At 43.3% G+C, this 143,555-nt stretch overlaps 7 protein-coding genes and 1 long non-coding RNA gene across 17 annotated transcripts in view; 3 read left to right on the top strand and 5 right to left on the bottom strand.

The window, feature by feature from the left end:
- Positions 1-19,273, bottom strand: part of LOC143319626 (mitogen-activated protein kinase kinase kinase kinase 3-like) — a 158,724-nt gene extending 139,451 nt beyond the window's left edge. For 4 of the 8 annotated variants that reach the window (XR_013077096.1, XR_013077097.1, XM_076728729.1 and 1 more), the window contains exons 1-3: positions 19,049-19,273; positions 2,149-2,206; positions 16-106 (exon numbers count right to left, since the gene is read on the bottom strand). Coding sequence is in view for 5 of the 8 variants with exons in the window: in XM_076728729.1 (XP_076584844.1) it covers positions 16-106; positions 2,149-2,206; positions 19,049-19,144 (245 nt within the window). In the remaining 3 variants the exon portion in view is untranslated. Of the gene's footprint in view, positions 1-15; positions 107-2,148; positions 2,207-10,422; positions 17,264-17,308; positions 19,003-19,048 lie in introns of those variants that run through there. The other 4 variants (XM_076728731.1, XM_076728734.1, XM_076728733.1 and 1 more) reach the window with 4 other exon arrangements.
- A 3,083-nt stretch (positions 19,274-22,356) lies between these two features.
- Positions 22,357-33,029, top strand: tmem178a (transmembrane protein 178a). The gene is made up of 4 exons (XM_076728395.1): positions 22,357-22,974; positions 25,750-25,863; positions 26,148-26,285; positions 26,485-33,029. The coding sequence occupies exons 1-4, from the start codon at positions 22,449-22,451 to the stop codon at positions 26,724-26,726; spliced, it is 1,020 nt and encodes a 339-aa protein (XP_076584510.1). The 5' UTR covers positions 22,357-22,448; the 3' UTR covers positions 26,727-33,029.
- Positions 33,030-38,834: 5,805 nt separating this feature from the next.
- Positions 38,835-80,808, top strand: sos1 (son of sevenless homolog 1 (Drosophila)). Of its 2 annotated transcripts, XM_076728726.1 has the most exons (23): positions 38,835-39,586; positions 46,483-46,608; positions 49,343-49,474; positions 49,575-49,739; positions 50,877-51,086; positions 51,188-51,331; positions 51,443-51,553; positions 51,842-51,940; positions 55,726-55,853; positions 61,512-62,173; positions 63,924-64,005; positions 65,133-65,249; positions 67,578-67,681; positions 68,096-68,318; positions 69,030-69,149; positions 69,912-70,074; positions 72,925-73,042; positions 73,149-73,321; positions 73,408-73,524; positions 74,532-74,805; positions 77,112-77,156; positions 77,757-77,878; positions 79,683-80,808. In XM_076728726.1, the coding sequence occupies exons 1-23, from the start codon at positions 39,500-39,502 to the stop codon at positions 80,157-80,159; spliced, it is 3,999 nt and encodes a 1,332-aa protein (XP_076584841.1). In that variant the 5' UTR covers positions 38,835-39,499; the 3' UTR covers positions 80,160-80,808. The 2 variants fall into 2 exon arrangements, with proteins under 2 accessions (XP_076584841.1, XP_076584842.1); XM_076728727.1 differs by lacking the exon at positions 77,112-77,156.
- Positions 80,809-81,135: 327 nt separating this feature from the next.
- Positions 81,136-83,034, bottom strand: gemin6 (gem (nuclear organelle) associated protein 6). Its single transcript, XM_076728740.1, has 2 exons — positions 82,812-83,034; positions 81,136-81,807 (listed from the first exon to the last, which is right to left on the bottom strand). Exons 1-2 carry the CDS (start codon positions 82,937-82,939, stop codon positions 81,396-81,398), a joined length of 540 nt encoding a protein of 179 aa, XP_076584855.1. The 5' UTR covers positions 82,940-83,034; the 3' UTR covers positions 81,136-81,395.
- Positions 83,035-83,503: 469 nt separating this feature from the next.
- Positions 83,504-95,553, top strand: LOC143319767 (reticulon-3-B-like). 2 transcript variants are annotated; one of them, XM_076728971.1, is made up of 9 exons: positions 83,504-84,804; positions 86,094-86,647; positions 87,863-88,013; positions 88,493-88,549; positions 89,042-89,180; positions 93,468-93,537; positions 93,624-93,670; positions 94,935-94,993; positions 95,396-95,553. In XM_076728971.1, exons 2-9 carry the CDS (start codon positions 86,551-86,553, stop codon positions 95,442-95,444), a joined length of 669 nt encoding a protein of 222 aa, XP_076585086.1. In that variant the 5' UTR covers positions 83,504-84,804; positions 86,094-86,550; the 3' UTR covers positions 95,445-95,553. The 2 variants fall into 2 exon arrangements, with proteins under 2 accessions (XP_076585086.1, XP_076585087.1); XM_076728972.1 differs by having other exon boundaries at positions 83,504-86,647.
- A 5,025-nt stretch (positions 95,554-100,578) lies between these two features.
- On the bottom strand, positions 100,579-105,332 carry LOC143320161 (acylphosphatase-2-like). Its single transcript, XM_076729634.1, has 4 exons — positions 105,197-105,332; positions 104,793-104,809; positions 104,258-104,367; positions 100,579-100,768 (listed from the first exon to the last, which is right to left on the bottom strand). Exons 1-4 carry the CDS (start codon positions 105,330-105,332, stop codon positions 100,654-100,656), a joined length of 378 nt encoding a protein of 125 aa, XP_076585749.1. The 3' UTR covers positions 100,579-100,653.
- Positions 105,019-124,685, bottom strand: LOC143320162 (equilibrative nucleoside transporter 1-like). The gene is made up of 13 exons (XM_076729636.1): positions 124,357-124,685; positions 122,567-122,634; positions 119,943-120,024; positions 114,584-114,756; positions 113,732-113,871; positions 113,473-113,607; positions 113,144-113,241; positions 112,222-112,300; positions 111,813-111,880; positions 111,269-111,377; positions 108,689-108,774; positions 108,296-108,495; positions 105,019-107,430 (listed from the first exon to the last, which is right to left on the bottom strand). The coding sequence occupies exons 2-13, from the start codon at positions 122,590-122,592 to the stop codon at positions 107,319-107,321; spliced, it is 1,308 nt and encodes a 435-aa protein (XP_076585751.1). The 5' UTR covers positions 122,593-122,634; positions 124,357-124,685; the 3' UTR covers positions 105,019-107,318.
- Positions 124,686-129,729: 5,044 nt separating this feature from the next.
- Positions 129,730-130,569, bottom strand: LOC143320133 (uncharacterized). Its single transcript, XR_013077122.1, has 3 exons — positions 130,389-130,569; positions 130,069-130,287; positions 129,730-129,966 (listed from the first exon to the last, which is right to left on the bottom strand). It is a non-coding gene; the product is annotated as an uncharacterized LOC143320133 (long non-coding RNA).
- Positions 130,570-143,555: the final 12,986 nt, after the last annotated feature.

Raw genomic sequence — 143,555 nt, 5'->3', positions numbered from 1 at the left:
CATGGTAACAGTTACCAGAGGTAGCTGCCGTAGTACGCCACGATGTTGGAATGTTTACAGTCCTTCATCATCAGGATCTCCTGCTGCAGCACTGCGAAGTCCTCACCTAACACACACACACACACACACACACACACACACACAGGTGACTGGAGCAAAGGTCATCTCCTGGCTGAAATATAAAGATTCCGTCATATCACATAAACGTAAATGTGAGTGTTGGACAGACAGACGTCATCTCTATGGTAACATCAACTTAAGCTGGACATGTTTCAAAGTTAAAGACATGAAAGCTGTGCAGGTGATCACATGATGGGCTGATGAGTGAATGTGAACATGCAGCACCTGTTCAGCAGGTAAACTCCCAGCATGCTCAGTATGCAGACAGTCAAGCTGTTTCTGTTATTTTGTCCACGTTGTTCATCGTGTCAGAGCCGAGAATAAACGCTCGGCGAGAGACGAGAGAGAACAAAGAGTTTCTGTTGCTGCCGGAGGCTTCAGGCCTCATTAGAGCCTCCGCTGTCCTCCAGCTGATCAGAATAATAAAACACGGAGGTTTATGTAACATCTCATTAAAATAAAGCTCTGCTGTGAGCTCATGATGGAGGAGAGGTCTCACTCTGCCGCTGAAACAAACACCACTAACATTTCTGGAGAAACACACAATTTCTCCGACAGGTCACCATGAAAATCACAGTGACTGAGACTGTTTTCAAATCCATCCATCAAAAGACAAGAAACCTTCACCGAGCTCGTCCAAACTGTCCACTGAGAAGACGCTGCAAGACAGGAAGTCGACCCGTGACTGTCAGCTCGTCAATCGTTCCAAATACGGTCAATTTTGGCAGCAACATTAAGAAGCCAACTTCCTGTCTGACTGTCTGCGAGTTCAGTGTTTGAGTGGAGCTGGATGCCGTCCATCTGTCGTCATTGACACGTCTTCATCATTCACATTTTCTTCTGCACAAACCTGAGATTCTGAACTCTGCAGTGATTTCAGTTTGATCACAGTGACTCATTTATTCCTGCACTGATCGACGAGGACTGATTCTATTTTTATCATCCCGCAGGACCGAGTACTCAGTACTGATCAATACTGTCAGCTTCTCCTCCAGTCCACCTTAAAGCAAATTAACTCCTGTCAGTGACCAGCATCACCTCCAGTCCACCTTAAGACGAACAAGTTGACAGTGACCAGTCTCACCTCCAGTCCACCTTAAAATAAACAACTCCTGTCAGTGACCAGCATCACCTCCAGTCCACCTTAAGACGAACAACTCCCATCAGTGACCAGCCTCACCTCCAGTCCACCTTACAATAAACAACTGTCAGTGACTAGCCTCATCTCCAGTCCACCTTAAAATAAACAACTTCCATCAGTGACCCGCCTCACCTCCAGTCCACCTTAAAATAAACAACTGTCAGTGACTAGCCTCATCTCCAGTCCACCTTAAAATAAACAACTCCCATCAGTGACCAGCCTCACCTCCAGTCCACCTTACAATAAACAACTGTCAGTGACTAGCCTCACCTCCAGTCCACCTTAAAATAAACAACTGTCAGTGACTAGCCTCATCTCCAGTCCACCTTAAAATAAACAACTCCCATCAGTGACCAGCCTCACCTCCAGGATATAGTTTGTGTTTGTATGTGTGTGGGGGAGGCAGTCCTCATAAAGACAGTAATCCAGCAGGATGTTCTAACCTGCAGAAGCCTCATCAGTATTCACTTTACACACATGTGGATGTATCCCCCCCCCCCACACACACACACAAACACACAGGTGCAGCTGGGCCACCTGCTGACTGCTGTAGTCTGCACTGATTAATGAGAGGATGAAGATGATGAAGATCACTAAGCTTTCTACCATCAAAGTGATCTCCACTGACTATCAGGTGAAAACCTCCAATCATCTGCTAACAATGATCTCCAATCAGGACCTCCTGAACCAGGAAGTGGATGCAACAGACCCTAGGACACAGTCACACTGCACTGCATCCAGTTTGACTGCAGTAAACCTGCCATGACATCAGCTGAGCTGCAGTGAATCATCCTGCTGGATGCTGCCAGTGACATGATGATGATGATGATGATGATGATGATGATGATGATGACGAAGATGTGGTTGGTTTGATTCCTACCACCTACCAGGCTCCAATTGGACAACCTTGATGGCAGTCAGTTCTCCACTGCTGACGCTCCTCGCCTAACAGACACACAGACAGACAGAGAGACACGCAGGCAAACAGGCAGACAGGCAAACAGGCAGACAGACAGACAGACAGACAGACAGAGAGACACACAGGCAAACAGGCAGACAGACAGACAGACAGACAGACAGACAGGCAAACAGGCAGACAGACAGACAGACAGACAGACAGACAGGTTAATAACCTTTTGTGTTTATCAGCTGCTTTGGGTTCATGCACACAATTTATTTAAACTTGATCTCTCTCCCTCTCTCTCTCCCTCTCTCTCTCTCTCACACACACACACAAAGGTATTGATCGGTTAATGCTTCCTCTGGGCACACACACCATCAGAGCAGTGTGTGTCTTGGTTCAACACAGTTCTTGTCAATCACTGATCAATGGGGTGATTATCAGTATGGACTCAGATCAGTTTCTGACATTCAAACAGCTGATCAGACGTTTGTGTTTATGATCATAAAACTGGTTTCACAGTCGATTCACATTCAGTTCAACTGGATTCAATGATTGATATGTTAAACACAAACACACACGCACACATACACACTCACATAAAATGTCTCATGTTGTTCTTGATTTTAATTTATGTGTTTAAGCACATTGAAAACTTGATTGAAGAGCTTCACAAACATCAGCAGAAGAAGAATCAAGCCTTCCAGAAAAGAGGCTGTGATGACTCAACAGAGGGGGCAGAGCTGATGTGGGGGGGCACAGAGTCTTCTTCATCTCATCCCCTACCACTGGCTCATCATCATCATCACCTGTCCAGTGTCGTGTCGATAAAGCCAAGTGACCTGAAACTGCCTTTTACTGCGAAATAACAGGAAGCGCTGTGACGAGCAGCGAGGTGACTGTCTCACATTTATCTTGACATCTGATCGCTTCGTTCCTTACTTCAGTGATCAAACGATGTGTTCATGATACATGAAAACGCGGGACGTCTTCAAACCGGTTTTCAGACGTCAAACAGACGTCACAAAGTGTCTCCTCTTCAATCCATTCTACTCTGATGTCTTCGGTCTCTGCGGTGGGACAGGAGGTGACTGTGAACTTGTCCGCAGTGATCTGAGGACGTGATGGAGGACAGGCTGCCACTGATCGATCCTCCTCCTCCTCTTCCTCCTCCTTTCGTCCTGACCTCCATCATCCTGCCACTTCAGCACTTCAACACAGCAATTATATTCACACCTCAGAGGGAAAACACTGCTGTACTCTGACTGAGCATTAATTAAAACACAGCTCATGATAATCACCCCCCCCACCCCCGCCCCACCTGCTCTGGCCCCTCTGACCCCTCCCCCCCAACCCTGTAAAGGGTGAAGGAGCAACGTTCGTCCTGTCGGTCGATACGAGCTGATGGAGCTTCAGGACGACGATCAATAGCTTCTTATGGGGGTTCGTTCAGTCTGATGCTAACAATGCTAATGACACACACAGAGCGGGGTAAGGCAGAGGATCGTGGGAAACGGTCCACACAGGTATTGATCAGTGAAGGTGAGTGTGTGCGGAGAATCACTGATAGCAATTCTCTGTCAGACAGCAGCTGCCTACAAGCCTCTGAGCAGGGCAGCAAGCTGATGTAAACAATTGATGACACAAATGACACGTCGATGACACTCTGACGAAACACTGACAATCTGATGATACACTGATGACACTCTGAGACACTGAACGCACGCTGATGACACTACTACATCCTTCAACACTTCACCTCTGCAGGAACAGATACGAGGATCCTGTTTGTGGACTTCAGCTAAGTGTTCAACACTGTCATCCCAGAATCCTCCACCCCACTACAACCTTCCATTTGAGGATGTATGCAGTGACAGTCTCTGGAAATATTTGGACAGTGAAACAATTTTCATAATTTTAGACCTTAGCCCTAACCCTAACCCTAGTGCTTCAGCTGAAAAACAGGACCATGGGGATGGATTGCACTAGGTGCCTCTGGCCAAACTGTCTGCTATCCAAGTTGAAGGACATTACACCCACTGCACTGCAGCTGATTAAAATCACAACTCTGCCTCTTTGATTGTTGTCCATGTTGGCATAAATGATCAAAAAACAGTCAAAGATCCTCAGAGTGGACTTTCTGTACCTCATGGACACCGGAAAGCAAGTAACTGTTTCTGGTCCAGTCCCTGCCCCTCGTTTTGATGATGTGAAGTTCAGTCATCTATGCCAACTCCACATCTGGCTAAAGGGGTAGTGCAGGAACAGAGATGTCCCCTTTGTTGACAACTTAGCTGCCTTTTGAACCAGGACTCTGCTTTTTAAACCCTAAACATCCCTTCCATAAAGGTTCACGCCTTTTATCAACCAACATTGAACTGACTTTGCACTCCTGTAATGTTTTCACCTCCTGACCTGCGGTGAGTCCAGCCGACTGTATCTCTCCGGCCTCATACAGAATTCCTGTTAGGATTATGCCTAGATCTAACAACCACTCCCTTCTACATTCTGCGTTCTCAGCTGCTCGGTCAGGTAATCTGACCACAGTCTGATGTAGTAAATCCAGTCCAGCTAAGACCTATTATTATTCCAGTTGTCTGTGCTTTTAAACTCTCAATCTGTGTCCAACAGATCTTTCATCCTCAATGATCTAAGTACATCACATCACCTGGACTTCCTCTTCCTCACTGAGACCTGGTTTAAACCTGGGGAGAGCTCACTCTCAGACTTAGTTTTTACTCTGGACATGTCTCTGAATTCCCTGAACAAGACTGACTTTGTCTCTGACCATCAATGTTTTAGCTTTGAGGCACCTTTACTACCAACTACAATAACCCAGAGACATATAATCCACTCTTTCCAGCTACTTTTCTCATTTGGCCAATTGTCCTCCTCACTTCAGCGATGTTGAGTACCAAATTAGTTGGTTCAATGATTTGTGTACATCAGCCCTCAACTGTGAGCAGTTCTTATCGTTTGTTGTAGGCAGATAGATGGTCTGAGGTCCAGGTTTCCACTGTCTGCCATACCATCTGCACCATTCAACCGTCCTACTTCACCCTTTGAGTGTTTGCTTCTGTCTCCCTGCAGATCCTCAGAAACACTTCAGCTCATGTGTGTCCCTCCTCTAGTCCATGTGATAGAATTCCTACAAAATTCCATCTTTGCTGTCTGAGGTCCCAGCCTGCTGTCTCACATCTGGGTGTGCCCCTGACTGTTTTAAATCACCAGTGTTCAGACACTTCTTGTGAACCCTCTCTAGACTCAGACCAGATGGAGAACTACAGACCAATCTCCAAGCTACCCTCCTTATCCAGAATCCTGACCAAGTCCTGAAGTTGACTGATGGTCACAAAATCTCTGACTTTCGTCAGAAGCACTGAGACTGCTTCACTAAGAGTAACCAATGACATTCTTGTACTTGCAGACGAAGGTGTAGGTGAATCCTCATCCTCATCCTACCAGATCTGACTGCTGTCTTTGACACCATCCATCCTGATAGGTCGATGATTTGATAGGCTGCATAACTGTGTTCATCTCTGGTTCAGCTTTAAAATGGTTTCAGTGTGTCCTCCTCAGCTCCTGCTGTGCGGTGTCCCTCAGGGGTCGGTCCTCGGACCAGTCCTGTTTTCATTGGACTTGCTTCCTCTGGGTCATTTCTTCAGCTGCTTTCAGGACCAATCATATCACTGTTTCACTGATGATGCACAGATCTATTTCTCTGCTAAACACAATGACCTGAATCAAACGTCCTCCTCCATGTGGTGTGTGTGGGGGTGTGTATGTGTTTGTGCATTCAGGTTGTGTATGTGTGTGCTTGCAGGCTGTGTGTGTGTGTGTGTGTGTGTGTGTGTGCAGGTTGTGTGTGTATGTTCGCATGCTGTGTGTGTGTGCTGGCGTCAGCAGGTCGTCTCTCAGCCTGAGGAGATGAATCTCAGCAGGTCTGCAGTTTCCTGTCTGTGCTCTGATTAACATGGACGACCTGCTGCTGCTCAACAACAAATTGTGATTCCATCGTCTTGTTCCTCTCCACATTTCAATTTGTTCTTAAAAACCTGAGCGGAACAAGCAAACATAAAATGACTGAGTAAATAAATGATGATGCCCATGAAACATGTGACCCACTCGTCACTTCCAATGAAGAGCTGAAAGCATCAGATCTGTTTGGAACGACGAAGAGGCCATGACCTTCCTTACATCAATACATGAAACCTGCAGAAATGTCTGCTTTCAGTCCTGTTTTCCACATTGTTTCCAATCCTTTGACCTTTGACTGGAGCTCTCTTAAAGACACCCTCCAATGAAAATCAAGTTTTCAAACATGTCCAAAAGGTGTTTTCATATTCTCCAAGGCCTATCAAGAAAGTAAGTCAGCTTTTGAGTAAGCTGCCAGCATCATGGCTGTGCATGTCCACCTCTAAACTGCAGTGGACCAATGACAGCAGGGCTTCGTAGTTCACTTCAGGAACCAATCACATCAGCTTGTGGGGGGAGGGGTATCAGAGGAGAAGACAGGTGTAGCTACATATTGCTATTTTGATGACAGAGACGTGTTCTCTTTGTATTTGCAAAGGTATAAAAGGAGAAATGTTGAGCTTCATGTTTTACCAAATGATCCAAGAATCACAGAGCCAAACTGGAGCCTGCAGTCGCCTTTTTCCAGAGTTCTATTTCACCACAGAACCTCAGCTGAAGCTTGATGCTGTTCCTTCCACTTATCCTGCAGACAAAGTGATTACAAGCCACCATGCTGCTCAGTTTCTTTTTCTTCTGTCTTACCTGTCTTCTGTCTTACCTGTCTTATCTGACTGTGTCCAAACAAACCTCCACCATGTCAGATAATGTTAGCCTGCCAACTTGCATGTAACAGGACACTTACAGAATTTGAGGGTGATGATGAAAAAAGTTTCAGCAAATGTTTGTACCATTAACCAAAGCTGCAGGCAAAGGGGTGCACAGTTAATGCACATCTTCTACTTTAGAGTCTTTGCACATCTGCCACTGCAGAGTCACTGCACATCTGCCACTACAGAGTCAATGCACATTTTCCACTGCTGTCGCCGCACATATCCCATCAAATAATCACAGCACATCCCCTGCTTCAGAGCCATGACATATCTTCCACTGCAGTTAATGTGCATCTTCTCCTGCAGAGCCACTGGATATGATCTCTTGCACTGCATATACTATCATCTACAGTAGAGTCACTGCACATCTTAATTGTGCCTATTTTGTATCCTATTTTGAAGCAGCTTCAGGAGGATCCTCTGGACCATCATGAAATGATATCGAGCTCTTGCTCATATGTAGTCTTAATGTGCTTATGTAAGCAGCTTTGGACAAAAGCATCTGCCAAATTAATGCGATAAGATAAGAAAGATAAGATAAGATAGGACTTTATTGATCCCACACTGCGGAAATGTAGTCATTACAGCAAGCAGGTTACAAGAAGCAAGCACAGTGGCATAAAAAGGTCAAAATAAAAATATAGAAGTATACCAGATACAGAATAGAAAAAACAGCTATGTATATGTATATTTTTACAGTTTATTAAAAAATAGAAAATGCCAAAGAATCCTACTACCATTAAAAAAGTACTGTTGCTTGTAGTCTTATGAAAAAACTAACTACTGACATGACATGTGTTGTATTGTACTTGAGAAAAAACTATTTCACTTGGGAAATATTCGGTCCTTGTATATGCAGAATATATATAGTTTATAAAAATACTGTTGCCAATGTGGATAATAAATAGCATTTTTACACAGTTGAGAGAAGTATACAACTTAGAAATTTAAAACTGCACCAGGGGGAATGGATAAACATGAGCAGACATGAGCATTAGAGCATATCCATTGGATAAGAACACTGTACACCTCACATAGGGCCACAGTGATCACAAATGGGTCACCTCACCAGGCTTCACACTTCATCAGGGAACCAGACAAGGATGCCCACTCTCACCATCCCTATTTACCATTTTGATCTAACTTCTCGCAGCAGCAGTAAGACAAAACAGTAAAAATCAAGCAATACAGGATGCCAATTTGTAACATAAAATCTTTATGAGATTATTTATTATTATACTTAAAGTATCCTGTTGTGTCACAACAGAAAACAGGCAGTTGCTTGGAGCCCCGGCCACATATTCACAACAACGATTATTGATAGGCCTGGGCTTTCAGGGACCTCTGTTGGTCCCTGGACCTAACTTTAAGAACCACTAATCTATTTTTTCAGTATTCATCTCAAATGTCCTGGAAATTGTGCATTTATGTGTGCAAAAACCAAATTTTTGTGGCGTACACGGGTGGGGTAGGGGCCCCAGGGATTTCTTGCTTGGAGCTCCAAGAGACCCGAGCAACACCACTGCCACCAGAAGTCCCACAAACCAGAGGACCAGTAGTGTGGAGAAGGAATCCATGCCGTCTCTCTAACTGATCTCAAGTCAGTTTCAGGGGTCACACTCTGCATCAGATCGATGATTTTAAATTGATAAGTTTAATAGTTCAGAATCAGGAACTTCACTATTTTTATTAAGTAGCTCCCTGAAAAATCAGGTGTCAGATTTTGTATCTATAGCAGTTTTTTTGATACGTCAGACACAGGATCAGGCTCAGTATCAGCAGATTATCAATACTGGATCACAACATCATGAACAGAGACCACAGAGACCACAGTGACCTCAGTGGTTTTAAAGCTCTTTCTCCACCAGGTGGAGGAGGTGCTCCATTGGAGATATTTCAGGAAAAGTGATGAAGACAAAGTAGAACAGACTGCAAACTCTGCTAACTGTCATGAGGAGGACTGAAAAGCAGCCCCTTTAACAACAATCTGCTAAAACATCTAAAGAACCAAAAACAATGCAGAGTTCAAGCGGTTTGCTGATGCTAGCAGCAGGAAGCAGCAACAAGAGAAGACGTCCAGAGACCCACAGGCGGTAAAAACAACGCAAACTCTGACCAGCACAGTGTTCTTGATGACCAGTCATGGTCTGCTGATAACATGACGTCTTCTCGGCGTACTGACGCCGAACTCTGAGGTTCCACCATCACCAAAGTCTGAGGGAGCAGAAGTTGCTGTGGGTCTGGATACGAGCTTCCTGCCGACAGTCTGAGCGCTCACCAGTGAGAGTGTTGAAGTGAGAATGAACGTCAGTAGAAACTGCTGAAATGTGAAATGACTTCAAACTAATTCTTCGTTTCTGCTTCCAGCTCTGTAAAAGTCAGAAAGCAGCAGAAGTTTCTCTGCGGTGGAGGATCTGCTTCACCTCTGACTCCCTCCTCTTCCTCTCTGTTTGCTTCCTGCTTCACTGGTTCAGTCTCTTATTTCCACTTCCTGCAGTGCTGCATAGTTACAACATGATAAAAGAGGCCAATTTATCGTACCGACGTCAGCAGCTTGTTGAACATTCAGCAGCAGAGGATCATCGTCATGTGATCATCGAGTCACATCTTCTTCATCAGAACAAAAAGCTGTTCAGTCCTGTCTCATACAATAACTCATTACAACTTTACTTGTGTGACATAAAATCTATCACTAAATAGTACACTTCCTCAACAGTTCACAGATAAAGTAACGACACAGAACATCTGTTTTAAAGAATCAACACTTCATGGCTCAATGACGGCACACGAGCGTCCACACGCTTTTCATCTGAGCACGAACGAAAAGAGAAGGAGACGGAGGCGAACGCTCGGTGTCATAAATATGTCAACTTTCAGTCGAGAATCTTCATAGTTTTCTGCGTCAGAATTGTATCTGTTGTCATGATGATCGCTAGGCAAACAGCAGAAACACGCCCTTCATCATCTACCTGTGTGACCTCGCATGCCTGTGATTGGCTGACTAACTTCTTGCTGGTGATGTCATGCAGTATTGTGTTTAATGACTGGATTTTTGTTACTTTCACTGGTTACAGATTTTGGACAAAAGAAGACATTTAAAGACTGTTTGTGATTATTGATCAGTTCATTGAGAAACTGATCAGCAGAATGATTGATGATGACATAATCAATAGCTGCAGCTCTCGTGTGAGTGAAGCAGTGTCCTGACAGCCAATCAGAGATGTCAAAGTCAAGGTGGGAGACTCCAGGGTGACCAGGGAGGTTCCAGAGGGTGGGTGGGGGGTCGAGTTACAGGAAGCAGCAGAGTCCAGCGGGGACGCTGCTGAATTATTGATCAGCTTAATGGACAAACTTTCATTTTTTTCTGCCGTCACGTTGAGCTTTCACTCTGTTAGGACGAGAGACGCAGTCACCTGAGATTTCCCATGAGGCTGCAGTCACCAGGACGCCAAGGATACATGACATACCTCATCCTGACCGCCAGAGAGAGAGAGACAGACAGAGAGAGACAGGGACACAGAGACAGACACAGAGACACACAGACATTACATTACATTTTTGTTTTCTAACTCCTGTCGGAAAAGAGCGAAACCACAGTCGACCTGAACATCCAATCAGGATTCATTGAAGCAAACTGCCCGCTATCAAAAAATGGAGGGAAAGTAGAAACTGACCGAAACGCTTTCCGGCAACAAGTCAAACCGCTGAGACAACCTTTAGCAAAAAGCTTTGAATGCGGCAGTGAAGGTGTGAATGCCGCAGGACGCTCCTCCTGTCGGCCTCTTCATCAGAACCAAAGGCCAAAGTTTGACACAGAGACAACCGGAACATCCGTCCCCCTGTGATGAAACACTGACGGTATACATGCACAGACGTCCCAAACGGACCAACACGTTTAACCCAGAATCCACAAAAACAAACCACAAAGACCTTCACATTACACAAGATCCCCCAATGAAACTAAAGACCTGCAGGACAGAATAAAGACACTCGGAGACAAGAACGCCTGAGGTGCTGAAATGATCACATTCACAGAATCGAGGATGGAGGACAGAGGACAGAAGACGCCGCTCCACCAAAGATCAATTCATCCTCAGTCACTGAGTGGAATCTGTCAACAGCGGCTTCAGGAGGACCTTCTGGACCATCATGAAACACAGACTCCTTCAAGTCCTGACTGAGAGGATCCCAGATCAGCTTTTCACCATCAGCATCCAAACTGACCCCAAAGACAGAGAGACAGACCAAACGATTCTCCTGATTTGTCCATTTCTAAAAGCTGTGGTGTCCATGAGACTAGAGGGTCTGAGGAACAAACTACTGCAAATATTAACCAGCAGCACGCAGACATCTGTCCAAAAAGACAAGTCCAGCCGTCCTCACCATCAGTGAAGTGGACATTACAGCATCACACCAGTCAAACAGCTGCTGTCTCCAACCACAGAGGAGCTTCAACAGCACCTCCACCTTCTGACAAACTGTCAGACCCGAGCCTCCACCCTCAATCTGAACCAGACGTACATTAACATGTTCAAAAAGACCTGGACACACCTGAGCTCCACAGGTAACTTCAACAGAGCAGAACGACCTGAGAGACGAGGCGAGAGGAGCTTCTTAGGCAAGGCAAGGCAAATTTATTTGTATAGCACAATTCATACACCAGGCAATTCAAAGTGCTTTACAGAAGCATAAAAATACATTAAAATCATACATTTCAAAGACAGAGAGAAAGAAAGAAAGAAAGCAAGAAAGAAAGAAAGAGATTAGAAAAGAATATAAAAATAAAAATAAAATACAATTAAAGGAAAATTAAAAACAGAAGTCAGTAAAGGACAATAATTTAGCATTTAGAATGATTAAAGTCATTGAGCAAATATATTTACTTTAAGTAAAAGCTGTAGCAAATAATAATGTTTTCAACCCTGATTTAAAAGAGCTGACAGTTGGTGCAGACCTCAGGTGTGCAGGGAGAGTGTTCCACAGGTGAGGAGCATAATAACTGAAAGCTGCTTCACTTTGTTTGGTTCTCAATGCTATCATTGAACAAAATGGCGACTCCACCTCCTCTCTTATGCATTCTTACTTCACTGGTGAAAATGAAATTCGGAATGGCAGACTCATTGGGAACTGCTGCGCTGTTATCTTGTCCTAACCAAGTTTCAGTTAAAAACATAAAATCAAGCTTGTGCTTGATGATAAAGTCACTGATTAAGAATGATTTGCCTGCCAAAGACCTAACATTTAAAAGAGCTAACTTAAATGTGCTAAAAAGTGCAACATCCCCATGTTTTAGAACAGGCATGTCAAACTCATTCCACAAAGGGCCGTGTGGCTGCAGGTTTTTCCTCCCACCAATCAACTGTCTGAGATCAGCTAATGAAATAAGTCAGGTCTGGTGTGCTGCTGCTTGGTTGGAGAGAAAACCTTCAGCCACTCGGCCCTTTGTGGAATGAGTTGCTTGTCGCTTAGATTACTGTAATGCCCTGCTCTCTGGTCTTCCTAAAAAGAGTATCTCCAACCTTCAGTTGCTACAGAATTCAGCCGCACGAGTGCTGACGAGGACCAGAGGGCGGGAGCACATTACGCCAGTTTTAAAATCGCTGCATTGGCTCCCCGTGCATTTCAGGATAGATTTTAAGGTTCTTTTATTAGTTTTTAAATGTCTTAATGGTCTTGCGCCTTCTTATTTATCTGACCTACTGTTACCCTACCAACCCTCGCGGACCCTGAGGTCCTCCGGTACTGGCCTCTTAACCATACCAAAAGTAAGAACTAAAACACACGGGGAGGCGGCCTTTAGTTATTATGGACCCCGATTGTGGAACAGCCTGCCGGAGAGCCTCAGTGCCGCAGAGACTGTTGATGTTTTTAAAAAGAGGCTCAAGACCCACCTTTTTAATCAGGCTTTCAATTGATTTGTTTGATTTATCTTATTCCTTTAATCACGCTTCTTAGCATGTCTATCTTTGTCATATTAGTTGCATGTTTTAACGACATGTTTAATTGCTATTTATTTCATTTACTCATTTTATTTAATTTTATGTTTATGTCTTAGTCCCTTGGTTTTTAGCTCCAGTGTTTCCTCATGGGGGTCCTTGGTTTTTAGGTCAAGCGTTTCCTCATGGGGGGCCCCCCTCACTGGGAACTGCTTCTGGCCTACTGATGGGGGCGCTGCTGAGGGGACGGCTCTGGCCTGGATGGCTGGAGGCCTCCGCACCTTGGTGTGGGGCCTTCTGTCTGCCTGGGTCGGGGTGGTCTCGGGCGGCGCCCCCCGGTCATGAGCCGGGGGCCCTCTCAGTGTGGATGGCCCCCAAAGGTGGCTTACTACTTATCTTGTCCGTACGGGTGCGTGTGCGTGTGCGTGTGTGTCTGTGTGTGTGTTTCGGCATGTAGTTATGGGGGCGGGAGGGCTGGGTTTTCTTCTCTGTTGTTTTTAGCCTCTGTGAGGCACTTTGTGTTGCTTTTTAAGTATGAAAAGTGCCATATAAATAAATAAAGTTTGAAGTTTGAAGTTTGAGTTTGACATGCCTGTTTTAGAACATACTGTGGCTGACGTGGAATACATGTTAAATTCGAAGATGTGATGTTTCTGGAGAGATGGGCCGATCTCCCCTCCTACCTATTGAGACATGAATCACTGAAGCTTCCGGCACAATGGGCCCTGGCTTTTCCTTGGAAAAGTCAGGCATAACATTTGCCTTAAAAGCTGGACCCGGAACACATCAGTTACCAACACAAATAGGTGGCTGTGCTGGGCTCTTACTAGGGGACTGGAGTAGGTTCAGGAGTAGGAGATGGTGACCTAGGTAGAGTTTTAGTGGTTGGAGATGGTGACCTAGGTGGAGTTTTAGTGGTTGGAGTTGGTGAATCCTCACGAGCAGTGGCCCCTGGTGGAGGACATGAGGCATCCCCCTTTTTGCTTTGGCATCCTTCATGGTTAGAGCATACAGGCGGGGGGAGAGTTGGTTCTCCTTCATGTTTTGGTGTTTGCTGCTTTTGTTTGGATTTCTCTTGTCTCTTGTCCTTGGGAGTGGGAACAGTGTTACGCAGGAAGAAAGAGGTTGGAGGCAAAAAGTTTTACTCCTGACTTGTTTAGGGAAAGTCCGTCTCCTTTGAAAAAATGTCTGCGGTCCTAGAAAAAGTTGAAATTGTCAATAAAATGCACTGAGTGGACATCACATGCAGTTGAAAGCCATCTGTTTACTGCCAATAATCTGCTGAATCTCTCTCCTCCTCCTCTGACTGGTGGTAAAGGCCCACTGAAGAAGACCTCAGCATTCAGAGAGTTCACTGCATTTAGCTGTTTACCTAAATCTCGTTTGAGCACTTCAGATTGTCGTTTCGCAATATCATTTGCCCCTGTGTGCAGTACAAGGTATTTCAAAGTTGGAATTTCTGCAACAATACTGAGGATTCTGTCAGTCATGTTGGAGACTGTATCATCAGGAAGCACAATACTTTCGTGTTTCTGCTGTACATGCTTCCCACGTCTTTAATAGCAGAATCACCAACAACCAGAGTCTCAGGACCAGTCAGTAGCTTTCCGTGTAGCTTTCTAGCTTCTGACTTCCTGTCAGGCCTTACCCTTCTCTGTGAGTCAGAGGAGTTATCCAGGTTTTCAGTTGGAGATCCAGGGTCCTGCAGTAGTGGAGCAAACCGATTTTGTAACTGAACACTAGCTGGTTTGGGAGCTTTGTTGCTCATCTTCCCTTTAGCTTTTATCCACAGCTGTGTCTTACTCTGCACAGGTGTTGAGGAGGATGATAACGCAGGCCAGCCTGTCGCATCACAGATCTCTGGGCGCTGGGTTCTACCTGTTGGACCTCTCCCCATATCAGCTGATTTACTCTTGGGCTTTACCCCGAGAGCATTCCAGGGAGGACTATTACTGGCAGATTTATTACCCGGTACACAGCCCTTTAGTTTCGTGGGAGCTGTATCAGAGCTAATTAGCAGGATGTTAGCATTCTCCAGTCCGCTGTTTTGAGTCAGTGGCAAAGTGCTGTCATTTCCACAAGGTCCGTTCAGTTCTGCGTTTATTTCCAGACGCTGAACTTTAGTTTCCAACACTGCAACCTGCTGCAGAAGTTTGTAGAGGTCATCTGTGGAGAAATGAGGCATCTTGGTGCTAGTTAGTTAGCTTTAGCTGCCAGCAGGCTTTTAGCTGTCAGTAGGCCAGAGCAGAGTGTATCCGTGAAATATCAGAGTTCGCAAGGGTCATCCACAACTTTTAAATATTTGTCCATAAAATATGTCTTTAGATGTCCAATTCAGCCAAAAATTAAAACTTTCAAGTTTAAGGAAAATTAAAATAAATACAGAAAACAAGATGGGAAATCACGAGCCCAGACAGAAACCAGCTACCAGAGGAGGAGGAGGAGGAGTTGTGTCTGTCTGATGTCCTGTTACTCCATCAACAGGACATCAGACAGACATCCCAACCAAAGGCCGGCTTCAAACACTGGACTCCATCACAGAACCTGCTTCCTTTAATGGCTACCAGAGCTGGAGTCCTCAACAATCCCTGACCACTGCCTTGGATCCAGAACTAAAGAAATCCTGGACTCTGGACAGACGGAGCACAGCCTGACCATCGAGAGCCACCGCAGACAAACAGAAGACAAAATGAGGAAGAAACTGACTCAGAACCAATGAGAACACACTTCCTCATCTGCTGACTGAAACACACCAATGAGCAAACACAGCAGCACCTTCGGTGAGCTGCTTGACCAATGAGAAGCATCTGTGAAGCATCTGTGCTCCTTCACTGACTGTCTGCACCGAGCTGCCTTGTGCACATGCACGCACACACACACACACACACACACACACACACACACACACACACAGACACACATATACACACACAGACACACAGACAGACACACAGACACACACATACACTCTCAGACACACACAGACACACACAGACACATACACACTCAGACACTCACAGACACACACAGACACACACAGACACGCACATACACACACAGACACACACGGACACACAGACACGCACATACACACAGACACTCACTGACACACAGACACACACAGACACACATACACACACAGACACTCACATGCACACAGACAGACACAGACAGACACTCACAGACACTCACAGACACACACAGACACTCACAGACACACATACACACACAGACACTCACAGACACACACACACACACAGACACTCACAGACACACACACACACACACACACAGACACACATATACACACACAGACACACACAGACAGACACACAGACACACACATACACTCTCAGACACACACAGACACACACAGACACACACGGACACACAGACACGCACATACACACAGACACACATACACACACAGACACTCACATGCACACACACACATACACACACAGACACTCACAGACACTCACATGCACACAGACACACACAGACACTCACAGACACTCACAGACACACACAGACACTCACAGACACACATACACACACAGACACTCACACACACACACACACACACACACACACACACACACAACGACCTGGCCTACAGAGAGGAGGTGGAGCAACAACCTGATCCTGAACGCGGATAAAACCAAAGAGATCATTGTCGACTTCAGGAAGAACCCGCCCAGCCACGCTCCACTTCTCCTCAACAACATGGCTGTGGAGGTGGTCAGCAGCACCAAGTTCCTGGGGTGCACATCACAGACGACCTCACCTGGACTGGAGCCGACTGGAAGAACGTGAGGACAGCGGACAAAATCACTGGGAATTCTCTCCGTCCATTCAGGACATCGCACCTAAACACTGCATGTCTAACCCAACCCTGCATTTTAATGTTTGCTTTTTAAAAAAGAAAAAAAAACAACATAATTATATAACCAAGAGATGAGTGGACATTGTTTTAGTTTAAGGAGCAAAAACTGTTTGATTTACCTAATTTCAAGGAAGCTTTACCAAAGTAACACCAAAAAGACAGTGTGTTGTGCCACTGCAACATGAAACCAGTCACTCTGCCACAGTCAGATGAAATACTGCGGGGCACATCCTGTGTGCAAACTCACGAATCCAAGGATAGAATGTAAAATCATTCAGACAAAGAGAAAATCAGAGACCAAACAGACTGGCAAAATAAAATGTCATTTACAATGCAGTGCAACAGCAGAGTGGTCAAACAGGCCGAGGGCAGGATAGCAAAGAGAACAACATATTCAACACCACAGCTGGTCACAGTTTCCTCATTCAACCCAAATATTAACATACCCTTTGAGGCAAAAGCATATGTGTAGCCTACATTTTCAGCACCGGCTGAATTTAGAAGAGATGTGTCATGAACTAGTTGCACCACGGAGTCATTCCAGCTTCAGCTTTCGATGTCTGATGGCGTTTCCGTGGTTCAAAGCTTTGTTCACTGTTCCTCAGTCTGTCGTTACTCATCGTTCTGATGTCACATCCTATTTCCAAAAAGTTGGAATCTGTGTAAAATATAAATAGAAACAGAAAGTGATGATTTGTAAAACACTGAAACATTTAACATTTAACTGACATGGTCTGTGACCTCCATGCAAAGAGGAAACCAGATCCAGAACTGCCGCTGCCGCTGCCGCCGCCGCCGCCTCTGCTCCGAGCTCACTGAAGATGGACCGAGGTGGAAAACCGTCCTCTGACGAGTCGAAGTTTGAAATTCTTTTTGGAAACCACGGACGCTGCGTCCTCCGGGCCGAAGAGGACAGGGACCATCCAGCTCATTATGAGCGCACAGTTCACAGCCAGCGTCCGTGACGGCGTGGGGAGGGCACTGTGGGGGGGCGTTAGTGCACATGGACCTCCTGAACATTTTGGAGCTTTATGAAAAGTAAAATAGGACAAAAGAAGTGGCAAGCAGCTGAACTTGTTCATGAAGCCGGACGGAGGAAATGTTCCTCTTTCAGAGTGAAGAAGAAGACGAGCGAAACACGAACCTGAACATCAAACGAATCATCTTCAAAGACTCTGAAACTTCTGTTTCAACATCTGATCGACGTCTTTGTGCTGTTTTCAGTCAAATGTGGAGTTTCGGGATTTTACAGACCATCACGTTCTGTTTCTGTCCACATTTCACTCAGCTTGACTGGACACTTGACATTTATTTGATGGAGACAGAGACGTCTCCAAACCCTGACAAACACATCCAGAGTCTGACGCTGCTGTTCCAAACCTTCCAGTCTGTCTTCCTGGACCTCCACCATCAGGACTGGGTCTCTCCCTACATCAAAGTGGTTTCTTCCGGCTGGAGACGTGTTCACATGCTGAAATGAACATGTCAACACATTGTTCCTACATGCTGAACTCGTAGGTCCATTCTGCGAATCGCGTCCATGAGACGGACAACCGACACAACGAGACACGTTCTGCTCGAACATTGTTTCTTTCACCAAAAGAACAAACCGAGTTGCGTCCGCGGGGTCGACTCGTTTTCAGGTTTCATGCCTTTCAGAGTCAAAATGTCCCCTCATCCTGGAGACAGTGTCCTGAACAAATGGGAGGACTTCGAGTCACATGTTACCGATCGTGGAGTCTTCTGATTTTTCCAGTATTGATCGAGAGCACAGCAGCTGCTTTCTCCACATTCAATCATTCATTTGGACAGTTGAATGTCTTCATTTCTTTTTACAATTCAAATATGAATTCATGATGACAGCTATAGTGTGTGTTGGACACGAAGTGACACAGTCAGTCCTGACCACCTGCTCTGTTCCCATTGGCTCTCTGACCTGAAGTCTCCAGGTAGCTTCTGGAGTCCTGAACACCTGACTCACCTGTCTGCAGGTTCAGTTTGATACAAATCACCAAAAACAGAAGTTTGTCTAAAACTGGAACAAAGTTTGATCCTTAAAACTCAGTCCGTGTTTCACCTGAGATGACGTCACGTCAAACGACTCACTGACCGATCTCTCTCTCTCACTCAAACACACACACACACACACACGCGGAGCTAACCTGCTGCTAAGCTAACACACACTCGGCACACAGTCGGTGACGTCGCTGTCTCTACCTTGTAGACGTCACCGTACGTGCCCCTGCCGACCCGCTGGATCAGCTGGAAGTCCTCCTGCGGATTCCTGCGAGAGATGTCCGGACAACAGCTCATCTTCCCGGCTGTTCAGAGCGGACCGAGCCGGAGACACTGACCCAGACTGACCGGGACGAACCCGGACTAACAGACACAATGTTCACAGACGCTGTCAATACAACTTTAACGAGGCTTCTTCCGGGTACAAGGCGCATGCGCACTGGTCAACACAGTGCAGTGGCTGGGAAAATGGAGATGCCTTCCAGACAGTGGGAATTTAAACAACCATCCACATGCAAATAAAACTGGAAAATCAGAGTAAATCAGCCTTTTTTTCTGATAGCTTCAGGTGCCATCTGGAAATCAAAAACTGATGTACTGAACAAAGTTTTATCGCTGTTTTGTCCATGTTGAAGGATTCCAAAATCAGAATCACTTCAATATAAAATATACAAGCATACACTGTTTAAGTTTAAGGTAAAAACCTGACGAAAGTGAAAACAAGAATTACATATAGGATAGAATAATAAAATGTGCCACTTTATGTCACTTATATTGTTTGGTATTTGTCTGCAGAACAGAAATAACACAGTAAATATAATTGACATTTAGCATTAAGCTGCATTTTCACATACTGCACAGTACCACAGTCCACCGTATGAGGCTGCACTGTGTGTGTGTGTGTCTGTGTGTGTGTGCATGGTGGATGGTTGGAGGATGACGGATCCAGGATGGGTTGTTGAGGACAGTGATGCTCTCAGGGTAAACCTGTTCCAGTGTCAGCTGGTCCTGGTGTGATGGTGGTTGTGATTACATTTCTGTCTGTCTGTCTCTGTCTGTCTCACTCTCTCTCTCTCTCTTGCTCTTCCTCTCTCACCAAACCGGTCGAGGCAGATGGCCGCCCACCCTGATCCTGGTTCTGCCTGAGGTTTCTGCCTGTTAAAAGGAAGTTTTTCCTCGCCACTGTCGCCACGTGTTTGCTCATGAGGGAATTGTTGGGTCTCTGTAGATGAAAGAACTCGGCCTGTACCAGCTCTATATGGAAAGTGTCCTGAGACAACTTTTGTTGTGATTTGGTGCTATACAAATAAAATAGAATTAGATTGAATTGAATGGTCTATCAGTGTCCTCCTGGTCCTGTCTGGATCCGACTTCATGCAGAACACGTCAGCCTATCCTGTGAGCTCTGCTGTTCCAATGATGTAGTCCAGTGTTTGGTGTGGGTGGAGGATGTGGGGTACCACACAATGATGGAGGAGGTGAGGACTCTCTGTGGTGAACTGGGTGCAGATGTTGATCTGGATCAGTTTGAGCAAGAGCATCCTGTGCACGCTGCATGACGACATGAGATGAGTGTCTCTTCCGTTTCAGGTCGCTGGTGATGCTGTTACATAGAAACTTAACGGACTCCACCAGGTTTACAGCTGTCAGTTGTGGCATAGTGCTCCTATAGGTCGACTCATCATTGAGTTTTCTGTGATGTGAAACAAAGAAAATGACTGATCATCATCATCAGCAGCAGCAGCAGCAGCAGCAGCAGCAGCAGCAGCAGCAGCAGCGACATTTTGTTTTCTTCCCCTTTAACTTTTAACCCCGGGACTACATTTTGAATCAAAGACATCCTGAACATGTAAACATTAGAGAAAACTCAAACTGTGACAGTTTGTAATTTTTAATTATATTTATCTGTTATTTGTTAGTTTTTTTACTTTTTCCTCTTAGTTTTCCATTCTCATCTTTATTCTCTGTAGTTTATATTTTGTGTTTGTCTGTATGTATAAGTATGTATAACTGCTACTGCAATGGAATAATTTCCCAAATTGGGAACAATAAAGAAACAGTCTTGTCTCTAGTTTAGTTATTATCATCCTTATGATCATTATTATATGTTTGGATTATGATCATGGTTTAATTTTATATTTTTCATGTCATTATAATGTTTGTATATCCTTATATAATTAGGATTATTATTGGTAATCAGTATTGGTGTACAGTGACTGAGGAGAGAGAGAGACAAGGACAGACAGCAGGAGAGAGAGAGAGTCCACACCCAGCTCAGTGAGGAAGATCCGCACCGTCAAGTCAGCCGTCTTGACGTCATATCAGCATTTCCGGTCTGTGGTGTCACAATAAGACCCAGCAAGGAGCGTGTTTGACATCGATGTGATCGATTTTTACTGTTACGATTTTTCCACCTCTGCTTCATAACATTTTCATCCCAATGATTTTGTCATTAATATGGCAGGAATTTCACTGGAAAAATAATAAATACAGGTATGCGCTTGTTGCCTGGTACTGTTGTTTCCATGATAACAGTGACAGTGTTCAGTAACGTGTAAATCATGTGTAGCAGAGACTTTAGTTTACTGTTAAGGAACTGCTGTGCTTTTACTCTTTACTGTTGATTTCCAAGAATAGTTCAGTTACACTTCAGAGACCATTGAGTTGTTTTCAGGTTTAACTTAACACTTTCAAGGTTTGGGAAAGTGAGCTACTGCTCTGAGAAGGAACTGAAGGAAGAGTTAAAACATTCAACATAATGAATGAATGGACAGTGTGTTTCTTCATGATGAACAACCAGCTAACCGAAAGCTTCCGAGACACCACAATATCACTTCTCAGCCACTTACCCCAATGACTCACACGATGGCCAGATGGGTCCACAGCTCACATGTGACCTCAACGACTCCCAAGGTGTGAATGATCCTGCAAGAGGATCAATGCCTGGGACTCCGCCCCAGTCAGTTAGAGCTGAGGAAGCCTCTTGGAGCTGAAATGTCCAGTTGCCTTTGTAGAGCACTTAGACATACATGACCTGCATGAATGAGAATCTTCACAAAGACGTAGATGCATATTAAACAAAAATATGTCCCTGAATCACACGTTATGTCTCCTTCATCCAGAAACAAAAGATTTTTAGTTACAAAAACTTTTGTTTAATTGTACGTTTACTAAAGGTAGGTGGACACCCATCACATAGGGTTTAAAATTCTGATTATGTGAGTTTCATGATCATATTCTTCATGTTTGGGACTCAGATCTGGTGCTTTACTCTGGATCTGGCTTACTTTAAGTTGGGGTGTCTTCACAGACAGTACTATATGAAATAATGCATTTCATCATAATTACTCAGTATACATGACATACATGATAAAGCGTCTTGTTTCATCTGTTCCTGAAGTCAGAGGCCACTGAAGATCTCAGTTATCGTTTTCATGAAAGTGAACGCGCTTTATTCTGAAGGCCTGCGTCGCAAATTTCCGGTGCCGCGTGTTACCTTCCGTCACCTTAACGCAGCTCTGACGGTCCGTCAGTCGGCATGACAACGCGCTCTCGAGAGCGGACGGGGAACGGCTGACGGGCGCGAGGATGGCAGCAGAAGATGCCCAGTAACGGAAACAGCTGCGGGAACCGAGCGGACACCAGCACCGGGACCTGCTCCGGGACCGGGAGCAGTTCGCTCCATGTCCCGACCATGGAGAGAGCCCGGCCGGTGACGGTGACAGTGTCTGCGGTGAGCCTCGCGCTCAGCGTGCTGTCCCTGCTGCTGCTGGTCACCGCCATCTCCACCGACCACTGGTACGAGACCGACACCCGCAGACACAAGGACAACTGCGACCGCCACGGGTCCGACTCCAACGACCAGAAGAACCGGGAGATGCCCATCTATCACCTGCCGCTGGTGGACACCGGCAGCGGCGGTGCCCGGCAGCGGGACGTGGCGCTGATGAAGCCCGTCCATGTGGGCAGCAGAGAGGAGGAGCTGCTGGAGAACTGGCGGGCCATCCTGGGGATGGGCATCCTGGAGACCGAGTGCGGCAGGCCGCTGTTCTCCACACACTCCGGCCTGTGGAGGAAGTGCTACTTCAAGAGCCTGGACCCGGACATCGACAAGCTCATCGACCGGGGTCAGATCCTCAAATACACGTACTTTATATCCGTCTGTGTACTGCATCTGTCTGCACACACACACACACACACACACACACACACACACACACACAGTATACACATAGGTACAGTAGATGTACTGTGTGTGTGTGTAACGTTGTTATTGATGTATTAATGGACCCATATATGCATCTGTGTATATCTGTGTGTATTTGTATATCAGTGCATGCATGGATACACTCACAGATACACACAAAGGCACACAGATACACACAAAGATACACAGATGCACATACAGATACACAGATACAGTGTGTAGTACTATACTGTCCATTAGATATAAAACAGTATTGTGGAGGAGCCATGATACTGTTGTCAAATTATTTTTGTAATTCACTGGTGGATTATGGGATATGCTGTCCACTACAGATACAGTACATCATGTATCAGTATGCTGTCTATAACTGTCTCACAGTATTTGTAGTATTTTGAGGTATTTTGAGGTGTTTATGTTCTTTAATGTGTATAGTTTGTAATTCCATCATCCTGTTAGTGAGTCAGAGCTCTGACATCACTGAGGGAGTACTACAGTGTATTCAGCAGTACTGCAGTACTGTTGAATACAGTATAATGAATGTGAGCATCAATGGTTGTTTGTCTGTGTGTCAGCCTGTGATGAACAGGTGACCTGTACAGGTGAACCCTGGAATGGGCTCCTCCCATCCTGGATGGATGGAAGGGTGGATGAAGGGATAGGTGGAAGGATGGGTGGATGGGTGGATGGAAGGATGGGTGGGTTGATGGATGGATGGATGGATGGATGGATGGATGGATGGGTGGGTGAATGGGTGGATGGATGGATGGATGGATGGATGGGTGAATGGATGGAAGGGTGGGTTGATGGGTCGGTAAGTGGATAGGTGGATGGATGAATGATGGGTGGGTGGATGGATGAATGGGTGGGTGGGTGGGTGGGTGGATGGATGGATGGAAGGATGGGTGGATGGATGGAAGGATGGGTGGATGGGTTGGTAGGTGGATAGGTGGATGGATGAATGATGGGTGGGTGGATGGATGAATGGGTGGGTGGATGGATGGATGGATGGATGGATGGATGGGTGAATGGATGGAAGGATGGGTGGATGGGTTGGTAGGTGGATAGGTGGATGGATGAATGATGGGTGGGTGGATGGATGAATGGGTGGGTGGATGGATGGATGGAAGGATGGGTGGATGGATGGGTGGATGGAAGGATGGATGGGTGGGTGGGTGGGTGGGTGGATGGATGGATGGATGGAAGGATGGGTGGATGGATGGATGGGTGGGTGGATGGATGGATGGATGAATGGATGGAAGGATGGGTGGATGGATTCTCAGTACAGCTGTTACATCACCAGCAGATCTCTGTGCGTCTGTGGTTTGGGATTAATTTGAAACTGGTCTCAGACTGGTTTTCAGCAGTACTTCAGACTGGTTTAAGGCTGGCATCAAGCTTGTGTTTGGACTGGTGTCAGAATGGTCTCTGCAGGCTGGTTTCAGGCTGGTGTTACAATGTGAAAGCCTGACCTGGGACCAGCTGACTAAGCCCTGTAGTAAGCAGCAGAGACTGTGCTGCATTCAAAGCCGGTCGGTCACCATGACGTCTGCAGTTTGTGTCTCTGCAGTCTCTGGCAGCAAGCCGACCTGAAACCTGGAGGTCAGAGTGATGGTGGGCCGAGAGGATCTGGACCCCGACACACTCGACCACACGTCAGATTACACTCTGCAAATTACATTACTTTATGTTACACATCGTTACGGTGCATTAGACTGGACCCTGAGCTCAGATCAGATTAGATCAATCGATCCCTGCGGGGAGGATCAGCCAGCAACAGTAAATACTGAGAAGAGAGGACACAGATGTGACAATAGTCTGTAAAACACGGGGGGGGGGTCTCTCCAGGTCTTGGACCCCGTAACTAACACCTTGCACCCCCCAAAGATGTTAAATTTTGATGATTAACGATCTTCTAAGGTAATTATCTTGTCGTGAAATGTGATGTTTGAAAGCTGAGGAGGGACAGTGACCTGCAGACGTGGACTCTGTCGGTGTTAAATATCAATGCAGGCGTCCAGCCTTAGCCTTCTTAAACTGGAAAAGTGCAGCTTTCTGGACAGATGATGAAAATGATCTTATTTTATAAATGTATTAAAACATTTTAATAACATGTCTTTAGTTCTTTTCTGCATGGAGGATGAATAATAACACAGTGTGTGTGTGTGTGTGTGCGCGCTGATTTAATCTTCTCTCCTGGTTTTAAGCTTCATGTATTTCGTTTTCAGGCCGTCTGTGATTGTTTACTGAGCAGAGTCGTTGTCGTGTTGTTTCATTACTGCAGCAGTCCTTCAGTGTCTCGGTCTGTCTCTTCCAGACAATATTTAGTATTAAATCTGAGCAGCACATGTAGAGACATCCAAAAACACTGGGCCTACAGATCCCATAATGCATCTGGGTAGTACCTTTCATTACAGCCTCCCTGCCTGGTAAACAGCCAGTTTCAAACAGTTTCAAACCCCTCCACTCCAGTTTTTAAAAGAGCAGATCGCCTGGTCCTGGTTCAGTTTCCTGGTCCTGGTTTGTGAGGATGACAGGAACTTGCCTGAGTGTTGTTCTGGTTTGGTCGCAGGTTGATGCACAGCAGATGCAGTTATGATGTCATGCGTCTTCGCAGGTGTGGTTATGAGCTGAAGTACACTCTGTACATGTGGGCATCTCACCTGTCTCACCTGGCTCACCTGTCTCTTCTCTGCAGGTATTGCAGATCGCTGCACAGCTGTGAAGTATCACTTCTCTCAGCCAATCAGATTGAGGAACATCCCTCTGAACCTGACTAGGACCATACAACAGGACGAGTGGCACCTGCTGCGTGAGTCTACACACAAACCCACACACACACACACACACACTAGGTTTTCATCATGTCTGGGGAGATAACATAGACTTACATTAATTTCCTGGAAACTTACCCTAAACTAACCCCTGACCCCTGACGCTAGCCCTTACCCAAACGTGAATTTAACCCAACCTGCCCCTACTACTGTCATTTTCCTCCTCCATTACTGGCAGCCCTCTTTACCTGTGTGTGTGTGTGTGTGTGTGTGTGTGTGTGTGTGTGTGTGTGTGTGTGTGTGTGTGTGTGTCCTCCCTCAGATCTGCGGCGCATCACAGCAGGATTTTTGGGCATGGCGGCAGCCGTCCTCCTGTGTGGGAGCATTGTGGCATCAGTCGGCTTCTTCTGGGAGGAGAGTCTAACGCAGCACGTTTCTGGACTGCTGTTCCTCATGGCAGGTAAGTCACCTGAGTGTGTGCGTGTGTGTGTGTGTGTGTGTGTGTGTGTGTGTGTGTGTGTGTGTGCTGTAATGCCAGACCTGCGTCTCCCTCTGCTGGTAACAGTTGGGACTCATAACAATAGAGTGTGTGATGACAAGTAAACTGGAACAACTGTATGCTCTGATCTGGTCTCTGGTCTCTAATCTGGTCTCTTCAGGGATCTTCTGCACCATCTCTTTGTGTACATATGCAGCCAGCGTGACCTACGACCTCTCCAGAAACCCTCCCTTCATCTACGGTCTGCCGGCTGATGTGGATCACGGTTACGGCTGGTCCATCTGCTGTGCCTGGGCTAGCCTGGGTCTGACCGTGGCTGCCGGCTGCCTCGGCACCACTTTCCCCTTCCTGAGCCGGGCCGGAGCCCTGCGTTCTAAAACCGCCCGCGAATCCTCCGTGTGAGCCGCCAGCTGTCAATCAAACAGAGGAGGAGCAGGAGTTAATGACAGAAACCTCGGACTATGTTTGTTGAAACGGTTCATTGAAGCCGGCTGCACCAGGTTTATGTGGCCCAGGTTATTGACAGATTGGAGGCAGGTCAAGGTGAACCTGCAGGAGGTCAACACCTGAAATGTGTTCAATGAATCACACTGTTAATCTGAGGCAAAGTGTTTGTCAGACAGACGTGTGTCTCTGAAGCACAGCGCCCCCTGCTGAGAGACTGCCATGGTGTTTATGATGTGGACATTAATGTAACACACACACACACACACACACACACGCACACACAGACACACACACACTGTAATTTCACGAGTGAGCAGTCGAATCTGAGTCAGACAGACCAGCAGAACTTCTCTTGAACTTGTTTTGTACTTTCATTTTCTTCAGATCTTAGAGTCACGTAGCGGTTTGTCTCTTTCAGAGGTCAAACCTCTTATCTTGCTGCAGTGATGCACAGGTGTACCAGGACACTATGACATCACTGCAGGATGTGGTTGCAGGTGTCTGACCACAGTCAATCACACAGTGTGGGTCAGCATAAACTACTGAAGCTATGATGCTAACAGGCTAACAGAAGGCCACAGAGTCCTAGATTACACGTTACTGTCACCAACGTCTTTCACTGTCCATCACTCACTACAGCCAATCAGCATCCTTCTTCTGCTATAAACAAATAGCGTTTACTGAAGTGCAGTCCCACCCCCTCTCTCTGATTGGCTGGACATTGGGGAGCATTTTGATTTCACAGGTCAAAGTTCAAACAGACTAAAGGAGGCAGAGTCACTCTGAACAGCAGAACCAGGATCAGAATCAGTGCTGATGTGGATTCTGACACAGTGAAAAGACAGTAAATTCAGATTCTACTGATTGCCTGCTGAACATCAGCAAACTTTACCTCACCAGTCACCATTCACAGACTGGTCAGGTGCTCCTTTCGCGTCTTCATTTATCTGTTTACCTGCAGCCATGAGGTCCACCTGTGCTGATCTGACATCACAAAAATAAAACCTCAGGCCAGGTCCAGAATCCAGAAATTATAAAACCACCATTAATCACGGAATCAGACTGTCAGGACAAAATGAGAGAATAAAAACGATGATTCAGGCGATTACGCAACCCACTAAGCTCCACTCTCCAGGTCCTCAGCAGCTGGTCCAGGTCTTCCACAGCTCTGATTTGTCTTTGAGATACAACAGTCCACCCAGCCTGAAGGTTTCTTGCTCAGTGTGCACTTAGTTCATAATGTCTGTCATTTTCAATCCACAGCAGCAATGTCACGTCCAGATCAGATCTTTAGATCCTCAGATCAGATCTTCAGATCTTCACTGACATCATCACTGCTGTCTGCTTTACTTCCTGAACTCCTGTGTGGAGGGGCAGGATGTGGAGGTCTGGACCAAAACAATACAGTTAAATGGAGAATGAAAATGTTGAACACAGTCAGGACTTACAGCAGCATAGAAGAACTGGTCTTCAGGCTGAGATCAGACTCGACTGTTCCAGCACACACCTGAACCTGATGACCCAAACCTGCAGGTCTGCATCAGTCCAGTGGAACAAAGTAACAGCCAAAGTCTGATGATGATTTTCTCCTCATCTGAACACTCAGTACATTCACTGTCCTGTCTAAGGTTTTCAGCAAAACAGAACTCTTGATTGACGATAGGTTCAGATAAGCTCAAAACTCATTTTTACAAGTTCCATCTGTTCCAGTGCAGAAAACTGGTTTCTTAAACTGAACTTCAGTCCTGTGGGAAGGACAGATGAATCACATAAATCAGACTTAGTGCTCAGTTCAATCATCCAGTGAGTTCTGACAGAGCAGATCAGTCAGTCTGAACTTTAAAATATTGTTTAAAATAAAAGCAAATCTTAGATTCAGAAAAATCTCTAAAAAATGAATTGTCCTCAACAGCTGCTTTGAGTACTTAAAGCTCTTAAGATACAACTTTATTAATCCTGAGAGACATTATCGTGCAGCAGCTGCAGTACAAAGTAGACATATAAAATATACAAATATATAACATGAATAAGGTACAAATCCAAACTATACACAAAGTCAAAAATAGAAACAGGTTCATGGTTCATTCTTAGTGATGGTGCATATAGATATGTAGGAGAAGTGTCATAAAGCTTTGCATGTATAATAACAAATCTGAAGTACAAGTGAGTGTCTACCTTAACAGGTACGTGTACAGATGACATTAGCAGTGACTGTGTTGGAAAGTACACAGTGTGAAGTATGAGCAGGGCTGAGTATCATCTCAAACTCTTTAATAACAGTACTGATTTTAGAGCTTTTAGTTCTGCTGTGAAAAGCTGTTAAACAATGCAGCAGAACTTTGAACACATTTCAGTCTCAAACTGGAGACATGATGATTTCAGTGAGTGTCTGTGTGGTCAAAGAGGTCAAAAACATGATGAGACCAGTCATGGTGATCTTTATCTCCATTAGTTCTCACTCGATGAGCAGATCTGCTTCAGACAACAGAAATGTTTTGTGGTGTGAAAGTTTCTCAGAGTCCACCACAGATGACACGTTAGGCCCTGTATGGGGAGACATTTTACTGTCTGTTGAAGGTTTGGACCACAGAGTTCATCAACACACACTCAGCTCTCACAGACAGATGTGTATATAAAAGTATAGTGTTTCTACCCGATAAGAGAACATATGGATTAATTGAAGTGTTGTTATGAGTTGTTTGTTTAAATGCATTCAGCCATTGGCCTGCGAGCTGAGCCACAGACTGACTCTGATCAGGAGTTCAACCATCAAGCTGGATGAGAAGTATCACGTATGTCTGGAGAATACGTGGAGCATTTACAACAGAACATCTGGACTAGATGAAACCAGAGTCCCTTTACTCAGCAAACAAAGTACCAGTCAACAAACATGGAACTTGATTCAGCAGTTGACTGGTCTGAGATCAGATTAACTGTCCTCCTCTCACGCACAGAGAGTCCTGCTGTGAACAGGTGATCCAGGTGTATAAACTAATGTGTCATGTATCGCACTGAATGATGCTGCTTGGTGCTTAATTATTTAGTGAATTGAGTCACAGTTCAGAAAAAACTTCTTGGTCTTCAGCTCAGTTTCAGATAATGCAGCAGGCTGGATGCCACGTCTTTACTCTCTGATACTCTCACCTATTTCTGATGTCCTCTTATGTGACAGTACAGGTTGATGGGGGAGCGAAGTTCATCAGGTATTTCTGATCAGATTTCAGCATCTATCTGATACCCCCTTAGACCTGTCATTGCCTCTGAACACTCTGCTACCCCATCATACCCTTCTTATACTCTCCAGTCTCCCTGATATGCTCTTAAACCCTATCAAATCCTCTGATGCCTCCTAAAATCATCTGATACCCTTCTGTATCCTCTGATACCCCATCGTATCCCTCCTATACCATCCAATACCCTGTTAAACCTGTGATACTGTCATGACTGGTGCGAGTGGGCCAACAGGAATAGGGTCCATATGCAGATAATGGAGGTAGAGTTTTTGCAGATCAACAAAGGCTTAAAGGACCACGAGGCAGACAAGGATCAAAACCAGAGATGTGGTCTAAATCAGGCAAACAGAGTCTAGGAGTAAGAATCCAAGTCCAAATAATCAGGCACAACTTCAAACAGGCAGAAAAAGGTTCGGTTGTGGGTTCAGGTTTGGGTTCTAGCTTGAAAGAAAAGGCATGAGGCACAGGAGAACTTTGACAAAGAGGTAACTGACTGGGTAAAAGGGCTGGATGGAGTATGCTGCACTTATGGGAAAGGCATGAGCAGGTGTGTAAGTGGGAGGGGATGTCAGGTGACCAGGAGTGACAAGAGAGTGTGATGGCATCTGGGTAGCTTGAGGAAGGCGGGCCTGGGAAGTTAGAGGAGGGTCAGTGGCCTCTGGGAAGTGAGACAGGGTGGAGACAGGGACAGAGAACCAGGCACTCACTAGGGGGCAGCGATTGTAACAGGATGTATGTATATATATGTATGTGTGTGTCTATGTGTGTATATACAGTATACACACTACCCTCTTTTGGTTTATCTTCTGAATCCCCCATTTTCTCAAATACCCTCTAATATCTCCTCTGTAATCCTCTGATACATTCTGATACCCCTCCTGTACCCTGTAGCCTCTGATTCCTGATAATCTCATTATACATAGTGATCTCACCCAATACCTTCTTATACCCGTTTATAATAATAATGATGATAATAGTAATAATAATACATAGTTCTTATACAGGGCTTTACAGGGTACTCAAAGACGCAACACATAAAATAAAAACAATGACATAAGGAGAAAAAATGAATAAATAAAACATGAGTAGATGATTGTCAAATATGAAAAGCAATCTTGAGCAGGTGAGACCCTATGGTACCCACTAATGCCTTTCAAAATCTCCTAATACCTTCTGAAAGGCCTCCTGTACCCCATAATACCTCCTGATTCCCCTCATTATCTCAGTTACCCCTATGAAGTTTATCTTCTAATACCCTATCATACCCCTTCACACTGTCTGAGCCCCCTGACATCCTCTGAAAACCTATCAAATCCTCCAATCCATTCTAAAGTCTCCAAATACACTCTGATACCAAACCCATAGCCTCTTATACCTCATTATACCCCTCATGTACTCTCTGATACCACTGAATGCCCTCTTACACCCAGTATTACCCATCTGATACTACATGATACCCCTCTTTCAATAAGTTATCTGATATCCTCTCATACCCCTCCCAACTCCTTTAGTACCATCAGATGTCTTCTTATGCCCTGTAAACACTGCCTTATACCCCTTCAGTAACCTCTGATAATCCCTGATACCCTCTTAAACCGTTAATACCCTTTGATATTCTCTGATATCATCTGAAACCCTCCTGTACCTTTCAATACCCTGTCATAATCATCCTATAACCTTCTTATACACCCAGATTGAACACTCTCTGTATTCACAGAGACTTCCTGATCATTCTCACCCCTCATTCTCACAGACTCTTATATTTTATCACGACTATACTCTCTGACTACCCCTAATACCCACTTACACTCCTTAATACCCTCCAATGCTCTTTGAAGCCTTCCAATCCCCTCCTCTGTCTTTTGATACCCTCTGATACCCCTCCTGTACCCTCTGATAACAATTACAATTACGATTAGTCATTCTAGCAGACGCTTTTATCCAAAGAGACGTACATATGAAGTCACACACCAATAGCACAGCATCAGGGGCAGCTTTGGGGTTCAGTATCTTGCCCAAGAATACTTTGGCATGTGGACTGCCGAGGCCAGGGATCGAACCACTGACCTCCTGATTGGCAGACAAACGCTCTACCTGAGCCACAGCCGCCCCATGATAACCCATGTAACCCATGTAATAGAAGAGTAACGCACACAAGGCTTGTAGTGAGGTGGTGATCAGTGGAAGCACACTAGAGAGTAGGAAAGAAGTGTTGCCCACTCTAGCTCCATATGCATTTCTCTTTCATTCAGATGATGTTTTTTCCTCAGGCCTTCCTTAAGGTCAGCAGTCACAGTCGGACCCATTCATAGTAACACATCTGATGATGATGATTACATAATGATATTCTAGCATTAGGGTGAGATATGTCATCAAGACGCCTTCACCAAATCCAGACTTCAGGCACACAGTGAGAGAAGCTACAGCCAATCACATTCCTTCAAAGTGACAAAAAATGTTGTCTCGGACCACATGTGGAGATTTAAGTTTTGGGCAAATATTTCCCAAAATGTTAAAAATGCATGAACTTTAAACAGATTCCTAATAGATGGAACACATTAACTGATTTTTTGTATGTGATTGTTTGTAAAGATATGTGTGCTACACTTCTTTCCTACTCTCAACCCCCTGATAACCCACGATTCTCCTTCTATTCCCTCTGAATTATTATTATCATAACTGTTAAATCCTTTTATACCTCCTGAAACCCCTTTCTACCCCCCCTTTACGCTTCAAAACCTCTGACACCCTCTTTTATCCTCTCATACTCCTGATACTCTATTAAACCCTGTAATACACTATGAAAGCCTTGTGATACCCTCTAAAAGCCCAAACCCCATCATACCCCTCCTGAACCCTCTGAAACCCTGTGCTGCCCTCTGCTGGAGTGTCTCTTCTAATGTTCAGCTGTAAATAAAAACGTAAGCATCATTAGACTGATTCTCCTCTCTTCTGCAGTGTTTTACAGATTCATTCATATTTGTATTAAATACAGAATGAAATAAAATGTGTTGTCATTGCTCTGTAGTCCATTTGGAGCTGCCACTGTGTTTGTCATAAAACAGCAACAAGGCAGATTCATTGTAGAAAGTTTTCATTTTAACGTCAAGTTTATTAAACACATCAAATTATTAGTGTGGTATTGGTAGACAGTTCAGCACGTCTGAGGTTTTATTAGCTGTGAGTTCATCTGATGTTAAACTCAGCAGCTCAACAGTTTTATTTTCACAGTTTGTCACGAGACAGCAGCTGTGACTTGATATCGACGCCTCCGTCAGCCTGCAGATGTGTGAATTACAGTCAGCGTGATATCATGGAAATGACAGTTATAGACGCTTCAGCTGTGAAGATAACTGAACATGGTGATGAGCTGACAGGAAACGCCTCAGCAGAGTGTTTAAAGCAGCTTACAGCATTGTCTGCTGTTTTCTTTAAGATATTCAGTATATGTAGATGTACAGTTGGATAGATATAGTAGACCCCTGAATGCAGCATCTTTGAAGAGCTCCTCCACCTGTCATCTGTGATTTAGATCAACTATCAAACTGTATATACTATAAGATGACTATAGTCAACTTATTCCAACTGAGCTTAGTAAACAAGCAGTCAATAATGTGCTGTTTGTTGCATATTTATGGACGTATTGCATATTTAAGGCTATATCAATAATGTCATGAAACATGTCAATTAGCTGCAATTTAAAGGCCATAAAAAATGAGATTGGACGAGATTAGATTCAACTATTGTCATCATCAGAGTGCAGCACAGAGACAACGAAATGAAGTTTAGCATCTAACCATGAGTGCAAAATAGTCAAAATATCCAAAATACAAATACATGTGAAATAGTGCAATTGGCCTGAGGTATAAACAGTATGAGGTATATAAACACTATGAGGTATAAACAGTATGAGGTATGAGGTTCACTGAAACATATTTAGTGAACCAGTTTCCCCCTGGTTTGAAGTGGGTGGGGCTTAGCTGTAAAAATGTGATGTCATGTCCTGTCATGCTACCAATCAGGATGTAGCCATACATATTCAATAGAGAAATATTTAAGATTTGAACTGTTTTCAAGGTCGGTAAAGGTGGGGTAAGTCACTCTGGAGATATTCACTAGTCCATTTCGCTGTTCACAGCCTGCTCTGTTGATGGGAATTGAGGAAAGTGGCTCTTGTCCTCTTGTCCTCTGACTTCTTGCACTCTGTCTTGTTGCTGCTGTAACATGTGAATTTCCCCCCATTGTGAGATAAATAAAGTCTATCTTATCTTATCTTATCTTATCTTATCTTATCTTATCAGACCGTCGTCCAGCCTGTCAGTAGCAGGAGGCACAGCAGAAGATGGGGAAGCCAGAGTAAATGAGGCATGCTAACATTTTGTAATTGCATCATGAAGTAGGAGAGATAGCAATATCAACGATCTATCTCCAGAAGCACTCACCGCACCTGGTTAAACCAGGTTAAAACTGATGTTGTCTGGACTTAAATCATGTGGTCTTACAAAGTGAGACTATATACGTTTTCGCCGTGTTACATGACAGCAACATTTTCCCTCTTAGCAGTGATAAGGGAAATGTTAAGCACTAAAACACAGCCTTGCTGTTTCAGGGCCCTCACGGGTTTGGTCCAGTATGACCAGTAGCTTCTGGTGGCTAATGTTGGCCAATATTAGCTATTGCTATGTTAGTGTCATTATTGAATCTCTTTGCTGATGTTAAAACCTTTGTACACATGTGTTACTGCGCCACAGATAAACATTAGACAGTCAAGCAAATAGTAAACACACTTACTGAAGTTAAGTTTAGTGAAGAGTTCATCTGAGGCGCGTTAACAGCTGCAGATCAATGCTCATGTCTGCCCCCCTTTTTTCCATTTCACCTGGTACAATTTCTAAATTTCCAAGTGGTATGTTTCTCTCAACTGTGCAAGAACACTATTTATTACCCATATTGGCAACTGTATTTTTCTAAACTGTGTATATTGTGCATACCTAGTATTTCTATACCTAGTATTTCTCAAGTACAATACAACACGTCATGTCAGTTAGTTTTTTCACAAGACTACAAGCAACAGTACTTTTTTTATGGCAATAGGATTCTTTTGCATTTACTATTTTTTTGTAATCTGTACAAATGTACGGCTACATAGTTGTTTTTTTCTATTCTGTATCTAATATACTGCTATATTTTTATTTTGACCTCTTTATGCCACTGTGCCTGCTCTCTGTAACCTGCTGGCTGTAACGACTAAATTTACCTGGTGTGGGATCAGTAAACTCTTATCTTATCTTATCTTATCTTATCACTGGATGCCAAAACAACCAGACACAGAAACAGTTTGTTTCCAGCAGCTGTCAGCCTGATGAACAGTTAGCAGTCAGACATCTTCTGAATTTACATTTATGATCCAGTAATCAACAGTTTCTAACAGGTACATCATCACTCACTGTCACTGTCAACACACTGTAATTTTCATTGTATGTATTGTTTATGTGATTAAAAGATGGCGGCCGGCAGCGGCCACTCCAGCTCTCGATAGCGATGTGCGTTTTACGTTTTTATATACCATCTGTATCGTCGCAGTTTTGTGCAAGAATAGCCTATGAGAGAACTACACTACTTGGACTAAGAAACTCCTACTTTTCCGTGAACCTTTCTGGAGTTACACTGGCTTTGGAACCCGAGGCACTCTGCAAGCTAGGCATCCTACACCGGCAAGACCCAGGGGCCTGCAAGGCAGCGGACTCCCCTACCGGCACTGGAGGCGGCGCAGGTGGTGTGAGCGACCTAGCATGCGTTGTAAGTGTTGTGCTACAGCTAGCAAGCGAGGCAGCCGAGCGGGTATCAGCGCCAGGCTAAAAGCTAACCCCTACAGACCTGCACTTGCTTCTATTCTGCTATCCAACGTTTGTTCGCTTTAAAAAAAACAAAAAAACAGACAACGCCATTCAGCTGGATGGACTAACAACATTCCAGGCGGACAGGAGTCATGCTCTCCGCGGAAAATCCTGGGGAGGCGGGGTATGCATTTTCATCAATAACAAACAAACATGTGAACTTTGCAACCAGGGGAAATAACATACTCAACCAAGACTACACCAACATCAGACAGGCATACAGAGCTGCTCCCCACCCCCAACTGGGGAACTCAGACCACCTCTCTGTTATGCTAATTCCATCCTACAGACCTCTATTGACAAGGAACAAGCCGTCTGTGAGGCAGATCAGAGCATTGCCAGAGGGAGCTACCTTGGCTCTCAAAGACTGTTTCGACTGCACAGACTAGACTGTTTTTAGGGAGGCTGCCACTACCAACCAGCATGTCAACTTGATGGATTATGCTGAATCTGTGACTGGATACATACCCAAATGCATGGAAGATGTGACCGCCAAAAACATCACCACAAGGGCCAACGACAAACCCTGGTTCACCAAGGCAGTACGTGAGCTCCTAAGAGCACATAATGCAGTTTTCAAGTCTGGGGACAAGGACGCCCTTAGAACTGCTAAGGCCAACTTGAACCAGGGTGTGAGAACAGCCAAGCGTGTCTATGGACAGAAAATTCAAGCACACTTCACTGACACTATGGACCCGAAGTGCCTGTGGCAAGGCATCCAGTCCGTCACCGACTACAGGCCAACACCCCCACCGTGCGAGGACAACACAGACTTCCTCAACACCCTTAACACATTCCTCAGCCTCTCTGCCCGGACCACGAAACACTTCACCTGGACACAGCTGATGTGCAGAGGACCCTACTCAAGGTGAACCCCAGAAAAGCGGCAGATCCTGACAACATACTGGGGCGTGTGCTCAGAGACTGTGCTGACCAACTCGCTGATGTTCTCACAGACATCTACAACACCCCTCTGAGCCAAGCCATCATACCAGCATGCTTCAAAGCCACTACCATCACACCGCTACCCAAGAAATCCCCAGCCTCAACACCGAATGACTACCGGCCCATAGCATTCACGCCCATCATGATGAAGTGCTTTGAAAGGTTGGTAAAGGCCCACATAACTTCCAGTCTCCCCTCCACACTTGACTCATTCCAGTTTGCATACCGTCCCAAACATTCCACCGATGAAGCCATAGCAACAGCACTCCACCCAAGCCTGGCTCCCCTGGAAAACAATAACAGTTACGTGCGGATGCTGTTCATCGACTTCAGCTCCGCCTTCAACACAGTTATCCTCCAACACCTGGTGAATAAACTCGGCGAAATAGGCATCAGCACCCCACTATGCACTGGACTTTCTCACTGACAGATCACAGACAGTTAGAGTTGGCAACTCCTCAGAGACCACCATCATGAACACTGGGGTCCCCCAAGGATGTGTGCTGAGCCCTCTGTTGTTCACGTTGATGACTCATGACTGTTGTGCCAAAAACAATTTGAACCACATCATCAAATTTGCAGATGACACAACAGTGATGGGCCTCATCAGCCACAATGACGACTCAGCATACAGAGAGGAGGTACAACAACTCATCAACTGGTGTGACATCAATAACCTTCAACTTAATGTCAACAAAACAAAAGAAATAACTTTGGACTTTAGGAAGAAACAGACACCACACATCCCACTCACCATCAATGGCAGTGCAGTGGAGTCTGTGAAAAGCACTAAGTTCCTGGGAGTGCCCATCACAGATGACCTGATATGGACCACCAACATCACATCCATAGTCAAGAAGGCACAGCAACGCCTCCACTTCCTTCGCTGGATGAGGAGAGCTGACCTTCCCCCCTCACCACTTTTTACAGGGGTGCCATTGAGAGCATTCTAACCAGGAGTCTCTCAGTCTGGTATGGCAGCTGCTCTGCTGCAGACAAGAAGGCCCTACAGAGAGTTGTGAGGACAGTGGAGAAGATCATCAGACCACCCCAGCCGGCAATCCAGGACTTATACCCATCCTGCTGTTACAAGAGAGCAACCCATATCATCAAAGACCTCACCCACCCAGCACACAAACTGTTCACCCTCCTCTCATCTGGAAAGCGCTACCGCATAATGCGGAGCAAAACTACCAGACTCAAAAACAGCTTTTTCCCTCAGGCCATCAGACTACTCAACTCACTCAAGAAAATCCCATGATCATTACACAAACAAAAACCAACTGACTGTCAAAATAACTAAAAATAACTCAATGTTTGCACTATGCTCTTTATATGCACAATATCGTACATGTTTGCAATTGCATCCCCATGCTGCTTCTGCACTTGCACTTTCTATATTGCATCCTTTATTATTGCACCTCAATAACATACCTCAAAATCTGACACTATACTCTGGCACACTGAATATTTTATATAAATCATATGTCCATTGTCTGTCTGTATATGTCGTGTCCAGTGCTGTTGTCTGTTTGCACTATTATGTTATATGTTCTGTGTTATATATTACTTGCACATTGGAGTATGGAGAAACGCAATTTCAATCCTCTGTGTGACCACCTGTTGCACTGTTTGGTTGACTATAAAGTTCACTTTGACTTTGACTTTATTGGCACATCTTTCTTTGAATATATTGATTATTACTTATTTAATGTTTTTTACACTTTGTTTGTTTTTGTCTTTTGTTCTCATTCAGCTGTATACCCTTTATTTGCTATGTAAGTACACTGATTTTAAACCGTCAGATTCCTTGTATGTGCACACATGGCCAGGCCAATTCTTCTTGTTCTTCTATTTTACTTGCGATACCACTGACGGCCGTCGAGGGGCAGCAGACGTCACTCTGCCACGCGCCGTCTCCATGAAGCGCTCACTCCCACTCAGCAGCCCCGCCCATCTGCCGTCAGAACCCACTGCGCATGCTCACCAGCTGCACAGCCTACGGTACCGCACGCCGGAGTCACAACAACCGACAGCCGTTGACTGTAAGCGTCCGTTATATCGGTGACTGTCCGCCTGTCCGGAGGCCGGGTCTAGAGCTGCTGTCTGAGAAACTCCGGGGCACAGAGCTGGACAAACAGACAAATAGTTGAGGAGTGAGCGTTAAACTAACGGAGCCGCCCCGCCGGTGTGTCGGTGTAAATGTTAGCAGCGGTGGATCATCTGTAGGCTGCTAACCGCTGCTAACATTAGTCAGACAGGCTACATGCTAACAGGCTACACGTTAAGCAGCCAGCTCAGCAACGTTAGCTAACCGTCACGGGGTGTCCCTTTACTGTTGTTATGGAAAGGTGCCCGGGCGCCATGCTATCATCCCGGTGAGCCGTACAACAGCCAACAGTTAGCTGCTAGCCGTGGAGCTAAGAGTTAGCTGTGTAACATCTGGCCGCAGCCAGCTCTCAGTGTGGCGGCCGAGGATGGTCGCAGTGACAGCAGCTGTTCTGGAGGAACGGCCTGCCCCCGCTGGATGTTCTGAGGCTCACAGCTTCACCCTCCCTGCTGGACTCAGGCTCAGACTCTCAGCGTCCATGTAAACGGTGAACCGTGCGTGTCGGTCCCGCTGCGGCGCTCAGACCCCGCGGCAGCAGCAGCCATGCAGGCGGCTCAGCTGCAGTACGACTTCTTCAACGAGGAGAACGCACCGAAATGGAGAGGCCTACTGGTGCCTTCACTGGAAAAGGTACACACACACACGTTTTTATCAGTGTCCCCGAAGGGGCACTCCCCTAACGCTTACCTTGACCCAACTCCAACCCTAAACCCAGGTTTTAACCCCCAGAAAGCAGTCTGTACTCCGCGGTGACAGGAGGTCCCCGTTGATTCTTGTGGTCAGGTTAGAGTATATAACATATAATATAAAACACACACACTCAGGCTCGAACATCAAACTGAAGCGGTCCGAGTAGGTTTGGACTCACTGGCAGACTGCAGGTGGAAACAGGAAGTGGTCTGCTGCAGTCTGCTGCTGTCGTCCACCCTCTGGATCCAGAGGCCTGCTGTAAAACTGTCTGAGGGCTGAACGACGAGGTTAGTCTGACACTATCTGTGTCCATGACATAAGCCTCATCTGAACGACTCTGCTCTCAAATCCAAACCAACCAAAATATTGTCGCAGCAAATGACGTTTTCACTTCCTGTGTCCAATCAGTGGAAAGCACTTAATGCAGTGTTGTTGCTTTGCGGTCCGCGTCCCCAGGCGTCTTTGAACACGTTACTGCTAATAGCGAAGAGGCTAACTGCTAAAAATAGCTAACATTAATCAGCAAACAACAATTAAAAGATAAAGTAGGACAAGGAATCATGATAGGTGATAAATATACAACCTTAATGTACAGATATGAAATATAAAATGACAGCAGAAACATGAGTGATGAAACCATCAGCTACCACAGGAGTTAACCGACTCTATTATTATTTGACAGGTAAAATTCTAATGTTATAACAAACACCTGATGATGCCGACACTGGGGAAATGTAAAAATATAAATATAAAAATGTTATAAATGTCTCCTTGAGCATTAGAAAGTTCTCTAACTGTGTGTTTGCTTGTGCTCCTCATCACCTGAGTTATCTCACCTTTCGAAGCAATGGTCCATGGCAGCAGCTTCACAGGGGACTTCACACCTACTAAAGGCTGGTGGAGGATTCACGTCTACATTAGAACTGTTTCAGTTAAAACTACTGTCACTTAAAATGGAGCAGTGTCAAACTTTGTCCTCAGTTAGAAATTCTGTTCAGTGCATAGCTCAACCCACTGCTGGTCTCCATGATGTCCATGTTCACATGATGCTGATGTGGTTCAGAACTCTTTTCTGTTGCCTGAAGGTCCATCCCAGTTTCTTTCCTTGTGGTCTCTGAAGGCTCATACAGGTACTGATCCAGGACCTGCAGCATATGGATGAGAGCCTGATCCAGGGCAGTGATACACAGTATGTAGATGAACTCTGACAGATCTGCTCATAACATAAGTTACAGGAGGACTGTTGAACATTCAGAGTCAACCTTATGAGAGGCGAGGCAGCTGCAACGATCAGCTGATTAATCGATGAGTCATTTATGTCACGTTTAGTCATCTTTTCAAGAACAAACAACCTTTGCTTCCAGCTTCTCAGTTTTGAAGATTTGCTGCTGTTTTTGTCTCATTTGATGGTACATTAATCATTTTTGGGCTTTGGACCTTTCAAGATGTCACCTCAGGCCACATTTTATAAACCAACGATTGATCTAGAAATGTCTCTTCTGTTAAAGTCAGTATGAACCTGGTCTCATCACCGTGTGGAAACGAGATGTTTCACAATGAGCGGAGTTTGTCTCTCAGAGGTGGACAGTCACCACCTCTTCATCACTGAAGAGAAACAGTTTTGAGCTCGTGTTTGTTGCTCAGTGCTGCCCCCTGAGGTCAATGAAGAAAAACAGTCACACGCTATAATCTCAGTGTGTTTTCTGACCTCTGACCTCAGGGAGAAGCACGGAGCCCCTTGTGGGCCATCACGGTGACGTGAAAGAAGATGCTGCGGTGTTTCACAGTGAAGCCATCCATCCTGACAAACAGGGCGCCAACGTCACAGAAATTTTCTGATATGTTGGAGAGATCATGCCTGATGAGGTGTCCAGATCAGGATCAATGGAGGACGGACAGGCCTGGTTGCCTCCGTGGAGTTTTTCAAGAACCATAACTCCCCGGTAACACCCAAAGGTTTGACTAATACCTGTGGCACTTGTTACCATTCCATTAGCTACTTACGCAACAGAAACACTGTTCAGTACTGCAGCAAATAGGACAAGCCTTTGATATGACTTGACAACAGGAGATATTTGTAGTGTGCTCAGCTCATAGATCCCTGTGGCTCAGCTGTGAGCCAGAAAGCTAATCGTATGCTATCAAGATTCAAGATCAATAAGACTGTGTGCAGTCGACAAATGGGAAATGTAATTTGACAGTATGATTAACAATAGGGCTAGCGAGCTGTCAGCCATGTCATTGTCCCCAAATCAATATGGAGATGTTCATGAACAGCTGAGCTTTAGCTGCTCACTGACCAGTTTCTGACTTTCTGACACTTATTTTCATTATTGATTAGTCTGCCGATTATTGTCCCAGCTGATAGATTAATTGTTTTGTCCATAAAATGTCAGTTCAAGTCTTCAGATGTCTTGTTTTGTTTGACCAACAGTCCCAAATCCAAAGGGATTCAGTTGCTGAGACATTTCCCACCGCATGGGGACAAACTGCCATCCTGAGTGTTTTCATTTGGTGCGCTTTAAGACTGCGTTTCACACTCGAATCTGTGGTCCACATGAAATGTCGCTCCATAGTAAACATGACTGCTGATGGACTGAAGAGCTGCCGTCAGGTCAAGAGGAAGTGCAGGTGTGCAGTACATCACAGGTGACTGTCAGTGATGCTGGACCATCTGGAGTCAAAGAAATGGAGCATCCTTTCATTTGAACTGTAGACCTCTGACACATGAAACCTCAGTAACTGCCTTTGACTACAGCTTCACGTCCTCCTCGCTGCTTCTGCTTGAAGTCACATTTTACCTATTTCCAGAGAGATATGGTCGTCATTTCTTTACAAGATTCTGTTCTTCTGGGCAGCGACAGCAGAGAAAGAGACATGTCTGAGCTGACAGGCTAACGGCTAACTGTCCCACCGTGTTTGATTTGCATAAATGTGACGAGAGCACACACACACACACACACAGTGTGTGTGTGTGTGTGTGTGTGTGTGTGTGTGTGTGTGTGTGTGTGTTGTCCCTGCTGACTGTCAGAGTAGAGAACAATGTGCAGCTTCAGCTGGTTGAAGTCCGTTTGTTGTTGGTCAAACAGAAACATGCAGGTGAGTGTGTTCAAACACAGCTCACCTGCATGTTTGTCACAGACAGGTACAGACAGGTAGGAGTGTGTGACTGCAGCTTTAAACAGTCTGTGTTTTTACTGCCTGCTGCTGCGTCACAGAGCAGAAGCTCAAGTTTAGTTCAACCTGAATCTCATGTGTTTCCTTCATGTTTGTCAGGTAAAGTTATCATGTGTCGTGTGCTTTTGTCATTGCTGTTCAGTGTTGGTCAATAATCAATCAATGAATTGCAGATATACTGATGAGCTCCAGCGTTCCTGTTGCTGCTCGACACGAAGAGCTTTGCTTGTGAATTAGCAGCAGGAAGTGCAGTTTTCTGACCTCTCAGTGTCCGTGATGCTGCTGTTGATCTGTGCAGCGTTCAGGATTTCCTCCTGACTGCGTCAGTTTCATTTTGCGCTGCTGGACGATATTTAGTGCGTCTTCTTCTCTGTTGAGGGAGTAGCCTCCACTCCTTTTTCAAACAGTGTCCTCCCTGTCCGAAGTGTGCACATAGTTGTCCCCTGATGAGTCTCCCTTATGTTCCAGGTGGAGATAAACTGCTGGGCCTCCTGTGTCGAGCCTTGGGGTGGGCAATATGACCCAAGATTTATATCATAAAATAAAAAGGCTGCTCCACTAAAAACACAATTCTACCTCTTTTTGTTCCACTAACAATGTAAGGGAACACATGTTAAGAAAGAAAAAAAGGATTCAAAAACCAGATGTGTTATTGGCTCCAGTGAAAATGAGGTACAGGCTTACAGGTGTTCTGGAAGGAGTAACCTGCCCTATAATGTAGATTAATTATTAAATATAGTGTAATTGATTCTCAGAGTTAGACAAGCCGCAGGATTCAGCATCTCAACAGCATTTATTAGGCAGAAAACCCAATGTATATTCTTTAAGTCCAACGGTCAGTGTCCTACAGGACACGTCCATCCATGTGTTTCCATACAGCAGCACAGACACACACACAGGTGCAGCAGAGGAGGCTTTCCCGTAACCACAGAACAGCTGAGCTCATGCTGCAGTATGAAGTGTGAAGCTAATGTTAGCTCAGGCTACGAGAGACGACACAAGAACCTACGTGAAAAAACAGTTTCCATATCAACATGCTGCTCTGGTTCTTTACATGAGGCTGAATGTTCACACGCTGAGGAAAGTAGTAGTGGGTGTAACTCCAGTTCTATGAGTACCTGCATATCATATATTATCTGATTATGTTTTTGTGTCTAAATGACTAATGGAGACATTTTTTAAAATTTGGCTGTGTCTGTAGGACCAAACCTTTCATTCCCATTGGCTGCTCATCACATGAGCTTTGACTGTCATGTCGCTGTGAGCAGCATCTGTGGTCATTGAGATGCTCTCTGCTTCTTCTTCTGAGTCTCTTTAGCCTTTGTCTCTTGGTCCAGAGCTGCTGTCCCTGAGCCACTGAAGTGTGGCCTCGGTGGACTTGAACACTTTGGCTCTAGCGTGTCCCCTAACCTCCAAAATCCATCATGGACCACAGGAGACAGCCCAGCTTTTCTGGGTGGCGATGTGTCAAGTGGCATCTGGTGTTTGATGTGTTTCCTGTAGCGTCGTAAATGTCGTACAACAGTATTTGCAGATTGTTTTATGTTTGTCAGTTTCCCTTTCTTCATTGATTCAAATGTTGCCACTCCTCAGCTCTAAAAGTCAATGGATCATCTTCAATCTATTGTCTATAAGGAAGATGGCATGAATGTCCCTGTGCATAATTTATATTTCAAATTGCAGCCTTTGCGATTTGATAATTGCATTGTTTCAAATTGTGATTTTGATTTAATTTCAACTAAACATTCAGCCCTACTCAGGCACCAGCGTATCACTGAGTCCACACCAGCTTGGGTTCAAGGTGGAAAATGGCAGAACGAGTCCTGGGACAGGACAAAGCCTCAGCCAATGAAGGCACTGACTTCTGTCTGGGGAAGCACATGTCGGTGTCTCAGCATTCAAACCGGTGCTCTGTCTCCTGCAGCCAGAGGAGGAGGACATGGAGCTCACAAAAACCATTAACAAATTTAATGGGCTACCTTATTATTCTGTCTCAGATGATCTCTTGGCCGTGGCCTCACTTATGGACCTGGACACCTTACACTGACCGTGACAAGGTGGAACAAATTAAAAATAATGTCTCTGCCCACTGACCAAGTCACAGCATATCCTGGTCCATCTGTGCAGGTGCACCAACAAGAGGCTCAGCCTGAGCCCAAAAAGAAAAAAGAAAACTTAAGCCAGCTTCTTCATATCACGGTAGCCAGAAAAAAAAGCTTTGAAAGTGCAAGCACCTCATGTATGATGTTGTTATTAAGCATACAAATAACATATGTTTAATCTTGAGTCAGCTGGCAAAACAACCAGCTGCTCATCGGACGTCGTTCTGCTCAAGAAAACAAATGAAAGCAGACAAAAGTCTGGAGGCAGATAACTTTCTTGTTAGTGGTTGGGTCCATGACCTTGGTACCAAAGTGCTCCGTGATGACATTTGTTTTTTTCAGCGCAGCGGTGCTGAACGTTGATGTTTTCGTTACGGTTGTTTGCTCGGTTAACCCTTGGTAAGGTCCAGTAAAAAACCACTGAAGACGAGGACCGTCTCGAAACAAGACAGAGTACGATATTTATGTTCAGCGTTAATGCGAAACTGTTAAGGCTGATTTAAAAGTGTTTGTCGTGGTGCTTGTAGCTATTACTTTTGAAACAATAGCTAATGTTACACCATTTCCACCATCATCCGACTCGGTGCCTCCTGACCGCAGACGGTCAACAAGACATTTTTTCCGCCGTTTTTCGGTTGATTTCTTGCATTTTCCACCAAGGCATGTTGAGTGTGTGTCATGATGCTTCCTATGCAGAAAATCACTTCTAGCCCTCCTTGTGCAGTTCAGACAAAAGAGTGACGTGACGTCATGTGCAACCTCTTGGGTGTGGTGTGAAAGAAATACAAAATTTCCAGAATGAAATCTCAACTCTTACATTTGAATTCATACGTATCAGAACAAATGTGTGGTTATATTGGTTGGGTCAAATCTTCATATATTATGTGTGGTAGACCTGCCCTGCACAGTGCTCGTGTGTTATTCTATGAAGAGTCCGAAACAACAAACAGGGTTCTACCAGAACACCCTTTGCCCTTAAACCCAGTCACATGTTGAGTCAGGCTGTATGTTCACTGTGGTGTGGTTTATAGTGCTCACCCTGCCTGACACCATCAAGTCACCGTGGTTTAGAAGTGACATGGAGCTCGTAGTCCTGTGATATGTAGCAGATGCTTTTTTTTTTAATCTAAAGTGACGTACAAAAAGCAGATCCCCAAATAACTGTAGCTTGGTAAATTTGTCATGACATTTTCTAAAATGCTTGTCACGCCATTTACAGTACAGCAGGCCTGGAATTAATCGATACGCTACTCATATGCTACATCTAAAATTTACTTCAGCAGCTCATCGCCATCCGACCAGCAGGCTAACCCAGAGCTTATTGGCTCAGCTGTCATGTTTTGTCCTCCTTGAAGAGGTCTTGAGGTGCTCGGAGAGTGTCTCCTGCCTTTCTCGACACTGTTTTAGAGTACCTATTTTATACAGGCTTCGTTACATCAGCATCCGCTCTGCAGGAAAAGTAACTGAACAAGCAGCAGCAGCTGAAATGTCGTTGTGTGTGTGTGTGTGTGTGTGTGCGTGCGTGCGTGCGTGTGCGTGTGTGCGTGCACACTGCAGGTCCTGAACCAGGTGCATCCTAACCTGGTGTCCCAGCAGGAGGCGCTGCAGTACATCGAAGAGCTGATCCTGCTGCTGCTCAGCATGCTGTGTCAGGCTCAACCACGCACTGTGCAGGATGTGGAGGTAACACACACACACACACACACAGTGTGTCATCTAAAAAGTTCAGTTTGAGGTGAAGATGTGGTGAATTGAAGCTATTAAGTAAGTAATCAATAATCTGTCAGCAACAGTTGAAACACATCATATCTAAGATAAAATGAAAAGACAAAGTAAAATGGTGGATTTAAAGCTGTTCAGAGCTGAACAGTGAAGTGTTCAGCTGCTGATGATCTTTCAAAGAGGACATTTTAATGTTAAAATAGGAAATTTACCCCCAGTAGAATAAGTGGCTCTTTTATTTTGAGAACAAACTACTCGAGCTCAGCAGGAGTCAGAGCTTCTTCTTCAGATCCACAGAGCTGCTGAGAGCAGAAGTTCAGAGAAGGATGAGCACTGAGTGGCATTGTTATGTCCACAGGTGTTTGACAGGTGACATGCAAAGACATTCATGAGCCTGATACAAGGTGTGTGAGGAGCAAACGACATTAAATTCAGGTGCATAGAGAATTAGCTGGATAGATTTCATAAGGTTTCATACATGGCCGTTATTTCACTGGATAATCCAAAAGGGCCACGAAGGCCCCCTCAGCTGTAGCTGCTGCTGATTGAATGCATCTTTATGAGCGGTCAGATAAACGGCGATCTGCAGACATGACGGTGAGCCTCAGATCCTCGCCGCTGCAGACAGTTTCACTCTTACTCTTTTCATTTGTTGGTGAGCCGAGTGAATCCTTATGAAAAGGACGCTGTCAAAACATGCATTGAAAGTTTATTATTTATGATTTTTTTTCTTTTTTTTTACAAACACTGACACGTTACCTGCAGCTACTATTACCACTACTACGACTACTGTTATTGCTAGTAGTACCACAACTGCTATTACTACTAAAACACTTTTTTAAAGTACTCTAAAAGCAGAAACTTGGGAGTTTGGACTGGCAGCAGTTAGGAGCTACTTTCAGCCTCAGAATGTTTTGTGATTGCGGCTCTTGAAATTGAAACACCTGTGATCTGCCTGATGATGTCACTGTGAGGCTGAAATATGATTGGTCTGGTTTCTTCTTTCTAGCTGATGGAGCTGCAGTGAGATAATGAGGTGCTCTCTGGTAAAATACTACAGACTGCTGGTGTTTTATCACACTGACCCTGTGAACTTTGACCCTCTAATCTCTGTGACCTTTGACACCCCCCCTTTTCTGTGACCTTTGATCCCTCCTCTCTCTGCCCTGTGACCTTTGACCCCTCCCCTATTCTGTGACCTTTGATCCCCCCTCTCTCTGCCCTGTGACCTCTGACCCCCCTCTGCTCATCAGGCGTGTGTGTGTGTGTGTGTGTGTGTGTGTGTGTGTCTGTGTGTCTGTGTGTGTGTGTGTGTGTGTGTGTGTGTGTGTGTCTGTGTGTGTGTGTGTGTGTGTGTCTGTGTGTCTGTGTCTTCGTCTTCCTGTTTGGTGATATGTTCAGTCAGTTGATCACACTGAGACAAACACCTGCAGTTAGAACCAGCCAGAGCTGGTCACCTGACCTGCAGGTGTTCCCTGATGCCCCCCTTTGCCCACCTGTCTGGTGTTACACCCCCTGTTGATGGGAGTACAATGGTCTCCAGTTAAAGTTCAGCATGAACCCAAACAAGAACCAAACTAAATGTGAGAACTGAGGAGAGAAAGCGTCACCTTCGTAGCTGCAGTGCTTTTAATGAAATATGGATGATTCTCCTCACACCTGTCACTTTGGCTGCAGGTAGTGTGACAGCAGACCAGCAGTCCTCAGCCACTCAGAGAGACACCTGTAGATCCACTCTGTGTTTTTGTCTCTCTACTGCCAATCCAGAGGAAATTTTACACAAAAGATGACTTCACATCACATCGCCCACCAACACAATAAAACTGAGAGAGATGCTAACACTCAGATATCTGACAGCAGCACCAGCGATGACTTGGGTCTGTCTCCACCTTCATCAGCAGAGCGGTCACACAGATCATTTCAGCGCTTACACAGCTGAATACTGAGCAACAGTTCATCTTGTGCCCACTGGGTGTCTCCACCTGCAGGTCACCAAAGGACGTTCATAGACACCATGGCTTCCTGCTGCTGCTGTGATTTATGCAGAGTTCTGTCAGTTAACAGCTGCTTCTATAAGCTGGACAACAATCACACAAACTGATGGAAGCTGAGACTTTTTTTTTGTTAAGGACCATCAAATAGATCACATGCTAAAGTTAGCAGCACGCTAACAAACGTAAACTAAAGAATAGAACAGCTGTCAGCATGTGAACAGGGTAGTGTGCAGGTAGACATGTGATCTCAAACATTCTGAAGGCTTCTTTAAAGTACAGCTCACAGTTTATTGAACTGAGACATTTATGACGTCAAACAGAACGACAGCATGTTTGAACAGAGACTGAACTCTACGATCGGGCCGATTGATTTCACTGTCCACCATCAATAAGAACGACTTTTTATCCATGAATCATACCTGTTAAAATTATGAGTCACACCTAACATCGAGGTCCACCACGCCTCCTCACTGTGGTCAAAGCTCAGTCTCCGTTGCTCTGAGTTGCTCTCAGCTATGACTCCTTGCCGGAAGTGTTGAGGCTGAGTGAGGAGTTCTCAGATGTTTAGACCAGGTCAGTCCAGATGTTTAGACCAGAGTGTAGACCAGATGTTTAGACCAGGTCACTCCAGATGTTTGGACAAGGTCAGTCCAGGTGACTGTGGTTCCTGTCCTAACTGATGCTTCCCTTCTTCCTCTAAGGAGCGAGTTCAGAAGAGTTTTCCTCACCCGATCGATAAGTGGGCAATCGCTGACGCTCAGGCTGCCATCGAGAAGAGGAAGAGGAGGAACCCGTTGGCTCTGCCTGTCGACAAGATCCACCCACTGCTCAAGGTATACTTGTCTTCATCATCATCATCATCAGCGAACACACACACACTCACTGACTCACTCACTCATTCACTGTGTTTCCCATGATGCCTTGTGTTGTCAGGAGGTGCTGGGTTACAAGATTGACCACCAGGTATCGGTCTACATGGTGGCTGTGTTGGAGTACATCTCTGCGGACATCCTGAAACTGGCAGGAAACTATGTGAGGAACATCCGACACTATGAGATCTCCCAGCAGGATATCACTGTGGCCATGTGTGCTGACAAGGTACACACACACTAACACACACAAGCCTCCATTCAGACCGAATGAACAGCACAGGAGGAGCTGAAGTGGAGTCACTGAGCTCCTCACTAATTCAACTTCCAAGACAACAGGGTGAAGTTACAGGATCTGCTCAGACATGAACATTCAGCAGGACAGAGAGTAAAACCTCCGGGGGGGGGGAGCAGGGAGTCAAAGAGGAGGCAAAGATACTGCAGGAGGTGAATTAGAGTCACAAACCTCCCTCCTCCTCCTCCTCCTCAGAATCTGTCAGATGTGAACTCACAGACATGAAACACATGTTGATCTGGTTCAGAGTGACGTCACTTCCTGTGGAGATCATTATCTCTGAGGATCCAGAACAAACCTCCAGAAATCCACTGAGAAACCACAGAAGAGGCCTGCAGGACTGAAGATCTTCATATTTTTAAGTTTTCTCCAGGATCACAGTGAAGCAGCCTGTACATCCATGAGTTCCCTGCTGACAGCTAACTGCTGACAGCAGCAGCAGCTAACTGCTAACAGTATCAGCTAACAGCAAAAGCTAACTGCTAACAGCAGCAGCTAACTGCTAACAGCAGCAGCTAACGGCTGACTCAGCAGACTGTTCGTGGAGACGCTTGGACTCGGTTGAAACAGATGTAAACGGTCTGTGAAGAGACTCTCAGAAGCTTCCTGTATCTGACATCACAGCAACATGTGATTTGATTGTTTCTGTAATCATACTGGTTCCCAAACAGGCTCTGTGTTGATGTTAGCATGTTAGCATCTATCAGATCATCAGAACATTTTTCATCTCCTCCATTTTAACACAGAAGTCTCAAAATGTCACAGTGAGCTGATAAAATGCAGCAGAAGGAAAAAAAACTCAGAGATTCACTTTAAAATCCAAAGAAGGGCTTTAAATGAGAGGAGGAGCAGCCAGGTCGCAGACTGACAGGAGCTCAGTGTGTCTGCAGTCACTGAGGGAAAAATGACCCTGCGTCAGACACACACAGGATGATGCAGATGAACACACTTAGTGTTGCTTCTTTGTAGTCAAATATCAAATATCAGACAAGATATTCTGTCTGTCTCACCTGTCTCTCTCCCCCACACCTGGCTCTCCCATGGGTCTCTCTCACTCATCTGTGTGTGCAGGTGCTGATGGATATGTTCCACCAGGACGAAGAGGACATCAGCGGCTTCCCTCTGATGGATGAGGAGCCATCAGCCAATGAGGAGCAGAGTTACTATGAACTGGTGAGGAGCTTCATGTCGGACAGTCGACAGTATCTGAGACAGCTCAACCTCCTCATCAAAGTGTTCAGAGAGCCCTTCAACTCCAGCCCCATGCTCTTCTCTCAACACGTATGTATGGTTACCTGATCACCTGTCTGATCACCTGACCACCCGTCTGATCGTCTGACCTCCGGTTTGATCACCTGTCTGTCTGTCCGCCTGTGTGTCAGGATGTGGACAGCATCTTCAGTCGGATCGTTGATATCCACGAGGTGACTGTGAAGCTGTTGGGTCTGATCGAGGACACAGTGGAGATGACTGATGAAGGCAGTCCTCATCCTCTGGTGGGAAGCTGCTTTGAAGACCTGGCTGAGGTCTGTACCTGTGTGTGTGTGTGTGTGTGTGTGTGTGTGTGTGTGTGTGTGAGAGAGAGAGACATTGATTGATTAGCTCTGGTTCTATCTGTTGTGTGATTTGATTGGCAGGAGTTGGCCTTTGACCCTTATGAGACGTACGCTCAGGACATCCTGCGCTCTGGTTTCCATGAACACTTCCTGGGTCAGGTGTCTAAACCAGGAGCTGCATTCCACCTCCAGGTAAGCCCTGCCCCCAGGCCTCTGACATCAGAGACTGAAGGGCTCCACCTGCAGCAGGCTAGTTCAGCATGTGTTGATAAGATGCAGCAGCTGCTCAGGTCCTCAGCTGTCAGTCAGTCAGGTGAGGCTGGCAAACAAAGCAATTGGTTTGTGTCACTGTCAGTCAGCGTATCAATAGGCCTGCTCCTTAGAATCACAGTGAAGTGATTGATCTCTCTGCGTGTTATTACCATGAAATCAATGAATCAGTTATAAATACTTGAAGCTGCTGTCTGTCTTTGTCTCCAGTCCATCTGTGAAGGTTTTAAAGAGGCTGTTCAATATGTCCTGCCGAGACTGCTGCTCACTCCTGTTTACCACTGTCTACACCTATTCGAGATCCTCAAGGTGAGATTACTACACCTGTGCCACACCAGTACAACACCAGCATAACACCTGTGCCACACCTGTAGCACACCTCGTTGAACAACTGTACCACACTTGTACAACAACAAAGTTTCATCCTTCTCCACGGAAGGGTAAAAGTATCCTGTTACTCCACCGTTTGCCCACAGAATTGGCACACCTGAACGTGCCCTGCTGCCTCCTCAGGTGGAGCCCCACTATTGGCCCGCCCCATGTCGTCACTAATAGTTGGTGACTGGATGGTGAGACGTGTAGAAGAAAACAGTGAGAACTTTCTCTTTCCTTGGAGCTGAAGTCTCAGATGTTACAGATTGCAGATATCATGAATAACCGCTCCTCTGCACAAAACCAAATTGTTTATGTCTGTGTAAATGATATCTGCGACCAAGTTGCTGAAACAGGATTTAAATTCCCTTTTTAACATTCTGCAGGAACGCAGTAAAAAGTCTCAGTCTGTGAGCTGACTTTTTTTTTTGGAACCGCCCCCCCCTTCTATGGTTGAGATGGTTTACATACCAGTGGTCTGGTACTGTCTACTGTCCCAGATGTACCAGAGCCAACAAAGAACCTGCTGCCCCACCTCACCTCCCTGCCTGACACAGCATTATAATCCCAACGCCTATATATAGCCCTTACATCAGGTAGGCCAGGGCCTGGCAGGCCAAGAAGCAGCGGTGGTAATTTGAGTCACTCTCAGGTAACACCTTCATATTAAAGGACTACATTAAGTCCAGTTGCTTAGATTCCTTGTTCTTAACTGACACATAGCTTCGGCCCATTGAATTTAGTCAGCTGATTGAGGTGTGTCCCACAAACTTTTAATCACTTACCTGTCCCGCGGATCAGTGGTTATGGAGGCATTCTGGCTGCAGTCCTAAGTGCAGTACTATTGCCATGGATGATCTGTCCAGCTGTAAGGCTCTAATATTTTCAATAAATTGTGCCTTCTTACCTGTTGTCAACCAAGAGCGAATCCCCCATTTTTAAAATAGTTTGCAGAATTTTATCTTCCATTATTCTTGAATCTTTGCTGGTGACTTGAATTTTCATATTGCTGAAAATTCAAATCACACCACTAAAGCTATTTAAAATAGCACAGAATCCTACAACCTGGTTCAAGAGACTAAGCGTGCAACTCACAACCACGCATTACACTCATTGACCTTTCGCTGTTAGATCATAGTGCATTGTGTTTGACACTGTGGTTCAGACTGTTGAGACAATTTACACAAAAAAGGTGTGTTTTCGTGTGTTTTTAATGAGCACCCAGCAGGAATATTCCTTCCCCGTTTTTAACAGTGCCACAGACAATCTGACCAATCCAGACACAAACAACCTCTGAAATGTTTGTCCACTACGACTGTCCACCCTGCACAAGGTCACGTCTTGAAAATGCAACTGAAATTGACAGTAAGAGTAACACCCTGGATAAACAAAGACCTTTGGACTCCTAAACAAATATGCAGGAGAGCAGAAACAAAGTAAAAATCAAGCACATTGCAAATGCACTACCAATCAATAAAAGAGTTCAATTAGTGTTACAGTATCTAAGTGGAGGAGGCTTGAGGCCTAATACTTTTCACAGCTAATCTGCACTAATCGCACTTAATTCAATACAATCAGTAACCTCGTCAATCCACAACAAACAACTTCAATACCTCATCACCAGCAGAGTGTGGAAAGTTCCTTCGAGATGTAAACATCAGAGCACAGATACTCCTCGCTCATCACCTGCCCCTCAACTGGAATCACTCAATTGTTTTACGACTTTCATTGCAGGATCTCAGCACTGTGTCACATGTCACTGTGCCCACTTGACCCTCTCCTCACTAAACCTTTGAAAGAGATAATGGACTGCATGGCACATGAGTTTCCTTTCCTCTGAATGTGTGCCTGACCTCTTTTAGATGGCATACGTTCAGCCACTTCTCAAAGGGCCCACATGGTTCTCGCTGACATGCAAAACTGCAAGTTTCAAAGTGGTCATTTATTTCTAGAATATTAGAGTAATTCTGATGCAACTTTTGGTGAAAAATTCCAGGGTGGTGTCAGACAGCCACAGATTAGACACAGCTGTCCTTCGTCTGAGGAATGACTTGCATGACTTACTACAGGCTGCAGTCTCTGCTGTGTTCTAGTGCTGCTGGACTTAAGAGTGGCCTTCAGCACCACTGAGCACAAAATTCTCATTGAGACGTTGAGGAAATGGGCAGGAATTACTGGAGTTCTACTGCAGTGGTTCTTCTTACCTGGAAGACGTTTTTGTTTCCTTCCAGGATTTTAATCATCAACTAGCCAACTTCCTACAACTTCATAGCAACATAACAGAGGTTTTGTTCTTTGGTCGACAACATCACAAACTACAGATACAGTCCTCCCTGAGTTCAGTCTGTGGTAACTATCTTTGGGGTAAATTTAAGTAGCCTCATGAACTTAATTACATTCTGAATTTTTGTTATCCTGTGAAACATGAGAAGTGCTATATACATATTATTAGTATTATTGTAGTTATTATTACAGCTGTATTACAGTGTTTCAAGCAACATATGTTCAAATATTATCAACAAACAGAAGTAAGCATACAGTGTCGGCAGTGTCTTATAGGACAAACAGACATGGAAATGTGCATGCTTCCATCTTGGATTTTGTTCACACCAGTACAACAGCTGTGCCACGCCTGTACCACACTTGGTCACAACAACACCACATTACACAACATCCAACTGTATACCATGTCCTGTGCTGTAGACCAGAACCAGCTTTGTAGACCAGAACCAGCACTGTAGGCCAGGACCAGCACTGGCTTAAGTTTGATAAATAGCTCATGGCTGAGTCAATGCGAAAAATACAGTCCATCTACCTCCAACTAGTCAGTGATGAAAATGTCCAGGAGTAGCCTGGTCCACCACCAGCACTCAGCCCAGCTGACTGGATGATGCTGTCACTCTCAGATTCATTGATAGGTCCTTTAATACAGACACAAAAGGCAGACAGACTTTAAGCTTTTGAACCACTCCCTGTAGAGCAGTCTGGTTCTGGTTCCCAATCAGACCACTGTCCTGTAGATCTTGGCCTAGTCTTTCACTTTCAGCTGTGCAGCTGGCTGTGCAGCTCCTTTGGCACAGTTGAGGTTAAATCTCTGAAATACCTCCAGTCATGTTCTGCAGATTATTTCAGTGCTTGAGGGGTTGGGGTGTTGGTGGCAGGAGGTTTATCCTGATCTGAATCTGATCCTGGACTCTGAAGGAATAGGACAGACAAGCGCTGACCAGATATTACTATATTCTACTGAGTCTGTTCACGTGCTGCTACTGGACTTGACTTAGATCTGGGTCAGACCTGGTCCTGTTCCTTTAGCGTCTGTAGACCAGATCTTCCCAGCTTAGTCACCCCTTTTCTGACCTGTTGTGGGTCTCTGCTGATTCTGACATGGTTATTATGTTTCTTGTATGGACCAGCTCAGTCAGACTTAGCAGCAGCTAAACAAGGTCCAGTTTGGTCCACTTCTGGTATGGATCTGACCTGGTTTATCTGGTCAGGGTCTAGGTTTGGTCTTTCATATCATCTGATTTTGTTGTTCGGTTCTGCTCAGTCAGAAGATAGAGTAAGTGATGTCACTGAAGTCATTTTTTCCAGTCCTAAAACCTTCCTTGTGCAGTGTTTGGTACTTCATCTTCAGCTGTGTCACATGTTTTCGTCATTTATGTATTGAGCAACAGTCTGTTAAAGAGAGAATACCTGCCTCCTTGACCCCCCTGTTTCCATAGCAACTGGAGGAGAAGAGTGAGGATGAGGAGGATAAAGAGTGTCTGAAACAGGCCATCACAGCTCTACTCAACCTGCAGAGCAGCATGGAGAGGATCTGCTCCAGGAGCCTTGCCAAGAGGAGGCTCAGGTACGTCACCTGCACACACCTGTATACACACCTGTACACATACAGTACATGTTCCTCTCTACACATCTATACAGATATGCACACATCACAGGTCTACACAGGCCAAGAGGAGCCCCAGTTAGGTTGGAGCTCCACCCTCCTGATCTTTGCACCTCCACCTGTATACCAAAACAGAAATGCAGAAAAAATAACAAACATTTAGTGTAAAATGTTGTGAACATTAAAAGCAGCTGCTGGCAGTGGAGACCGTCGACAAGCCCAGACTGAGGCTAGGCCAACACCTCCCATCTTCCCCCAGTCTTGATGCTAAGCTAGGTTAATGGTTTCGCCCTCTAGCCTTCCAAGTTTCCTCAAGGAAGCTTCTTAAGTCCTTGAGGAGGTTCCAGCAGTCCTTAAGGAGTTTCCCAGGCTCTGGGTGAGGTTTTGTGGGTCCTTTTATGAGCTTCACGTTGAGTGACAGTCTACAGACAAAAAACAAGTAGATATATAGAATTGCTTTTATACAGCATTTATTTTCTAAGAAAATAAAAAACATTGGCTATTGAGAACCTGACAAATGGTACACACACACGCACACACACACACACACACACACACACACACACACACACACACACACAGAGTCATGTACTGGAGTTTAGACTGAAACACTCAGAGCTGAACACACATTAGTCCAGTCTGTTGGACTCCTCCCATCCTCTTTGTTTCCCTCTGGACATAAATAGACCAGGAGTTGGGTGGTGGCGGTGGTGGGGGGGGGTCGTAGGTCATACAGGAGGGGGGTGGAGGGGGGGGGGTTAAGAGGGAAGTGTCGTCAGTTTCTGTGCAGTGCTGCTCTACTGCTTATTGTTCTCTGTTTGGTAGAAAGAAAAGAGCACAGAGAGGAAAACTACTGCCACTGTTTGTTTAACAAAGTTTTAACTTTTGAACACTCTGATCACCCGAAGAAGAAGAAGAAAACTGGAGGGCACAGATGTTTGGATGAGTTGGATATGAGGACGTAGGTGACTTCAGTTTTTTTCTTTTTTGTTTTAGGAGCAGCTTGTTGTTTGAGCTGCAGTCTGGAAGTTGTTTGAGGTGGAGGCTGTTGAAAATAGTTGGTGGCTAATTGGAAGCTGATGAAGGTAGTTGGGGGGCTGTTGGAGGCTGATGGAGAGTCTTGGAGGCTGCTGCAGATTGACAAAGGTAGTTGGAGGCTGATGGAGGCTGTTGCAGGTTAATGGAGGTAGTTGAGGGCTGTTTGAGGCTGTTGGAGGATGATGAAGGTCGATGGAGGTAATTGGAGGTTTATGCTGGTAGTTGGGGACTGTTGGATGCTGTTGCAAGTTGACAGAAATAGTTGAAGGTTGATGGAGGTCGTTGGAGGCTGTTGGCGGTTGATCGAGGTAGTTTGTGGCTGATGAAAGTAATTGGGGGCTGATGGAGGCTGTTCCATGATAACAGTAAGGTAGATGTGGGCTGGTGGAGGCTGTTGCAGACTGATGGAGGTAGTTGTGGGCTGGTGGAGGCTGTTACAGGATGATGAAAGTAGTTGTGGGGTAATGGAGGTAGTTGGGGACTGATGAATACTCTTGTAGGTTGATGGAGGTAGTTGGAGGCTGTTGCAGGTTGATGGAGGTAGTTGGAGGCTGTTGCAGATTGATGGAGGTAGTTGGAGGCTAATGGAGGCTGTTACAGACTGATGAAGCTAGTTGGAGGCAGTTGGAAGCTGTTATAGGTTGATGGAAGTAGTTGGAGGCTAATGGAGGCTAGTGGAGGCTGTTACAGGTTCATTGGGGTAGTTGGAGGCTGATAGAGGTAGTTAGGGACCGATAGAGGTAGTTGAGGGCTGGTGGAGGTTGTTGCAGGTTGATTGAGGTAGTTGTGGGTGAATGGAGGCCGTTGTGAATTTATGGAGGTGGCTGCAGGCTGATGGAGGTAGCTGGGGAATGATGAATACTCTTGCAGGTTGATGGAGGTAGTTTGGAGCTGTTGCAGGTTGACAGAAGTAGATGGGGGCAGATGGAGAGTGTTGCACTCTGCTGCAGGCTGATGGAGGCTGACAGAGGCTGTTGATGTGGTGTTGTGAAACAGTGTGTTAACATACCTCAGGGTCTTATGCTGTAAACTGATTAGTGAGCTGCTGCTGCTGGAGGAGAGCGGCTGCTGGTAAAGGAACAGAAAGTTCACTTTTTAGGTTTCAGGCAGAGTTTCTGTGAGTTTGTAGACTTCCTGCATTCAGTAGACTTTACTTCTGACTCTAACTGATATGGTACTGCAGTACTATCTCAGGTGAAGTGATGCAGGGATGCGTTTAGAAACGGTGAAGTAGAACATGTATGTAAAAGTTGTACTTTCTGTTTATTGCTTTTAGCCAATGTTAAATGGTGAAACTAAATTGCTGAACGTGGTAAACAGTATACCTGCTAAACATTTGTATGTTAGCATCCCGATTTTAGAATTAGCTATGCTAGCATGGCTGCAGCCTGTCAGTGTGGTGAAGAAACAGGAACAGGGTACAGCAGATGTGATCCTCATGCACTGAAACCTGGAGAAACACCACAGTCTCTAAATGTCTGTGAGGGACACATGTTTACTTCTACTTTATGGAATTGAAATAAAGCTGTTCACCTGTGAAATGGTAATTTAATTGCAGTTTGCAGCTGTTAGAGCTGCAGGAGGTCACACTGAGAGACTCGTCAGCTCGTTGAAAAATTCGTGTTTTGAGCGACTCATGTGAAGAGAGCATGAGCTCTCTCCTTGTACATCTACAGAAAATAATCAGAGATCATGAGCATCATGGCTTTATTTGATTTATTGAAAGTTAGAGCTTCTCAACACACACTGACATCACAGAAATAACGTCTCACCTGTCATGACACTGAACAGGTGTATCTACAGGTGAGTTAAAGTTGAGGAGAAGATACACTTCCTGTTTTGAACGTGTTGACACTGAGCTGTCTGTGTAGTACTGCACTTTGAGTCAAGCTGCTGTGCTGTTCACTGTTACAGGTGTTATGAAATAATGGGAGTGAAGACTGATTCGAACATGCAACACTGTCAGCTTTGTATTTCAAATGATATGATTGTTTATTCTGTACAGTAACTCTTGACCGGAGGTGTTTCACACATTAGATTCATTTCTGTTTTAATCAGTGATGGAGGAAGATTTCATGTCCTTCACTGAAGTAAAAGTATCAGACACATCAAGGGCAGATCTTTCAAAGTTACAGTGCGTAAATTCACATTTGTGTTACAGTTCATCCACCACATTTCAACACACAAATACTTAATTAAACAATCCAAAGCAAATTAACTTTGGAAGATCTCCAGAGCTTCTTATTAACTTTAGATAAACTTTAAAATACGGTGTATTTTCCCTCAGGAGGGCTGTAGATTTTGGTCTTCACTTGAATTACAATCATGAAGAGATCTGTTAGTGTCCAGTATGAAAAGAGCCAGCACAAAAACTTGTTTCAGCGTACACGAGTATCTGACTTTGTTTTAAGACGGACTTGAAAAACTGTGAACTCGTCCTTTAAGGTTACCTCTAAGTTTAAATACCACAAACCATAAAGGACACTGAGAAATGTCTGCATGTAGTTTGAATTAACATCAGTATGAAGATGAGCTTAAAGCTGATGGCTGGTCCTGATTATAACTTAAAAAACGTTCTGCAGGTGACTGTACCTGATGATGTCACAGTGATGATGATGTCAATGTGTCTTTGTGTAACAGTCCGGCTGTTTGTCCGAGCTGAGCTTGGAGGTCTTCCTGCTGTGACCTCACTTCCAGTTGGAGAGTGCCGGCCATAACCGCGGCCTCGCTGGTTTGTACAGACCCCGCCCATGTCATCCAATCAGAACACTCTGTTGTCATGCTAAACATGTAGAGACCCAACCCAATGATGAGACAAAGAAACAGTTCACCCTAAATATAAACACGCTAACACCACAGCTCTCTGCTAAAATGGAAAGGTTTGCTTTCACAGGGACTCCGTGATCACAAAACTCTTCGCTCGACAAAACGGTTCCAACTCAAGGTCCACCTCCAAGCCATTTCCATTGCTTTCAACAACCGTAAGACATGGTCTTAATCAGCAGGGCAGGGTGAAGTGTTGTCAGTTGTCATAGAGATTGATCCGTTGACAGTTGAGCTCAGTATCAGAGATTATGGGAACTTTGAGTTGGATAGTTTTTGTTAACAATTAAATGCTGAAACTGAATTTTCTATTTTTCTAGACATTTATATAAATCCAGTGAACGTTATGGTGAACTTGTTTGTTCTTCCCATAATAATATGAGAAAAACTATGTAAATGACTGCATTTTTAATGCGCTAACTGCCTAAAATCACATGTAGTTTCACTGACAGAGACCTGATGATTTGGGGCTGTGCGATATGACGATAAATATTGTGTGACAATAGAAAAAAGTCTATCATTTCATATTGTGCTCTATCATTTGTTTCTTTGTGTCACACATCACGCTCTTGCAATATCTTCCATCATTTGGATGACACTTGTCGTTGTTCAGCGTAGCATAGATGCACAACGGCAAACAAACAAACGTGGAGGAGCATGAACGTGACAAAACCAGGAGCTTGCGCCTGGAAGAGTTCTGCTTGTGTTGGATGGACATGGTTTAGATAAGTCTCACCTGGACCAGAAAGCCGCAACTATGCTGCAGAACCTTCCCCACAACAGCTAGAAAATCCACAAGCCTCTTTGATAAATACGTATGTTGTTTACTTTTTTGTATTATATACATTAATACTTGAATATTTTGAAATATGAGTCAGAACCTTTTACTTGTCGAGTATATAACTCACACTGTAACAGCAAGTAGACCTTCCCATGTGGTCGTTTTATCCATTGAATTTACAGAAAGTGTGCTATAACGTGACACGTGTCTTTATCTGGATGGGAAATGACCCATATCAGAACATTGCGAGAGATTTTGGTTATATGGCACAGCCCTGTAGATACTTCATGATTAATCATGTTCTGATGGTATAGTCACTGTGTAATCTTTGATTGATGTCTTTTTGGGTGAAAATGTATTTTTTCATTTAATCTTTGATCAAGCAGTCCTGTTGAGATCTTTTATCTCTGCCGAGATGAGTCTGGCTGAAGCAAGAAGAGACACAAACAGAAGTGAAAATTACAAGATAAATGAAAATATGGTTCATGACTTTAAGTGAAAAAGATGCAGAGGTTGTCTCTGGAGTATTATCCGCCCGTAAATCCCACTTATTGGAGCCAGTTTCTTTTCTGACAGGCCACACCCAGGGCAGAAAAAGTCCAATGGGACTCTGTCACTTTCCTGTACAATCATCATCAGAAACACTTTGATGGTTAGTTGGTTAGTTAGCTAGTTAGTTAGCGAGCCCACCAGCTGTGAGTTCATCAGTTTCTTTAGTCTCACCTGATGGTCTGAGGGCTTTGTTTGCAGAGATCACAGTCAGGATGTCAGCCTGCAGAGCTGTGGTGGGCAACTTGTGAACTATTCCTTTAATTTGAAGTGAAAGAGTTCCTGGTGAGACCAGGTTCAGGTCATGGCACTAACACCTCTCAGCCCAGAACTCAGATGGGTTTCTTCCCTGACTTCAGACTGAGGAGTCCTGATTAACTTTTTCTTCTTCTCCTTCTTCTGTGCTCTCTCTCCTCTGTGGTCTGCAGTGAGTCTGCGTGTCGTTTCTACAGCCATCAGATGAAGGGGAAGCACCTGGCCATCAAGAAAATGAATGAGATCCAGAAGAACATCGATGGCTGGGAGGGGAAGGACATTGGCCAGTGCTGTAACGAGTTCATCATGGAGGGCACGCTGACCCGTGTGGGTGCAAAACACGAGCGCCACATCTTCCTGTTTGACGGCCTGATGATCTGCTGTAAGTCCAACCATGGCCCACCGCGGCTGCCTGGTGCCAGCTCCACCGCGGAGTACCGGCTGAAAGAAAAGTTCTTCATGCGCAAAGTCCAGATCAACGACAAGGACGACAAGGAGGGAGAGTACCGGCACGCCTTCGAGATCATCTTGAAGGACGGGAACAGCGTGGTGTTCGCTGCCAAGTCTGCCGAGGAGAAAAATGGCTGGATGGCGGCGCTGATCTCGCTGCAGTACCGCAGCACGCTGGAACGCATGCTGGATTCGGCCATGCTGCAGGAGGAGAAGGAGGAGCAGATGAGACTCCCAGGAGCAGAGGTGTACCGATTCGCTGAACCAGACTCCGAGGAGAACGTTGTGTTTGAGGAGAATGTCCAGTCCAAGTCAGGGATCCCCATCATCAAAGCAGGAACTGTCCTAAAACTGATCGAGAGGCTCACCTTCCACATGTACGCAGGTGAGGTGCGACGTCAAACAGGTGTTTTAACATGATGAGGGCTATGCAGAACTGAGGTGGGCAGTTTTCTTCACATCTCGACCCCACAGTGATTAATTCAGTTATTTAAAATATTCAGCAGATTAATTGATAAAGAAAACAATCATTAACTGCAGTGAAGTCCGACTGACAGTCCAGACTCCAGAGATGTTCACACCAGAGAATGAGCTCTTTACAGCTGAAACAATTAATCGATAATCAAATTAGTTGTGGATTAACAGTCTATACCTCACCTTACACATATAAATGTGCGCAAGGAAAAAGGTGTTTCTTGTATAGACTTTAAAAACTAACACACACAAACACACACACACACACGCACACACATGCACACACAGTGTGTTTATCGTCCTCTGTTGTGAGGACATATTGTCATGTTGTCCAGTTTCCAGTTCACTCCCATGATGCATCTGTACCTGGATGAAGATATGTCTGAGGGGTTTGTGTTGTCGGAACCTGTCAGAAGAGGAGGAGCTTCTGTTTCAGGGCTGTGTCTCCTGTTTGTTACTCCTCTTCTTCCTCTAAATGTTTTCTTCACAGGCACAGACTGTCCAAACGTCCAATCATATCACGGCATTTATCACTGTGGTTTTCAAACAGTCGCTCTGTGAGTGTTGTTAGCACTCTGACATTAGCACTCAGATGTTAGCACTCTGATGTGAGTACTCTGATGTGACTACTCTATTGTTAGCACTCTGACATTAGCACTCTGATGTTAGCACTCTGACGTGAGTACTATGACGTGAGCACTCTATTGTCAGTGCTCTGATGTGAGTACTCTGATGTGACTACTCTATTGTTAGCACTCTGATGTTAGCACTCTGACGTGTGTACACCGATGCAAGCACTCTGGCGTTAGCACTCTGACGTTAGTACACAGACGTCAGCACTCCAACGTTAGTGCTCTGATGTTAGCACTCTGACGTTAGCACTCAATTGTTAGTGCTCTGATCTTAGTGCTCTGATGTTAGCACTCTGATGTTAGTACACTGATGTTAGTACACTGATGTTAGCACTCTGACATGAGCACTCTATTGTTAGCACTCTGATGTTAGTACACTGATGTTAGCACTCTGATATTAGCACTCTGACATGAGTACTCTATTGTTAGTACTCTGATGTTAGCACACTGACGTGAGCACTCTGACATGAGTTCTCTGATGTTAGTACACTGACGTTAGCACTCTGATGTTAGCACTCTGACGTGAGTACTATGATATGAGTGCTCTGATGTTAGCACTGACGTGAGTACTCTGACGTTAGTACACTGACGTTAGCACTCTGACGTGAGTACACTGATGCGAGCACTCTGACGTTAGTACACTGACGTCAGCGATCTGACGTTAGTGCTCTGATGTTAGCGCTCTGATGTTAGCACTCAATTGTTAGTGCTCTGATGTTAGTACACTGATGTGAGCACTCTGACATGAGCGCTCTGATGTTAGCGCTCTGATGTTAGCACTCAATTGTTAGTGCTCTGATGTTAGCGCTCTGATGTTAGTACACTGATGTGAGCACTCTGACATGAGCACTCTGATGTTAGCACTCTGACGTTAGCACTCTGACGTTAGCACTCTGATGCGAGCACTCTGACGTGAGTACTCTATTGTTAGTACTCTGATGTGCCGGATACCTCATAGGCTGCAATTAGGGACTATTTTCCTGAAAATGTCCTGATAATTTTGGATTAATTGTCTGTTTCCTCCTTCAGATCCAAATTTTGTCCGAACATTTCTGACCACCTACAGATCTTTCTGTAAACCTCAGGAGCTGTTGGATCTGCTCATGGAGAGGTGAGCTCACCTGGAAGACATCACATTACTTTCCCAATATGAAGGCCATGAACATGTTTCAAAAGCTTTTTGGAGATGTATTAAATGAACTTCATAATTTTATTGATGTAAAAGTATCAAATGTCGATAAAAATTCTACAGTCATCTTACAAAAAATAAAAATACAACCAACGAATTTCAAAATTAGACAAACCAACACCAAGAACAATCACTGGAGAAAATCATTTCTTCATTCTGATTGTTTTACATCGTGTATGTTTTACACAGCATGCATTTCTTGCTCTGGCTGTTTTCCTTGACACGATCACTTCCTGAAGGACTAAAACAACACAGAGAAACAGATATTATGAACAAAACATGAAGCTTGGTTTGCGTTGGTTCTCTTGATCACTTGTAAAATCCTCATGAAAGTATGAAACGTAATGATCTGATGGCCACAAGGAAGCGGCAGTGTACAGCAGATTCTCCGAATCTGACTGCTGTCAGTCAAAGAACGATTGACTGTGTTCACACACATTTCTGAGAATTATTCTTAAAATCATGTTCAGGTCTTTTCGTCCTTCTCTCAGCTGACAGTTTATCATTTATTCATGAGTTTCATTTGCTGTATTGACAACATTTTAACACAGCTATGAAATCCAAAGTGTGACAGAAGAATAAAGTCTAGATTTATCTCCATTTGTTTTCAACAACATAGACACTGAATGTCCAACAGTAGAATATGCACAAACCAAAGAACAATGAAGCTGCATCTGCAGCCCTCAGGACGTGTCATGAAGGAAAAAGAACAAGTCGAATGAATGACTGTCTCTGACTGTGTGTCTGTGCGACAGTTTGATGTTGGACTGAGAAATGTGGACATTCTAAATATGGCTTTGAGATGAATTCAACATGTTTGACAGGATAACTGACTGATATTGTCTGTATCCATGGCACCTGCTTCATTCTGTAGGAATGAACAAATGATTAAAAGCTCTTCAGAGAGCAGACAGTAGAAAAAGTTAACAAATATAAAGATGTTAAATATGGAGTGAGAAGATGTGAATGTTCATTCTCTGACTCTGTTGTAATTAACATCACTTTGTTTCGAATGTGAGTGCTGACCTGAGGTCTGTGATGTTGTTCAGGTTTGAGATCCCGGAGCCGAGGCCGAACGAGACGGACCAGATGGAGGGAGGAGAGCAGCCGCTCAGCGCTGAACTCAAACGTTTCCGCAAAGAGTTTGTTCAGCCGGTCCAGCTCAGGTAGAAACTTCTGCCCCCTGCTGGAGGCTCGCAGGCATGGTTTACTGCTGACTGAACCAGGATCTGTAGCCACTCAGAGTCACATGACCTGCAGCAGCTGACTGACTGTTAGCAGCACAAACACTCACTAAACATGATTATTAGAAGGAACTCGGCCTGCTAGGAGAAATTTTAGCCTGAAGTTGTTTTGTGAAAGTGAAACCTGAAGTTTAGGTTTCATCATGTAGGAGGTGTTTAGCTGGTTTTTAATGACATTTGATTTTAGTTTATTTCAACATTCAGAGACAGTGTTTTCGGTAACACATTCCTACTTTATAATAATAGACTTTAATAGTAAACATTGTTTGTAAAGTTTTTCACGTCAGAAACAGAATGACAAGATAAAATATTGATGTTAAAGAAGATGGAGAATAAAAGCCACTTGGAAACAAAAAATGGAAAATAAAGCTAAATGGTATTAATAAATAAAGTTAAAGATAGATTACATAGAAAGCATAAAATCAAGTAAAATACATTTTACAGGAAGTGAAGCAGTGCATCAGTGTGAGGCAAAGCACGAAGTTTCAGGTCTATCAGGAAGTCAGAGCTCGTCAAAGTCTGAAGCTCAGACATCAGTTTTTAGCTTTCTGTTGAAAATATTCAGCAACCCTAACCCTAACCCAAACCCCTTCCTGATGTCTGAAGGTCGTTTATTCCAGAGCTTTGAGTCTTTGACAAAAGCTGCAGCGCTGAAAGAAAATCAGCAAACCAGCAGATAATCACAGAGTTCTTCAAGGTAAACAATAAAGGAGGAAGTTAGCGATGTAGCTTGATGCTAGTCCATTAAGAGCTTTGCATACGAGGAGGAGGACCTTAAAGTCAGTCCTGAATGTTACAGGAAGTCAGTGCAGAGCAGCTGAAACTGGACTCATGTGGTCTCTGATCTGGGTTCTGGTTCATAGTCGAGCTGCAGAGTTTGGAATGAGCTGAAATCTCTCAGTGTTTTTCTTCTGGATGTCAGTAAATCGCGCGTCACAGTCATCGAGTCGGCTTGAATTAAAGGCATGAATCAGTTTTTCAGAATCTGTTAGTTTAGAAATGGTCGTTCTTCAGCTGTTTCTGAGGTGAAAATGAAGTTTTGGTCACCTTGTTGATGTGAGACTTGGAGACTGAAAGCTCAGATTTAATCCAGAGAGTTAATCTCAGATTATCAAACAGCATTTCTCTCTTTGTTTCAGGCAGACTAGAAGGATTTCAGTTTGTCTCATTTCACTTGAAGAAATTCTTCCCCATCCATTGATTTATTGATGAACAGACGGTCAGTGATGGAGTCTGTAGCTTCAGCATCATCTGCTTCAGCACAGACGTTCAGTCGTGTGTTGTCTGCATAGAAACATACTCTGTGCTCTGTAATGATGCCACCCAGTGGCAGCATGTAGAGTGACAACAGTGATGGACCAATCAGCTCCCTGCAACCTCAAACAGACGTCATGTTTGTCAGACACATGATCTCCAAGACTGATGTCCAACTCTGTGCCTTTGATGTTTGTTTGAAACCAGTTTAACACTCAGTCAAAGACCAACAGCTGTTCAAGACCATTGATTCAGATATCGTGATCGATCGTATCAAACTGCTCTGAGGTCCAACAGGACAGACTGAGAGCTTCTTTCATCAGAGTTTAGTCTGATGGTGTCAGTTAGATCAGTTTCAGCTGTTTGTTCTAAAGTCTGACTGAAAGTCATCCTCATGTTATTTTCTTAAAGAGAAGACTTAATTTGACTGAGACCATCTTTACAGAATCTCTGTGATGGATGAAGATTGGATATCAGCCTGAAGTCAGTGACTTCATCACTGTCTGCTTGGTTTCTTAGTGAAGGTTTTATAACAGCTGGTTTAAACTCATCTGTGAAGATTCCTGTTTGTCAAGGTGAATTTATGAACTTCGTTCAGGGTGGACACATGAGGTGGATGAGTTGGACTCTGACAGTCTTGCAGAGCTCAGTTAGTGTGATACAGGTGAATTTTCCCATGATTCCATCTGTTTGACAGGGTTTGTTGAGCTCATCTGTGTTCACATCAGCAGTAATGCTGCTGTTGTTCGTAAGGTTTTATTTTTTACAGTGTGTTCTTTCTTCATCATTTCGTCCATGTTTCCTGGAGAGAACTCTGTAATGATTCTAATATCAAGAAAATATATTTGGAGAACTTTATTTCAGTGAATTGTGTTGAGTTTACAAACAGAAGAGTTGATCAGACTGACAATGTAAAGACGTCAGTGTAATGTAACAGTGATTTAAATCTTCACATGTGATTGATCATGTGACCTGTGATTACTGCTCTCTCTGCAGAGTGCTGAATGTGTGTCGCCACTGGGTGGAGCATCACTTCTACGACTTTGAGAGAGACGCTCACCTGCTGAGACGACTGGAGGAGTTCATCGCCTCTGTCAGAGGTCTGGACCTGTCAGAACACTTGTTAGAACACCTGTCAATCACTGTCAGTTGTGTGGTCCTGCATGTCAAGCTCACTGGTTCACTGGCTGATTCACTTCCTGCCACCTGTAGTTTGAATGCAAATGTAAAGGTACTACAGACATATAAAGAAGTCAGACACACTGTTGGACCATGTGATCTGTTGTACAACACGTTAAATTCTGCCGAGGATGTTTTTCTGCATGAGGAATCCTGCAGATGTTCCATGTGTTTGACCTGATCAAGTCATCCAGGATCAGATTATCCTGCTTCCAGAAATCAGCTGGTTTGACTGTGAATCCATCTCTCTGTGGAGCAGCTGTGTTGTCTCACCTCTGTCAGCCTTTGAGGGCTTGTGATGTCATGTGTTACAGAAAAGATGTCACGTTTTACAGGCAAGGCGATGAGGAAGTGGGTGGAGTCGATCACTAAGATCATCCAGAGAAAGAAGCAGGTTCAGGTGAGCTTGCCCAGTCACAGCATCACCTTCCAGAACTCTCCTCCTCCGGTCGAGTGGCACATCTGTAAACCAGGAAACACGGAACAGTTTGACCTGATGACACTGCACCCCATCGAGATCGGCCGACAGCTCACGCTGCTTGAGTCGGACTTCTACAGGTAACTACTGATACAGGAGGTCACACCGGTCTCACACCTGTCACACACCTGTCACACACACACACACACACACACACACACACACACACACACACACACACACACACACACCTGTTACACAGCTGTTACACCTGCTTGAACTGTCTTCCACCTGTCTCAAGCATGTCACAAACCTGTTTCCACTTCTCTAACCTGTCACATTCCTGTTACACCTGTCTCCCAAGTGTCACACACCTGTCGTACCAATCTCACATCTGTCACACGCCTGTCTGATCTGTCACTTAAACTTTTTTGACCTGTCACACACGTCACACACCTGTTTCACCTCTCACACCTGTGACATACACCTTTCTGACCTGTCACACACATCTCACACCTGTCTGACCTGTCAGACGCATGTCTCAGGCTTATTCCATGCCTGTCTCACAACTGTCGCTCATCTATGTCACACTTTACTGAACTGTCACACACGTGTCTCACACACCTTTCTGACCTGTCACACACCTGTTTCACCAACCTTGCTGACCTGTTACACGCCTGTCTCAAGTGGTTCACTTGTCTCACGTGTCTTTCATGCCTGACTCACACGTCACACACACTTTTCTCACACCTGCCGCATCTGTCACACACCTTTCTCACACACCTTTTCTGTCCTTTTATACACCCATCTGTCCTTTTAAACACCTGTCTCACCTGTGTGACCCCCTGCAGGGCTGTGCAGCCGTCTGAGCTGGTTGGCAGCGTCTGGACCAAAGAGGACAAAGAGATTCACTCCCCCAACCTGCTGAGGATGATCCGACACACCACCAACCTCACACTGTGGTTCGAAAAGTAAGGCCTCACTGACACCACTCGGGGCAGTTGGAGGTCAGGTTAAATGACCCTGACCCTTTTTTAAATCAAACCCAACAAACCTCCTATAAGCATAACTCAAAAGACTAAATTTACTACATCCACAAAGTGTCTTCAGAAACCATCACAGACTACCAAAAGTTTCCCATGTGAGTGAAATGTACAGGTAACCCAACTCACCTAAAGTCTTGATCCAGGTCCTCTTCAATCCACCAAATATATCTGGAAACAGATCAGTGTCTGGAGCAGAAATGAAAGAGGTTCTAGGTGGAGGCCAATCAGATGATGAGATGGAATGAAAGAGGGGAAAAAATGAAATAAATAACTGATGTGTTCAGTCTGAGCTGTCACACATTGACCTCTGCTTCAGGAAATAACACGTCCACCTTCAGGACAACCTCATGTCTTACCTCTGTCTTACCAACAGCTTCACATCCAAACTTAAAGTCCATCTACACCACCGACCTTCTCCTTTACCTCCAACCACTCTGCACCATCTATGTGTCATTTCCCTTTATTACAACCACACATCCACCTTAAACCGTGTCACACCTCTCACTCCACCTGTAACTACACTTCAGCATCATCCACGTGTCTGATCTGTCAGCTGTCCTGCAGCAGCCCTGAAGTAAGTGTGTGTGTGTGTGTGTGTGTGTGTGTGTGTGTGTGTGTGTGTGTGTGTGTGTGTGTGTGTGTGTGTGTGCGCGTGTGCGTGTGTGTGCGCACGCATGTTATCTGCAGATGTATCGTAGAAACAGAGAACCTGGAGGAACGTGTTGCTGTTGTGTCGCGGATCATCGAGATCCTGCAGGTTTTTCAGGAACTCAACAACTTTAATGGCGTCCTGGAGGTGGTCAGTGCCATGAACTCGTCTCCGGTCTACAGGCTGGACCACACCTTCGAGGTAACAACAGCACTTAACAATTTGTGGTTCTGTTTCTGTTCTGTTTCTGGAGAGCAGTTGATGTTCAGGTCCTGAACTGGTCCTGTAGTTCACAGGATTGGGTTTGTTCAGACAGAGACCAGCTGCTCTGTGGTCAGAGCTTGTCACTGCAGTGAGTCCTCCTTTCAATAGGAAGATTTCAAAATGATAAATTAATAGCTCCCATCACAAAAAAAGAACTGGACATGGCTATTAAATAAATGTCCTGGAAGTGATGGCTTTCTGAATGAATGGTACAAGATCTTTAAAGAAGGCCGCGCACCTATTATGTTAGAATCATTTAATTGGACTCTATTAAAAGCTTTGGCACCACCATCATGGAAAGAGGCAGTGATATCAGTCATTCCAAAAGAAGGGAAGAATAAAGAGAACTGTGAATCATATCGTCCAGTCTCTATGTTGAACGTAGATTACAAGTTGTTTACTTCTATTATCTCTAAAAGAATTGAGCATCTCTTGCCTGACTTAATTAATGAGGATCAGACTGAGTTCATAAAAGGACGGCAAACTCAAGACAACATCTGGCGAACTTTACATTTTATAAAACACATTAATAAAAAACATCTAAGTGCGTTTCTGGCCAGTTTAGACGCGGAAAAGGCCTTTGACAGGATCTGTTGGCTCTTTCTGTACCGAGTGCTAGAGAGGCTGGGCTTCAGTTGTCAGTCTGTCAGGTGCATACAGGCTCTGCTGTCTTAGCTCTGCACTTTTTGCCATTTTCATAGAGCCCCTAGCACATAGTATAAGACAAAATTAAGAGTTGAGAGGAATCAGCATAGCAAATGAGGACCATCTAATAGGACTTTTTGCGGACAACATTATTATCTATCATCTATCTCCAAAACCCTAATTTAACACTCCCTAAACTCATGGCGACTTTAGTCGAGTATGGCCAAATGTCAGGTTACAAATTGAACATAGCTAAGGGTTACTTTTAATTACACACCAAGTAAAGATATTTGGCTGAAATATGAAGTAAAATGGGAAGCAAAAACAATAAAATACTTGGGAGTGCTAATTAGTCAGAAACTTGATAAAATAAACGAAATAAACTATAAAATAATAAATGATAAAATACAGGAAGATGTTAAAAATGGTGCACACTGGAGTTAGACTTTAGTTCAAGGATCGAGGCAGTGAAAGTGAACGTGCTGCCAAGGTTGTTGTACCTTTTTTTATCTTTACCTGTCAGAATCCCAGATTCAGTTTTCAATGTGGGACAAACCGTTATCAAGGTTTATCTGGGCTGGAGCAAGACCAAGGGTAAGATTCAAAACACTTCAAATTGACAAAGAACATGGAGGCCTTGCAGTACCAAATCTAATGGAATACTATTATGCTGCCCAAATGAGATATTTTGTTTACTGGTGTTCTTCGGAGTATCAAGCTAGGTGGAAGCACATTGAGTTAAATATGGCTCTTCTCGACCTCAAACCAGGTTAGGCGGGAAAGGACACACAGACTATGTGGGAGAAAATGTAATCTTGGAGGATGCTTTTAAAAATTGGTATGAATTAGTTAAAAAATATAAACTAGAAGGAGACAGTAAACTTCTAATTTGGCCTTCCCAAACATCCCCGTTCAGTCCCGGAGAAACTGACATCACATTTGCAAGGTGGAGAGAAAGGGGGATTACAGCGATGTGTACACTCTTGGAGGGGAATACTTTTAAAACTTTTGAAAAACTCAAAAGACAATTTGATTTGGATAATGGGGACCAGTTTAGATACTTACAGCTAAGACGTTTCTATGAGACAGAAGTCAAAAGAGGAATTTCTGCAGAAGAAAACAAAGTGATTGAAGTATTTTCTAATGCATATAAATGTACACCTGTAAAGATTGTCTCTAAGCTGTAAAGAGGTCTACAAAAACAAAATGAGAGGAATTCATTATATGTGAAATCAAAATGGGAGTCAGAACTGAACATCAAACTGACAGTGTGATTGGTATTCTATGTGTAGAACTCAACAAACCTCCACCAGCTCTAAAAGATGGAGAGAGTTTGGATGGAAGAATTTAATTTGCTTCTACATCACACCACACATCAAAAATAAACAAATAGGTGAACAGCAGCAATGCTGGAGACAATGTGGGCAGATGAGTGCCAATCTCGCATATTTTTTGGTCATGTGTAAAATTGCAGGGGTTCTGGGACAGAGTGACTCAGATTCTGGGAGAGGTTTTTTCCTACAGGATACCCAGGGACCCTCGGATAATGTACCTGGGTTTGACTCCAGAAGGTACTATTCAAAAGAAGCACCTGTATCTTTTCAAAATATTGATCTTGGCATGTTAAAAGGCCATAATGAGAAACTGGCTGAGAAGTGACCCCCCAAGTCCGGGACAGTGGTTGGATATTGTTGAGATCTACTTGATGGAAAGAATGACTGATTATCTTAGAATGAGAGCAGGGACCCTGGACCAAAAGTGGCACAAATGGACTGTGTATATGAAAAAAGATGGGTCGAATCCTCAGCAGTCCTAATGGACAGTGATAAATGTTGCAACAACTTTCACTTTATTTGTAGTGTTTATTTTATTTTTCTATTTTACTTGTTTTTTGCTTTCCCAGTTACCATTTTGTGGTTTGCTTGTTGTGCATTTGAGATTGTTTATATAAAGAAAATAAAATAAATAAAAAGTTTCAAAAAAAACAAAACAAAACAAAAACATGCTTTCAGTAATTTGGCAAATTGGGAAAAAATATACTTTCCAACGGACAGCAAAATTTTGTCTGTAACTCTGCTTCCCTGTAACCATCTGTCATCATCTAATCCTAAAATAATCAAGGCTGTTGCTTTTTGTTTCCAGCAAATTCCGAGTCGGCAGAGAAAAATCCTGGAGGAAGCTCACGAGCTGAGTGAAGATCACTACAAGAAGTATTTAGCTAAACTACGCTCCATCAACCCCCCCTGTGTCCCGTTCTTTGGTATGCTCTCATACGCACTTTCTAAAGGTTTAAACATGACGGGTCAAAGGTTAAATTGGGAGTCTCTTTCTTTGTGTGTGTGTGTGTGTGTGTGTGTGTGTGTCAGGAATTTACCTGACCAACATCCTGAAGACGGAGGAGGGAAACCCTGACTTCCTGCGCCGACATGGCAAAGATCTGATCAACTTCAGCAAGCGGAGGAAAGTGGCTGAAATCACTGGAGAGATCCAACAGTACCAGAACCAACCGTACTGTCTGAAAGTGGAGAGTGACATCAGGGTCAGTCTGATGATGAGCTCACTCTCTGTTTATACTGACGGTGCCGTGCCAGAAGTGTGACTGTATTCTCTGTGTTTCTGGAGCAGAAGTTCTTTGAGAACCTGAACCCGATGGAGGACATGTCCGAGAAAGACTTCGCTGATCATCTGTTCAACAAATCTCTGGAGATCGAACCTCGAAACGCCCGATCCTTACCTCGATTTGTAAGTGTCAGCGTGGTACCACTGACAGCTGACCTGAGTCTGGTCTCAGTCTGTCCTTCACTCTGACAAGGTGAAAATTACACCCCTCAACCAGTTAGAGGCTTTTTGACTTGGTTGAAACTGGGAAACATTTCTTCTCTCGTCTGAGATGTTTCTTCAGTCCACTGAAGGAATGAACGAAGGGTTTGACTGAAGAAGTTCTTGGATGAGAGGCCAAATGTTGTCTTGTTTCTAGTCCAGTTGCCATTGATTCAACCCTTTTTGGATAAGTGTGACCTGGATGACTGAGAACCTTCACAGAGCAGTTCAGGATATGGTCAGTAGTTCATAGTCATTAAATGACTGATGATAAATTATCAGAATAATTTAACATTAGTAAAATGAGGTGATGTTACAACAATATATGTCATCTTTATAAAAAACACAATTTATCAATGAATGCCTCTCAGAAATCACCTCTCAGACTTTGTTTTTCCGGGTTTTCAGATTATTCATCAAAATGATTTTATATACAACAATCCATTCATCCATCCATTAATTAGTCCTTTAAAATCCCCTGGAAACAACATGAAATGACATCGTTGTCAATGGGGAAATGAATGGCAATTACGTTTGACAGTGCAGGAGACCAGTACCAGAGCTAACAGAGAGATTGTGGTTCATTGGCTGAAACAAACACGTCTACAAGTGAATGATGAATTGTTCCATAACAGCTTGATGTGGAAATAAATGACTCTGTGATTGCATGTGAGAAACAAAAGCTACTTCAAAAGAGCAGCAGTTTAAGTTGAAGTCTAAAGCTCTGCTCCTCAATGCAGTGGAATAGTAACTGTCAACATGTATTTATGTGTCAACATGTCAAAAGCTACCACAAGGTTAGTGTCAGCATTATTTTGGTCTTGTCCACCATCTGTGGAGGACTCTGCTAATGTGCCTTTTCTGTAGGTTCTGCTTCTTTACAAGCAGGTCCAAACCTCTGTTATCCCTCTTCTCCCTCCTTTTTCCAGGTGAAGAAGTACACCTGTCCTCTGAAGTCTCCGGGGATCCGTCCGACCTCGGCGAGGCCCGGCACCATGCGACACCCAACGCCGCTGCAGAACGAGCCCAGGAAGATCAGTTACAGCCGCATCCCTGACAGCGAAGCAGAGGGGGGCGCCGTCTCCGCCCCTAACTCCCCTCGCACCCCTCTGACTCCGCCTCCCGCCTCTGCTGCTTCCAGCTCCACAGACGTAGGCAGCGTGTTTGACTCTCCTCAGGGTCCCAGCAGCCCCTTCCACTCCAGTAAGACCCACCCACCGACACACACTGTCCTACCAATCACAGCTCTCATGTTAACCCCACCCACTAACAGACTGACCTTCCAATCACAGCTCTCACGTTAACCCTGCCCACTGACACACTGTCTACCAAACAGAAGACAAAGTTCAGGCTTACATGTAATAAATTATTCGCAGAAATGTATTAAAGGTCAATTGCAGGATATTGCCATGCATTGTAAGCCGAGGACAGGCGGCATCTGAAGCCCCCTCCTCTTCATGGATGACCTTCTACCCCTCTGTCAGTCCACTGTCTTCTCTGTCCAGGATATGAACCTCACGATGAACTGTTGCTTCTGTTGTAAATGTGTGCTGACTCCTGTCCAAAGGAGTTTACGCGTGTCGACTGAGCAGCTGTTTAATTTCCATATGTAAGGCCTTACACTCCTCACTGCAGTTGGGATGATGATGTGGTGTCTCCGGTCACTGCAGCCCCTTTTCCTCCACTGTCTAGATGTCTTTGTGTGGTTTGATGAACGCCCGCTCTGGATAACCACATCGTTTCAGTACCTGTTGAAGGTGATTTTGGTCCGTCACTGTCACCTCAGAATGTGTGGGTACACTCTCAGCATGATGTTGTGAAGTTGGAATGCCTCCAGTCTCTGCTCCAGCGATGATGACAGTCAAACGTGAGATGTTGGTCAGGATGAGAGGCTTCCAGTGTATCTCCACTTGAAGGTTTCCTTCTTCCCCTTCCTTTATTGCACAGTCCACAAATGGTAGTTGGTTTCTTCTCATATCCTCTGTTGAACACTGAATTAATGTGATCCATAAAAGAGCTGATCTCCTGGCTCTTGATTTCACCCACATACCTGAACCAGTGGCTTGGAGCATCACCCTGGTAGGTGTCCGAGTCTTTCCTCTCCACGTCTTCAAGGGTACCCGGGCTTAGAGTAAAGATGGTAGCTGGGTATTTGGCAGTGCTGTATCTCACTTGTTGCTTTTCCAGTGATTGTAACGACTAGTTTCTTGTAGTTTGATGTTATGAATGTGTCTGACAAGTCTGACTTCAGTTTCTCTTTAAACTGACTGGAACAACAAAGATGCTTTTTAAAGTTCCAGTGTGGACGATTTAGAGGATCTGTTGGCTGAAGTCTTGTTTTCATTCATTCAGCTGAGAATAAGAATCATTGTGTTTCTGTTAGCTTTGAATGAGTCTTTATATCTTCAGAGGAAGCAGCTCACAGTGTTTCTACAGTAGCCCTGAGCGGACAAACTAAATCCTGACCCCACAGAGGAACTTTCATGTATATTCACAAATGTAAAAAACAAATGCGGATGTGTTTCCAGTTTTCATTACATACAGCTCAGTGACATTTCAGCAGTCATGTGACTTTAACATCTCAGGTCATGTGCTGATCATGTGACATCTTTGTGTGTACTTCTACTTCCTGTCACTCTGCAGCTGATGAAGGCGTTTGGATGAATGCTGATGTTCTTTTCCTGGTCCTGTCATGTTAATAATGTCACATTTCCCAATCAAAAGCTTTGCTTGCCAACAGGAAAAATCTACATTTGTGCCATTTTGAGACAAATATTTGCTGTTTTTCTGGTGTGTGTGCGTGAGTGTGTGTGCGTGCGCGCTCATCATTCACATCTGTATCTGCCATTAGTTTTATATGAAGGTGAAAGACAGAAAAGGACAGTAACGCAGTTTAAACTGACTGTACTGTTTCTTCATGTTTGTGTGTCAGTGTGTGTGTGTCAGACTGGGTTTTAAATGTCAGCTGTGGCACCGTCAGTGTGTTCACGTGTTCCTTCGGCTTCATCGGACGTTCATGTCCTGTGTGACAGTCATAGGTCATCGCCATAGCTGTAGACATTTCAGCAGTTCATTCAAACTCCACTTAATCCATTCATGTTGTTTCACAGCACAGCTGGTGTGTTGTCTGTTCAGGACTTGATTATGGTGGGTCTCAGGATGCAAGGTGGCAAATACAGCCTGTATTTGATCCATATATTGTAAAGCTTGTTATTGTGTTGTAGGAAACCACAGTTCACTCATATTCAGCTTTGCCAGCTGTGAAGCGTTAACCAACGTGCCTCGTCCCTCGACGTCTCTGTGGCAGACCAGTATTAGCGTCTTTGTGTGACTTTGGCCAGCAGGGCAAACAGCTAGCTTCCAGCTCCTCTACAGGTCCCTGATGGACATGTTTCATCTGGTTGGTTTCATTCATAGAGAAACTAACGTGGGGTCAGAGTCACTGCTGCTCCTCCTCCTCCTCCCCCCTCATCTCCTCCTCACAGTGTTTTCTCCTCTTCGCTCTGCAGCCTGCGACAGTATCTTCTCTGTGGTGTCTTTGCCTCACGGTCCACGTTAGTATTAACCCTCCTGACTCTCTGTACGTCTGCATCACACTCACCTGTTTAACCAACACTCACCTGTCTGTTGAACTCACCTGTGTCTTGGCGTCATCGCTGACATCACACTACAGATGCATTGATCTGTTTCTCTTGTGATACCTGAGAATAACTGCCATCACTGATCTGGAATCAGGTTTCTTTTCATTCGTTTATTAATAATATGATCAAAGTGTGACATCATGGCTGATACCGATCCAATAGATCTCATCAGTGCATCTCTCTGTTTCCATAGTAATAGTCTGTCTCCATGGAAACCATCAGCTGACGGCTCACCATGTGTTTTATGGTGTTGTACAGGACCAATCAGCTGCAGTCAATGTGAACCTGAACACGTCCCATTGTCTTCATATACACAGTACATAATACTGAACACTCAGTGCCCAGTTTATTAGGAACACCTGAACAGTGTGACCCACCTGTGCATAACATCAGACTACACAGGTGTTTCAAATAAAGTGACCTCTGAGTGTGCAGTTTATATTTTTTATGTGCTCAGCAGTGCAGAGTGTTCATGTCACCTGTGAGACTCTAACAGTTGTTCTCTCGTCTCAGGGTCGTCCTCGGTCTCCTCCATGGTGAGCTTCAGTCGTGGTGCTGATGATGTTCCAGTTCCTCCTCCTGTTCCTCCCCGCAGACGTCCAGAGTCTGCACCAGCTGAGTCGTCTCCCTCTAAGGTGACCAACATGTTTAACATATTTCCTCAAATAAAGGCTCGGTCTCATATAAAGGCCAGGAGAAAAAAACAGGTGGATATACTCATGTTGGATAAAAATAATGTAGATTTACATTGTTTAATGTAACCAGTGTAGTATTATAGTTATACTTTCAACACCTTGTTCTGGGTTACTCATGTGAAGTATACTGCTGAAAAAATTAAGGGAACACTTAAACATCACAGTAGAACACCAAGTCAGTTAAACTCCAGGCATGTCGGTCTGTCCATTTAGGATGCACAAGTGATTGTGACTCAGCCCTACAAAATGACCTCCAGCAGGCTACTGGTGTGCATGTTTCTGACCAAACTGTCAGAAACAGACTCCATGAGGGTGTCATGAGGGCCCGCCATCCTCTAGTGGGATCTGTGCTCACAGCCCAGCACCGTGCTGCTCGATTGGTATCCACCAGAGAACACCAGAATTGGCAGGTCCGACATGTTCTCTTCATAGATGAGAGCAGGTTCACACTGAACACATGTGACAGAGTATGGAGAGTTTGGAGATGCTGTGGTGAACATTATGCTGCCTGTAACATCGTCTAGCATGACTGGTTTGGCGGTGGGTCAGTGATGGTCTGGATAGCTAATGACACCCCGATTGCTGTTAGGTACTGGGATGAATTCCTCAGAGGGACTGTCAGACCTTATGCTGGTGCAGTGGGCCCTGCGTTCCTCCTGGTGCAGGACAATGCCCGGCCTCATGTGGTCAGAGTGTGTAGGCAGTTCCTGGATGACAAAGGCACTGATGCCATCGACTGGCCTTCACCTTCCCCTGGCCTAAATCCAAATGAGCACCTGTGTGATGTTATGTATTGATGCAGCCAATGAACTGTCCAGGAGCTCACCGATGCCCTGATCCGGGTCTGGGAGGAGATCCCCCAGTACACCATCCATCGACTCGTCAGGAGCATGCCCAGACGTTGTCGGGAGTGCATACAGGCAGGCGGGGGCCACACTACTACTACAACTACTACTACTACTACTACTACTACTACTACTACAACAACAACACACTACTGAGTCACATTATGAGTTGTCCGGATGAAATTCATGCACGTTGGATCAGCCTGTCATTTTGATTTTTCACTTTGATTTTCAGTGTGACGTTGAATCCTGCCCTCAGTGGGTTGATGATTTTGGTTTCCATTGACCGTTGTTACATCATTTTGCTCTTAACAAGTTATACAGTGAACATCAGTAAAGATTTTCAACTCGAATAATTCGTTCATCGTGATCCGATGTGTGATGTAAGTGTTCCCTTAATATTTTTGAGCAGTGTATTATTGTCCCATTTCAATCGCTGCCAGTGTTTGTGTGTTCATATCTACATGTGAAGTATCATGATGGAACAGTGCACGTCGGGTTCCCGTAAATGTGTCACAGTAAAAGCCTTGTTAGAAAATGAAGGGGTTTTGTCCACCGAAATCTTCCAGTGCATTTAATTTGAAATGGATACAGGAAGTGTTTGACAGTGTAATGTAGTAACAAAGTTTGTCAGGACAAAGAAAGAGGATCAGAAAAGGACGAAACTTTGTACTGAAGAAACAGAAATAAAAGTCTGGTTCTCCATCAGCATTTAGATCCACTGACAGAGCATGAGAACATCACTGTTCTAATGAGATCAAATGTCAATGAATAATGAGAGCAGGTGTGGTTCCTCCCACATCATCTCATGTGTCCTCCACACTGACTGTCTCTCCTCCCTCTCTCCTTTTCCTCTCCCCCCCATCCTCTCCCTCCTCTCTCTCCTCCCTCCCTCTCAGATGATATCGAAGTTGGACAGCCCTCCCGCTGTCCCTCCTCGCCAGCCCACCTGTAAGCTGCTACCCCCTCGTTACTCCTCATCGCTGTCATCGTCGTCTCCACCCGACAGCCCCCCCTCCCTACCTCCTCGGGAGCCTCTCAGCTCTCCTCTGCACCTCCTGCCTCCCCCTCAGGGTCGCCTCCGCTGTGATCTGCTGCCTCAGGCCTTCTTTCCCGCAACCACCACCTCCTCGTCCTCCATCAGCTCCGGGCCCACTGCCTCCTCTTCACCTCCCCTTCCTCCACCCGCCCCCATCACCCCCAGCCCCGTCCCTGCCTCCAGAAAAATGCCCCTTCCCTCCCCACCCCTCCCACTCCTCCCCCTGGACGGGCCTCCCGTGCCGCCTCGACACGGCGTCCCCAAACTTCCCCCGAAGACCTATAAGAGGGAGTCTCTGAGCCACGCCCCCCTGCTGGACACACCCCCCGCACTGTGATTGGACAGTGATTGACTTCCTGAAGGGGTGGGGCAGCTGATTGGACAGATGGTGGAGGAGGTGGGCTAGACAAGCTAACACTACAGCTGATTGGGTCAACAAAACAAGGGATTTAAAGACACACAAAAAAAAACAAAACATCTGATCGGCCAATCAGGACGTTCCGATCTGATCCAGACTGAGACAAAATAAAACAGAAATCATGTGCCCTTATTGTGAAAAACAAGCTGATTGTGGCCTCCAGCTGCAGAACTGTGGAGAACGCTGGAGAACATTTGTCTGTCTGTGGTCGGTTTTCCATTTCTGTCTGTTTCTTGTCTGTGAGCTCAGACCCGATCGGCCTTCCTCGTGTCTACGGGGACTCGCCCAGAGAGGATTGTGGGTAACGTAGTGCCCCACGGACTGAAGCAGACTCTGGGTCTGAGCTGTTGCTGTGTCAGGGACCTTCAGGTACTGGACCAGAACCAAAGAGGTACTGTACTGGTTCTGGTGGGCCTGATGTTTCTGTGTGATTGTTGATGAAGATGTAAACACACGTGATGATTGCCTTCTTTAAAACAAGGGAATAAACATGTTTCTACCACTGAGCTGGCTGGACGACACAAACCTATGCTGCACTGTCCTTATTGTCACGTACCGCCTGTCCACTTGAGTCCACTTTGGTCGACCTGACCTCCAGGGATGGAGGACTCTACTGAGCATGCTCCATGGGCCTCTTGGCGTGTTCTTCCAGTCAACAGCTGTCAATCTGTGCAGGACCAGGTGAGTCTGGGGGATCTGTTTCCATGGTAACTGAGGTCAGATTACAGCTCCATTATAATTTACTGGAAATAAAGCTCATTCAACTGGTCGAACTGTTTCCATGGAAAGTGTAGTTCAGCAGATCAGATTGATGTCCTCCACCTTGACTTCAAGTAATAAAATGTGAGAAAAACCAAACAAACGTTTTATTTCAAAGAGTTTTTGTTTGTGGAGAAAATGCAGACGGTGTGAATTCAGCTTTTATTTTTCAACAGTCACAGTGATGAAACAGGAACTCAGAAAAAGTACAAACAAACGTTTCAGACATTGGACAGAAGCTAAACATCCTGCAGGTCGATGGTTCAGACACAACATGGAACCGGAACGTCGCCCATTTCCTGTCTGGATCTCCAAACTGGTTCCAAACCAGCTGTCAGTCACAGCTGCTGCTGTGCTCTGATTGGCCAGGAGACAACAGGAATCAAACCAGTGTATTTAACTGTCCTGACAGGTCGTCAGGCCTACAGGGATATCTAGATCATTGTCTGGATGATGTGGTTGGATCTGGATCAGTTTCTGGATTCGATCCAGGATAATTTGGTTGGCACTGAAGCAGTCTTCTGGTCTGTATGGGGCTGTGATGGTCAGGACCCCCGCCACCCTTAGATCATCCCCCTCCTCCAACACTGGGACCCGGTTCTTCTCCAGCCACCTCCGGACACCCCCCCTCCTCCTCCTGACCTCCTCCAGGTCCAGCCTGTCGGTCCTTGGGGGCAGGAAGGAGGTCTGGAGACGCTCTGTGGTCTCCTCATCAGCTTCCTGCAGAACCTCCACCTCCTCCACAGAATGACCCATCACCACCTGCACTGATGCTCCCCCCTCTTCCCTGAAGTTCACCAGGACCAGACTGCAAGGGAGACAGACTGGGTCAGACCAGATCAGTCCTGGATCTGCATCACAGTTTGTCTCAGAGCTCAGCAGCATGAAAAACAAAGCAGGAAGTTATACATCACTTCCTGTTTTGGAGGTTTTTCCAGACTGAAACATTGGATCAGTAAAGTCAGCAGCAACTTAAAAACTGTGACTCTTTTTCATTTTTATTCTAAAATGTGAGGCTCTGTACGTTTCTTGGTCACTATCATAAAAACAGGAAATGTGAAGCTGCAGACAAGCTGAAACATGAAGATATTTCAGTTTCCGACAGTCAGGAAGGAGCAGAAACCTGAAGAGAAGCAAAGAAAACCTGATCCACATCAGTCCCACTGTACTCCAGGATCTGATGTTTCAGGATCTAGTTCTTGTCTCGTGTTGATCATTCTAAGAACAAGAGCCAAACCACCGCTGACAGTTTATCACCAAAGTCAAACTTGTTTCTGTTTGTGATTTTACTGATCGAACAGGAATCAGAAACCTGGATCAGGATTCAGAAACCTGGATCAGGACTCTGCACGTTCCACATGTAAACACTCATTAGTCTGTTTTATTAGACGTTATTTTTCTGCTCAAAAGAAGAAGCTGCTATTTCTGCGCAGTGAGTGAGTTAAAGTCACAACCTGAAACACGTGAATGAATCTGATGATCCAGATTCACTGATGATTCTGAAAAACCATCAGGACAGGAAGTGATGTCACTGATGCTGAGCGGTGAGACGGACCGTCAATCAAACAGGACAGAGTTCCCAAGTGGATTTTTTGTTGCTTAAATTAATTTATTACCACAATAATGTAAAATTATGTGTAAAATTAAATACTAATGTACAAAACATACTTCATATCAAATTTTACTACATTTCCTGCAGTCACTCATTTTCTCACCTTTCCTGCGTTTTGTCGCAGCTGAGTGTGTGTGTGTGTGTGTGTGTGTGTGTGTGTGTGTGTGTGTGTGTGTGTGTGTGTGTGTCTCTTTAGTCACCTGGCGGACACCGGGTCTACGGTCAGCAGCCAGCCACGGTGCTCTTCTTTTCCCGCTTTCACCATCACCTGTTTGTTGACATAACGGATCCACTGCAGCGGACCTAACAGCGGCCAGCCGCACTGCATCACGGTCAACACGGTTACCACCAACCTAATGGGTCAATATGAGAACACTAGTCAACACAACCCAAACCCTGCAGCCTGCCGCCGCTGCACGAACTTCAAAACCCTCCGGAGGAAACAGGAGGCTGAAATAAAGCTTCCGACCCCGCTCGAGTGTTTAATGTGAGCCGCTGTTGCCCCCTGCAGGTGGATAACAGAACACTAGTGTCGATGCCCTGTCCCAGTGAACTGACTTTATAAAGCGCAAACGGCAATAAACGACAAAAACAAAGTACTACTAAACTACTAAAATAAATCAACGAAGACAGCAGCAGAAGATTCATGACCATCTCTAAGAAACACAATAGAGAGAAATTCAGTGAAAAGTTTAAAATCACATCAAAAAGGAAAATAAAATTAGAAAAAGTAACAATCAGGTCAAAATTAAATTACACAAGAAAGTGCTGTTAACGCATATGAATACGTTTGTGTCAGCCTCAAATTTCAGAAATAAGACAGCGGCATAAAAATTAGCTACAATTTTGAAATCCTGTCAGGAAGTGGTTTGTTGTAACTGTTCCTGACTTCACTTCCTCTGCAGTGAGTTACCCAGGTAACGGCTAAGCTAACTTGCTCAGTGAGCGGACTCTGCGGACCCGCTGTAAGGATGTAAGAACTGCCACCTGCTCTGTGTTTTCATGTGTCGGTACCGGAGCTGTTATACTCGGGTAACAGACAGTCTGTCAGCTTAGTTCGGTCAGTGCTGCTAGCATGGACCTGGGCTGCCTCGGGTGTGTTAAATGGTACCGTGATAGAAACATTAGCCGAAATGTGACGCTGACTGCAGACAGCTGATTAGTTAATAACAATCAGCTGTTACTGCGGTGAACAGCGACGAGTGATGATCACTCTGCGCTGGTTTTTATTATTCAAAGGTAAACTTTAGAAGGAAATTTACTGTTGAAACTGAGAGAAATTCCTATAAGTGATAACAGCAGGTCTGCTAGCCTCAGTTAGCCGCAGTTAGCAGTTCGTAACTTGTTCCAGTGGATCAGTTTGTCTCCTGTTGTTTAACTCACTTTACTGTTTGCTGCTTTAAGTATGTCACCATGAAAATATGTCATATTTGAACACGATGACACATTAAATCTGCAAAAATGTCCCTTTGGATAAAACGACGCCTGTGTTATATGTAGATCTGTGTGTTTGATTACTCGGATCAGCTGAACCTTTGTCGTTTTACATTTAACTCTTGAAAACATAGCGACCAGGCACACGCAGCTGTTGACCTGGAGATGGCAACACCACAACTGAAAAATCCTGCTCATTCTGCGACTGTCACATAAATATAATGCAGTAAAAAGTACAATGTAGTAGAGTCGAAGCTTAAAGTTACATTAAAAAGTACAGTGATGGCGGCTGACAGGACATCTGATTCACATTTAAACAGAGGAGCCAACGAAGCTGAACAGATGGATGAATATTTGTCCTCAGAAACAGTGTCAGTAAAGGACTGAATAAAGTAAACGAGCTCATTATTCTCTTTTCATCAGGACTTCATTCACAGTCTGACGTAATGTGAAACATTCTAGCAGATTCATGAATCATTCATCAAATTTAATCAGGTTCTAAACTGTCTTCTTGGCTTGTGTGTATACTTAAGTAAAGTGCAAGTACCTCCAAACTGTAAGCTACTTGAGTAATGCACTCAGTCCTTTCCATCACACCAAGACCGACAGTTTAAACTGGATTATTGTTAATACTTCAATAAGGAAACAGTCAGACAATAAAGCTGTGCATTTAGATTAGACTGGATTAGATTCAACTTTATTGTCATTGTCGGAGTGCTACACAGAGACAACAAAATGCAGTTTAGCATCTAACCAGGGGCCCGTTTCACAAAGCATGTTTAGTGAAAACTCCGAGTTTGTTAAGCCTGAAATGAAGGAAACTCTGAGTTTTCCGTTTCACAAAGGGAGGTAACTCAAACCAGAGAAAGAGGGGTAACTCTAGCCCGTTTCACAGAGAGAGGTAACTTAAGCTCTCGGTCAGTTACCATAGTAACAGACTCTATGAACCTAACCTGGTCGGGACCAGGTTTTTCTCAATGAACCTCGAGTTTCTCTCTGTCTCCGCCCTCTCCGCACACGGTATTTGATTTCCTCATTCATTCGTCAGCAGGCGAGTTTTGGGATAACATAGTTCTGCCGTCTGTTATTTTAAAAAAAAATCAGTCAGTAGGCACTTTCTTTCACTAACATGTCCTTTTGCCAACGATCCCGTGGATGAAGGTGCAGCATTACTGCACAGGGAATTAAATATTCGTCGGGAGATGGTTATCAGACCGCGCATAGATGTTCTGGCATTTCCAGACAATTATCTTTTTGAACGGTACCGTTTGACGTCACAGTCCATCATCTACATACACAACCTAATCCGGCCTTACATTTGCAACATTACCAGCCGGAGTCATGCTCTCACATCCCAGCAGATATTGTGTGTTGCGCTGCGTTTCTTCGCGCAGCATTATGTTGGTGATAAAACAACTACACAGTCAAACAGCCACTTAATATTTACTTTATAATATAACACATGATCAAAATGAGATACCCCCATTAAATTATGCTGTGTCTTACCTGTTTGAACAATGTTTTTATGTTTCATCTTGAGTTGCTACCAAGTGCACTTCTCCCCCGCGGGATTGCACCTACATGAAATAAATTAATGAGCTACCATTCAAGCAGTTTTCCCCTGTAATATTATTGTGATTGCAAAGGACTACATTTAAACTTACGCATTGACCCGAGCAGCAATGTTCCCCCACGCCGCCTCCCTCTCTTTTGCAGCTGCAGCGGTGTTACACTTTTTTCTAAAAACATGCTCAAATTCGCCGTATGAGCACATTAAGATTTCGAGTTCCAGTGTGGTAAAAAAACGCAGCCCTCCTCTTCCCCGTTGCCATGGTGACTCGTCGAATCGGGGCTCCATTGATGTTGGCTTTTTATAGTCGTGGTGCACGCGCTGAACTCTGAGTTAACCTACTCTGAGTTGATTGAACTAACTCAAATCACCTGTTCTGAAACCGGAAACTCGGAGTTTCCTATCTCAGGCTAGATCAACTCAGGGTTCAGGATTAGACTCGGAGTTTGTTGAACCTCCTTTGTGAAACGGGCCCCAGAAGTGTAAATAGTCAAATATCCCCAAAAATATAAACACATTTAAATAGTGCAAGTGGCATGAAGTATGAACAGTGTTAGGTAGGTGCAGGTGGTGCAAGTGATTTCTATGAAACCATAAAAATGTGTGCAACACGGTATGTAAACATTGTTTCCATTGATGTTAAATGAAGTAAGAAACATCAAAGACATTTCAAATAGTAGTTTCAGGAAAATGAGAACTTTGTCACACAATTAGTTAACTGGAGGATTTTAAGAATGAAAAACTTTTCCAAATGCTTCAACTTACATGAGAGCTGATGTGTGGACACGCCCCTTTCTATAAGACCCGCCCTGCACTGACATCATAAATCCATCCATCAGTAGCAGCTCAGACTCAGAGTCATACTGACCAGAGAAACGTCAGCTCCACACACACAGAAGAAGAAGAAGAAGAAGAAGAAGAAGACAAAGAAGAAGATGGCCGACTCAACCAGTAGCAGCCCTTCTGACTGTTCATCATTATCATCATGCAAGAACTCCTCCTCCTCTTCACTCAGAGACCTCACACATTCAGGTAGGACTCACCTGTTCAACATGTTCACAGGTTACATTCAGTTTGAACTGGGAAGCTCATGTGACACAGTCAAAAGCTCCAGAACGTCTACTAAATGGGTCTTTAGGTGAGCTTGTCCTCAGTCATCAAACAAACGCCACAATAATGAGAACCCGCTGACTTTCAGCCGTATGTCATAGTCTTCATTCGACAGATGTTCTGTTGTTAAGGAGACGGCTGAGCGCTGCTGCTCCAGGGTCAGAAACTGAGACTGATCAGCTGATCACTGAGCTGAGCCACTGACTGGTGTCTATTTGAGTTCAGTGTCAGTTCATCAGTTGGATCATTTAATGGATGTTATTTAAATTGAATGAGTGTTTTTTGTCATTGACCAAACATCACATATCAGACTGTGAGCTTGGCCGTGTTCCAGGTCTTTACACTAACCGTTTGAAACTTAAAGCTTTTTATATTGTCACTATGGAGGTGAAGTTCATTTGTGCTGCTGAATAATATCATTGAAACAATGACAATATGATGATGAAAACAGTCTAAAATTCTGTTTCCAGTTCGCTCACAGACCAGCTGTTGAACCATCCTGTCCTGCAGCCACTTGGTTAGCGTGTGGATGAAGTTGTGCTCAGACACAAAGCTCTATTGTCCTGGTGTTAGCTAACCTGCTCAGCTGACTGCCTCGGTGTTATTATTCAGGTCATTTTGCTTCCGTAACAAGGTTCTTATTGCTGCTGCAGGATTTTAATCACTCGAACAGCTCAGGACTTTTTAACCCTTAGTATGCTTAAATGTATCACATGCTTTAAGTGCTGCTCTGCTGACTGCAGACATGTTCAGAACAAATCTTTAAACTGGTTATACTGATTCTTTACTGATGGAGTGTGATGGTTCTTAAATCTGCTGGGAGGGGCAGCATTGGAGGTGGAGGATAAGTGGTGTCATCGACCACCTCCTCTATTGAGGGATGTGATATGTAAACAGCCTACTTCCCTCCTCTTTCAAACCATCTGTCCAAAATATGTACGTTGTTCTTGAAAGAATGAGCTTCTTCAGTGACGATTGGTTGGGTCCTTGGCTTGGTGACTTTTTGTGGATTATTGTAATTCATGAAAGTTGTGCATTAGATGTATTTTCACTGTGCTTGTTTTATGTGTCTGATGAACATGTTTATCTGTCACTGTGAGGACAGTATGCGTTTACTATAAATCTTGCCCCCCCCAGCCTTACAGCTTGTCCACTGGAAGGAACCGAAGAAGACGGCGGCAGCGTTCGGCCTCTCGTTGCTGGTTCTTGTCTCTGTGGCAACGCTGTCTGTCATCAGTGTGGTGTCCTACCTGCTACTGACTTGCCTCTGTGTCACCATCACCTTCAGGTGAGGGGATGGGTCACCTGGTCTGTCAGTGACCAGTTGGAATGTACAGTGAATGTGTCAGCAACCAATGAGAGCTGGCCCTATTGTTCAGCATGAAAACACTGCTGCTGCATGTTTGATCGTGTCTCTAAATGCTGAAACCAGAGTGAAGAACGAGTCCATCTCAAACACACTTCAGGCGTGTCCACGTGTTAAATATACCAGCAAACTGATGAACACTGCACCTCAGAGCTCTGTGAATCCCACAGTGCACCAGTCTGCCGAGAAAATGTCTTTAAAGTTTAGATCTATGTGCTTTTAGATGAATTCATTTCATTTTTAACTGTGTTTCTCCTCTCAGCTGCCCAGTGTGAGTTTCTCATTCTCAGCTCATCCTGTATAAATCAGACAAAACCAGCAGACATCTTCAGTATTTGTACAAATGACAGGAAGTCCTTATTCATCAGCTGTGTGTTAATGAGTCTGCTTCCTGTCTGTAGGGTTTATAAATCAGTGATCCAGGCCATCCAGAAATCAAATGAAGGTCATCCATTCAGGTAACACACACACACACACACACACACACACACACGCGCACACACACACACACACACACACACACACACACGCACACACACACACGCACACACACACACACACACACACACACACACACTATTTTGAATGGAATTTGTTCTTTATTCTGTTGCTCAGTTTTTGACTTCAAATGGGAGCAGATGAGCCTCCAAACACTTTAGGGTAAAACTTAATATTATTAACTTTTAAAAACTTGATTAGTGTAAAACTAATCAGAAAACAGTGACTGAAATGTGAACTTCATTTAAGACCTAACTTAACACAAATTAAATTTTTCTAAGAAATGCACCAAACACCAAGTTGAACAATCAACATCAACCAATGAGAAATTAATGCAGCAAAACCACATTTGAGGTTACAGGTTACATTAATTCTCTTCTGTCCTCCTCTGATGTCCTCTGTCCTCCTCTTCTGTCCTGTGCCCTCTTTTGTCCACCTCTGTCCTCTTTCAGAGCTCTGTTGGAGAGGGACATCTCTGTATCCTCGGAATCGGTTCGGCTGCTAGCTGATCAGTCTCTGATCCACCTGAACTGGTTCAGTAATCAGACCAGGAGGCTGCTGCTGGTTGAGGACCTGGTTGACTCTCTGAAGGTCAGATTTGTTTGTCAGCGGGGCAAAAGGGAAAATAAATGTTTTGGATGCAAAAGTAGTAATTTGCACTGGCAAAAGGAACTTTAAAGTGTAAACATATCACACCGAAAGAAACACAGAACATTCCCTAGCGTGTTTTTTGTCTCATCCACATCATCCTTAGACTGTGGCGTTTTCTTTGGTCAGTACAGAACAACTGTGTGATGTTTCTGAACTGTTGTGGAGCAGCTGGAATCAAGTTTAATTCATGGATTCTTCGTCGCTTTTCTCTTTTTTAGCGCCTTTTGACTTCCATGATGCAGAAAGCAGAAAGCAGTGTAGGGAAAAAATCATTTATTTGTTTTACACTTCAGCATCTTTTTGATTTATAAATGGACATTCTTCAGCTGTTTCTGGAGTGACACATGAAGTTTTGGTCACCTTGTTGATGTGACTTGAAGCTCAGATCTGATTCTAGGAGAACACCAGGACTGAAAACTCAAATTTAATCCAGAGAGTTCATTTCACAGATTATCAAACAGCATTTCTCTCTTTGTTTCAGGGCAGACTAGAAGGATTTCAGTCTGTCCCATTTAACTTCTTCTTAAATTCTTTCTCATCCATTGATTTGTTGATTTATTGATTAACAGACGGTCAGTGATGGAGTCTGTAGCCTCAGCATCATCTGCTTCAGCACAGACGTTCAGTTGTGTGTTGTCTGCATAGAAACATACTCTGTGCTCTGTAATGATGCCACCCAGTGGCAGCACGTAGAGTGACAACAGTGATGGACCAATCAGCTCCCTGCAACCTCAAACAGACGTCATGTTTGTCAGACACATGATCTCCAAGACTGATGTCCAACTCTGTGCCTTTGATGTTTGTTTGAAACCAGTTTAACACTCAAAGACCAACAGCTGTTCAAGACCATTGATTCAGATATTGTGATCGATCGTATCAAACTGCTCTGAGGTCCAACAGGACAGACTGAGAGCTTCTTTCATCAGAGTTTAGTCTGATGGTTTTATAACAGCTGGTTTAAACTCATCTGTGAAGATTCCTGTTTGTCAAGATGAATTTCTAACCTTCAGGACCTGAAACTCTGTTTTGAAATGCTGCAGGCCTCTGCGAACAGAGGAAGAGAGAGATAACAGTCAAACCAGGTGCCCCCCAAACAAAACAACCAAACAAAAAAAAAACACATCCTGGGATCTCCCAATAACAAAATAGTGCACTCATAATACTTTCATGTATAATATATATTAATATACAAGATCCTTTAAAACAGATAAAAAAATTTCACTCACTTCATGTTCCATAAAACAATGTTCATGGCTACTATAATAGTCTACAAACTGTACTTTTCTCTGTCCCAATGTTCAAGCACCTTTTTCCAACCCAGCAATTCTGGCACCTTTGGCCAAATTGACTATAAGGTGCACATCATCCAGATGACCAAACAACATATGAATGCGCTGCAGATATGTTTCCCATATGTCATTGAACACCACTGCGTCATCCAGATACACTGTGCAGCCATCAAACCCAGACACAACCATATTCACAAAGCACTAAAATATTGCAGGCACATTTCACAGCCTAAAGCACCTCACAATGCAGGAGTAAAGTCCAGACCCCATAATAAAGGCAGATATTTCACAAGCTCCCACACACACTTGAGTGGGAGGAAGTGGGTAGGAATCTGGCTCAGATACACTATTCTCTTTGCAACACTGTACAGAATCTAGGACTTTTGTCTGATTTCTCCACTATCAAACAAAGAGAAGCCCAACTTGAAGACAGTGGTTTAGCAATATTATTTTCAAGCATGAATGCATTCATCATTTTACACCTCTCCTCATTTTCTTACAGCTGATGAACAGGTTCTCTTCATCTCATTAATATTGCTGTTGTTTAACCATGGGGAGATTCTGACGGTCGACCTCTTTAAACTTTGGTGGAGCAACAGCATGTAAAGCAGATGACGTGTTGTTGAAATGTTTGACCATGTAATTTAACCTCCTAAGACTCTAACTCTTGCATGGCATGCATTTTTAATTTCCCTTTGCTATTTGGGCTGATTGGGACCTGATGAGTGTAAAAACAAAGAATTATCTTTTTATATGATGTAGTTTGTGATACAAATCATGTCCATATATGAGGACATTCGTTTTAAATTTGTAGAGCCAAATTTAGTGTTGTGGTCTAGACAACCCAAAATGTGATGTCTACATATGTGGACACCACGTCCTAGGAGGTTAAAAAGCAGTCATAACTATGCAACTCTAAAGATCTCATTATATTACCAAACTTTTCTTCAGTCTTGTCATCCAGGAATCTCTTTTGGGCCCAAAATTCCCTTTTAGTCTTTAAGATTAGTTTGGCATCAAAACACCCAGGGCCCGTTTCACAAAGGAGGTTCAACAAACTCTGAGTCTAATCCTGAACCCTGAGTTGATCTAGCCTGAGATAGGAAACTCCGAGTTTCCGGTTTCAGAACAGGTGAATTGAGTTAGTTCAATCAACTCAGAGTAGGTTAACTCAGAGTTAAGCGCGTGCACCACGACTATAAAAAGCCAACATCAATGGAGCCCCGATTCGACGAGTCACCATGGTGACAGGGAAGAGGAGGGCTGCGTTTTTTACCCCACTGGAACTCGAAATCTTAATGCGCTCATACGGCGAATTTGAGCATGTTTTTAGAAAAAAGTGTAACACCGCTGCAGCTGCAAAAGAGAGGGAGGCGGCGTGGGAGAACATTGCTGCTCGGGTCAATGCTAAATGTAGTCCTTTGCAATCACAATAATATTACAGGGGAAAACTGCTTGAATGGTAGCTCATTAATTTATTTCATGTAGGTGCAATCCCGCGGGGGAGAAGTGCACTTGGCAGCAGCTCAAGATGAAACATAAAAACATTGTTCAAACAGGTAAGACACGGCATAATTTAATGGGGGTATCTCATTTTGATCATGTGTTACATTGTAAAGTAAATATTAAGTGGCTGTTTGACTGTGCAGTTGTTTTATCACCAACATAATGCTGCGCAAAGAAACGCAGCGCAACACACAATATCTGCTGGGATGTGAGAGCATGACTCCGGCTGGTAACGTTGCAAATGTAAGGACGGATTAGGTTGTGTATGTAGATGATGGACTGTGACGTGAAACGGTACCATTCAAAAAGATAATTGTCTGGAAATGCCAGAACATCTATGCGCGGTCTGACAACCATCTCCCGACGAATATTTAATTCCCTGCGCAGTAATGCTGCACCTTCATCCACGGGATCATTGTCAAAAGGACATGTTAGTGAAAAAAGTGCCTACTGACTGATTTTTTTTTTTTAAATAACAGACGGCAAAACTATGTTATCCCAAAACTCGCCTGCTGACGAATGAATAAGGAAATCAAATACCGTGTGTGGCTGACAGAGGGCGGAGACAGAGAGAAACTCCAGGTTCATTGAGAAAAACCTGGTCCCGACCAGGTTAGGTTCATAGAGTCTGTTACTATGGTAACTGACTGAGAGCTTAAGTTACCTCTCTCTGTGAAACAGGTAGAGTTACCCCTCTTTCTCTGGTTTGAGTTACCTCCCTTTGTGAAACGGAAAACTCAGAGTTTCCTTCATTTCAGGCTTAACAAACTCGGAGTTTTCACTAAACCTGCTTTGTGAAACGGGCCCCCAGTGATGATCAGAAACAGGTGTTTCTACTTCTGAAACATTGTCTGTGTTTTACCCTGCTGTTATTACCAATTCCAGAACGTTTCATCTGTTCTCTAAATGTTTCATCTGTTTGTTCTCTAAATGTTTTATCTGTTTGTTCTCTAAAAGTTTCATCTGTTTGTTCTCTAAACATTTCATCTGTTTGTTCTCTAAACGTTTTATCTGTTCTCTAAACGTTTCATCTGTTCTCTAAATGTTTCATCTGTTCTCTAAACGTTTCATCTGTTTGTTCTCTAAACGTTTCATCTCTTTGTTCTCTAAATGTTTCATCTGTTTGTTCTCTAAATGTTTCATCTGTTTGTTCTCTAAACGTTTCATCTGTTCTCTAAACGTTTCATGTTTGTTCTCTAAACGTTTCATCTGTTTGTTCTCTAAACGTTTTATCTGTTTTCTAAAGTGTCATCTGTTTGTTCTCTAAACATTTCAGCTGTTCTCTAAACGTTTCATCTCTTTGTTCTCTAAACATTTCATCTTTTCTCTAAATGTTTCATCTCTTTGTTCTCTAAACGTTTCAGCTGTTTGTTCTCTAAAAGTTTCATCTGTTTGTTCTCTAAACGTTTCATCTGTTCTCTAAACGTTTCAGCTGGCTGCAGTCATGTGGATCATGACTTACGTTGGTGCTATCTTTAATGGAGTCACCATCCTGATCCTCGGTGAGGCTTCTTTTTAATAACTTTCTGATTTAATTTGATTGCCAATTCAAAGAAATTGAAAGTCTTTTTTTCTTCTCTCTATCCAGCTGACATCATTTTCTTCACGACTCCACTGATTTACCAGAAGAAAAAGGTACTGCTGGTTTCTCTCTCTCCGACCATCCTGTTAACCTGCATGAACAATGAGACAGACATCGAAGGACCTTTTCATTTTGTTGCACCTTGTGTTGTTTTTTGTGTCTAAACCTGCTCTTAGTGTCATAACACACCACATGGGGCCATATTTTAGCATTTGTAGTGTTTTGAAGAATTGTTAATGTATTTAACTAGCATGTGAAATAAATTGTGATATTGTGGCTGGCTAACCTCAGCTTGTGTGTTTGCTAACATTGTTGCTAGTAAAATACTAGCTAGCTTGCCTAATTAGTTTACCAGCTAAAGTGATCCATGATACGTACATATGTACTATGACAAACTACGTTGATTTTAGTCAACTATAAATATTGTAACCATACAAAGCAAAAGAGTATGACATGCGATTGTTTCCTACTAGCCATAAGAAATGAAAGGCATTTCAGCGTTCAGTCTCATATATGCCACGTCACAATTTAGGCCAATGATGCTTACTTGCACCTATGAAGTGTGAGCTACAGGATGGCTACTGCAGTTCACTTAACGGCCACCAGTGCCATTAATAACAAGGATTTTCTGAGTTATGCAAATTACCTTTAATTAGTAATCTAAATTTAATGTTCAGGTGATACACTCCCCTTGAATATCTGTGATTCACCCATGAAAACACACATCTGTATTTCAACCCAAGATTTCACTCATAAAAAAATCTTCCTGCGACTGATTTCCACACAGGAGATGTATTCTGTCTGTGTAGTTCTGTGTTGTAGTGGGGATGAGAAAGCACTTAGTTAGAGAAGTGGTGCAAATTTTATGTGCTGTTGTGTTGCTAAAACTGTTATCCACTTGTCCAACAGTTTTTGTTTTCCTGTTGATGTCCAAAAATAACATGTACCACTTATGAATCCAGCGCTATGTGACAGCTTAATGCTCTGTTGACCTTCACTTCAGCACCTGAATGCACCACCAGGACAGACTCTCGAATCACTCTGCTAGTTTAACACCATTACAATTCTACGTTCAAGTAACGTTAATGAAAACCAGTGAGGGCATGTGTTTCATTATGATGCATTGTAATGAGAGTTTCTGTGGATTGATTTTGATTCTAAAATGATCTGAAACTAGCAACTGAAAGGAAAAACATTTGAAAAATCACATTGATTATATCTTACGTACAGCTCCACTTGAATGAATAAGAAAGTTGGAAACACAGGACTTATTGTGTGTGTGTGTGTGTGTGTGTGTGTGTGTGTGTGTGTGTTCAGATACAGATTGATCATCACATCCAGTTGATTCAGTCAAGGGTGGAGGAGATGCTGCACAAGTGAGTTCATGTCAAATTCACTGAGAACGTATGTCAGATGTGTTGTGTGTTTGTACAAACTCACACAAACACAACATGCTCCTTACTCCTACACAGTGCTAGCTTAGCTGCTGGCTAGCTACAGTTCATGTTTCACATATTTTCAGTTATACTAAGTTGTTGATTGAGTAAAAAGTGTTAAAATTCAGTTTGTTAATATAAATAACTGATAACTTGCAACATTAGACTTAGCAGATCAGGATCCATCAGGATCTCAGATCATTTTTCATCACTAGGTGCTACATGGTGCTACACAGCGTGACAGGGTGTTCCTCATATGATTCTTCCTGACCTCCAGCCTGCAGTGAGAGGTTGGACAGGAAGGACTAAACCTCCTAACAGACTGTTTGTGTGTGTTTTCAGGCTTCAGGAGAGGTTACCTGGGGCTGTGAAAAAGACCAAAGCTGAGTGACCGTCTGTGGCTCCTCACCCTCCTCTGATTGGTCCATTTGTCAGTGACTCACCTCTGAATTTATTCCGAAAGTGTTTTAATAAAGTCTTGAATGATAAGAAACAGTGAAGCTGTCTGATGGTTTGTTTTATTATGTCTACCTTCTATTTGTGCTTTTGTTTCAAGGAAAACCTCACATTTTAATCCAGTCCTCTTGCATAATTGTATTGGACTGTTTCTGTAATCTGTTTCTATTCCTTTTAATATAGACCTGCCACATTCTCAGAGTGCAAGTATGCAGAAATAACAGGATAAAACTAAACATCCTATACAGGAAGTAAACATGAGAACATCTTTATAAGACACTCTGAGTGTGATAATAACTGAATCTGAACCTGTGAACCTAAGCAGAAACCTGGAAAACAAAGAATCTGTCGGAAACAATGATGTGGCAGAAACTGAGTGAAGCCTAATATACCTGAATTAACCTAAAATATAATCAAATGTTTGTCCGTAAGACAAGAGAATCAAAGCTATTATCAAAGTTTAGAATGTTAAACATAAAAAATGTGTTGAAAAAATGTCGACTGCATCAACCGGAAATAATCTCCATGACAACCAAGAAAATAGTTGACTGAGACGATGACATGCAGTTAAAAACTCTGATAAAAACCAGTAAGTGGACCTTGAGATAAGACAAACATCCATCTCGAACGTCAATAATAAATTCTTTCTCCAAACAAAACTTTGCTCATTGTGGCCAAAACGTTCTATTTTCCTCTACCGAGGAAACAATCACCTGACAACTCCTTGCTGTCTTCTTACAGCCTTCTTCTGCATTGTGGACATCAGCTATTTAAATGTTCAGAGTGCTGGCAGCTGTTCAGAGTACGTCATGGCTACTGATTATTGAGACGAGATTTTGGGAGTCAGAGTTGACTCCTTTATAAAGCTCTAAAATTTGCTTGACTTCGTCTTTCCTAACAATAATTGTGAACAAGCCATAGCTTTATGGAGCTCAGAGACTTCGTTAAAAGTTATCTGAGAGCTCAAATCTCTTGGGCTTCCCAAACCTTTGAGTGGGCTCTTTTCCTTATTTTCACTCGAAAAATTGTAAAAAAAAAAACAAAAAAAAAAAAACAAAAAAAACAACCCAACAACAATGAACTAATATTGCTTAAAATGTTGAAGAGAATGTTTCATCTCTAATATTATGCCTTTTGGAGATCAGTCTATCTTCTACTCACTAACTCTGCACCTTCTTTTGTTTTGGTGACAGCACGATGTGTTGATGTGATGTCAACTGCTACATCAGTCAAACTGCTGACTGGGAACCAGGAACTGGAGAGATGTTGGCTGGGGTGCTGGGCAGCAGGACCTCCATGCTGCTGGACAGTGGTGTGGACGAGGAGCAGAGCAGCAGTGAGGGTGGAGAACTGGGCAGCTGAGAAGCTCGACATTGACAAGAGCCACACTTGCATGGTCAGCTGGTTGGAAGCCAGCAGTCTAGAGGCTGTCTGTCTCTAGAGCAAGATCCAATAGAAAATAAATCAGGGAGTTCGATTACAGACAGCCAGATGACAGGAAGCTTGAATGTCTCCGGCAAAAAGATAGCCAACTCAGGAACAGGACATGGTTGAAGGCAGGGAAGCCAGGAGACCAGGAGGCCGGTGGCTACTCAACTCAGGAGCTGGAGGTAGCAGGTGACCAGCCAGCCTATCGACCAGAGGCTCAGGACAGGATGGCTGAGGGCTCACAAACCCAAGTCTAATCAACCTGAGTGACGTCTGGGACCTAGTTTGCTGAAGGCCAGCAGACATGGTGCAAGCTGACTGGAATTTAGTAGGCTGGATGTTACCAGGAAGGAGTGAAAGTGTAGACTGGAAGCTAGTATCGTGGATGCTACCTGACTGAGGAGCAAGCTGACAGCTAGCTGGCTGAAAGCTGGCAGACTGGGAACCTGTTACTGAGGTTTGAGCTGATGGCTGTGAACCTGGGGCATTAAGGAAGTCAGGTATGGAGTTAATTAACCATGGCTTAGAGAACACTATCTTGCGTGCCAAAGACAGACAGCCCCCTCAGTTCAGAGGATATCAGAACACAGCCCACACACAGATGTAGCTTCATAGAGTTATGACTCTTTGCCAGCCTGGATACAGTGCTGAAAAGGGGTTGCTCTCATTTTATTCTATTCATGGTGAGTAACAGGCTGCCTGGCATTGCGGTGGGCCTTCCTGTACGTTTCTATCTTGCCAGGCTAAACGAAATTCTTCCATGCTGGTGGAAGTTTTTGTTTGCTTTAATTATCACCATAATGAAGAAACGTTTCTTTCTTTCTTTTTTTTAAATCAAATATTCTCTGTCAGCATATTTCATTAGCCTTCCACCAGTATCATCTCTTGGTGATTAAATGCTGATCATGGGGAAGTGCCTTCACCATTCTTTGGGACTCATGCAAAGTAATTTTTAGGGGGAAATTAATAGGCAAGTGTTCTAATTTAAAAAAGCACAGAGAGAACAAAATCTGGAGCTTGGTTACAAAAAAATTTTTAAGAGTACCATACTGAACCAAGGATTAGAGATGAAAATAAACAAGAAATTAATTAAATAAAATTAAAATTACAAACCAATTGAACAAATGCGACAATATCACAATACATATAGCAAGGCGAAAAATCAAGGTAAGGATTTCAGACTCTGTAGTTGGCAAAGAACAATGGAGGAATCTATCTATCTATCTGAAGGACTTACATATCAGCCCAGTTGAGGATTTTGTTATGTTGGTGTAATACTCAAGATGGAAAAAAATTGAAGAAAACACATTTGAGGCAATTCCAATTCAAGCATGGTTAGGGGGTAAAAGACTAATTAAAAGTATTATGGAAACAGGTAATAAGTGGATTAATCTATCACTGAAAACATGGTTAAATATTATCACTTAGAGTTGCATGTTTGAAGAGATCCGGAGGTGGTGGGTTTTTTTAATCAGGGACACTGAACAACTTTCAGACAACGAAAAGTTTTGAAGGGTTACAATAATAATGACTTTTTTAGATTTCTTCGGTTCCCTATAATCATGGCCCATCTACACCTGCTCCCAGCCCCAATCAGCCACCACAGCTGCAGCCAATCCACACTCATCAGCTTCAGGTAAAAACCTGGATCTCCTCACCAGTCTTCTCCAGATTGTTGTCCTCTCTAGTCTGCACATCTCGGCCGCTTTGCTCTCCTTTTGTTTTGTGTTCTAGTTTTTTGCATTGCCTGTTTTCCTGAATGATCAAGTTGGCTCTCATTGTGTCTCAAACCTGCCTCATCTGCCCAGCTCCAGTCCACTGCCTGAAGAACCTGCTGATCCACCTCACCTACCCGCCCACTCCTCTCTGGATCTTCAGAGAACATCTCTCAGTGATCATAATCCATTTTTTGAGACAATAAATCCTTTTATTATTCAAATCTTCAATGTCTGTGTGCTCATCTTGAAGTTCAGCCTTTACTTCAGCCCTTAACACCGTTACATAAATAGCTCCATGTTGGACAGTCAAAAGGCATTTGAAAAATACCTTGTGAAAGTTTTCTTTAATGCCTATGGGCCAGATTCAGGTTTCAAAATAATGTCAAAACTATATAAGGGACTTCAGGAGATTAAAATAATGTGTACTACTTATATAAAGCAAAAATCAAAAAGGGAAACTAACATCTGGACAAAAATACTCTGAATTTCAACAGAGGATATCAAGCTCAACCTCACTGAGAATGTTGGGCTGGAAGAGTCTTAGCAGATATTTTGTCACACCTGGTAGGAATTCTCACCATTCAAGCTCTTCCAGTTGCTGGAGGAACTGTGACTCCCAGGAAACCCATCGTTACCATTTGGTTTCAGTTCGTCCAAAAGTAAACATGTTTTGGTGTAAGAACTGTTCAGAATTAATGAATATATTGAGACTAAAATTACTTTTACGTGGGATGAACTCCTTTTGTGGCCTCTGCTTTCAACATCTATCAATTTTAAAACAAATTAGTTATTTGCAATACTGAGTGTGGCTATAATTTTAGAAGTTTTTGCAATGGAGAGAATCACCTTTTCCATGAGACTTCAAAAATCTAACTCATGGAAGTGGAAAATGTATATTTCCCCAAAATGGTCCTCTTCAAAACTGTTAATGAATAATTTCATCTTCCATCATTCATTTCAGTAGCCTCAGTATTAGTGTGACCTTAACCTCCCTATATTGAAAAGATGAGCTCTACTCATTTCCTGCATCATAGATTTGAAGTGACCGATCAGGTCACATCTTGGAGGTGGGATGCTGCAAATTTAGGGCTTCCTGTGTTACGATGCGTGACCATTGAAAAAACAGGGGAGTGAACCCAATGATGCAGATTTTAAATGAAGCGGAAGCTGTTCAAATCATTTATTTAACCAAAATAAGGCAAACCAAATCCTACTGAGTTAAAAAAAAAATCCAAAAACAAAAGCAAGCTCCAGGAAAGCAAGACACGGATCAAACAACAGAGACCAGGGACGACTCTAGAAAAAGCTCACAGGAATCACAGGGAACCGGAAAGCCACACATAGGCAATGACGCAACAAAGACAAAGGGACACACTCACTGAAATAGACAAGGGAGGAGAACCAATTACACACAGGTGGACACAATCAAACAATCGTGAGGGCAGGAAAAAACAGGCAGTAAACTTTGACACACGAGGGATGGCTACAAAATAAAACAGGAAATAACAAAACTAAACAGTCCAGATCCTTACAGCCTGCTGGTTGGTTTTTGTCAGTCAAAGCCACCACTGACTTACTGAGTGAACAGCCAGATACCCTGATACCAACAACAACCTACAAACATGTCTCTTTTACTACCCTTGCATTTCACTTTTAGATGTTTTTCAGCACAACTAACACACGACTTTAACACAAAACATTTTAATGCAGCAACAAATTCTTACTTTCATTATAGGTTAATCTTTAGATTTTTTTAAACTAACAGATGATAAAATGTCATGAATGTTTTTAAAACTAAAAAGAATTCCAGACAATGGAGATACCAGAGGAAAGTCAAAGTTTTATTGATAAATGGGTTCACTAGTCAATCATCAACATGTCTTGTGGACTGACTAATTGATCAATAAACTGTTTCATCTGTACTTCCAGTGACAGAAATTCTGTTTTTGTAGGTGTGACAGTCATTCATGATGTGACCTCAGAGCTGTCTGAGTATGCTCAGTAGCGGGTAGAGAAGCCGTGGATCTCGAGTTTAGAGATGTCCCTCTCGTTGGAGAAGACAGCTCGGTCAATTCGAGAGCTCGGACTGCCAACACTTTTCAACCAGAGTTTCCTGAAAAACACAAGAAGAAGAAGAAGAAGAAATGTGGATAATCTGTGTCAAAGATGAACTGTTTAACTCGGGGGAGGTTCAGCAGAATCTACAGATCCACATCATTCAAGGTGAAGGTGCAAACAGCTAGTCTCAGGTGTTTTCATGGGGACTCACTGTTTTTTGTAAAGTAGTTCTTAATGCCGTCTAGCAAATAAGCATGATTAAATTGGTTGTTATGTTTTCTATAATAATCTTAGAACACCAAAAAAATAGAATAAAAAATCCACAGTATATAGTATAAATTGTTGCATTATGAAGTACTAAATACTAATAATAACAACCTATAAACTCCCTGATAGAGACCTAACAGCTTCTGATGATCTGTTTGTAAAATAGAAATGCAGCTCCACACCATGGAAACTCAATCATTAGCTGCATAAGAACGACAATAATAAACTGTATTTGTATAGCATCTTTCATATAAGAAATGTTCCATTTTAGCTGCTCTGCACTGGCTTTCTGTAACATTCAGGGCTAATTTTAAGGTCCTCCTCCTTGTATATAAAGCCTTTAATGGACTACCACCAAGCTACATTGCTAACTCCCTTGTTATTTACCTTCAAGAACACTGTGATCATCTACTACTGGTTTATTGGAGGTCTTCAGAAACAGTCAAAAGAAAATCAGAGATGCAGCCTTTGTCAATGATGCCCACAGTTCTGGAACACTCTACCTATAAATATCGGGAAGCAGCTTGTTGAGTATTTTTAACAGAAAGCTAAAAATTGATCTCTGTGCTTTAGCCTTTAACTATCTCTGACTTCCTGGTACAGACCTGAAACTTTGGTGCTTTTGCCTCACACTGATTCACTGTTGCACTTCCTTTAAAATGTTATATTTTACTTGATGTTATGCATTCAATGTACTCTATTTTTCACCTATTTTTTTTATTTTATTCACTGTTTTTATTTTCCATCTCATGTTGTGCATTATCTTCATTCTCCTTATTCTATCTTACATTTGCTATCATTATCAAATGGATTTTATTCTCCATCTTCACCATGTCTTCAATATGAGCCTAAGTCACCAGAGGGTTCTGATACTGTAGAAGACATCCTGCCTCGTTCCTGTGCCGAAGACGCCACGGCTCGGGGCCTCCACGGACTACAGACCTATGGCACTGACCTCCCACATCATGAAGACCCTGGAGAGACTCGTCCTGGAGCAGCTCTGGCCCATGGTCAAGCCACTCTTGGACCCCCTCCAGTTTGCCTATCAGCCCCGACTTTGAGTTGAGGACGCCATCATCTACCTGCTCAACCATGTCTATGCCCACCTGGACAAGCTGGTGAGCACTGTGAGGGTTATCTTTTTTGACTTCTTCAGTGCATTTAACACCATTCGTCCAGCTCTACTGGGTGACAAGCTGACAGCAATGCAGGTGGATGCCCCCCTAGTGTCCTGGATTGTGGACTACCTGACTGGCAGACCACAGTACGTGCGCCTGCAACACTGTGTGTCAGACAGAGTGGTCAGCAACACTGGGGCCCCGCAGGGGACTGTTCTCTCTCCCTTCCTCTTCACCCTCTACACTACAGACTTCAACTATTGCACAGAGACCTGCCACCTTCAGAAGTTTTCTGATGACTCTGTGATAATTGGATGTATCAGTAAGGGTGATGAGGATGAATACAGGGCTGCTGTGGACAACTTTGTCACATGGTGTGAGCAGAACCATCTGCAACTAAACATGGCTAAGGCTAAGACTAAGGAACTGGTAGTGGACCTGAGGAGAACCAAGGCACTGGTGACCCTTGTTTCCATCCAGGTGGTCAGTGTGGACATTGTGGAGGACTACAAGTACCTGGGGGTACATACTGACAATAAACTGGACTGGGCAAAGAACACTGACGCTCATTACAGCAAGTGCCAGTGTCGACTGAGGTCCTTCAACATCTGCCGGAGTATGCTCAGGATTTTCTATGAGTCTGTGGTGGCTAGTGCTATTGTCTATGCTGTTGCGTGCTGGGGCAGCAGGTTGAGGATGGTTGACGCCAACAGACTCAACAAACTGATCTGCAAGGCCAGTGATGCTGTGGGGATGGAGTGTGACTCTCTGACGGTGGTGTCAGAGAGGATGTTGCTGACTTATCTATGGACTATCTTGGACAACGTCTCACACCCACTTCATGATGTGCTGCTCAGGCACAAGAGTACTTTCAGTGAGAGAGTCATCCCACCAAAATGAAGACTGAACGCCACAGGAAATCATTCCTGCCTGTGGCCATCAAACTGTACAACTCCTCCCTCTGAATGGCCCTTGTCTCAGTATATATATTTTGTTGTTATCTGTATATATATTTTGTACATATATTTGTATAGAAAACAAAAAATATATTCTTCTCTTTTAATTGCACTACATGTTTATTTCTTCTTTCTTTTCCATTATCTCTTCTATCTCTTCTATATGTCTTCTATCTCTTCTTCATCTCCTCTATTTCTTCTATTCTTGGAAGGAGCACCTGTAACAAAAACAATTTCCCCCGGGATCAGTAAAGTATTTCTGATTCTGATTCTGATTATTTTACATATTTTATTTTATTTATTTTTTTTATTTGTTTACCCATTTTTATGTCTAATCTGTGTCTTTTCTGTTCACTTGGTGCATCTAATTTCTTTGTTGTAAAGCACTTTGAGCTGCAATTCCTGTATAAAAGATGCTACACAAATAAAGTTTCTTATTATTATTAAATGTTAAATTTCAATGCCACATGTCAGAGCAAGGTTGGTAGTGTGCTTCAAACAATGAGTGAGTTCATCTACACTCTGACAGAAGCCAAGCAAGTCTAATAATGAGATCAACCCAGACAACTCAAGAGATTCTTCCCTAAGACCATCACCCATCAACTCATCCTAGCTCCCTCCCTCATCCTTCATCCGCCCAACATGCATTTTAGCCAATACCTCCTTAACACATAAGAAGAAGCCTGTTTGAAATTGGCTTACTGCACCTTCCTTTGAAGGTCTGGGCATTTGTGCAATGTTGGCTGGCAGTACAGGCTGGGACAGAGCAAGTGCTGATGCTGGTGTGGTCTGGCCTGGAAGCTCCTTTGAAGCCTTTTCAATAGGAGCAGCCTGGGAGTGGCCTCTGAGGGTATCTAGCATAGTGCATTCTGGTTGTTGTGGTTTTCTACCTTTTGAGCAAAAGGGACTGCCACAGGCCTTTACCTATGTTTTCTCTAGTCATGTAGTGCCAACTTCTACTTCCTTTCTACTGCTTGGACAGACCAGTTTTATCACAACACTATCTTTCCATTGGTGAAATTCTGCTTTAATATCCAGGAATTCACATTATACACTCACCAGCCATATACTTCCCACCACGTCTTGTTTTTGTTGACAACATGAACATCACTGTGTTGCTTATAGATTCTATGTGTGGAGGTGACACGCAGATCTGCTGTCAGCAGTTAAACCCTCTTTTCTGATTGGACAGTTTGGACTTACATGTCACTGACTTTGTCTGGAAGTCCTTGGATTTGGCCAATCACAGTTCCTTGTCTGGTGTTCTTCACCCAGCCACTGAGTCCTAGACTGCGGCCCTGATCCTCTGTGTACTAACAGATTCACCTCATCAGAAACACGTGTTCATGTTTACTTGGTCAAACTTTATTAAGTCCCATTGACACTTCCTGAATCAATAATAAACATACATGCTAGTTAAGACAATCACAAATGCTAGAAATAAAAGCCATTAAAACTTAAGTGAATGTCCAATCATTTATCATTCCTTGATCTAAAATTCATCCATCCATCAATCAATCATTCATCATCTATCCGTTTTTTGTTTTTTGTTTTTTTTCAGATCTGAAGTGAGAAAAAATTTCAACACAAATTTCTCTTGAAGTGAATCAGTGTGAAAACAGTATAATGACTCTGCACTCAAAATATTTCATCATTCTGACATTATATCAGAATATTATATCATTAAATCATGATTATTGACTATGAATATTGGAGCAAAGTTTAACATGAAGCTCACCATTCTGAAGCAAACACCTGAAAACAGAAAACACCTGGTTACTCTCTCACAAACATAATGATATACAGTTGATATATGTATATACATGATTCCGAAACTTTACAGCCCTTTTCTAAATAAGAAACTATGAATCTGCAGTGATGTTGTTAAGGTGATATCAACCATTTCTGAATAAAATCTACAGCTTTCAGTCAGTGTGTGCAGGAATATTTATTTATATATTAATTAAATTTGTTAGCTTTAACACTGAATCTTACACTACAGAAACGTTAAAGAGAATCTTTATGTGATCAACATACAGACAGAAACAAACCAACACCACACGTCTGTAACTTTAGACATTATATGACTTTATGCATACAAAGTAAAGTAAGATGTGACACGACATGTGACACATGACCTACCCTGCACATTCCCAAATATCTCAAAATCCACAGAAGTCAGTTTGTTTTCAGCCATGACAAAGTTAAAGAGACATAATAAAAGCATACACAGAGACATGTTAGTCCACCTTAAATTCAATTCCACACTCAGCAGCATTTATTTTTATCTCTGATATCTGACACCACTGTCAAAATAAGAGCAACTCCCTGTAATGTCTTTCAAAGTAAAAGCAACATGATTGAACAAAAAATGTATTAAAAGATTTCACTGATTATAATGAATTTGTTTTGAAAATAATCTATATTGTAGTCATCTGTGACAACAGAAGAACAATTTCTGTAAATGCCTGTCAGAATAAGTCTAGTTAAGTCATTTATGTCAGGTGAGTAATTTATATTAGTGTTCCAAAATAAAAATGGGATGAGTCATGCTGAATAAAGATGTAATTGAAAATCCTCATGGAGACTACTGTCCATTCTTTCTGTGTGCTGAAAAAAAAAAAGGCTGTGTAAATAGGAAACAAGCAAAGTGACTCAGACTAAGCCACACAACACTATTCCAGTGTTCAGTGGCTGAATACTACTAAAACAGAACCAATGGTGTTGATTTTACCATTATGTATATCTTTCATTAAGTCAGTTTTAACCTTTTCTTTTGGCTCCTGGTTTGGCAATTTCAATGTCCACAGCAAAAAAGATTGGGTAACATGGTTACACAGGTCAACAGGAAGGTCACTGGCAAGCAGCAGCCCTCCTTTTCAGGCCATGTCTTTAGGAAGGCAGGAGCCCAGGAGCTCAGACCATCCTGTCATTTCATCCTCTCCCTTCAGCTTATAGATACAGGGTCCCCAGGCCACAGTGCAATAGATTTCAGTTTTCCTTTGCCCGAGTGCAATATGCATGCTTAACTTGCAGGAAAGGAAATTATTACCCTGCACATACGCACTTTTTGTTCACACTTCACATCATAGCATATTTTCTTATCCAATGCTATGAAAATTAATCTTTTTACAGATTTTTTTTGTTGTACTGTTGTGTATACTATCATTGTTTGACTGTGATCTACTGCAAGTGAAACTCTTTTATCGACAGAGACCTAACAATTCCCTCATGAGGAAGCACTTGGCGACAAAACAAACAAAACATGTTTCTTACAAACGTTAAAACTGATTAAAATGATTCTTTAATGCAGAATAACAGAAGAGGGAGAGAGATTTCAACAATGTGTTAGTTTAGAATAAATGGTGAAGGAAAAAACATCTGTAAAGAAAAAAAATGAAAGCTCAGGAAAATCAACAGGTGAGTTCATCAGACAGTGGGATATTAATGTTAAAACTCTTGAAACTACTTTTACAAACCACAACATCTGGACACAACAAAACACTGATTCATTATTTGCAGACAGGAAACAGGAGCATATGAACTTACATCAAGGTAATCATGAAATTTTATATTAATATTTAATATGTAAACTGAAACTTTAAGATACAGAAGACCATATTTTTTGTGTGTTTTCATTTTTTTCCCCACTTCAAAAATGTTTCTAAGAGAAATTTTTGCATTATGTACTATTTCATTTATCATTGCTATAATGACTATAACAGTAAAAATGACTAAGTAAACCAGGGCATAATTAAATTATTCCAGTTTCCTTGGAAGAGCTTTATTTTAATAATGTAATAAAGCTGTGATAAAACTGTCTGACTCATTATGTTGTGTCTATAGATACTGTAAATACATGTGTTCATAAATATCAGATCTGTACTGTCTGTTCTCTTCTGTCTTAGTCTTGTCAGAGGCCTCATGATGTCAGTCTTGAACAGACAGATATGATGTGTACTTCAGACATTTATGTTCCTGATGAAGTTTCCTGTAGCACCGCCATCAGGACACAATTTTGAGCTGCACAACTTGTTCTCAGGTTCATTTTGAAAAACTCAGTGATGCTGCAGCATCTAAAGGTTTGACAATCGACTGGAACTTTAGTCCTGATTCCTGAACAGAAATTTTTTAATAAAACACTTGCTCCCAGTCAGACCAGTAACAATCTGTCTTCCAGTTAATCCAGCAGTAAACAGACGGTTAGACCACAAATAACATTGCAGTGTTACATTTGAACCAGTAATAACGATGTAGTTCCCACTTAAACCAGTGCTCTGAAGATGAAGGACAGAGCAGCTCCTGAAGCCAAACCCAGAGACAGAAAGAAAGCCATGATGGCTCCAGCTGTTTCTGCTTCATGAGGAAGAACTTTCCTGAAGAACAAAAAAAAGATAATTATTACTATCAGTCAGTCACTATCAGTACAAAATCTAATAAAATATTCATTCATCTTCTTTACCCGCGCATCCCATTTCGGGGTTGCGGGGGGCTGGAGCCTATCCCAGCTAGCAATGGGCGAGAGGCGGGGTACACCCTGAACCGGTCGCCAGCCGATCGCAGGGCTACATACACAGACACACAGACAGACTACGGACAATTTAGAGACCAATTAACCTAATGAGCATGTTTTTGGTCTGTGGGAGGAAGCCGGAGTGCCCGGAGAGAACCCACGCATGCACGGGAAGAACATGCAAACTTCACACAGAAAGGCCCTGCCCGACCCAGGGTTCGAACCAGCAACCTTCTTGCTGTGAGGCACGCGCACTACCTGCTGTGCCACCGTGCCGCCTAATAAAATATTACAAAGTATAATTCATTCATCTTCTATACCACCTATCCCTTTTGGGGTTGCAGAGCCTATCCAGCTGTCAATGGGCCAGTCGATTGCAGGGCTTTCACGCTCACACCTAAGGACAATTTTAGAGTCACCAATTAACCTAATGAGCATGTTTTTGGTCTGTGGGAGTGCCCGGAAGAACATGCAAACTTCACACAGAAAGGCCCTGTCTGACCTGGGGATCGAACCGGTGACCTTCTTGCTGTGAGGCACGCACACTGCCGCCCTACAAAGTATAATATGTGTTTAATGTCCTAATTTAATGGGACCCATCAGGGAAAAAGTTTCGTGAGTGTGGAGGGTTTCTTGAGTTTGGGTGTGTTGATGAGTTTATTTTGTTTTGATGTGTATGTAGGGTTTTTGTGTGTTTTGGTATGTGTTACTATATGTCAGTTTCTTACTTTGGTCCAAAGCACATGCAGAGGCTGGCCAGGTATCCGTTACTGAAGGCAAAGAGGATCATGAACAAGATGAACCAGCCGTCATGATGGAAGAAGACAGGTAAGTGGAGACGAGGCTGAACGTTACACAACATAAAGAGAGGGACGAAGACAAGACGACACACGATGGACACAGGAAGTAATAGGCTGTCCTTCTCCGGCTGGAAACAGAGACAATAACTGATTAATTACATAATTGTGCTGCTGTCTGTCCTTCATCCTGTGTGCAGGCAGACTGTACAAACAAGGAAGTGCGTTTGGTGTGTTGAGTGTCTCTGTGGATCATTCAAACCGATACAGGAGCTGGTGGATGTTTAATACTCATCGTTTAATGTCGTTTGATATTAAACTCACCCACATACAAATGGCTGTAAAACTTCGGCCTGCCCAGTCACACAAGTTAAAGAGCAGGAAACAGCTGACTGGGATGAAGTACTGGTCTGTTAAAGAAACAAAATAAATTCAAACAGCAACTTGATCAGTGTTTGCAAGTTGAAGAAATTGTTAATAGTGAAGGCAAGTTGTTAAGTTGTTAAGACAAGTTGTCTGTGTCTGAGGACGGTGTACTTATAGACTGAAGATTACAGCAAAATCTGAATCTTTTACAAAATAACCCCCTTTTGATCATACTGCACATATGAACAACATCAAGAGATCTGTAGAGGTAGATGGCGACAAACATCAGCAACAGCGTTGATTAGATCCGACCAGATTGATCTGTGTGAATGAGAGAACTCGTAGTTCATTAGCTTGTGGACAGTTGTTACTTAACACTAGTTAAAATGTTGTAGCAACTAAAATGAGAAAGTGCAGAACATCTTCTGGTGTTGTTGTCAGTTACCAAATCAGTGTCAGTGAACATCAGCCCTACTGCTTGTTTGGACTGGTAGAGAGATCAGCCCTGAATATAAATAAAATGTATAAACAACTGAGAGACATGTTTACAACCACAACAACAGCAAGATTAACAAAAAACAAGAGACGACCACATGAAGGAGAAAACAAAAAGAACAAGAGACGAAGATGAAAAATAAGTACAAGAAGAAATAGAACAACTACAAAAACAACAAGGGCCTGTACTATGCAGCAAGTGCAATCAATATAACGAGCCGAGCACAAAGAAACAAACATGAAGTACAATGATTGAGGTATCTCCAACAGCAACAATGGGACTCTGCGGTCCAATGATTTCACAGTACAGTAAGGCCAATACAATGATGAAGCTTACAGTAACACATGAGCATTAACTGTCTCTGCTCAGACCAAAACCTCTTAACTTTTTCAGTCTGTCCAGGGTGTCCGGCGTTTCTTTAAGCTCCAGTGGTGACAGAGTTGCTATCTCTCTTTGTCAGTGTTTTAATGGCAGGCTGATCCTTGTAGGCAATGGAGGAAAACAGCTGAGAGTTGATATGGTTCAAAAAGAAATGGTCATTCCGTGTCTTCTTTCTGCATGTAAAGATCGTCTGCCAGCTGAACTTTCTGAGGATCCAAATGTATTCGTGAGCACAGACAGTCTGTTGCTCATCCAATGAGTTTAAAGGACTGTTGCCTCGGTTACTTAAAATGCAAATGTTTAATTAGGACTTGTGCGCCTCCTGTAGCGGCTCACGTTGCAGTGCAGCTGCAGGGTGAGCACTGATTGTTATTTCCTGGATGATGTCATGGCTGTGTCATGGGGGTTCCCTTGAGTCTCAGTGGGTCTCGTCCAGTGGGAAGCCAGGATTTGGCTTCACACTAAATGTGGCAGTTGTATATGACTTGCAAGACATGATGGTTCCGAGTTTGTTATGAGGCTTTGGAGTTTGCACGTAGGCCTTGGTTAAGGCTTCTGGCTTTACATACAGGCCTGTCTTTGTTCATCCATGTGGTGAGGTCCCACCACTTCACTGAACCAATCAACTTGCCACAATCCATCCCTGCTCTTACCTGCAACCGGAGTCTCCTTAGCCACACCCTGCTCACCTGCACACCTGGTTATCATCAACCTCATCAGCCGGGGTATTTAAAGAGCAGCTTCTCCTCAGCTCAGTGCCAGATTATCAGTGTGTTATGCCAGACTCTCCAGTGGTCTTGTCAAATCTTTGTTTGATCATCTCAGTGTATTCCTGTCCTGATCTCCCAGACTCTCCTGTCAGCGTCCTCAGTCCTTGCCTCTTGAGCTTGACCAGTCTGTAGCGATCCAGATCTCCTTCCTTTACGGAAGTGAAAGAGCAAACTCCAGAACTGAGATTCACTTCCCACCGTTCAAAGTCTGTCTGTGATTTTGTACACCAAAACAATTTCATTACAGCAAATCTGTCGCTCTCTGCTTTGTATGGTACACTGTCAGCTCAGTTCCTCAATGTTTGTCCTGCACTTGGGTCCTAAACACACCTGTTACACAACTGCAATCAACCTACACGTCACAAGACAGCACTTATCAACTCAATAAGTGAACCCAGGTTTTCCCAATCTAGTCATGAGCATGGGCACACAAAAAAAGAGCAAACTACAATATCAGGCAAATACAAAGACATTAAATGCAGAATCCAGACTAAAAGCAACACAGCCACAGCTGCCATATGCAAGAAGAGCACCCAACTATGAAAATGCTTAAGTTAACTGGCCAATAATATCACTGCCCCATGATTAGGGCACGAGTAGATCTGAGTATATGTGTATTGCATTCAATTAATGTGCTTCTTAGTTTGTAGCCTTATGGCATGTATGGACATTTTAACTTTGTTCTTTCAGCTACAGCCTTGGCAGTGTCAAAAGGACTTGAGAGCAAATTAAAGAAACATAATTCAAAGCGTTGGTTTGTCTTACTTTAATGTCATCTAAATATAACAAATACAAGGCTTTAGCACTTTAATCAGTCTCTGGTGAAGGGTTATATTAGTATACAAAAGCTAAATCTCTCATCTGAAAAATGGAAGTGATGTGTCGACTCACCCCAGGGGCCTCCGTCAGCCAGGGTGGATTTGGTGTCAGCGGCAATGGCTGGAAATGTGCCAATGGTGACAGTGAAGGTGAAACAGACTGACAAAGCCAAGAGCCAGATCTGAAGGTCAAAAGTCAGCAGGGAGGGAGAGGTTAAAAGTTATTGACACAGATCGTCAATTTAAATATTGACAAAAATAAGTATGGTTAAAGGTAAATGTATCATTGTTGATAGATGTGTGTGTGTATTGCAACTTCACGTAGATCCTCCCTTTGACAATAGGTGATAGTGTAGTTCTGTGATTTTGATCATGCAGTGTGATGGTACATGTTCCATAATGTGACAGACATATAGGAACATTAATGTAAATAATGAAAAAAAAAACAGAACCAAACAAAATGTGAAAAGCGTGGAGATCCATAGTGCAGAAGGAGGCCTAGGTGCATTTAATAGATGTGTATGTATGAGATTTTTCCTCAACACAATCACATCATTCATTGATGACATAATGATGCTATTGATAAATCAGTGAAAAGTGATTGTTGTGTATCTGACCTTCTTAAATATTATCATCATGGAGATGTTCTGCTGTCTGCTCTGATCAGCTGGTTCATCTTTACTTTCTGGAGAGGACGAAGATTGATGCATTCAAATTTCTGGACAACTTTTTATCAAGGGCAGATTATAAAATGGACTCCAAATATTTACAAACTTCTGTAAACTGGACATCAATAAAATGAAAGATTTGACTTCAGAAGAATCAGACCACAAAAAGTATAATTAAAAGAAAAAAATTAAAAATTAAAACGTATAACTTGAACTTCAACAGAACAGTCTACTTGCCAAGCTATACTTAACTAAACTAAACTCACCTTGAAGTACACTAAAGTAAAAATTTTGATTTGTGTTAAACTTAAAAAAGATTTTTGTGTGGCAAGTGTTGTGGATCAGTGTGTTTATTTACGTCTGTTCATCAGATTTACAGAGTTCTCCTCGTCTGATCTCTGTTTCCTGTTTCTCTCCTGATAAAACTGGTAAAACTCCTGAAATACACACAAATGAAATACCGTTGGAAATTAGAGACCACAAACCATCAAAACATGGTCTGATTATTTTACCTCATCTTTCATCCAATCAGACTGTGTGAAGAAATAGGAAACAAACTCATAAAACATGTTGACATGTTCAAAATGAACATGTAAAAATTACCAGTGTGAATAAAAATAAGAGTTGCTGATAGAAAAAAATAAAAGTTCAGCAAAGCTGCATATTCAAACTGATCTCATTTCTTCTTCTTCTTCTTTTTCTTCTTCTTCTTCTTCTTATTGATTAATTTATAATAAGCTGTCTTGGCCAATCACAGCTCAGCTTTTACTTTGTCATATATCAGACGTTGGAGACCTTAAGCAGCTCCTTCAGTAACAGACTGCTGCATCCACTGTATGCAAAGGAACGCTACCACAGCTCCTTCATTCCAACATCTATCACACTGTTGGAATGACACTGTATTTTATTATCCATATCTGACTCGTGCAATTTAAAATTTTTCCTTTTTCCTTTGAGAAACGTAGCCATCCTTCTCAGAATAGTATTCTTGTACTCTTGTATATAATGTACATATGTATATAGTTAATGTTTTTTGTTTATTTTTCTATGTCTCTCTTTTATTCTTGCTGTCTGTAACAACTAAATTTCCCCAGTGTGGGATCAATACAGTTTTATCTTATCTTATTTGATACAGGTGAGTACATGTAAGTGATGTAATCAGCCTTTTTTATAGGTTCATTGTCACATTTAATGAATGTTATTCTCCTTTCCTGTGGGAGTGGTAAAATGTGTGTGTGTGTGTGTGTGTGTGTGTGTGTGTGTGCGTGTGTGTTAGTTACCAGTTTAGGCAACAGGACATAGGAGAGGACAGACAGAAAAATGACAGCACAGGCTGTGATGAAATAACCAAACGCTGCATCCTGAAGCTCTGATCCACCTACAGGAGAGGAAGGAAGGAAGGAAAAAAGAGAGGATGAGACAAAGGAAGGAGAGAAGGAAGGAAGAGAGGAAAGAAGGAATTATTTTCAATGATTTTTTTCACGTTATGTTTAAAAATCTGAATTCAATAGTCGCAAAATGTTTTACATCATATGGTAAAGACAACAGTTTTTCTAATTTCTTTAATCAATCTAAGTCAGATGAATTATTGATGAGTAATTGATCAGACTTGCGATGGCGCAGATCATAGCGAAGGCAGCGAACGTTCCAGCGAGTCCCTGACCACTCATGATGGGAGTCGTATATGAAGTTGGCAGCAACCCAGCCATCCCAAACAGACTACCCTGCAGCACTGCCCCAAAGGCTGTAACAAACAAACAAACAAACAAACAAACAAACAACTGATAAACAGACTGCCCTGAAGCACTGCCCCTAAGACTGTCGACAAACAAATAAAAACAGACTAGTCAACAAATGAACAGACTCACAGTTGATGATGATAATCTTCACCATTGTAATGGAGAAGAAGGGCAGTGGCTCCAGAGGTACTTTGACGAGGACAGCGGTGACAATGAAGACGAACATGATGATGAGCAGGCTGCCCATCACACGCAGACGCTGAGAAATACTGACACCGGAAGAAGGGAGTTACATGAAGAAAAGCAGCTGTTTACAGAGTCTAAAAAACTGAATCAGGATTAGACTGTCTGATAACCTCTGAGCTGAGACATCAAACGAAGAGAAAACTGTAGAGATCAAACTGTGAAGTTGAGACAACAGCAGGTATTACATAGAGAATATGGAGACTAAAATACTGAAACAGAAGCTGCTAATGTTGACAAAACAACTGGGACAAAACGATGAGTTTATTGATAAAATATATTCCAGACTTTTATAGCATGTTGACTGTTACTTAATGATCAGTGTGACACCCCTGAAGTAACACCACACTCCCTTCAAAAAAAGTGGAAAAGTCCTCCTCCATTCATGATCAAACCCTTTCAGCTGTAAACCCCTAAAAGGCTTCTGAATCTGGAGAATGCCATTGAAAGCTCTTTAAAAACCAATCTTGCATCTTCTGGAATGAGCCCGCTGAATTAGCACCACACCCCCCTCAAGGATCTCCGCAATGTCCCTGGAGCTTCCTGAACAACATAAGGCTGCTAAGTTAGAAAACCATAAAGACCTTTTCCATCAGAATCTCTACAACTCTCTGAAACCTGATGAAAACACCTCTTCCTCTAAGGAGCCCTGGAGACCCCTTGGCCTCCAGTACTCTTCTTTGTTTGTTTCGGTGTGGTGTTTTTGTCTCGTCAATGATGTTTTGTTGTAGTACTCACAGTGAGTGCAGGAAGGAGTTGAGGCAGGTGCAGAGGAGCAGTGGCAGCATGGCACATAGCGTCATCACATTGTTGAATTTGGCCTCCAGAACACTACGATGTTCACCTGCTATCTCTGCCTGATGGGCTGAAGAATTGACCAATGAGGAGTCCTTCAGGCGACTGGTGAAGTACTGAAGACACAGACAGACTATGGTATTCATCTATTTATATCATTATCAAATCCTATGGTCAGACTCAAATCAGCAAGGTGCATCTCTAGATACTTTCTGACTTCCTTTCTGAGGATCTCAACTCTTCACCAATCGGTTCCTCCTGCAGACCTGAATCTTGAAAAACAGCTCACAAATATATAGTTTAAGTGATGACAGTGATGTCAGTTTCTGTTGTAAGCCATCACCTCAAAATGGTGAAATGAACTTGTCTCACTCTGTCCCTCAGTATCTAATTCTATTTTTGTGACTTCTTGGCTCATTGCTGGGGGTTGGGGTAATTCATTAGCACCCTCAGGTGGATTGGGTCATCCCTTGGTCAGTAATGGCAAGCTTTGGTGGGCTAGATGAGGCCCATAGGCTGCCAGCTGACAATCACTGACATACAGGAACCTGGCTGTGTCATAAAGAGTATGTTAGCTTAAATGCAGCTCCTCCTCAGAGCCATCTTAATACTCACATTCCTCGAGGCAGTGGCCGATGTGGTAGAGTTGCAGCCATTTTTGATTCAAGCCTATTAATCAACCCTAAACCTAAACTCAACTATAATTCATTTGAAAGCCTTGTTCTTCCTCTTTCACATGAACGAGTCTGATCATCATTTAATAACTTTTGAATTAATATTATCAGACTACCTGCCAGTAGGCAAAAATTCTTATACCAGACTCCTGTCTGATAGTGCTGTAGGTAAATTTAAGGTTACGATCCCATCACCATTTAATTCAATGCCATGTTTCAATACAACAGAGGACTCCTATGCAACTTTAGTCCCACCCAAATTGACTACCTGGTTGATAGTGCTACAGGTTCATTGTGTATGACACTTGACACATTGCCCCCTAAAAAAGAACATAATAAAATAGAGGAGGTTAGCCCCATGGTATATAATATAATATGTAATATAATAGGAATATAGCCAGAGTCTGCCCATTTCTCTCTCAGGCCAGCACAGAGGTGCTGATGCATGCTTTTATCTCTTGCCGCTCAGATTACTGTAATACCTTGCTCTCTGGTCTTCCCAAAAAGATTATCTCCAATCTTCAATTACTGCAGAATTCAGCCGCACAAGTGCTGACGAGGACCAGAGGGCGGGAGCACATTACGCCAGTTTTAAAATCGCTGCATTGGCTCCCCGTGTATTTCAGGATAGATGTTAAGGTTCTTTAATTAGTTTTTAAATGTCTTAACGGTCTTGGGCCTTCTTATTTATCTGACCTACTTTTACCCTACCAACCCTCGTAGACCCTGAGGTCCTCCGGTACTGGCCTCTTAACCATACCAAAAGTAAGAACTAAAACACATGGGGAGGCGGCTTTTAGTTATTATGGACCCCGATTTTGGAACAGCCTGCCGGAGAACCTCAGTGCCGCAGAGACTGTTGATGTTTTTAAAAAGAGGCTCAAGACCCACCTTTTTAATCAAGCTTTCAATTGGTTTGTTTGATTTATCTTATTCCTTTAATCAGGCTTCTTATCATATTTAATCTTTATTAGTATCTTATTTTAGTTGCATGTTTTAACGACATTTTTAATTAGTATCTATTTCATTTATTCATTTTATTTTATTTTATGTTTATGTCTTTGTCCCTTAGATTTTAGCTCCAGTGTTTCCACATTGGGAGCTGCTCTTGGTCTACTGATGGGGGCGCTGCCGAGGGGACGGCTCTGGCCTGGATGGCTGGAGGCCTCTGTACCTTGGTGTGGGGCCTCCTGTCTGCCTGGGTCAGAGTGGTCTCGGGTGGCACTCCCTAGTCATGGACCGGGGGGTCTCTCAGTGTGGATGGCTGTGAGTGTGGATAATTCTGTTGAACCATGTATTCCTTTAGCTCTGAACAGTAATGACTTCATGAGCTTCTTTAATGATAAAAGTCTTACTATTTGAGACAGAATTCATCAGCTCCTGCCATCAGCAGGTACTGTTTTGTCCTCAAACACAGAAACCGTAGAAACTGTCTTTCACCTGTCGACCTTCACCAACTAATTTTAATAATTTTGTCATCAAAATCATCAACCTGTATTCTAGACCCAATCCGAACTAAGCTGCTTAAAGAAGTTTTACCTTAATTGAGTCTTCCTCATTAGACATGTTCAATCTGTCTTTATCTTCACTATATGGGGTGGCTGTAGCTCAGGAGGTAGAGCGGTTGTCTGCCAATCGGGAGGTTGGTGGTTTGATCCCTGACCTCGCCAGTCCACATGCTGATGTATCCTTAGGCAAGATACTGAACCCAAAAACTGCCCCCGATGCTGCGCCATTGGTGTGTGAATTCATATGTACATCACTTTGGATAAAAGCGTCTGTAAATGACTAATTGTAATTGTAACTGTAATTCATCAGCAGGCTACATACCACAGTACTACGTACTACTTTTCAGATCGCTCTCAATTTGTACACGTTAATGACGACTCCTCTGTGCTCGCTAAAGTCAGCTATGGAGTTCCGCAGGGTTCTGTGCTTGGACCAATTCTATTGACCTTATATATGCTTCCGTGAGGGAAGATTATCAGGAGGCACTCAATAAATTTTCATTGCTATGCAGATAATACCCAGCTATATTTATCAATGAAGCCAGAAGAAACCATTCAGTTAACTAGACTACGAGTGTGTCTTCAGGACATAAAGACCTGGATGACCTGTAATTTTCTCATGCTAAACTCTGACAAAATTGAAGATATAGTACTAGGCCCTAAACACCTTAGAAATTCACTTTCTGATGGCATAACAGTTATGGATGGCATTGCGCTGGTCTCCAGCACCACTGTAAAGAATCTGGGAGTTATCTTTGATCAGGACATGTCCTTTTACTCCCATGTAAAACAAATTTCAAGGACTGCCTTTTTTCACCTACGTCACATTGCAAAAATCAGGCACATCCTATCTCAAAACGATGCAGAAAACAAGTCCATGCATTCGTAACTTCCAGGTTGGATTATAGCAATTCTTCACTGTACTGCTGCTCCACTACTGCTTCACATACTCCAGTCACTGCTCCCCGGACCTGGAGTATGTAACTATTAAGTGCAGGCCCATATACCTTCCTCGGGAGTTCACTGTTGTGATAACGGCTGTGTATGTTCCACCAGATGCTAATGCTAGCTTGGCCCTGGGACATTTACATGACACTATTAGCAGCCAGCAGAGTATGTATCCTGAGGCTGTTCACATCATTGCAGGGGACTTTAACCATGCTAATTTAAAGGCAGTACTCCCTAAACTCCATCAGCATGTTAAATGTGCTACCAGGGGAGCAAACACACTGGACAAGGTCTACTCAAACATCAAGCTGGGCTTTAGGGCTAAACCACTTCCTCACCTGGGCCAGTCAGACCATATGTCCCTGCTCTTAATTCCAGCATACAGCCCCCTCAGGAAAAGTGCTCCGACCACAACCGGAACTGTCAAAACCTGGCCCAAAGGTTCCTCTGAACAGCTGCAGGACTGCTTTGAGTCAACAAACTGGGATGAACACCAAGATTTGGAGCAGTACACAACAGCTGTCCTGGGATACATCAAATACTGCACGAAAAATGTCACTGTGGATACGTGCATCTGTGCTTATCCAAACAAGAAGTCCTGGATGACAAAAGAAGTGCAGTGCCTGCTCAGGGAGAAGAACACCGCCTTCACGTCTGGTGATGGGGCACTATACAGTGCTGCCAGAGTCAATCTGAAGAGAGGCATCAGAGAGGCCAAGGCTGTCTACAGGAGGAGGGTTGAAGACTGCTTCCAGAGCAACAACTCCAGGCAGGTGTGGCAGGGGGTCTAGCACATCACCAACTACAGATCCAGCAATACCTCGGCAGATGTCGGTGACACCTCACTGGCGGAGGAGCTGAACTACTTCTTTGTCCGGGAAGGAGTGGAGAGGGTGACAGACTTCCAGTTTCTGGGCGTCCACATAGAGGATGACCTAACCTGGAACAGCAACACCACGGCTACCATCAAGAAGGCACAACAGAGACTGTACTTCCTGAGAGTACTCAGGAAAAACCACCTCACTCAGAGACTGCTTGTGTCCTTCTATCGTTGCTCCATAGAGAACATCCTTACGTACTGCATGTGTGTGTGGTTCCCCAGCTGCACAGCTGCAGACAGGAAAGCACTCCAGAGGGCCATCACCACAGCCCAGAAGATCATCGATTGCCTTGTCCCCACCCTGAAAGATCTGTACAGTTCCTGCTGCTTCAGGAAGGCTAACAATATTCTCAGGGACTAATCCCACCCAGGTCACTCGCACTTTACACGGCTGCCCTTGGGCAGACGCTTCAGGGCACTGAAAGCACGGACAAACAGACTAAAAAACAGCTTCTATGCAAAAGCCATAACTGCACTAAATACAGCAAACACGTGAACATTTTATCTTCCTGTGCAGTATTCAAAACTGCAGAATGTGAAAATGTTGTATGTGTGGTATGGGCTTTTTATGTTCTCTTATGTTCTTTTATGTTCTCTTATGTTCGTCACAGTGTCAAATTATTTGTTATTTATTAGTGTGCACTTTAAGGATTGCATTTTTTAATTTTGTTGTACTTGTACAATGACAATAAAGACATTCTATTCTGTTCTGTCAGGGTGCCCAAATTCATTGCTGAATATTCTCCAGTTGCTCCAGAATGTTGCAGCATGTGCTCTGACAAAAAAAACGAGAAAGAGAGATCATATTTCTCCAATATTAGCCGCTCTGCACTGGCTCCCTGTAAAATTTAGAATAGAATTTAAAATCCTCCTCCTTACTTACAAAGCCACAAATGGTCAGGCACCATCTTATCTTAAGGAGCTCATAGTACCTTATTACCCCACTGGAACACTGCTTTCCCAGAATGCAGGCTTACTTATGATTCCTAAAGTCTTCAAAAGCAGGAGCCAGAGCATTTCGCTATCAAGCTCCTCTCCTGTGGAACCATCTTCCCGTCTTTGTCTGGGAGGCAGACATTGTCTCTACATTTAAGAGTAGAGACAATGTAATACAATGTATGATATCCAAATATCATGTGAAACACTTGTGTCCAGCAATTTTTACAGCAGCTGTCTTCAGTTTTTGGTAGTCCTTGACATGTCAATGTTTACATTTTTTCTCCTTCAAAATAAAAGATGGTTAAGAACAGAAGATGGTGTGGATAGACAACAGACAGTAAGTGATGTCATACCACAGTAGCAGTCATGAAGAAGTTCCAGGGAAGCAGCGTCCCCAAACCGAGCATGAAGAAGATCAGCCAAACACCAAAGTACCTGCAGGAAGATGTTTTCAAAATGAAATAATTTTTTTTAGTGGAAGTGACAGGAACTAGCCTGACATCACTAACTTCTCAGCCCATTTCCGATTGAGTGTTATCAAAGGTGCAGACCAAAATGCCTCTGGAGACAATTGGATAGACTTATAACCAGTCAGACAGCAGAACATACACAGCCCAAGGTACAGATAAAATGTAAACTTGTTAGCTCGCACTGAATTATATTTTAGGGAAGCTAGCTAGCTACTACTAATGTTAATAGAAAGAGCAATGTGAATTTTGGCCTGCTATTATGCTTGCATTGGTGTGTTGTCAATTCAACACTCAACAGCATTCAATTGCTAGTGAGCTATCTTCCATCCATGATAACCATGGACACATATTCACTCATTAAACTGAAACACCAACAGTGCAATAGTGCCCTTGCTATAGGAAAGTAGGAAGACTTTTAAATTAGGCATCATAGATATAACATAAATGAGGATTAAACAACTGGGTTGCTTATTTCTGACCTCAAATTTGTTCAGAAATAGATTTTTATGGATTGATCAGGTGAAAGAAGTGACAGCTTACTTACTGTTAGGTCCGCCTAATACAAAAGAACCCTACAAGTCATGCTCAAACTGCCCTTGTCTCACAGAAAATCATATCAAACATAGACATAAAGCCAATGTATAAAACCTGCTCCATATTAGATAAATGGTTGTGAGTGTCTTATCACAAACCAGGACAGAGGGAAAATTGTCGGAACAGGAGAGGTGCCAGGCTCATCTGCCAGAGCAAATCAAACATGAGCTCACAGATTCATCTTGGTCCCATGCAAGACAGGAATACTTTGAGCAGCAGACTGTGGTGTGTGTTTACCTGTGTGGGTAACACTTTATTTGAAGAAGTGTTCATCAGATGATACCTGAACATCTCTTCATGAATGTTTAAATGGCATTTAATGACAGCAGTCCGTTATTATGTCATTTTTAATGCATAAAAATTAAAAATAACATTATTTCAGATATCTTTGTTATGACAACACAACATTAATCAAGTCAAAACACACTCAAAGAATGCTACAGTATTTAACTTTATGTGTTAACATTATATTGCAGGGAAAACCAAAGAGCTGCTAGTCGACTTCCAGAGGTGCAAAAACTCCCCTCCGACACCAGAAAACATCCACAGAATTGACATTGACATGGTGGAATCTTACAAGTACCTGGGTGTTCACTTGAAAAATGACTGAACTAGACTGATATTACAAATGCACTATATTAGGCCATGTGATGAGGTGATTCAGATCTTTTTGGGTGCAGGGGGACTCCAAAACTGACAATTCACACACATAAACTGTTAGGATTAGCAGCTTGCCTCCCCATTTCTGTGTGTTTCTGTCTCTTTTTTCTCTGTTTGTTGACTGTCTCTCTCTCTCTCTCTCTCTCTCTCTCTCTGTAGGTGTGTCACGCATGCCACACCAACAGGATTGGCTCCACCTGTCCGCACCTCCTCATCACTTGAGCGCACCTGAGATACATCAGTCAATTATCCACCACCTCTCCAGTATTTAAACCCCAGCTCTGCACCAAGTATTTGTGAACAATAACAGTTGTCTCAAGTCTCTGTGGTTTGCTTGTCTGTACAACTGTTTTCCTGCCTGCTTGACTTTTTTTCCCCACCTACTTCAGGTTCTGTTTTCATCCTGCTTTGGAGTGTGCTTGGTGTGAATTCATCAATTGTGAGAATGAATTCTGCACTCCTCTCCTGCCTGCCGTTCTCATCTGAAGTTACTGTTGGATCACCTGATTCTTCTGTTGCACATTTCAGTGACATTCTTTATTGAATAAAAGACATTGTTCATTGTAAACCTCCCTGTCTGGGTGTCTGTGTACAGCCCTTTGGGTCCTAGCTTGGAAAAACATGACACTAAACTGACAATTCACTATATTCACTACTGGTCATTATACTGGCAATTGTGCAATGCCAGTGTATAAGAAATGGGGCAATTTTACTGAGTTCCCACTTTGGTCTGCTAACAGGACTGCTGGCTGCATGAGTAGGAGACATAAAGCATGTTCACTGCTATTGGGTATTGTAAACGCCAATAAATATCTGCAACAAGTCCCTCCAATTTCCTGTCCTTAGAAGAAAAAAATCAAATAGCACTCTGCTTGGTAAACAAAATGTCTTGGTCATCATTATAGTAACTGTCCAGCGATTTTAATCAACCTTTTTAAGACACTTAATTTTGTGTCCATCACTTTCAGTCTTTTAGAAGACACCAGTTCACTGCTGATGTAAACAAATGTGTAACAGCATCAGAGCAGAAAAGCACCTGATTTGCTTTTGAATTTCAATGAATAAGATTGACAGCAGCCTCTGATCAATCACAGATTTTGTCTTTCATTTTAAAACTTTGACTGGAAATTAAAATGTTCAGAGAACATGTTAACATATGTAACATTCTGAAGTATTGATTAGTGTTTCATAATGATTTGTCAATATATTACTAAATAGTGAAAACATTTTGTTTTCAGTTGTTTTTGACTCACTTGTCTGTTGGTGTGCTGATGGCCATTTCTCTCTGGGGTGCTGATCAATTGAAGACCTGAAAACAAACCTGATCAAGCAATGAATGAATCAATAGATCAATGAATTCATAAAGCAGTTAGATGGATTAATAAACATGCACTTTTGTTGCCAGCTCAAAGCCACATTTCAGTTAAGAAGAGAAAGTGCCATGATATGGTTTCTTTGGTTTTGTATTTTGGTTTTGACTGTCACCAGCCTCACCCTCCTGTAAGTCTTTGTTTGTTTGCCACATTAATTGAATTATTGAACTTATTATTGAACTGCACAAGCTCTGCCTTTTGTTTGGTCTGCATTTGGGTTCCATCCCATATTCCTCCTTGCACATTTAACACAGAAAGTCTAATTTACTGCTTGAGATAAAGTCATTAAGGATAAAAAGTTTTATTAGCTAGAGATCTTATGATTCAGAGGGCACAGCTAATGGGGAAGTGTATTTATCTTATGTTTTTTCTTTTTTTCTTTTTTGGCAGTCATGTCTGGGCATAACAATATGAAGCCAGGGAGGCTTTTCTAAAGTCAAGGTTAGTTGCTAGCCCTGTTAGCATTGACTGTTGCAGTGTCCACACAGCGGCTATCAGCAGCTCTTGTTAGCGAGTCCAAGAGTGTAGCAAAACTGTAGATCAGTTGTTGGTTAGTTGTTCACCTTTACAACAGAACTACATAAATGTTTGCACCAACTTAAACACCCATAAATAAAATGCTCACTTGCTGCCACGGCTGTTGAACCAGCTGACAGTAAAGACCAATATGGCGTAATCAATTAAAAGGCAGATGAAGACCAAATGGTAATCCCTGATCCAGAAGCAAAGTTTTAAAAGGTCAGTAAAATTCAATGCACAATATTTGCTAGGACTGTGCAATATCTGCAAATGCTGTATAATACAGTGTATTTTCTGTATTATTGCTAGGTTTCATACAGATAACCTTTTTTTTTCTTTTTTTCTTTTTTTTTTAACTTCCTGTAACTTTTTACTTCATCTTTTGATTTTTAATTGTTTCACTGTGGGGGTTAGGGTTTCACTGTATCACTAAGTGAAATTTCTGTGAACACTATATATTTGGTACATGAAGTGATTTTGATTTTGGTTATCAAACACCATCAGTAGATGGGGGTGTTGGTTAGACTGAAAGCTAGTTTAGGGGAAAGCAACAAGTTGCTTGGAGAAGTACAGCAAACAAATTTTTACTGTGAAAACATGCAGCTGTGTAAACATATATATTTAAGTATTGTTTGTTTCTGAGAATATGATAAATGAATGCAGATAAATAAAAATGTCAGTTGTGCTAAACTGCAATGCTGCTACTACTACTGTTACTATAATACTACTAATACTATACTAATATGCTACTACTAGCACTACTACTTGTACTACTACTGTACTATGATACTACTATTACATACTATAGCTAATAGTCTCACTGCATCTCAAAATATTAAAACACACCAAGCTTGAGCCAGTCACTTTATAAAAAAAAAAAGAAAAAAAAACTCAGCTGTTTAAACTGAAACATCAGGTGTCTGTGTGTCCCTGAATGCATCGTCACCCACATGGAGGAAGTGAATCCTTCATAAACTCTGAAGTTCAAACTATCACTTTTGTTTAGATTTGTTTTGATTGTATCTTTATTTTTAAATAATAATTCACAAAATCATGAATAAATTAAGAATATGTCATGATTATTACAAATAACAAAATGAACTTAAACGTTCAGTCAGAGTATATATATATATTAAATAAAAGACCTTTACCTTGAGTGTTTTGCAGGATAACAGCAGGCCCAAATGTTCTCTCAGTATTCCCCAGATGCTGTCTTACTGTTCCTGTTTCTGTCCATGTCATCCACTATTTGTTCCACTTGGCTAAAGCTCCACAACTACAAGCTTTAACCTAACTTTGAAGTAGGTTGAGTTAAAGTACTGTCTCAGTAGTCAGTTTGCTAAATGCTCAGTCAGGTTTCTATGAAATCTTCTGACAGTTTGTTAAATATTCAGTCAGTTGTTGCAATGCTCCGTCAGTTTCTCTTAACTTAAAGTTTTGTCTCCTTAATTCTTCTTCAATCAGTTTTTTCTCTCATGTCAGCTGTGAAATGTTTCTTCCTGTTTGTCTGCCACGTTTCTTTAAATCCTCTTTCTCTTCCTCCACCCGGCTCTCTGTCTTTGTGCAGTTTCAGCAGAATCAGTTCTTCAGTCTGCACTGACCTTAGACCTGTGGCCACTGATATCAGTCAGTTCAGTGGACTTTGTTTCTCTGTAAATGATGACCATGTGATAACAGAAAAGAACAAACACAGTGGCAGGGAGAAAATAAAGTCTTCTTTGTTAATTTCTAATCAGTTAGACAAATAAACAGACAAATTATATTCATGGCATGAGAGAACCAAACCATTTCTCTTCAAATTTCTGTCTCAAAAAAAAAAGAAAGAAAAAGGAATATATATATACTGTCATTTGTTTCTGTTATGTTTCTATTTCAGCAGCAGTGATGTCAGATGTAATCACTGACATAGAAACTAAAATATTTACAACTTTACATGACGCAACCTCAAATGAATAAATTAACAGGTTAATGAAAATAACTGACAAATTAGGGAGAGACACTGCTCCCTCATTAGGTTCTCAGGACGATGGGGTCATAAACGGGAGTTGTTCCTGGGAATTACTAAATCCAGAATGATCCAATAATTTAAGGTGGCGGTGATATAAGTGTTGGTCCCTGCATAGCTCACAGCGTTGTGGCATGTTTGGTGTCGGAATGAAAGTTAATCCTTTCTCGAGCAGGTTATTCTCTGCTCTAATTGAAAATTTGATGATAGATTTAAAACATTTGACCAAGGGGGAAGTGTGAGTGAACCATAATCCCCCCTTACATGTTTAATTGATACAGCCAGTGTTTCAGAATTTTGCTCACTGTTTCCTTTGACAAGTGAATTGGCTCATGGGGACATGCCTGAAACTTGCTGTTTTCGACTCTAGTAAGATGTTCAAATATCCAGAATCTCCTCCTGTGCCTGCTGGAAGTGACGTGATGAATTTAAGGCTGTTAGCTGATTAGAGAATGTTACTACAAATGGAACGACGTGTTTTATTTTTGTATGGCCTGAAGGATCCTGAAATACTTTTTGTTGTTATCAGGTGGATAGGAGACCTTTTGTAGAAGTAAGTCATTACGAGTTTAGATTTGTTTCACATTGCCAGTGGGAATTTGTGAAGACTCATCTGTGTCAGACCATTTTGCCAGGATACTGGAATGGTTGTTGGCTGCTGTCTCGCAGGTCAAACAGAGAAGTCTGGGGATGCTGCAAGAAAGGTATGTACGGGGTAACACCCCGGCAGCCGAAGCCTACACCTGTAAATGATTGTAATGTTTTTAAACAAGACTATCAAATTGAATAGGTGTATAGTATTTTTTATTATTATTTTTTAACTCTTTTAAGAGCAATGGGCTACAAATTATTTACACTAAATTTTTATTTACCATTTAAATTTCTAAAATTTATTTTCTCTTTCGGGGAGGAGAACAAAACTCCTGTTGGAAGACCACTCAAAAGGAAGGAAAAAGGGGAAAATTTAATGATTTTTGTTTCCCTAAAATAAATCACTTAACAAAAAGTCACTTTAAGAGGGAGCCGAGGCTGCATCAAAAAAAAAAAAAAAAAGAAAAGAAAAGAATGTAGAGATGTTACAGATCTAAGACCCACACGGGTCAGCAGATTCAACTTTATGAAGGTTGAAAGTATTTCACAAAGTGTCACAATATGTCTCACCTGGATGCAGGCCCGATGTCTAACACCAGTGATGTCTAACACCAGTGCTTTTAATCCTATAGAAAACTCAGTTATGAATGTAAAGGATGGTAGCATAAAATCATTAAAATACAAATATACAAACAATATAGGCCATCCTAAACATCATAACAAAAAGAGCCACTTAATACAATGAAGTAGTCCAAAAGAAAAAATGAAAACAATCAACATATGTAAGTGTTTAAACATCTACTAGAACATGCAAACAATCACCGTATATTCACAAAAATGAACTTTTACATATTCAAAAGCATCACCGCCAGCAAAGTGATCCACCTTGTGCTGTCCTTACTGATCCAACCAATCAAAGTCCAACCCCTTACCTCCAAATGAGTGCCTTCTGACACCATAGTCCCACAGTAATTCCTGATTCACAGGAATGTCCTTTATTGCTTGCAGTAAGATGGTGTCCCTCGGTCCATCTGGAAAGTTCATCTTGTACAGCACAGGCATGACATTAGGATTCTTCCGGAAACGATTCATTCTCCTCTAGGGATGTAACGATGCATCACGATTCGATTAAAAATCGATTCAAATGCGTGACGATTCGCACCGGTTGACAGAAAAAAATGAATCGATTTGCGAATTGGAGAGGTACGGCACAGAGCGAGGGAAGAAATGGCGACAGAAGGAAGCGACTTTTTCATAGAGGATGCACAGCGCGGTCTCAAGTCACCTGTGTGGCAGCATTTTGGATTCCCCACATACACAAAGACAACCGGTGAGAAATGGACAGACAAAACCAAAACTGCATGTAAATATTGCAGGAGACTGTTACCATATAACGGCAACACGAGCAACATGCAGCAGCACGTTAGCCGCCACCACAGTGACAAGGAAAGTAAAGTTACGCCACCTCAGCGAAAATTGCCGAGGGGGCAAACCACCCTGACGGGAGGATTTGCAGCTCATCTCCCTCATAACAACGCAAGAGCACAAGAAATCACCAAGGCAATTGGTTATTTTATTGGAAAAGATTTGAGGCCGTTTTCCGTTGTTGAAAACGAGGGCTTTCGGCTGTTGGTGAACAAGCTAGAGCCAAGATACCACATCCCATCACGACAGCACTTCAGCCAGGTGGTAGTGCCAAAACTTTACCAGGAGGTAAGAGATGGTGTGGTTGAGATTCTCCGGGAGGCAGATACTGTGTCTATCACAACCGACGGGTGGACATCTAGAGCCACGCAGAGTTACATCACTATAACTGTTCATGTGATCAATGCCGAGTGGGAGCTGGCTAGCTTTGTGCTGCAGACGCGACCTCTTTTGGAGTCGCATACGGGGGCTAACATAGCCGAAGTGCTAAAGGAAGCGGTGGCGGAATGGAAGCTGGAAAGGCAACAACATGGCATCGCAGTAGTCACCGACAACGCGAGAAATATGGATGTGGCAGTGAGGGAAGCCGGGCTGGCACCGCACATCAAATGTTTCGCCCACACTCTAAATTTAGCCACCCAGGCTGGTTTGAGTGTGCTGCGCGTCTCGCGCTTGCTGGGTCGGATCCGGCGGATTGTGAACTTCTTCCACAGGAGCCCGACAGCCACTGCTGTGTTGGCTGCGAAGCAGAAACTGCTGCTTGGCCCAAACATCAATGAGCACAAGCTAATTGTGGACGTTACAACACGCTGGAATAGCAGCCTGGACATGTTGCAACGTTATCTCGACCTGCAACCGGCTGTGGCTGCTGCTTTGCTGAGCCCCGAAGTCCGTCGCAACGCCCGCGAGATCGACACACTTGACAGCTTGGACATCCGTGATGCAGAGGACATCGTGAAACTTCTTAAACCTTTAAAGACAGTGACCACCGTGCTAAGTGATGAACAAAACCCAACAGTGTCGCTAATTGTGCCCTTAAAGCACACGATTGAGCAGAGCATGTTGCCTGTGGAAGAAGACTCCACCACTGTGAGCATGATGAAGAAAGCAATCTTCAACAATTTATCAGACAGATACACTGGGCCTGGGGACAACCATCTGCTGGACTGCACTGCCGTGGACCCCAGATTCCGCTCTCTACCTCATCTTACTGAAAAGCAGCGCCACGATGTGTTCCAGAGGGTGAAAGAGAGAGCTGTGCAGATGTACAACCAGGTACTTATTTTACTTAATCAATAGTAGTACTAGTGTTGCTTTTGCATTAAGGCCAGGCCTGTGTTTCATACTTATTTTCATACTGATCTTTGTCCTTGTTGTTGTCTCGTTTTTCCTGTGTTTTTTCCTTGTCTCTCTCCCCTTTCTGCTTGTTTTCCTTTTTTTTCTTTTTCTATTGGTTGATCTGTTTTAGTGATTTTGTGTTGGATTTTGTATAAGATCTTTGGGATTGTTTTCCTCTCCTGCACAATTATTTGCCTTTATATCATTAAACAGATATACAGTATATATATATTATTTTTTAATTGTGCATATGAATAATATAATACATGTATTAATAAGTTCTTGTCTTGCTGTTTACAGACCAATTCCCCTGTGGAGGAAACTGGAGGTGTAACAGACACCAATGTCTCTACACATGCAGCAGAGCTGCCTGCTGACCAGGCAGACATGGTGGATGCAGACCTTCAACAACCACCTCTCAAGAAGACTGCATTGGAGGATCTCCTAGCAGGGACTTTCACAGAAAGTGTAGGGACTGCAAACACAGCAAAGTGTGGGATTGAGGCAGAAATTGTCAGGTACAGAAGTGAAATGTCTATTTCCCTCACAAGCTGCCCACTGAAATGGTGGAAGGAGAACAGTAAGTTTTACCCACTGCTTTCACCTCTAGCAAAGGCCTACCTCACCACACCAGCCACCTCTGTCCCGAGTGAAAGGGTCTTTTCGACCGCAGGGGATGTTGTAACCTCACAGAGATCTCAGCTACAGCCTGAAAATGTTGACATGTTGATTTTCCTCAAGAGAAACCTGAAAGTTTCAAGCTACACAAGCCAGTCTTAGTTTATTTGAAGAGAGTTTATGCATTGATATTATTTTGATGTGGGATTTGTTTTTAAAGATCCAGTTATTCTTTGTTATTTATGTGAATAACTACCTCAGTTGCACTTTTTTATAAGACACAAAAATAGTGTTTAACACAGTGTTTCTGTAAAGAAAGGACCTCTTTTTTTGGTCAAGATTGTATAATCTTTTGTTATTTAAGTTGCTGAATTACTGGTGCACCAGTTAACACCAGGTTGTACGAATAAAACATTTTATTTGGTCATAATTTGTCTGTAGCTCATTTTTATAATAGAAAAAAAATCGTGAGAAAATCGTATCGTGAACAAAAAATCGTGAACCGAATCGAATCGTGACTAGAGTGAATCGTTACATCCCTATTCTCCTCCCATAAGTGTCTTTGCCAGGGTGACATTCACAAGGGAAGGTCTGTGCATCAATACAGCACCTCACGCCTTCCTTGTTTTTGAAAAAAAAAAAAAAAAAAAAAAAAAAAAAAACAGGTATCCCATCTCTCCCTGCTGCCCTTTATGCATTTTCTTTCCTTCGGCTTCATTAATGAGTTTGCCACGGTAGTCACATATGATGTCTCCCTTGGAGAATGGCATGGTTGCGATGACACCTGCATGAAAAGAGTAGAGCAATTTAGTTCCTGTCTTCAGCAAGCTGTGTCCACCCCCACCTCCCAATACAGTTCTGTAGGCAAAATTGCTGATATGCTCACTTTTGCCCTTTGCGCCGCCAAAGTCCTTCATGTCGGTCCCCTTCCACCACTGTTCAGTTATGGAGGCTATAATGGTTTCGTCACTCTCTACGGGTACAGAGACGGAAGGGGACCAAGCCTTAATACCATCAGAAAGCCCTGGCTTCTTTGATACCCAGTCTTCTTTCTGGACGATACTGCTCACTTTGGCCTCCGTCGGCGGCTGTCGGCCACACCAAGCTGTAAGAAAATGTAAAGGCTAATCAGTTTCACATAGTAAAGACTAATCAATTTCACATAGATAATCTGCTTGCTGAACAAAAAACAAGCCGCATGTTTACCTAAGACATACTGAACTCGTTCTTTCTTTTGCTCCTCCCTCCACTTGAAGTAAGAATTCCTCTCGGCTCCGTACCCTCGGCTGGCCATGTCTGAGGCTTCACGGGTCTGGTGTGGACAGAGGTGGGGAAGTCCTGCAGGAAAAGGTACCAGGAATCTGCTGCCAACTGTCTTTCCTGCACCAGGGACAGACTGAAAGAATTGCATGTGGTTAGGTTAATTTTGGTGCTGGCCCGTACAGATGCATGCTTCAACAGGAAACCGTTCCTACACAGACCACATACAATGACAACACTTACCTGCGTGCTGCACTGGGCCCTGCCTGCGTCTCCAGCATTGCACTCGACGGGAGGGATGACCCTGCACCAATGCTCCAGAGCTTTTCACAGCTGTGTATGAAAAACAAGAGAACTCATCATCATTGAGAGAAGAGAGACCCAGCTTTTTGCGCGTGAGGTGAGGGTTAACATGGTGTGCGGTTTCCAAAGTTTGGCTGGCCTTTGCGAATGTATAGTCACTGCTTCAACAGGCATTCCAGGTCCCTGCTGGGGTTCGCAATGGGAGTTCCTGTGTTTCCAAGGAAAAAACAGCCCTTGTCATCTGTGTCTCCCGATTGCTTCTTCAGGGACCTGAAGGCCAGACGCGGGTGAAGTAGCACTTTAGCCACTGTGGGTAAAGACTGGAAGGTTAACAACACTTAAGCACTCCTTGACAGATCCTCGAACTGAATGAACACGCCATCCTCGACTGGCTTCCTGTCATTCCACTTGCTTACCTGTGAGAGGGAAGCATTAAATCTGCTACTTTAGTGGCAGCTGACCTTTCGTTCTAGGGGAGAGTTGTAAGGTGCTCTACAAGCTCTACAAAAACAGTTGCAATGCTTACCATAAAGTGGGTGACAGCCTCTCGGCTACTACTGTGCTTGACCATCAAGATAGCCATACAATAGTAGCGGATGTGGGTGAGGTCGCTGTCCCCGATTCTCCCTGGTTCAGTCTCCCGCAGGTCTCCTGCATCCAGGGCTTTGCTGCCATTCTGCCCTTGCAGAGCTGGCTCCACCCTCACATCTGAAAAGCAGGAAAGAGTCACAAAAGCACTGAACAAAATCACTTAAAGCAAATGTCATTGTCAGACACAACACTCTGGGAAAGCAGTCTCTGTTGTGCTTCCTCGGCGAGCTCAGCCGGTGCATGGAGAACAAAAAACCCCTTCTCGGTGAGGCGGTTGGCCAGGGCGTCACAGGCATCTCTGCCTTTGACAATAGAGAGCAGCTCCTGGTAGTCCCAGGTCCGGCCAACCGTGCTCCATTTTCCCAGAAGCTTTTCTCGTCAGCCATGTTGGCTGTGTGTGAAGGCTTCTGGGTACTCAGATTAGTCTTGCAGGGACTTATCAAATTCTAATCAGTCTCTTTAGTTTAGGGTTCAACAAGCCGACGGTGACAATAGTAGTGAGCATTCTGGTAATCTCTACCAGTCTATGAAATTCACATTATAAAAGCAGTCTGTTAATCTTCTAATCAGGCGTCTAGCAGTCCTGTCAGTGCAATTGATGTAACATCTACTTAAAGCCTACCATGGTGACTATAATATAAGCACTTACTGGACATTCAAGTATACAGATGTGTAACTCATTGGGGCAAGGTGCAGGGAGTTCAAGTGTTCAAAGTGTTTGAAATGAAATAGTTAACAAAATGTTCTCATGTTAGATGAAGGCTAGGTCCATACCACCCCATCACAGTGAACCACCCCGTCACGTCAGTTACCACCCCATCACAGAGTAATTTTGTTTTAAAAAAAAATATAGGAAAGGAATGACATTCTCTATAAATTAATGTTTAATAATGTTCTTGTTTTGTGGACTAATCAAATTAATGTAGTTTTTATTTGAAATGTGAAATTAATCAGTACTGATGATTGATGTTTTCCAAAAAAAAAAGAAAAAAAGGGACATTTTACAAGTTGGAAAACATATATCTTTTACAATTCATTTCATGTATTACTACTCAAATGGTGTACATATTGTCCGTGATGGGGTTGTACAAGAATGTCTCTGATGTCTGGAAAAAAGAGGATAGCGGTTTATGCCTGAGGTGGGAAAATATGTTTTTTTGGAGGATTAACATATAATTCATGTTGTGGATTGAAAAAAAAAAGTTTGCTCTAGATGAAATTGTTGAATATTGCAAAGTGGAAATGGCACCCGTTTCATAGAATGACTCAAAACAGGTGAAAACACATGCTTGGCAGTGAATGAGTTAATATGAAGGAGTACTTTACTGAATGTATGATTAACTTTGCCTAATAGGCCTGTTATTAACATACACACCCACTGGTTACTGGTCTCTGCTTGCTCAGCCCGATCCTGTGATGTCGCCATAGCTTCGTGACTTCGGAGCTGCAGCTGCGCAATAGGTATTGGTAGAAAAATGGGGCCTTGCAACATATATGATATTGTAAGTAAGGAGTACTTCTGGCCACTAGGGGGCAGCATCTCAGTAGCTCTTGACTGGCCTAGTTAAACCTGTTCAATACGAGTGCCCCCTCTACAGGAGGCAACCTGGGATGCGTGTGCACGTCGATGATCAATGGTCACACTCGTAAGCACCAATCCTAACTTGTAGCATACCAAAATAAGGGGAGAAACTCAGCTAAAAGCCTCTACCAAGCATTGCCACCAAAACAAAACCATTATTCATACTGCAATAAATTATATGGGCATATAAGGAAAACACGAAAACAGTGTACGTCCACTTTAGAGTGTCTGCTGTGTTCACCACTTTATACAAGCCACAAAAGCCTGATACCATATGAAAGCAGAGAGTCTGGTGATCACAGCAATGTCTGCCTCCTCACTGTGTGATGAAAACTCGGCGAGCCAGCAGCCAAACAGTAGCAGAAAAATATTTCTCAAAATCACACAGTATGTCTTACCTTTGCTGTTTTATGGTCAAAAGTTAAATTCCAGCTCGAAAAAATGCTGCTACTATCTGCTCCTATGACCCTGTGTTAGTTTGAGATCGACTGTGAGGGTCCTGGTTGTTTACATAAAGAGGAGGGGGTTTCTAGAGTGGGGGGAGTGCTCACATGAAATACACTATCTTTGGGCTTACTTCCTTCTGTATCGTCATTGGTGTTTCCATGGTGAACTTGGGTCCTGCCCCCCGAATGACTGCTGTAAGTGCGCAGTTAGTTTCACTTCGCCATGTCATTTACACGTGACTAGGCAGGGCGCTTACAGAGGCTCACAGAGGACCCTGCTGAGCAGCCTGAGGTGTTATTTTACTGTTTTATTTGCACTTCGTCCTTTTACGAGGACTAAAAACAACAGCGAGCAGAAAATGGCTGCAACAGAGATGATTGGTAGAGGGCCTTTGGAGAGATAACGGTACTCCACTCAGATGAGCGCCTGTTGGAAAACATCCGTAAAACTGCTCAGGTCCATTATTTTGGCATGTACTTTTGCAGTTACTCATCAGATATTACTTTACTAATTTGTAGAAGAATTTGGCCTTTATCACATGATTTAAAGGTGGTTTTCACTCAAAATAAAGTTTTGTTTTTAGGCGGAGATAAAAATTAAAAATTTCGGTAACACTTTCTATTAAGACCACATCTATAGTGCATTATGAGCGCATTCATAGTGAATTATAATGCTCATCATAATAAATCATAATGCATTATGACTACACTCATAATGTCATTATGTCAGATACTAAAATATAAAGACACTACTAAATACGTAGACACAATAGTTTTCAGCTGAAAAGATGGTTTTGGGGTTTAGTTACTGTTGGTATAAAACACTAAAAGTGAGAAAAAGACAAAACACATTTTAAGTCTCTCTATTTCTCAACTTTATTTTCAAAATAGAAACCTTAACACTTAAGTGCAAACATGTGGCATTCATTTTAACTTGTTAACGTGGCAAACATTTTTAAACTTTCACCCAATGCTACTGAAAAGAATAAAAATAAATCTCTTTGTCATCATAAAAGAATAATACTGATCTTGTATCGGCATCAAGTGCAAACCTGCATTCATTTTAACTTGTTAACATGTGGCAAACATTTTTAAACTTTTACTCAATGCTACTGAAAAGTATAAAAATAAATCTCTTTGTCATCATAAAATAATAATACTGGTCTTGTATCGGCATCAAGTGCAAACCCAACCTTAACACTTAAATGAACAATTAGTGACATGGTTAGACATGGGTGGCGATGGGAAGCAGATCATCCTCTTTCATTTTTGTGATCTTTTCCTTGACCTCTGGGGTCATGGCAGCACGGCATCTGTCAATGAAGGATGACAATTTCTCCTTGCGCTCATTCCAGGCCCCCACGTTTTTGAAGATGTCAGGTGCAGCTATGCTCAGTTCAGCAATTGGCACTGTCCTGCAGACAGTATTTCTATCAGCACCGATGCAATCAAAAGCTGCCTTCATGGAACCGCCTTGGTTGAAGGCATCCATAGCCATCTTGTAGCGAGCAATAATGCCCCTGGTGTTTCTAGCCGTAAATGGTACATTAAAACTAGATTTTGTTGTAAAAGCTTGCTGTCAAGATGTGTGAACTTGTCAAAACTGTAATGAGCAATTACCTCGTCTTCTTCCAATCACGTCATCAGTGTTCAAGGGTTTAACTTGATGGCGGGAAGAGGAGGAAGAGGCTGGAGATTTTGACTTCCTCACTCGGTGACTATCCATGGATGAATCTAGAATAGAAATCAAGGGAGGACCAAGGCTCATGATAGTGTCAACTTTCAAAATATAAACAAATACATAGCACCCATGGAATAAGCTACTAGAGATTGGTTTTGGCAGGTGATAAAACAAGTGTCATCATGATGACATACATCTGAATGTGTCAATGAAATGAAACGGGTGGGAGGTGAGAGAGTGATAAACATGGCCTCAGCCTAAATTATCCTTAATTTTCCTGACCAGCTTGACTGTGGATGGTGACTAAGTGATTACAAAAGGCAGGGCTGTGGAGACCTGTATGGGCTTGACCTGCAGAAAAGTTTTAAAGCAGCTCCTTAGGAAGGTCCTAGAGTACCCCCTACTGGACAAGGCCGAAAATAACACTTTGGTAGCCTGCTTGAAATCCTCAGGCTGTGTACATATTCTATGGAACCGTAACAACTGGGATTTAATCAGACTTGCAAAAGTGTGTTTGGGATGATGACTGCTCCTGTGTAAAAGTGCGTGTGTATCTGCATAAGCAGGTGCGAATTTTTTGCCCATAGCTGTGCCTTTTATCTGTAAAAAATATTTTCCATCAAATTCTAAGTTGTTACGGGTCAGATTAATCTCTAATAATTGTAATAATTCTTTGTCTGGTCTTTTTTTTTAATCATAATATTGACATAAGATATTTTTTACTGCTAAGGTACCCTCCTGTATGTCTATCTTAGTATAAAGGCTATCTACATTAATAGTAAATAATATGGAATTAGTTGGGATTTTTAAATTTTTAATTGTGTCTATAAAATCATATGTATCTTTAATGTAGCTCTTGTGTTTTTTAGCCAGAGGTTCAGGTAGTTGTCTATAAATTCTGCAGACCTGTAGGTTTCACTGCTGCAGTTGGACACCATAGGGCGTCCTGAGGGGATCAAAAAGGGCTTACTCCAAGTGGCAGGATCTTTATGGATTTGGGAAGTAACTAAAAATGTCTGGCTCTAGGCTCAGAGTCTCCAATGAGATAATTACGTTGTTTAGATGTGATCAATTTTTTCTCATATATTTTATGAAAGATCTGTGTGACTAAGGTGAATGTCTCTACATAAATGGGTTTATCTAATTTGGAATAATATCTAGTATCACTTAATTGTCTGTGTCCCTCCCACAGGTATTGTTGGAGAGACCATAACGACTACCACACTGCCCTTATCTGCCAGCTTAATGACGATTTCTCTGTTCTCCATAAGTTCTTTACGAGCTAAGTTCTCCTCAGATGTTAAATTAGGTTTAGTTATCAAAATAGAAAATGACATAAAAATAATCTAAGTCTAATTTTATTAAATTATTAATATGGGTGGGATTCTTAATATCTGGGGGAGTCCATTTAGAGCTAGGGTTGAAGGGTTGTTTTTGTGAGGTTTCCTCATCCCCATAATAGGCTAAAAGTTTAAGTCTCCTATGGTAATTATGTAGGTCCAGCCTGGTTTGAGATCTGATATTTTTATTGCTGCCTCTAGTGGGAATAAAATTTGAATCTCTATTTAAGAGGGAAAGTTGTGCATGAGTTAGTTTGGTTTGTTTTGCCAAAACCATGACATTTTTATACCCTTCCTGAGAAAACAGGCTTTTGGGGACCTCTAGTTTACCTGCTGTGTCCAATGGTCAAACATTTTGGAGGCTGTAGGGTGGGTCCAGTGGATCCCATCCACTTCTGCATTGAAATGTTTAACAGGCAGTTTGGGAATAAAGTGGCAGGTTTTCATAATGTGATTGTTATGTACCTGTAAGTTGAGCTGTTCCCTGTGTGGCAAGGTGGGGGAGCAGTTGATGAGGGGCACCCAGATTGTGGCTTCTGGGAACCTGTTCTTAGCCACCTTCATCGTTTTCTGGAGCTGGTTGATGGTGACGTCGCAAGGCTTCTGCTTCCTGCTGTTCAGTCCAAAGGACAGGATGACAGTCTCAACGTCCGTGGTGCAGACAGCCCTGCACAGGAGAGACTCTGCATGATGAAATGAAGCCCCAGGGTAGCTGTCCACCTGCAGATCCTGGTTCTGGAAAGGAGGGAATCTAGCCACATTAGAGTCTCCTATAATAAGGTGCTTTTCTCTCACACACAGACCCCACTCTTTGAGTTTTTTATTAGTGTTCACATGTCTGGTGGGTCTGCATGTGGGTGTATGGAGTGCAGATTGTGGTGTTGTTTGCTGTGGTGGGACCCCAACAGGATGCGTGGCTGAGCTGTGGTTGCTCCCCTAAGAGCCGGGGTGCTCTGGGGTACCTTACATGGCACCAAAGAGGCAAAGAAGGAAGATGTGGATGGTCAGGTGGGGCCCATAGGTGTCAGTCTCGGCATAATGAGCCCAGAGCTGGTGCCAGGCTTGGGTGTGAGGGTGAGAGGCTCTTCCTCCAACAGCTCTAGGACGTCCTGGTCTTCAGGGAGTACGCAGGGGTTGCGGGAAGAGGAGGGGGGAGCATGGGGGGGCAACCTTTGACCCTCCGGTGTCCTCATCGTCTCTGCTGCTGCTGATTCTTTGCTGCCTTGGCGGGATGGCCGCAATTTGGGGGCAGCAAAGAATGGATAGATGGGAGGAACGGGGGAGGAGGGGGAGAAGGAGAAGAAGGAGGAACGGAGGGAGGAGGGGGGATGGGGGAGGAGGTATGGAGGGGGGAAGGAGAAGAGAGGGGAGGAGGGGAAGGGGAAAGATTAAAGGGGTAAGTGCAGACGTGGACAAAAATGGCCAAACTTTCTTTTTCAAGCTAGAAGGATTAAGTGGGTCAGTGCTGATTCGGCCAAAAAGGGACAAACTTTTTTTTTTCGAGCTAGAAGGTTGAAAGTTTGTCTACCCCCCTATTTCACGTACCCTGATTCCAATGGTGGTGGTCCTGAAGCTCTATAATGTTTCATTCAAAAGTTATGGCCATATTAATATTCCTATGTATGTGTATGGGAATATTGATAAGTGTGATAATTTGACCATAGCACAAAAGTGTCCCCCAGAAAGTGTTTAGGAGCATGCCTCCCGAGGTAAGTAGGTTGGAGTTCTAACAACAGGTAAGTGTGTAGAATGGACTCTTTGGTTGTGCCGCAATGATTGGAGGCACTTAATCCCCCACGCCACGTGACAGCAGAGTCCTTGTGGAGGTTTGTTTGTTTGTTTGTTTGTTTGTTTTTTTATATTTTTATTTTTGCTTTTTGAAATGCTCACTACATCTACATATACTACTAGTATATAGAAATATTATTATACTGAAAAAAGGATAACAGAAACCAGGGCGCCACCTAGTGGTCTTACACCGCCTGTATGTAAAAAGGATAACTAAAACCAGGGCACCACCTTGTGGTCTTAGCCCGCCTGTATGTAAAAAAGGAAAAGAAAAAACAGGATGCCACCTAGTGGTCTTACATTGCCTGTATCGAAAAATAACTAAACAGCTTTCTTTCTAATTTATGAGCCTACTCCTTTTCTTACTGAAGGCTGTTATGGTTCTTGCTGGAATTCCAGCTTGCTGGCAGGCCCTCACATAGAGGTTGTAGTCTTTATTTCTTGTCCCGTGCAGTGGAATCAAGGCCACTTCTTGGTCTGACCAGTTCCTATGGATGTTGGGTGGCAACACCATAGCCTTGGACCCTTCAGGAGCCTGGTCGTCCTCATCCAGCAGTTGGATGTCCTCCGGCTCGCTGTCCTCTGCCGGTGGAGCTGTCTCTTTCACTACAGGCCCTTCTCTCTTTGGACCGACTTTGAAGTCTATCCCAGGGCCCAAGCAGTAGAGCTGCATGCCTTTGATGTTGTGTGGGAGAGTGAAGTTCCCAAACACAGGGGCCTGCCTCAGTGTATTGATTGTGCAGGGGCAGCTGTGGTACAGTGTCAGGAGGGCATCGAACTCCACAAATGTACCGTTCTGGATGAGGGCAACGCAGCTGATGAAAGTCAGTAGCCTCAGCCTCCTGTCCTCATCCCTTGGTGTCTGAGGGTTTCTTGGGCGCTCAGGAATCCTGTTGAGGACCTCTGATAGCCACGGCATGCCCCACTCCCGGTAGCGGTCCATGCTGTTGTCAAAGACCAGGTCGTGATCCACAATGAACTAGATGATGGAGTTTGTAAGAGTGAGGATCACAGGTATGGTCCTTTGATCAGTACTTGGAAAGAATTCCACAAATGAACGTTTGTCCCAGTTGACCCTCTTGCTCTTCCCCTCATAGATGCGCAGCCTTGGAAACCACTTGATCCCCATGGATGCCAGTCCCTCATTGAGCAGAAGGCAAAAGTCCATCTGCAAGTTGGTCACCATGGCATGGGCTCTCTGCAAGACACATGGGAACCTGAAGTGGGCTACGTGTTTAGCCACCGAATCTGTGAACACTGTGTACAGCATTGCATCCAACACAATCGGTGGCTTGGCGTTGTCTTTCAGGATGTCAATGGGGATGTCGCAGTTCCTCCTGTACACGTCCTTGATCAGGATCAGTACAAGCTCCTTCCCTATCACTGCTGGGGCAGCGGACAGTGAGTCAGCAAAGAGGAACATGCGTTCTACCCTATCTTGCTGCTTCATCTCCCTCATAAAGTGCCAAAGTGGTGGAGGGGCCAGGCCAGCACTGGCACTTGAGTGTGGGGCCAGCCCAAGGAATCCCCGGGTCTTAGTTCTACTGTTAATGTTGGTAGAATTTGTACCCAAGCTCACACTGTACTGCCTGGAGGTGGCACAGCGTGGCTGCCCATGGAAGAACTCCTCCAGAGCAAGCTTGCACTGGAATGCCATCCAGGCAGGATTGTACCCACCTTTGTGAGCGTGGGAGATGTGCAGGGTACTCAGTTTGTCAGCAATGTGACCAATGACTGCCTTTGTCACAGTGTGCAGTCCCTCACCATCCGTGTCCCGAAAGGCCAGTAACATGGGCTCTTCGGACAACAAGGTGTGAAAGCCCTTGAGGTCATACACCTAAGATGGGTCGAAGACCTCAGGGATGCCCCTGTCCTCCTCAAAAAGCAGGACCACCTCCATCCTTGCTGGCAGTTGTATGTCAGCTTTGCTGAGGAGGTCCTGCATGTGTTCAATGTATTTCACTGATCTGAAATACATTGACTTTGTTTGTGTGTCGTGTAGTAGCCCACATGTGGTGATAACACCTGTAACTGGGTGTTTGTAGAAGGGTTTCTGGTGGGTATGGGGGGAATCACAATAGAGCTGGATGTGGTTGATTTGAGGTGTGCCATCCAACTGCTTGAGCACCCCAAGCAACTTCGGGCTGACATCTATCGGCCTTGTGTTGAGGTTGGACTGGTAGTTGACTGTTTCATGCATGCTGAGGTTGGTGTACATGCAAACCCCCGGTCCTGTGACTTGCTCCAGTCCAAAACGGGACCACATCAAGTGGGTAAGGCTCCCTATACTCCAGTAAGGGTTGTCCCTAACTGTTGTCACTGCATGGATGGAGACCTTTAGGATTTCTGGTATGTCAATCAGCTCTGAAATTTTGAGGGCTGAACGGTCCTTCTGTCCATATTTGCTGAGAGTCAACATGACTCTCAAACCTGCAGGTAGGTGTGTGTCAGTGAGGGCGTTGTCCAAAAGACTGAGAATAAACATCTGGTCAGATGGACAAATAGCCATCTGACTGAGATCGGACAGATTGTTTTTTTGAAATGTAGGGTTTGCCTTCATGAAGGGATTCAGTCCCTCAATCTGTTTCTTGAAGTGCTGGATGACATTCTGCATAAAGTCCAGGGTGACATGCCTGCCATCAGCGCTGGTCCGTAAGTGTCTGGAGGGTACCTTTTTGTCTTGTGGCACAATGGTCGCTGTCAGGTGCCAACCGCCATCAACAAAAGCCAATTTAACCCCATGGACATTGACCCATTCATCCAACACCGGCTTGGAGTAGTCACATGTGTGCAGATGTTTTTTGAGGAGCTGCCACATTTACATGATCTTGAGTGTTGATGGCCCCAAGAAAAGGTGGTGTATCCCTGGGGAGATTGAGTAGAGGGACTTCAACTCAAGGACTGCCCCATCTACATCGTGCTTGTAGACCAGGTGTTGAGGATTAGGGTGTGTGGATGGGAAAAATGTTAAGTGCAGGTCCTTATCGTTCAGGAACGCTTCAGGGTTAGGGTAGGACTTGAACGATCCCAAAAGCATTTCAGTATTTGCACTGGCAATGTCATAGAATCCGGCTTATTTAATTTAAGATTGGCCTCTAAATTGTTTTTAATTTTTCGGACTAATTGGACTGTGGAAGGTGAGTATGTGGTGACAAAGGGCAGAGCAGTGGAGATCTGTATTGTTTTAGTGTGAAGGAAAGTCTTGAAAGTATTTCTAAGGAAAGTCCTGGAGTACCCTCTGCTGGACAAAGCGGAGAATAGCACACGAGTGGCATGTTTGACATCCTCCTGTGTGCATATTCTGTGGAATCTCAGTAATTGTGATTTAACCAAGCCTGCAAATGTGTGTTTTGGATGAAAACTACTTTTATGTAATAATGCGTGTGTGTCTGTGTCCTTGAAATAAACTTTTATATCCAATTGGTTGTGTGTTTTGAATTTTGGTCCCTTAAATGTAGTCGTGTCTAAGAAGTCAATTGAATTGTGGGGAAGTGTGGATTTTAATTTTATGGAGGAATTGTGGTTGTTGAGGATGTCTAGAAAATGTGTAAATTCTTCTTCTGAATGAGTCCAGACACCCCAGATATCATCTAAATATCTGTAGTAATGCAAGGGTTTTTTTGGGCATTTCTCTAGTGCAGCAGTTTCCCATGCGGCCATAAAAATATCTGCAAAAGCAGGAGCAAATTTCATACCCATAGTTGTACCTTTGATTTGTAAGAAGTAACTTCCGTTAAATTCAAAGTCGTTACGGGTCAAATTGATTTCTACTAGTTTTAATAATTCGCTATCAGGTCTCTTCTTATCCGGAAATTGGTATAAAATGTTTTTAATTGCTAGAATACCTTCTTGTATATCTATATTAGTATATAAGCTATCAACATCTATAGTAAATAAAATGGAGTTAGAAGGTATTATTAAGTTATTAATTTTATGTATAAAATCACAAGTATCTTTAATATAACTATTATGTTTTTTAGCTAAGGGGTTTATATAATAATCAATAATTTCGGCCGATCTATAGGTTTCGCTGCTGCAATCCGAAACAATAGGACGTCCAGGAGGGATTTCAAAGGGTTTACTCCAGCTGGCCGGATCTTTATGAATTTTCGGAAGTAAATAAAATCTCCTAGGCCTGGGTTCCGAATCGCAAATTAGATAATTCTGTTGTTTATTATTTATAAGTTTTTTCTTGTGTATTTTATGAAAAATTTCGCTTACTTGGGTGAAAGTTTCTGGATAAATTGGTTTGTCTAATTTGGAATAATAAATTGAAATTGCCAATTGCCTGTTTCCTTCCCATAAATATTGCTGGAGATCCATTACGACAACCACACTGTCTTTGTCTGCTGGTTTAATAATAATTTCTTTGTTAGTAATTAATTCTTTTAAGGCCGAATTCTCTTCCTGTGTTAAATTAGGCTTTACCCTCATTATTTGAAATGAATTTTGAAAATGTTCTAAGTCCGAATTAATTCTAAGATATGCGGAGGACCCCCCCCCCCCCGGCCCTTCTGGGGGGGGGTGTCCAATTAGAATTAGGCATGAATGGTAATTTTTCCGTCATATCATCGTCTCCATAATAAGTTAATAATTTCAATCTTCTGTGATAGTTTTGGAGGTCAAGCCTGGTTTGGGGTCTGATGTTTTTATTGCTGCCTTTGGTGGGGATGAAATTTAGACCTCTGTTTAATAGAGACATCGTTGTACATCAGTCAATTTAGTATGTTTTGTCAATATCATGACATTTTTGAACCCCTCCTGAAAAAACAGGCTTTTGGGGACATTCAGTTTACCTGATCAAGCCAATGTTCCAACATTTTAGCTGCTGTGGAATGGGACCAATGAATTCTATCAAGCTCCATAGTGGAGTTTTTAGTAGGCAGTTTTGGGATGAAATTACAATTTTTCATAATGAAATTATTCAATACCTGGAGGTTTAGTTGCTCCTTGTGTGGTAATGCTGTGGACACGTTGATCATGGGGACCCAAATTGTAGCTTTTGGGAATCTGCAGTTGTTTAATAGTTGTTTCACGGGGCTTCTGCTTCCTGCTGTTGAGGCCGAAGGACAGGATCACCGTTTCCACCTCTGTGGTGCAAACGGCCCTGTGGAGAAGGGACTTGGCGTGGTGAAAAGAAGCCCCAGGATAACTGTCCAATTGCAGGTCTGGATTCTGGAAAGGAGGAAGTCAGGACAAGTTAGAGTCTCCGATGATGAGATGCTTTTTTCTCACACACAGAGCCCAGTCTTTGAGTGTTTTTATTTGTGTTGACATGACGTGTAGGTCTGCGTGTGGGTGTGTGTGGTGCTGGTGTTGTGGGCTGTGATGTGGATTGCTGTGGAGCAGCCACAGGTGGCTGCACCGTAGAGCGTGTGATGA

This window comes from Chaetodon auriga, chromosome 4 (genome assembly GCF_051107435.1).
Source record: "Chaetodon auriga isolate fChaAug3 chromosome 4, fChaAug3.hap1, whole genome shotgun sequence".
In the NCBI taxonomy this organism is placed as follows: Eukaryota; Metazoa; Chordata; class Actinopteri; order Chaetodontiformes; family Chaetodontidae; genus Chaetodon; species Chaetodon auriga.
Note: the sequence above shows the minus strand (reverse complement) of the source record. Positions and strands in the feature narration are given on the sequence as shown.

Bases quoted from the DNA above. Each gene is read 5' to 3' on its own strand.
- tmem178a (XM_076728395.1), top strand. From the start codon at position 22,449: ATGCCCAGTAACGGAAACAGCTGCGGGAACCGAGCGGACACCAGCACC. The intron at 22,975-25,749 runs GTCAGATCCTCA...TCTTCTCTGCAG, and splicing joins CGACAAGCTCATCGACCGGG to GTATTGCAGATCGCTGCACA. The intron at 26,286-26,484 runs GTAAGTCACCTG...TGGTCTCTTCAG, and splicing joins ACTGCTGTTCCTCATGGCAG to GGATCTTCTGCACCATCTCT.
- sos1 (XM_076728726.1), top strand. From the start codon at position 39,500: ATGCAGGCGGCTCAGCTGCAGTACGACTTCTTCAACGAGGAGAACGCA. The intron at 73,043-73,148 runs GTATGCTCTCAT...TGTGTGTGTCAG, and splicing joins CCCCTGTGTCCCGTTCTTTG to GAATTTACCTGACCAACATC. The intron at 73,525-74,531 runs GTAAGTGTCAGC...TCCTTTTTCCAG, and splicing joins CCCGATCCTTACCTCGATTT to GTGAAGAAGTACACCTGTCC.
- gemin6 (XM_076728740.1), bottom strand. From the start codon at position 82,939: ATGCAGTGCGGCTGGCCGCTGTTAGGTCCGCTGCAGTGGATCCGTTAT. The intron at 81,808-82,811 runs GTGACTAAAGAG...TCTCCCTTGCAG, and splicing joins GTAGACCCGGTGTCCGCCAG to TCTGGTCCTGGTGAACTTCA.
- LOC143319767 (XM_076728971.1), top strand. From the start codon at position 86,551: ATGGCCGACTCAACCAGTAGCAGCCCTTCTGACTGTTCATCATTATCA. The intron at 88,550-89,041 runs GTAACACACACA...GTCCTCTTTCAG, and splicing joins AATGAAGGTCATCCATTCAG to AGCTCTGTTGGAGAGGGACA. The intron at 89,181-93,467 runs GTCAGATTTGTT...TAAACGTTTCAG, and splicing joins ACCTGGTTGACTCTCTGAAG to CTGGCTGCAGTCATGTGGAT.
- LOC143320161 (XM_076729634.1), bottom strand. From the start codon at position 105,332: ATGCTGCTGAGTGTGGAATTGAATTTAAGGTGGACTAACATGTCTCTG. The intron at 100,769-104,257 runs GTAAGTCCAAAC...TGTGTTTTTCAG, and splicing joins CCAGACAAAGTCAGTGACAT to GAAACTCTGGTTGAAAAGTG.
- LOC143320162 (XM_076729636.1), bottom strand. From the start codon at position 122,592: ATGGCCATCAGCACACCAACAGACAA. The intron at 113,608-113,731 runs GTGAGTCTGTTC...TGTTTGTTACAG, and splicing joins GAAGATTATCATCATCAACT to CCTTTGGGGCAGTGCTGCAG. The intron at 107,431-108,295 runs GTAAGAAACTGA...TTTGTTCTTCAG, and splicing joins TGCATGTGCTTTGGACCAAA to GAAAGTTCTTCCTCATGAAG.